This window comes from Pinus tabuliformis, chromosome X (assembly GCF_031772625.1).
Source record: "Pinus tabuliformis cultivar Carrire ecotype Pingquan chromosome X, CPIR1, whole genome shotgun sequence".
Lineage (NCBI taxonomy): Eukaryota > Viridiplantae > Streptophyta > Pinopsida > Pinales > Pinaceae > Pinus > Pinus tabuliformis.
The window spans coordinates 1,313,607,816-1,313,751,994 of record NC_142308.1 but is presented as its reverse complement, the minus strand read 5'-3'; the positions used below and the strand labels follow the sequence as shown (position 1 = coordinate 1,313,751,994).

At 37.5% G+C, this 144,179-nt stretch overlaps 1 protein-coding gene across 5 annotated transcripts; it reads right to left on the bottom strand.

Moving 5' to 3' along the window:
- Positions 1–66,238: 66,238 nt before the first annotated feature.
- Positions 66,239–115,931, bottom strand: LOC149144922 (uncharacterized). Of its 5 annotated transcripts, none has more exons than XM_089449638.1 (4): positions 115,684–115,931; positions 111,848–111,945; positions 110,811–110,919; positions 66,239–66,753 (listed from the first exon to the last, which is right to left on the bottom strand). In XM_089449638.1, exons 2-4 carry the CDS (start codon positions 111,917–111,919, stop codon positions 66,530–66,532), a joined length of 405 nt encoding a protein of 134 aa, XP_089305764.1. In that variant the 5' UTR covers positions 111,920–111,945; positions 115,684–115,931; the 3' UTR covers positions 66,239–66,529. The 5 variants fall into 5 exon arrangements, with proteins under 5 accessions (XP_089305764.1, XP_089305766.1, XP_089305763.1 ...); XM_089449640.1 differs by having other exon boundaries at positions 111,848–111,938; XM_089449637.1 differs by having other exon boundaries at positions 115,696–115,931.
- Between the last annotated feature and the right edge of the window lie 28,248 nt (positions 115,932–144,179).

The following is a 144,179-nucleotide window of genomic DNA, read 5'->3' as shown; positions in this document are numbered from 1 at the left end:
GGGTGATGTGGAGGTGACGTGGTTGTGACATCAACTGAGGGCCCGCGGGAGGGCGGTAAGCAATTTTGGCCCGCACCACTTATGGGTCCAAGCGGTTTTGGGCGAAGAGGCAGCGAGCATGGCAGGAGGTTGACGCGTGTCCCCGATACAATGGAAATACCGCCGGCTCCTCGGGCGGTAAAATTCGGCGACAAAGGGCCTCATGATATGATCTAGAGCCGTCCGATGGGAGGGCGCCGATCGGACGGTTGGCGCTCGTTGGAGGTGGTGGAGGGTTACGCGCGGGGCCTATGTAATTTAAACAATGATTTAACAATTCTCGGGGCGCTTATATTAGGTTATTAATTAACCAAATGTTAATTAATCCCGAGGTCGCACAGATAGGGTTATTTACAAGGTTTCGGACAAACCTTGAATCCCCTGTGAAATAATGACATATGGCTATAGTTTAGCCGGGGTGGGAGTAATAAAATTTTGGGGTTTTTAGTATATTAATAGTATATGGGAAAGGGGCATTTATACAAGGGATTTATATAATAAGGTTATTGGTTAATATGAATATGATTGGAAGCAAGCGCTAAGTCTAATGTTAAGAAACTTAGGCTAAGGGAATGAAAAGGGTCTTACACAAGAAATGTGGCTTCTTTGCCTGAAGTAAGAATGTGGTTTTATTTAGGCCTTTTATGAAATGAGATGGAGTAATTTGGGGACATTGAGCAGATCTCAAAATCTCTGGGGGAATTAGCAAATGATTTGGAGAAAGGATGGAGGAGAATTAGTCATGCTTCTGCCATAGTACCTATGATAGAAGTAAGATTTAATCAATTCTGAGAGACAAAACTTATCATAAGTTTCTTTCTGCAACATAAAAACTTCCTACCCAGCCTATTATACCTAACATTTTTCTTCTTTTTTCATGGGTGCATTTAGACTAGCAAACCCTCATTCTCTTCTTTTCTTTTCACTGCAATCCTATCTAGATCTACCCTTATCACATCCAAGGGCTCAGGTTTAACAGTTGAGCTCCTTTGCTTCTCTACCTATCTATTTATCTGCCAAGATTGAACAGTTTGGACAGATTTTATTCTCTATCTCTAAAACAGGAAATTCAAACATGAACTAGCCAAGATTAAGTTGTTTGGCCATTCATCAACTGCAACATGAAGTTCAACAAACTGCACATGAAACTTTATTTACAGAACATGAAATAGTAGTGGAATTTGGACTTGCACACTTTCCTGATCTTTTTTCTTTAGGGTTCATTTTTTTCACTTTTTCCTTTTGACCATTTATCTTTTCACCCTTTGATTTTTCTTTTAGGGTATACCCTCTTTTCATTTTTTTGATTTTTTTGACTTTTTCACAATATGGAAAACCTTTGCAACAAGGAAAGGATGAACATATTAGGGATTTTAACCAATCAATCATGAAATATGACACCTATTGGCATAGGAGCATAACACACTGTAAACCCATGTCTACACCTATGATCACTAACTAGAAGAAGCTTCACGCTTTTGATTCCGAGTTGGTGGATCCTACTCTATACAGAAAGTTGATTGGTTGTTTGATGTATTTTGTCAACACTCGACCAATTATATGTTTTGCAGTTAACACTATGAGTCAGTTCATGTGTGAGCCTAGGAGAGTTCATTGGGTGACCGCAAAACACATTATTCGTTGCTTGCAGGGGATTGTGGATTTTGGTCTAGATTATACACAGGGTGATGGAGTGAGACTGGCAGGGTACATGGATTCAGATTGGGCAGGTTGTGCTTCAGATAGGAAGAGTACTTCTGGGTGTTGTTTTCGGTTGGGTTCGGCAGTTGTGTCGTGGATCAGCCAAAAAAACAGTTAGTTGCATTGATTTTAGCTGAGACGGAGTATATGGTTGTTAGTTTGGCTAGTTGTGAGGCCATATGGCTTCGCAAGATGTTGTTTGGTCTATTTAGTCAAGCATTTAGACCTTCAGTAATTTACTGTGATAATCAGAGTTGCATAAAACTCACAGAGAATCCTGTTTTATGACAGGTCAAAGAATATTGAGATCAAGTATCACTTCATTAGAGACTATGTCCAAAAGGGAGCTATCAAGCTTGAGTACATTTCCACAAATGAGCAGGTAGCAGACATTTTCACCAAAGCCTTACCACGGGGCAAGCATGTCTATTTTAGATACAAGATGGGAGTGGTGAGGAACACTTTCCTTGGTAAGAGGGAGTGTTAAAATTTGGGTACCGGAGGACAAGTGGTTCCCTAAGGCTTTGATCTTTGGCCTAGGGAAAGTGTCCAAATTTATTTGTACTTTTCTCCTAAAGTAACTTTATAAGTGCTAAAGTCAATTTAATTTAAAAGTGACTTTATAAGTGGTAAAGTTACATTCTAATTTAAAAGTGACTTTATAAGTGATAATGTTACATTCTAATTTAAAGGTGACTTTATTAAACTCAATGAAGAATTAGAAAGTGAAAAAATGACTATCGAAATAAAAGGCTAAGTGAGTCTTTATTTAAGTGGGTGAGTTAAAAAATTGAAAGTGAGAATTAAATGCACATTTATTCTCATCCCTAGATCTAAATGAATCTCAGCCATTAGATCTTAGGGTAACCCAAAAGGTCATTTAGAGAATAAAAAGGAGAAGAGAAGAGGAAAGGATCATTCATTCTTTCATGAGCATTTGAGACAAAGAGAAGAGAGAGCAAGGAGGAAATTTTTGAGCAGTGAGGAAGTGAAGGAGAGCAGCAAGAAGACATTTCAGTGAATATGGGCAGCAGCATTTATTGGCATGCATCCCAAGGAAAAAATGTACAGCAGGAGAAAGGCATAGAAATCGAGGAAGAGGGACAGCAAGTTCTGGGCACATTTTTCCGAGGTTGGCCGTACAACATTTAATGTTGTTTTATTGTTGTAAAAATTTCTGCTTTGGTTGTTTACTGATTGGCATGATTTTCGAGGTGGAGTTCAAGCACGGAAATCGAGATAAGTTGTAATTTGTGGTTACTGGAATTTTTACTATGTATTTCAGTTTCTCTGTAAAAACAATTTGAAGAGCTCTCAAACTAGTTTTCTCCAAGAGTTGTAGGGGGTTTTTCCAGGGGCACATTGACCAAAAATAAGTATGTTATTTTCTGTGTGTGGCTGTCATAATTTTACTGTGTTTTATTTTTGCAACTTCAGTAGTTGTGAAATCTCTAAATTTGTGTTTTCAGAAAATTATTGTCATTTCCAGATTTTAGAATTTTTATCATGCTTGGATTTAAAACTAAATGCATGGAGTGATAAGGAAAACTGATAACCGGAGTGGGGGTTGAAATTTCTTCATTATGATCCTGTTGTTAATTTTGTTCTAATGTTGAAGATATTCTATGTAATTTTTTAATGAATGTGAATACAAGAAGATTTAAAGTAAAAAAATATTAGAATTCATTATCAGCTAGAAGACCTATAAAAAATCAACATTCCTCGACACTCTAGTTACATGCACCTCGTAAATTTCATGGCTCAACTTTCTTTGGTTTGTCTCCTTTCCATGTTGTTCCTTTAATTCTACACATTATCTTCAATATTATATTTTAATGGTCAAGTGCACCAATTGTTACTACTTAGGCCTGAATAATAAGTAGTACCCCATCTATGGCAAAAAACTTGACTTTCCTACTTCTAGGATTCAATTTCTTTGCCTATGTTTCCTTATATGTTTGAGATTTTCTTTTACTATTCTTATAGATACATTTCATGTGTTTTATTTATAGTTGATTTTAACTCTTTTTATTTCATATTGTGTTTTCATAGGATCCTTGCTTAATTTTAAAATGGTTGACCAAGCTTGTTGGAGCATGGTTTGGAGAAAGGATTTTGGGATCAACGCAAAGGAGCGTCATGCAAAAGGATTCCGCGCAGAAGGGTTAGTTAAGGGCTAATGCACAAAAAGTGGAAAATACTTTAGGCTAGTTTTTGGGTCTTTTCTCATAGTAGTAGGAATTACCCATGGGAAAAGTAGGTTTTTTTTTGCCATGTGCCCCCATGTAAAACTATAAGTATATAAAATTGTGATGCAATAAGGCAAATGTTTTTATGCATAGATGAAGATATACTTAGTGATAGCATGTATGTTCCACGTTGTAGCTTGATGGATTAAGATGGTGAGTTGCAGTAATTGTAATGTAATGAAGGATTTTTTGAAGTAATATAAATCGTTGGTTGAGTCTATTGGTTATTGTTGTGCATTATGTAGTGATGGATCAGATCTATCTATTGTTTATATGTTGTTCTCTTTTAATGGTTAACTCACTCAATGAATTAGAGGTATAATTAAAATTTATTTTTATATTGATAATGATAGTAATAGCATAGGCTCCATATCTCCTTCACCGACAATAGCATAGGTTTTCCTTGACACTATTTGATGGGCATGTGTTATGGAGTCTAGATGATCATCATCATCCCATGGGATGACTAGTGAGGGATTGTACAACCCCATGGAGCTCCAACATTGGAGAGATATTGCACCACAGTGTCTTGATGGCACCCATGGAAATGGTGCAGGGCACCCAAAGCTAGATTTTGGACAAATGGCAATGTTTTGAGGCTCGATTTGATAATTCTTCCTCAATTAATGGTTGATCATGATAGCTGGAGATTAATCTAGCACATATTTTACACTTTTGGAACACTATTAGCCCTAAAAGGACATGACGTCATGCTTGGAAGGGGATTTCAACTCACACGTGTGGGAAATTAGTGGCCTATTTTGTTTTATTAAGATATTGGGTCGACTTTTAGCCCATTTACTTCATGTTTACTCAAAACCAAACTTATTATCGGTCTTTTGAATGGATTAATAGGTGTGATAGACCTCATATAAATGGAGGATCACTTCATTTTTATTGTTCATCATCACTTGTGGATTTCAGCCTCCTTTAGAGAGCTCGACTTAGCCTTTTTGTTACTCACTACTTGTGGAGATGTGATCTTTTTGGAGCTATTACTATTGGAGACTAATTTATGTATTGGAGATGTCTTTTTGGAATTGAAAGAAAATAATTTCTTGGAAAACTTGTGAGTATATTGCAAAGTTTTAATGGTTTCACGTGTAATGAATGTGTGTTACAGTTTTTCTATTGTACCTTATATATATATGCATATTTTTATTGGAAAGAATTGGTTAATTATTGCATGTTAAATCTATTTTCCTTGAATTCCTAGAGAATTTTCTTCTAGTTAATTTCTCCCCTCATAAAAATACAGCTAGGATTTTCCCCCTTAATGCATAGATTTGATATATTTTAAATTTAGACCTAAATACTCTGTCACACAAGTAGGGAAAGGCACTGGGGATCCTTATGGTGGAAATAATCCATCAAAAACTCTTTTTTTCCTTTACTTTCCTAATCCCTTTAATGCAAGCCGCTAGGGCTAGGGCTCGAGCCAAATTCAACAAGGGACTTCGAGAGGAAGACGTTGAGGATTATTTGGCTCGATCCCACTTTGATTGACCTTATAAACTCAAAATACAGCTCTTTTCATGGTGGAAATTGGAATAATAGGTCTAACATCATCTACCCTGGGCAATTTATGCTCTACAAAACCCTAATCTTAAACAAGGCTTCAACTTGGGGATTATTTGAAGGTTTTCCATCACCTTTTATTGATTTCATCATTAAGAAGACATTTTCTTTATGCTTGCATACCTAGATACGTCTTTGTTGAAATACACCTTGAAACCCTAGGTAACAAGTATATTTTAAGGCTTTGTTGCAATAAATTGTTCCTTTACATAAAGAATAGTGCCTTTGTCCAAATAAGAAGTACCTTGCTTAGCCTTTCACACATATTACCTTAATCGAATTAACTTAGAATATCCTTTAGGTTAACACTAGAAATCCTACTGTCTGGTGAAAAACACTAAAGCACAGGAGGAGGATTTCTTAAGTGATAGTGGAAATCCACCTCATTGTTGCATCTTGGTCTATATGTTGCCTTATGACACCTCTCACAAGGCCTGCTAGATTTTGAGGCAATAGGAACCTTTATCTTCATCTATGATTCCAATCCTAGAAATTTTCCCTAAGAGGTTGATGTAGTTGAAAGAAATATAAAGGCATACAATACCACAAATAAAGAAGAGAAAAAGTCAAAAGATGGTTGGGACATAGCAAGTGCGTGGAAAAAAAACCTAGCATGAGCTATACCACCCTCATTATCCATCACCCAGTTCCTCAAGATCTCGTTTTCTATCTAAAAGGAACTCTAGATTGTCCCATCCCCAATAAGTGAGAAATCACTACATATTTAAGGTTTATTGGAAAATAATAAAGCTACGTCTCCTAAGGTATGCAAGAAAAAAATATGAATCATTTAAGTAAAAGGCGCACCAGAGGGGTGGATAAAGAAAAATCGAGAAAGAGGTAACTCATGCCTCAACGATTTCTCCCACGTTTCATTATAGTACTTAGAGATGTTGGACCTACTTTAACTAGTACCATGGATATGGTCATCTTCTTGAAGTTTTGCAAACTCCATCACCAAAATTATCACATGCACCCATGGATTGATGGGTCTACTTATGAAATGTTTTTCCCCTTTGGGGTTGGAAGCACCTAATAGGGTTGAAGGTACAAGCATCCATGACTCAAGTGTGGTAACTTGCCTACAAATCTTGAGCTAGAAAGGAAATGGAAGGTTTGTGTGAACTATTTTAGTGCCCCTAAAATTGAATATGGTCCACTATGATAATTTAATGGTTTATGCCCTTAATGGTGTTGATCTCACTTGATCTTAAGGGCATGTTTCAGGTGGTTCATTACTCATGCAATAGATACCCTTTGAAGGATGACTTGACACCTCTCCAACATCATTTAGGGGATGTTATTTCTAGTCATGAGAGTAGAGATGGCCTTGAAACCTCAGTGTAGCTTTGAGGAGCCTCCACATGGTTGTACCCACATTACTACATCTCTAGATGTTGAAACATTGAACCAGGAAGTCAAGGCATTGGCTTGCTTGATGATGTGCCCACATGGACCCAAGGCACCCCCAGGCTAACCTTGACCCTAATTGACAGATGTTGCCATGTTTTATAGGCCAGATGATGATGGATATCATTGAGATGATTTGGGAGGGTTAACATATCATTCCTAGATGCCAACACTTACCCCAGATTTTTCCACGTTGTCTATACTTTCCCAAAAGGGTGACATGAGCCTCTTTGATAATGACATCATGGTGGAAGAGATGTTACTTGGAGTTTTACCCATGCACTTTGGTAATTAACTTAGTGTGAGGATCACACATGGACTTACTTTATCAATTGCTTGATGGAGATTGTCCATTCTAGGAGGATGGCATCATGTTCGAGAGAATTTATTCCTACATGTGTGGGATTTTTTGGTGTGTTTATTATGTTTTAAAGCTATCTTAAGGTTGGTGTGTGACCTTTAGGCCTAGCTAAATGCTCCGAGAAAACTTGTAGGAATTTTTCTTGTAAAATTATGAAAAATGACTTGGTTGTCGTTGTATAGATATAGGGAAGTCACTTTCATTTTGTATCATCACATTCATTCACTTCTCTTTCTCTTAAGAAGTACACACTAGCTCTCTTGTAATTTTCTATGGGACACAATGAATATTTAGTGGAGTAAATTATCTTAGGTGGGAGAGACTTGTCTAGGATTGATGAAGTGATTCTTGTAGAAATTGTGTAAGTTTAGTGCTATTATCTTCCATTTTGAATGTTATATTTTGAAAATTAGGGTTTTTGTTTGTGCAATATCAAAAAAGGAAATATCCTTCATGAAATATTTATTCTTTATGGTATATGAACTTTTTTTTGCAAGAATCCATCAAAGAAAATTAGTTTATGCATCCTCTAACCTTAAACATCCCACATAGAGAAGTTGTTAGGGTTTCTAGGAGAAGAAAATTACTCTTCCACCCTCTTCATCCAAGGCCGTATATTTGTAGACCTTGCCCTAATTGACTCCATTTCAAATTGGGAGAAGGCACTAGTATAGTAGTTGTGATCATCCTAAATTTCTATTTGTTTCCTAATTTCTTGGTAGCTAGGTTAAGGTTTCGTTTTAATTTGCATGTTTTGGTAAATTTGAATCTATTTGTCATTATTTTATTGATAAAATTGCATTAAATAAGTTAAAAATGAAAAATTAACATTCATTGCATTTGTATCCCCAATTAGGATTGATGTCTAGGCCTAGTTTGTTGTTTTACGCATCTTAAACCATTAAAAAATCCAAAAGTTTCATTTTCCCTAGCTTACCCCTTTATAAACTTTGATACTTTTTTGAATCTATCTTTTAGAGGTTATTTCTTGGTTTCTATATGCTTTTGTGTGTTATAAAGTTGAATACCAATAAAACACTAGTTTATAGAAGCCCTCTTCTAGTCCATTAAGGTTGGTGGAAAGTGTGCTCGATTGTTTGTATCTCTTATCACAACCATCAAGGCATTTCCAATACCTTCCTCCGTAAGGATTAGACCTTATATCACCCCTTGAGCCCTTGTTTGTTAAAAATCTTGTTTGATGATTTCTTAAGGGAAGCCTCCCTCGTGGGGATAACATCCATTACTAAATAGCTAGAGAGAGGCCACTAAGGTGGCAGTGGTAGCTAATCTCTTTGTTGCCATAATACCTAGGTTGCCTAGTGTGGCTTTGTACTAAGATTGCCAATTTTTGTGTTAAATAGCCAAAAAATTGATAAATCAACGATTTTTCATCTCGTTAATAGTGACATATCGGGTATTTCACAATTGTATGATAGATTCTAGAGTCGCCATGAATGTGATGACACTTGAATTCATGATGAAGTTGGTATTAAGAACTTCAAGACCTTGCAAAAATATGTGCACAATAGATTCTCGAAAAGTTTCAGTGTGGTCTGATCAAACATTTACAAGTTCATTTAGCAGCACACCCAAGCATATGTTATGAGGGTATTGTGGTTATTTATGCACTAACATCCTGCAATATGATTTTATCAATAAAATGACTAGTTGATTTGGGTGGCAGCATTCCAATGGACTTGTCTTATGCCACTATTACCATTAGTGATGGAGTTTGATATTATGCATTGAACATAGTTGAGAAAAAACCATATGGAAGATCTAAAGAATTGTTGTTTTATTGATGGTTATGGTTGATACACTAGGCTAGCTTCAAATGAGTCCCCTCAAAAGGACACTAACCATATATGGAAGATGAAATTTGATGGATGAATCTCCAATAAAGGTAATTGTTGTTGAAAAATCTAGGGCATGTCATTATTAGTGAGATTCTTCTTTACAAGATAACAATTTGTGAAATTCTTTTATAATTTTATCTTATCTTGATCTTCATATTATTATTAGTGTGTTATTGCTTCATCAAATTGCTATCAAAAACAAAAGAGACAAGAACACAAAGTATTTGGCTTTCTGCCAAGGCCAAAACCTATCCCTCTTGGAGAGGAAAACCCGCACGAAATTCTTCTTATAGAGATTCCAATTGACGAATACCAAGACCATGACCCTTGACACTTTCTAAGACTCCAATACCAAGACATCAATCTTCTTCTCTATCACTGCTGATATCATCATGATTGCTGCACAATTTAAGCCATCACTACTGCATCACTGATATCTTCACTACTGCTTCTTCACCATGTCAATGAGGTTTATTGAGATCTTCATTTTGATCCTTATTCTATGCTTTCATTGATGCATCAAGAACTACCTTATGACAATCACCATGATGATTTTTTCATCATACCTCCATTACTGTATTCTAGCTTAGATCATCACCACATTAACTATGAGCATGCCGAGAGTATATTTCTAGATTGTGATTACAACAATGAGATCTTAATCTGAGACAGTGAAACTATATAAATATAGTGAGGGTTCCAAGCTCTTATTCATAATATGTATACATTGTTTGTCATGAACAAGTCTACCGAGATTGTGATACAAAGATCCTTACCTTCCAGTTAGGCCGAGACTACAGTATTTACTGTTTCTTCTAATTATGTCGAGATTGTGATCTTAATTCACTGTCATAATTTTGAGACTGATCATCTTTGTCACTTTTGTTTCTGTGTCTCTTCATCAAGATTGTGATTCTCTTCTTGCATTGATGTCATCATGATACCTTCGAGTATGCTAGGATATACCGAGATCCTTATCGTTTTATTTGTGTTGAGACTACAACCTTCAATGTATGCCAAGAATGTAATTAACATAGAACTACTTGCGTCCTCTTGTCATGTGTTCCTTAGGTCCTTGTGATCATGCGTGTTGTCATGTGATGGAGTGAGACTAACCTAGGTTTCCCTTCTGCTCCTTATACCCATCCGAGGTAGTAGTCAAATCCGAGTTCTATTCCTCCCTTGATGCAGATCTCTGCTCCCATATTCACCCGAAATTTCAGAGAGAAATGCGAGTTCTTATTGTTTATTTTGTGTTGACCCTAGATGGGTATTTATAGTGGTTCATGCTCCTATTTTGAGCCGATGTTACCAAGTGAAACGTCGTGACTATTTCTTCTAGCCAACATGGTGATCCCTTTTTTGTTTTTCTTGTAGACTTCGGTGTGCTTTCTTTTGGAGGATTGATCTTGGTCTTGGAGGGCTGCTACATACGTGTATACATTTCCATAGGATCATGAAGAGATTCTTTACATGACATGACTCTTTGACATATAAACTAAATCCTAAAGACATCAAGAAGAAGTATTTTACCTAGTGAGACTTCTTTCTCATGAAACCCATGTAGCAAGGCATACAAAAATAATTTATTTCCTTTTATTACATCATTTACAGAGATCATGTCATTATGAATACCGAACCTAGTTACACTTTCTTCAACACTCCCTCTTAACTAGGGAGGTATTCATAATGGTACTTGGTCGTTCTCAATCTAAAGAATTTCTCATAAGAAGAATCGGATTTTCAATCCATCTGTTATAGCATCATTTCAACCAACATTGTTTCATATAGCAAGGCCTTGACTAACATCTCTATCTCTTACTTAGATCAAAGCACACAATTTTGGCGAGACCAATGAATGATAGACACGCATCATCATCGTCTCTCTTAGGGTCATACCCACCCGGGTGTTCTTCGAGTATGCCCTACTAGGACTATTCTCATCTTGGATTCCCATCCCTCAAGAATATCGTTCCTCTTGCCCACTCTCGTCTTGGATGCCCTACCACATCCTCAAAGAGTGTTGGATTCCAGATGATTACATAATCCTCCATTCTTTCTTCCAAACTGAAGACAAGAGTGTCATGTCTATCTCTCCCTCTCAACCAGGGATGAGTTCCAAGTTTCTCTTTACTCAGAAACTTGCTCGAGTTCCTTTACTCATAAGAACCTCTCAGAGCTCCCTTTCACCCAGGGACTCTATCATCAGTACTTTATAGGGTCTTCTAGTTGACTAATGATCCAAGAATTCGATGTCATTAATTTTTTCACATGTAGGATTCAACCATCCATCACTTTCCTCTGTCATGTCATTCCGGAAAATATCCTCCTTGGCTTTACATCTGGGGCTTCCTTCATGGTGCCATCTAACTTCACCTTTCCTTCAACGGTGATTGCTCTAAATCACGAGGTACATACTCGTGACATTCTTCACAACCTTTCTTACCATGGCCCTGCACACATACCCAGACTTTCCAAGACGTCAGACACCAAAAACAATTCACATATTACCTTTTGGTGATGGCCCTTTTTCTAGTGACATATTATTGTAGGTATCAACACCCTGCATACATGTTGACACATCTCCCAATGATAGCTGTTGTCAAGGGTCTTCATCTTTTCAGACTTCCATCAAAGTCTTCACGTCTTTCCAGGAGATTTCCTGGTCAAATCTTCCTAATATTTTGGATGCTGACTGCCTTCATAATGGTTACATATTTCACGATCTCTTCCATCCTCACGTCTTTGATTCCCAGGAGCTTTCAATCAGAGTTCTTCAATTTTATTCAACCACCTTATACTTCATATGAGGACATATTATGTTGATTTCATCTAATGTGACTTATGTCTTTCTGCATCCTTTCAGAGGAGGAGATCCTTTCCTTTTTTATCATGCTCGATCCATGTTACCTGCAACCATATAACATGACATTATGATATTAAATACAAATACAAGCATACATACCTTATCTTACTTTTTCTACTTCCAGCAGCTTCCTTGATTGAAAATGTCTTCAATCCCTTGATCTGCTTTTTCATGTCATCAGTCCTTCATCTCATGAATTCCATAAGTTGGAATTCCTGAAAAATTATTTGTTGCTTTCCTAGACTAGGGGATCCTCACTGAGGTTTCTATTAGAGATTCTTCAAGATCTTGTATATCCCCATCTAATAAATGTTCCCTTTGACCTGGATGACTTCTTCCTATCTAATGATATTTCTAAGAGCTATTTCCTTCATGTTCGACTGTCATGGATTTTTTTCCTTCATGATTTCCATGGTGATATCACAAGCGCTTGTTTCCAATGCTTCCATGATGCCATAATGTGTTTTATTATCATGGTCATATCTGCAAGGACTTCTGATAGAATCCTTTTGAGAGGGATACCATCTCATTCATAGTGGAGGTTTGTTACTCCCTCTTTCCTTGGTCCTTTTCTTCAGCTTCCACCCTTCCAGTTATATGAGCTCTTCTTCCATATTACTATTCTATCTTGTCAACCTTCCTTTTCTTTTCTGCACTTATTTGAGTCCTTTCAACTTGTCTTTCTCTATCTGACATAGAGACCACAAATTGTTGATCGAAGTAACCTTCTTGTTCATGGACAATTATTACCTTGCTTATCAATATCAATATCAATGATGATTATTCTTTCATCATATTTCCCAGATCTCGCAATCGAGATCTTATGAAGATATTTCTGCAGTTCAGAGAGTACATCTTCTAGCATTTCATGTATTTCTTATCTATCTCCTATAGAGATGAGACAAATTTTAAGAGTTCCTTCTCATGAATTCAAAGGAGACCTCTGATATCTTCATTGACTTCTCTTCTTCATAAGGATTGTGACAATCCTTCTCATTCCATGCAAGAACCTTTGACGACCCATACAGCCTATAGATCTTCTTGCAATCATGAAGACATTTCAAAAATGATTAATGAAAATACTTACTTGAGATGTGAAGATTAAATCTTCACCTTGATCATGTTGGCAGTAGTTGGAGTAGACATATTGGTGCTTCCTTCGACTAAGATCTTTGATATGCAGATTGCCTCCTTTGCCTTCGAGCTATCTTGATTTATGTAATTGGGCTACATAAGGAACCTTGTAGCATGCAACATTGACTTGAGTATAGTTTATACAAATTATGACTGAAGTGTAGAGAGGTCCATTCTTGAACACTATGTTGTAGATGATCTGCTTCTTTGAGTAGGAATTTGAGTTGTCAAAATTGTTCTCTTTATTGAAGGGATCCAATCACTAGTTTGTTGATATCATGCCATTATTAGATGACTGAGATCACTGTGGATCAAAACTGTGGGAGTCACCAAAGTTGTTTCTATGCATCTCGAGATCTGACTACTTCATCCTCTAATTGTTGTCTTTCAAACCCCTTGTTGTTGTAGATTTGTTGATGTAGGATGCCTCTTATATCTTGGTCTTTTTCTTCGAGTGTAGATCCTAATTCCTTTGGCTAGTTTGATGCCTTGTAGTAAACTTGACTTCTGAATGTTTGTTATGAAACTAGCTCACAAAAAGATGGAAAAGATAGATGAATGCCTTAGAAATAAGCCTCTTTGAGGGGGCAACCTCCTTTACATTACACAAATGAACAATTCTTAGATGATACAAATGACAAGACCTTCTTTCTATATATAGGAGTCTAAGGGGTCATAATATAATCAGAGCTGACATAACAATAATAATCTAAGGGCACAATAATAACAATAGTGGGCTTCTATGGGGCATAATAATAACAATATGGAGACTACATGGGTACAACAATATAATAGGGGGTTGTACTAACAACAACAAAGGGTTACACTAGTAGTATAGGGTCCTAACATGCCCCTCTCCTTCAAAAAGTGTTATCCTCAATGCTTGAGTAGTTCTTGATGCTTCTGTATAAAATTCTTGTCCTCCCATGTGGAATCTTCAGCGGGTATGTTCTTCCACTTGATGAGATACTCTGAAATTGATTGATTTTGTAGTTGTCGGGTTCTTGTTTCTATGACTGCTCCATGTTCCAATATGATTTTTCCTTCCTCTTCAAGTTCTGGCAATATTGTTTGAATTGGCATATTCTGCAACTTTTGAATGAGTGGCCACACTTCTTTGTCCTTCTTCCATTCATCCCTTGCTTCGTTTATCCAATCTGGTTGGATAATAGAAATAGCACAAAATAATGCTTCCACATCCTCATCCTTTCTTGAGAGTGCATTTGCAACAAAAAATTTCTTCCCTTTTCTGTAGATGATGTCAAAGTCATAACCCAACACATTTGTGACCCATTTTTTTTGTTCTTCTAAAGATAATATTTGTTCTAAAAATTATTTAAGACTATCATGATCCATTTTTACCTTGAAGTGTCTTCCCATTTGGTAAGGTTGCCATTTCTTAAGTGCATGTAGTATTGCCAACAATTCCTTCTCATAAATAGCTTGCTTGAGATGTGGCCGTAAAAATACCCAATCACCTACATCAAAACTTTTTTCACTGTGATGTTGATCTACCTATTGTTTCATTCGTTTTTGCACCAAAGTGGCGTTATCCTTTAAAAGTTGGAGAACTTGTTGTTGATGCTCGATGTAATCTTTCACTGCTTGAACCTTTTTCTTCTTGATATGTCCTTCTATCTTAAGAGTTTGAGGAGTGGTAATTTCTTCCAATTCTTTACAAGATATAGTCGGATTCATTTCTTGATGCTCGATGTGATCCTTCACTTCTTGAACATTTTTATTCTTGATATGTCCTTCTATATTGATAGTTTGAGGAGTGGTAATTCCGGCCAATGCATTATAAGATATGGTTGGATTCATTTCTTCTTTCTCGATGTGATGTTTCACTTCTTGAACCTTTTTCTTCTTGATATGTCCTTCTATATTGAGAATTTGAGGAGTGGTAATTCTTGCCAATGCTTTACAAGATATGGTCGGATTCATTTCTTCTTTCTCTGGCGTTGGGTCCTGGCGTATATTCTCTTCTTTTGATGTTGATCATTTTCTTCCTCCTCTTCATACTCTATGTAAAATAATTTCTTCTCAGCACACTTATGACCTTTAGTGCATTTGCTATCACAATTGTAACAAAGCCCTTTTTTCTCTTTTTTCTTCCAATTGTTGTGGTGTAAACCTTATAGGTTGTGGAAGGCTAGGAGAAGAAACACTTCCATAATTATAGTCGTGAGTGATGGGATTCTTTGTTTCCATAGTTTCTCTTTCAATTTTTCTTTCCCACCTGAATGCCTTCTCCAATGAATCAAGTTCCCAAAGACGAACCTCATGTTGAATGTTATCCTTTAAAGTACCTATGAAGACATCAATCCTTTGCTTCTTTGGATTAGTATTTACCTAAGCCCTTTATACCATAAAAATTGATCTGGTTCTAAATATGAATATGTAATACCTACCTTTTGTAACAGTTGCACCTCATGTAGATCAAAATATTTCTCCATTTGTAGTATCCAATTTACCGGATCCTTGCCATCAGACTTCCTCATATCGCCTTTCCTTGATTTTAGGAATTCGATCTTGAAATGACTGTAACTTTGTAATTTTAGCTCTTCCAGTTATGAAATCACGGTTTGCAGTATCCCTCTATGTCCTCTTTCCAATGCCACCAGTCTGATCAAAATTGGATTCTCCAAGAAAGAGTTATGCACAATCTCCCACGATGACTTGATTATATACCTTTTCAGAAGAGCAAACTTGTATGAAGTGCCACGTGTCACTGTTGTCACCTTTGGATCTGAAAAATACACACAGGAAACTACAGTCCGTCCTCTTTTTGTAAATTCTTGCGAAATTTCAATCTGATGCTCAGAGAAACAGTTATGTCTATTTTCCCAAGGTGACTTGTTTTAGTTGAAATTCGGGGGTCTACAAAAACCCTAACTTCCTCAGACTATATCTCTGAAACTATAGCGACACAGGATCTGAAATTTGGAGCCAAGGTTAAGACTGATTTCTTCTCAAATGGGTTTTTATTTTATCTTCTAAAACTTTGTAGCGAAAGAGTTATAGTGAAAATCCCACGATGACCAGTTTTAGATAAAATTATGGAGCTTGTAAAAACCCTAACTTTCTCAGATCATATCTCCTAGAATATAGCAAGACAAGATCTTAAATTTGGACCCGAGGGTCAACATGATTTTTGCTCAAATGGGTTTTTTTGGTAGCCTCTGAAACGTCAAAAAAAAATAGTTATAGTGAAAATTCCACAATGCTCTGTTTGGAGCAGCGAAACCCTAGAATCCAAAGCTCTGACCAAATGTTATGAAACCAACTCACAAAAAGATAGAAAAGATAGACGAACGCCTTAGAAATAAGCCTCTTCGAGGGGGTAACCTCCTTTACATTACGCAAATGAACAATTCTTAGATGATACAAATGACAAGACCTCCTTTCTATATATAGGAGTCTAGGGGGTCATAATATAATCAAAGCCGACATAACAATAATAATCTAAGGGCACAATAATAACAATAGTGGGCTTCTATGGGGCACAATAATAACAATATGGGGACTACATGGGTACAACAATATAATAAGGGGGTTGTACTAATAATAATAAAGGGTTACACTAGTAGTATAGGGTCCTAACAATGTCTGATTTTTTCCCTTTCTTTGACTTCTGAACCCAACGCTTTGATACCATGTTGAAAAATCTAGGGCATGTCATTATTAGTGAGATTCTTCTTTACATGATAAAAATTTGTGAAGTTCTTTTATAATTTTATCTTAGCTTGATCTTCATATTATTATTAGTGTGTGATTACTTCATTAAACTGCTATCAAAAACAAAAGAGACAAGAACACAAAGTATTTGGCTTTCTGCCAAGGCCAAAACCTCTCCCTCTTAGAGAGGAAAACCCGCACGAAATTCTTCTTATAGAGATTCCAATTGATGAATACCAAGACCATGACCCTTGACACTTTCTTCCACTCCAAGACCAAAACATCACTACTGCATCATTGAGATCTTCATTGCGGCTTCTTCACCATGTCAATGAGGTTTATTGGGATCTTCATTGTGATCGTTATTCTATGCTTTCATTCATGCATCAAAAACTACCTTATGACAATAACCATGACGATTGTTTCATCATACCTCCATTATTGTATTCTAGCTGAGATCATCATCACATTAACTATGAGCATGCCAAGAGTATATTTCTAGACTGTGATTACAACAGTGAGATCTTATTCCGAGACAACGAGACTATATAAATACAGTAAGGGTTTCGAGCCCTTCTTCATCATATGTATACATTGATTGTTATGAACAGGCCTATCGAGATTGTGATACTGAGATCCTTACCTTTCATTTAGGCTGAGACTATAGTAGTTATTGTTGCTTCTAATTGTGTTGAGACTGTGATCTTAATTCACTGCCATAATTCTGAGACTAATCATCTTTGTCACTATTGATTCTATGTCTCTTCATCAAGACTGTGAATCTCTTCTTGCATTGATGTCGTCATGATACCTTCGAGTATGCTAGGATATACTGTGATCTGTTAGGCCCCTATACTACTAGTGTAACCCCTTATTGTTATTAGTACAACCCACTTATTATGTTGATGTACCCATGTAGTGCCCATATTGTTACTATTGTGCCACATAGAAGCCCACTATTGTTACTATTGTGCCACATAGAAGCCCACTATTGTTATTATTGTGCCCTTACATTATTATTGTTATGTCGGCTCTGATTATGTTATGACCCCTTAGACTCCTATATATAGAAAGGAGGTCTTTTCATTTGTATCATCCAAGAATTGTTCATTTATGTAATGTAAAGGAGGTTGCCCCCTCGAAGAGGCTGAATTCTAAGGCGTTGATCTATCTTTTCTATCTTTTCTTGAGCTGGTTTCATAACATTTGGTATCAGAGCTTTGGATTCTAGGGTTTCGCTGCTCCAAACAGGTCATCGTGGCATTTTCGCTATAACTTTTTTTCTGTAACATTTTAGAAGTCGCAAAAAAAACCCATTTGAGAAGAAATCACGCTGAACCTGTGGTCCGAATTTCAGATCTTTTTGCGCGATATTTGCGGAGCTATGATCTGAGGAAGTTGGTCTTTTTGCAGAATCTTGAATTACATTCAAAACAAGTGACCTGGGGAAAATCGTCATAACTTTCTCTCTGGGGATCAGATTGAAATTTCATAAGAAGGTAAAGAAAGAGAATGAACTGTAGTTTCTTGTATATCTTTTTCAGATCCAAAGGTTGAAACAGTGACTCGTGGCACGTCATACAAGTTCGCTCTACTGAACTAGTCTATAATCAGGTCATCTTGGGAGATTGTGCATAACTCTTCCTTGGAGAATCCAAATTGGATCAGACTAGTGGCATTGGAAAGAGGACACAGAGGGATACTACAGGTCGCAATTTCAGAACTTAAAGATCTGAAAGTACAGAGTTACAGCTATTTCAAGATCAAGCTCCTAAAATCAAGAAAAAGCAAGATGAGGAAGTTTGATGGCAAGGATCCGGTAAATTGGATACTTCAGATGGAGCAATATTTTGATCTACATGGTGTACAACTATTACAAAAGGTATGTATTGCATCTTCATATTTAGAACCGGATCAATTTTTATGGTATGAAGGGCTTTGTTCTCGTAAACAACTTGTTACGTGGTCAATTTTCACGGAGGAAATGATAGCACATTATGAGGATACAAAGAGCAACACCTTCTTTAGAGCAACACCACAACAATTGGAAAGAGTAAAAGCACTTTGTGACATATTGGAAAGAAAAATTATGGAAACCAAGAAGCATACCCCTCACAACTATAAAGATGAAAGTGTTGTTTCTCCTAGCCTTCCACAACCTACAAGGGTTACACCACAACAATTGGAAGAAAAAAGAGAAAAAGGGCTTTGTTACAATTGTGATAGCAAATGCACTAAAGGTCATAAGTGTGCTGAGAAGAAATTATTTTACATAGAATATGAAGAGGAGGAAGAAAAGGATCATGAAACATCAAAGGAAGAAGATATACGCCAGGACCCCACCCCAGAGAAAGAAGAAATGAATCAGATGATATCGTGTAAAGCATTGGCAGGAATTACCATTACTCAAACTCTCAAGACAGAAGGACATATCAAGAAGAAAAAGGCGCAAGAAGTGAAAGATCACATCGAGAAAGAAGAAATGAATCCAACCATATCTTGTAATTCATTAGTCGAAATTACCACTCCTCAAACTATCAAGATAGAAGGACATATCAAGAAGAAAAATGTTCAAGAAGTGAAAGATCACATCGAGCATCAAGAAATGAATCCGACCATATCTTGTAAAGGATTGAAAGAAATTACCACTCCTCAAACTCTAGAAATAGAAGGACATATCAAGAAGAAAAAGGTTCAAGCAATGAAAGATCACATCGAGCATCAACAACAAGTTCTCCAACTTTTAAAGGATAACATCACTTCGGTGCAAAATCAAACGGAACAACAAGTAGATCAACATTGTAGTGAAAAATGTTTTGATGTAGGTGATTGGGTATTTTTACTGCTACATCTCAAGCAAGCTATTTATGAGAAGGAAATGTTGGCAATACTACATGCACTTAAAAAATGGTGACCTTACCGAATGGGAAGACTCTTCAAGGATGAGGATGTGGAAGCATTGTTTTGTGCTATTTCTATTATCCAACCAGATTGGATAAACGAAGCAAAAGATGAATGGAAGAAGGATGAAGAAGTATGGCCACTTATTCAAAAGTTGCAAAAGATCTCAATTCAAACAATATTGCCAGAAATTGAAGAGGAAGGAAAAATCATATTGGAACCTCGAGCAATCATAGAAACAAGAACCCGACAGCTACGAAATCGATCAATTTCAAAGTATCTCATCAAGTGGAAGAACTTACCCACTGAAGATTCCACATGGGAGGACAAGAATTTTATACAAAAGCATCAAGAACTACTCAAGCGTTGAGGACAAAGCTTTTTGAAGGAGAGGGGCATGTTAGGCCCCTATACTTACTAGTGTAACCCCTTATTGTTATTAGTACAACCCACTTATTATGTTGATGTACCCATGTAGTGTCCATATTGTTACTATTGTGCCACATAGAAGCCCACTATTGTTATTATTGTGCCCTTACATTATTATTGTTATGTCGGCTCTGATTATGTTATGACCCCTTAGACTCCTATATATAGAAAGGAGGTCTTTTCATTTGTATCATCCAAGAATTGTTCATTTATGTAATGTAAAGGAGGTTGCCCCCTTGAAGAGGCTGAATTCTAAGGCGTTGATCTATCTTTTCTATCTTTTCTTGAGCTAGTTTCATAACATGATCCTTATTGTTTTATTTGTGTCGAGATTGCAACCTTCAAGGTATGTCGAGAATGTAACTAACACAAAACTCCTTGCATCCTCTTGTCATGTGTTCCTTAGGTCCTTGTGATCATGTGTGTTGTCATGTGATGGAGTGAGACTAGCCCGGGTTTCTCTTGCTCCTTATACCCATCCGAGGTAGCAATCAAACTTGAGTTTTGTTCCTCCCTTGATGCAGACCTTTGCTCCCATATTCACCCGAAATTTCAAAGAGAAATGAGAGTTCTTCTTGTTTCTTTTGCATTGACCCTAAATAGGTATTTATAGTGGTTCATGCTCCTATTTTGAGCCAACGTTACCAAGTGAAACATTGTGACTATTTCTTCTATCTGACATGACTTCCATTTATCCAATTAATTCTATTTTGGAGCTGACATGGTGATCTCTTTGTTGTTTTCTTGCAGACTTCGGTGTGCTTGCTTTTGGAGGATTGATCTTGGCCTTGGAGGGCTACTACATACTTGTATACATTTCCATAGGCTCATGAAGAGATTCTTTACATGACATGACCCTTTGACATATAAATAAAATCATACAGACATCAAGAAGAAGTCTTTTACCTAGTGACACTTCTTTCTCATGAAACCCATGTAGCAAGGCATACAAAAATAATTTATTTCTTTTTATTACATCATTTACAAAGATCATGTCATTATGAAGACTGAACCTAGTTACACTTTCTTCAACAATTGTGTAGGTATTGCATATACTTCTCTTGAAGGTTTGTATTGTTATTTTGTTCTTCTGGAGTTTGAAGCAACTAACAACATATATGAGTATGAAGCTCATTTACTTAGTTTAAAATTAACTAAACAATCTGGTCTTAAAATGTCTTAAATATTCTTGGTGATTCTAACCTGATTGTTTTCCAAGGGAATGTATGTATGTAAAAATGAAAAGTTAAGAAGGTAGAAGAGAGTAGTGTTGGATGCCAAGGAAGCATTTGAGTCTCTATATCTAGAAGCCCAACCAAGATCTATAAATGAGAAAGTAGATGCATTAGTAGTTTCAACTTCTACCTTGCAGCAAGGTCAATAATTAATGGAAGGATAGAAAGCATAGATCATGTATAGGTGATCCATCACAAATAATAGTATCTATTAGCATGTTTTTTAGGATCATAAAAATATTGTCAAGTTTATGAACCAATTGGAGGAATTTTTGGAAAATGGAGTAGATTTGACAAAAGGATACAGAGTTGTACAACTTAAGGACAAAAGATTCCTACTAGCTTAGTCCCCCTTGAGGATCTTTTCAACAAGGATGACATGTACAAGAGAAGTACAAAGGCCACCAAGCCAAATGAATATGTGGAAATCAACATTGGACCATAAGGGGATCCAAAGATAATAAAAAATGGAAGAGGTACAACAAATTAAGAAAGGAAGGTCATTGAAAGCCTTATCGTAGATTCAAAGATATGTTTGCATTGTCATATAAATATTTAAAAACTTACAAAGAATATGTCTTCCAACATGCCATTCCATTGAAGGAGGATGTCAAACCTTTTCGTGAAAAGATTAGATGGATAAATTTGAAATTGATACCTCTTTTGCAAAAAAAGTTGGAAAAGTTACTCGATGCAGGGAGGAAAAAAATCGGGACAAATCCAACTATGTGTGGACTTCCATAATTTGAATGTCTCATCCATTAAAGACAATTATCCACTCCCCAACATGGAGTTTCTTTACCAAAGAATGCAAGTCCAAATATTTTGTCTTTTTTGGAATCTTTTTCATAGTACAACCAAGTATTGGTGAACAAGGATGAAAGACATAAGACAACATCCACCACACCTTTAGGTATTTACATTTCAAATATCAATGGCCTGTGCTTTCAAGAACATCATCAGAAAAATCATTGAGATCTATTAGGGTGACCTCATGATGCATTCAAATAAGAGAGATTCTCACATTTTTCATCTTAAGTAGATTTTGGAAAGGTGTCGGCAATATAGAATATCACTCAATCCAAATACGGCAATCCTTGGTACCATAGATGGAGAAATTCTAAGGCACATTATTTCCAAAGGTGTGAAGGTGGATCCATAAATAATTAAAGGGATTAAGGAGATCACTCCACCTAGATGTCAAAGGTCACTTCAATCATTCCTTGGTGAAATAAAGTTTAATAACAAGTTTGTCCCACCTAGATGTCAATGGGGACTTCAATCATTCTTTTGCGAAATAAATTGTAACAACAAGTTCATCCCAAATTATGTCAAGATCACAAAGCCTCTAAACAGGTTGCTAAAAAAGGATGTTGATTACAAGTGAGATGAAAGTACGAGAGAAATGCTCGAAGATATCAAGGAACCTATTGTAAATCCTTTGGTATTGGTAAGCCCTAATTATTATAAAGTTTTTTATATTTTTCCTTTTGCTTCTAACGATACTATTGCATATATACTTCTCCAAAAGAACAAACTAGGTGAAGAGCAGCCTAAGAATTCAAGAGAAGAATTCTTAGGGATACAAAATTGAAATACATCATCATGGAAATCAATCTTATGCATTGGTTAAATTACTCAAGCATTTCAAGACTTACATTAGCTATAATAGGGTGATTTCTTATGTTCCACATCTGACACTTATAAAGACATTTTATCTCAATGGGATTGCCTGCAAACTAGAGGAAAGTGGTTAGAAAGGATATAAGAATATTATTTGGAAACCAAGCCCACCAAATTTATCAAAGGTGATGGATTATTTTAGCTAATGGTCTAAGGGAATGAAGTGGCTCTTGATTTGAAAGAAGAATCAAGTGCTATGGTATGTGAAATCAACGAAGAATTGAAAAGGCATGATTAATAAATAGACATCATCTACTGTTAAAAACACTCACAATTTCAAGGGACCTTCCATATCATAAGAAAAAGGATTTAAGGCTAAAGGCGTCTAGCTGGTATTTTATTGATCAAGGGGCCCATATGAAAAAACCCAAATGGAATAATTCTCAAATATGTTAAGCTAGGAAGAAGCAAAGAATTTAACAACAAAATTTCATCAAATATTATGTGGTGAGCATTATTCGACCAAAACCACAACCCATAAGATATTTTAAGAGGAGGATATTATTTCCCTAATATCTTCACAGATGTCCATAAGTTTGTAAGAGAGTGTCAACCATTCCATTCACAGGAAAGTAGTCTTTAGTAGCACAACCTCTCCAACCAGTTATAATAGAAGTGTCCTTCCAATAATGGGGCCTTGATTTCATATAAAAATTCAATGTAAGTTCAAGCAATGGTTATCGATGGATTCTCACTACTACATATTGTTGAAGAATCTAGGGAACTTAGGTATAGTAGGATTCTTCGTTACTTGATAACAATTTGTGGAGTCTTTTTACTATTTCTTGTTAGCTTAATCTTCTTCTTATTATTATTAATGCATGTGAGTGTACTTCATCAAACTGCTACCAAAACATAAGAACAAGAACATAATATGTTGGCTTTCTGCCAGGGCCAAAACCTCTCTTCTCTTGAGAGGAAAACCGTTCGGTAACTTTTCTCTTATTGAAGCTTCTTTCTTGATCAATGCCAAACCCTGGACCCTTGACTAGAAGATCCTCCAAGCACAAGTCAAGTCAACCCTTTTCTCTACACTATGTTCCCTGGCACTTTGTCTACCTCCTTATGGCACTTTGTTCCCCGGCACTTCGTCTTTATTCTAGCACTTCATTCTTCCTTCTACTATAAGTAGATATTCTAGGAGAGATACTTTTACTTAGTGATATCCTTCACCTAAGGATGCTCATTCCTTCTCTAGATCATCTGAGTTCTTTCTTGATGTATGGTGGTAGGTTGAGGGTGATAGCACTGCAACCCTAATCTTCACACATCTGAGAGTTCTTGTTGTAGTTATAGGGCTCCCTCTAACTTTTCTTGAGGTCCTTCTCTCTTCACTTGGATAAGAGGCCTAGTCAGCCTAGTTTGAAGCCAAAACAATGATGGATGAGAAACCTTAATGTTGTTGTTGTAGTGACTGCAGTCAGCCCTTTTATGTCTTGCATGTGTGGCTACATCTTACCCTAAAATAGTCCTTAATACTTCAGTTATTTTTCCTCCTTCTTCACTGCTCTAGAGGCTCCCTTAAACTTGACTTTTCCACCCTTTACTTGGTTTCACTTGCTCGCTTATTTCAGAGATGATCTTCGCTATCTTTGGAGGAGTGGATAGCCTCTATATATAGAGGATTGTCCCTCCTTTAGGCTAACTTTCTGCATTGAGGGCGACTTGAATTTCATTGCTGCAATAGGTGCTTTTAATGGTGCCATTACTTCTTTTGATGGTGTCTTTTCTAGGAGGAGACTTGACTTTTCTTGGAGGTGTCTTCTTTGACTCTTATACATAAATATACATAATGTAACATGCCCTTAAGGTCTTCAACATAATTCTTTTGACTCTTTGACTTTCCTATAGCACTTAGGCATGTGATAGACCTACTTCAATGAGCAAGAAACTCATTGGCATATATTATAAAAATAATATTTCTTTTCTTGAATAAATACAAATATCAAGTCATTTATGAAGACCGAACCTAGTTACATTTCCTTCAACACATATTACTTCACTTGGTGGGTTGAAGCAATTCAAACAAATAAGGCCATTGGAAAAGTCGTCATGACTTTTTAAAAAGAAAATATTATCACAAGGTTCAGGTTGTCAAAGAAAATTATGACTAACAATGCTAAATCCTTTAGTTGAATGGATTTGACAACATTTTGTTTGGATTATAGCATTGTATTATCCCACTCTTCAAACAATCACCCATAGGTAAATGGTTTGATCAAATCCAGCAACAAGAATCGAATGAATATTATCTAAAAAAATTGAAGAGAATAAGAAGAGTTGGGAAAGAAAAATCAAGTATGTGCTTTGGGCTAGCAGAATAACAAAGAAATACTCTCCCGCAAAAATCCCCTTTGAGCCTGTCTATAGGATGGAAGTAATATTTCCAATTCACTTGAAGATCTTCATGTACAAGTTCATGCAATAGTTTTATTCATATTAAGATGCCTTGAAAAACATAACCAATTAGTTAGTGGAATTTGATGAAAGTAGAGCAAAAAAGGTGAAAGATCAAGTAATCATGGTAAGTTTGAAAGTTTGTGGTTATATCCTTATCTGGTTGATGAAGTTTCAAGTAATAATTATTTCCATCATAGACATCTATATGGACAAAGGTTTCCCTTTCTTATGAATGGGAAAACTTTAAAGGCATACTTCAAGGGTACTATATGATGCCTAAAGGGAACCCTTATACTATATCAGGTTTATATTAGCTTGTTTTGTGTGTATTCATTTTATTGTGTGTTGCATTTTCCTTCGTCTTCTAGATTAGAGACCATTCCTTTATGTATGATTTATTAATGATTTCAAAAAAGGATAAGTCACTTGTGTCTCTGCCCCTCCCTAGTATTTGATGTTTGTTTTGTGAGATTGATGCAGGTCACAAGTATGGATATTTTGGGGTTCTCAATAATTCTTGAGAAGACAACATGTCCTACAATTAGAGCCAAAGGTTACCCCTGTTTCAACAAGGGTACCTCGAAATTTTTAACAAAGTACCATGCCATTTGTAAGCCCAAATGTGTGCAATATCATGCCCCTATAGGCCATGTGAGATAAGTGAAAAAGTGTATCCTAGTTCCCCATCAATGGATGATCATGATCAGTGTGCTCAGTTTCATTTTCATGATGCTTGGTTTTATGGCTTTGCTAACTAGCCCCTCATGGGTGGTAACTCCCCGCCTTGATGGACATGCTTATGCCTTTGGTTGGTATTCAGGAAACATCGAGGTGAATCTACTAATAAACATGGCTTAAGGGAACACTTATTATATTAGCGCTATAAGGTTGATTGTATTTTATAAGGGTGCAAATAACCATCTCATCATTGTCTCAATGCACTTATCTTTTATTCCCTACATGGGTTGTTTATCTTATGTATCAACACCTCTTTGGCCATGGTCATCATTCTTCATGATAGCCTTAGAGTTCATGATTGTTTGTGCTCCATGAGGCAGCATTTAATGTTCTCTCGAGGCAAGGAAAAAGGTCCATCACACTCTTTGGGGAAAGCCAAGTCATCTCCAGCACCCAAAGAACCTCTTCAAAGTGTCTTTTCAAGCATTATTTCATCATTAAAGGGGGGGTCAACTTCTCTTGGGGAAGTTGTGACAGTTAAAGCAACAATATGGCACATCTTATGAACAAACCAAGCGTCACATAAAGTGAAGAACACTCCTATGGACCAAGATCAAAAGGACAAGCAAGCAAATTAAGCATTAAACCATTAAAACAATATAACTTTGGACCGATTTAAAAGTCATCCACCTTTTATCTAGTCATTGGGGCTCCAAGAAGGTTCTCTGAGTCAATGTTAAGAAACTTAAGAGAGATGTTAGGCCTTTTTTTTCTTCCTAAAATTATTCTAATTCAGTTGTTTGGTAACTTAATTGACCTTAAATTACTTACATGAATTATCAACTAGGGCTAGTAAACTAATGAAGTGTATGTGCATTGTATGTGCCAGAAGTCTTTTATTACTCGCACAAATTCTAAATTAAATTGAGTTATTGAGATGCACGTCTTCTATGAGTAAATTAGTTATTCGTAGAAAATAATATTCTACAATGATGATCACACTCTCTTGCTTTCAAACAAAACTACTTTTGCTTATAAAATTCCACACTTTGCTTTGAAATAAAAATCTCACACTTCTGCATAGATATAAATCAATCCCACACCTCGCATAAATGAAAATTATATACACACTCATTTGTAGAAATGAAAATTACTCTTAATCTCATACTTAAAGAAAATCACACATCTGCATTGCATGAAAATAAAATGAAACAAACTCGTGCTTTAAACACACTCGCATATGCTTAAATTAAAGATCACACATGTTTCAATTTAACTATTAATTTTGTGAATGAATCTACTGTCTATAAGAAAGATGAAATTCTATATGTTTGACTGAAACGTAAAACTATGTCATTGCTGCTATTCTCTATCCATGTGCATTCGAAATCTGAACAGTAGAAATGATTAGCAAAATGATCTTAACTCAAATCTAAAATAAATTGAAAATGCAAATACTCAATTGAATAAACAGAAACCAATGAAGCTAATTACTAACTGCAAAAATGGAAATCCTTACTGTCTCGAGGGGGCCCTCAACAAGAAGCAGGAGATCACTACGCTATCGATCAAGCACTTAACCATGCATGGATGCTTACTATGAAAATGAAATGATTCTTTAAAAATAGAGTATCAATAACAGAATTTCAATCTTGATGTCGCGTTGTTACCATTGTTTTCATTTCTTCCAAGAGGCATATTTATAGAGCTCATGGAAATTAATTATTCAGAGCTATATGCCTAATCCCTATCCACATAAACTAAATTTAACTTTAAAATATAACATCATTTAATTCACTCATGATTTTATATCATCGAAGCAAATCATGAGGCACAAATATCGTTATCGCTCACTTGTTTCCGACTACAGAGGTTGACTTCACCTTTGATCTCATTACTAGGACGTGTTTCCATCGATCTGGCTCATGAGAGTAGGATTTAATTGTTGAGTGCATCGATTGCCACCTACACGTATATTTGGCTTCCCAGTTGGCACCTTGCAACCTGTCAAACCACGGACTTGGCTGCAGAATCGTGTATTAGCTGCAAAATCATTCTAATTCGGTAGTTGAAGTAAACATTAAACTAAATAATAAAGAACATTATCATTTTATGAAATAAAAGACAATTGTATACCTTCCATGTCATAATTCCTATAACTTGATGCCCAATGTGTTATTATGAAGATCAAAAAGAAATAGATGGGGTCAAAAAGGATGCCAAAAAGAAGCAATTGTGAGGTGCAACATCAGTCTACCTATTTTGGAGAGGTACACTGAACTTAAAGCGCAAATCAAGCCTCTAAACAAGCAATTCAAACCTCTCCCAAGGGGACGTCAACCTATTTAGAGGGTTTTAAGCCATGTGAAGTCAAATTTTAGTAATGACTTAATCTCAAAGTTTTTTGCAGATGACAAGTCAACTATTTTTAGCTTGTTAAAACATTTTCAAAGGTGTCAAGGGGAGGAATTGTTGAGAAGCATCTTCTATATATAGAGAGTTCACTCTCCTCCCAAATTATTGTGAATTGTTGAGATTAATTTTTCCATAATGTAATATTTCAAGAAGCTTTGGTGTCAAATTTGAAGTCTCTTTCTCTCGGATAGTCTACATATTCTTAAAGGAAACTTTATGTTAATTCAACACTGCTACAAGGTTATCAAGATCAATCTTTAGAAATACAACTTCATCACTTGGACAAAGATGTCCAAGGTCAATTCTTTCACTTCTCTTATCGGTGTGTCGTAAGCATTAATTATCTTTGTAGGGCCATATCAAAGAGGTTCCTCAACAAGAGTTTTCATTTTATTTCCTTTTTTTAAAACCATAGTGAAATAGTAACTCGTGGGAGTAATTTGGGCGAGGTGCGAGATCAGACCTTCCAACTACTACTATAACACCAAGAGTATATCCAACATCCCACAAGCTAGATATTCCAATAACTTATGACTTAGCAAGAGCTTAGATGTCTTGAATTCCACTTGTGTGGACCTCCATCCTAGGGGACACCTACTCTTTATCTTATGGTTGAAGACTTTCCCCTTGGAGGGATCCCTTCTAGTAAGGCTTAGTTTCATAAGTTGTATTGATTAAAACAAAGGTAATTTAACATCTAGGGTTTTACCTTCTTGCCTTAATCCACAAGCACTGAATAATCAACTTAAGAGGGGCATTCATCTTGACATTAAGTGCCCTAGTGGATATAAGGTACTTAATCCCTAATCCAACAATCAACCATCTTTTTAAAAAACTTAATTTATTGTCATGTTATTTCCTTATATTATTTTGAAACATCCATTAAAAATAAAATATAAAATATAAAATATAAAAAAATAATAATAATAAAAATAAAATAAAAAAATACCAAAAACAGTGTCATTCCAAGGTGGGCATCTTGGGTTTTGTGCCTCTCTAAGCTACATCTAACAACCTACGACATATCGTTCCTCTTATTTGTGGATTATTTTTTCTCTAACATCACATTTTTTAATGGTTTTTCATTGTCTTCACAAATCTAAAATAAAATTACAACCATCTTTTACAAGAATTTGTGAAGCCCTAACCTAGGATTTCAAGGAAGCAAAGTGAAATACGACCATATAAACCCTAGTTTTACTTCTAATTGGTATTAATTGAATTTTATCTTATTTATAAGTATTTTCAACTGGCCAATCCGATAGAAAATGTTGTACCTTGATTGGGAGAAAATCCAAGCTTGACCTTAAGGGGATTAGACCTATAATTCATACAATTACTATTTAATATTGGTGTACCTTTGTATTCTATTGCATAAATATGTTTCTAGGTTGATATTTCACTCATTTCATAGCCCTGGCATTAGCACCCATGGATATTTGATCCTAGTGTGTTTCTGCACTTCTGGATGGCATGAAAGGCACTCCAACCTTGTGTTTTTTCTGCGGAATTTTATCATTTACAAGTGTTGAAAGTGAAAAAAAGTGGCAAGCTTGTCCTCTTTTCGGTCATCAAATCAAGAGGAATTCAAGGAGGAACCACCTCACTTGGTGTATGAACCCTCACCTCAATTTCTGACATTTTTTTTTGGTCAAGTAAGAATGGAGCCTTCTATTAACCGAACTAGTACATTACATATGTTACAAGGTGAACCAAAAACCCTTTCAGTTACCAAAAAACGATCCAGAGGCCTGTGGGTTATAGCCCACAAAACCTATCGGAAGCAATAATGGCTTTAAACCTTTAAAACTCAAAACCAATCACTCTATCGGAGTAAATGGATTACACAGAAAATACCCAGAAACCCGACCCGCAACACTTAAGGTCAGACTTCAAACAATTTACACCCGCAACCATAAAAAATGTCGGGTCCGCACTTCTGGTTCATTGCTTACCCACTGCACTCTCTGAGCACCGATCTGCGAGCGGCCAGATCTCTGTCATTCATCGCTTTCCTCGATCCAACAGCTATGGGCTAGTCACATTAAACGCAAATCGGTGAATTACCGATCAAACAACTTGCATGACGGAACCACCACAGTTGATCTATGCTATGTGGATCCAACGGTCCATGTTGATTTTGAGTGGACAAGTAGCATGAGGAATAACCGCTCAAAAAGTGGTTTCCTCTCTCCTCCTCACTGCTACGTGTCGCTTGAAGAGTGGAATAGGAGGCCTCCCTCGAAAAACCGGTTACCACTTAAACCCCGCCCGAGATACCACTTATGGTTTGAGAAACCACTTCCCTCGTGAATTAACTTTCGCGCTATTCTGCCATGCAAAGACCGTCGATCTATCCCATCGGACGGTTCTTGTTCCTTGCTGCCTACACCGTAGATCTTCTGCCTGTTGATTGATTTACGCATAAACCGCAATTCCTCTGCCATACTCTATTTAACCCACAAACACTCATATATCAAGCCTGCAGCAACTGTCCAGAATCAGTCCTCACGCCACTGCATCCTTGGTTACCTTCACAGATCTGAACCAACTGCTCCTATCCCAAGGAAAACTAATGCCAAAACAAACTACGAACTACTGCCTAACAACAGGAAAACAATTTAGTCTTCCCTATCCTCCCACCTGTCTCCTAAGCCTCTTCGATCCATCCTGTCAATCCATCGATCCCTATCTTTGGCAGCCTGACAGAGACAATCCCATAACAGTTTTCCTGGGGATAACAACTCCCAAACGTGTCGAATGTCCCTTTCCTTATTAATCACTCCTTCGTTTGCCAAACGATGAGCTAACATGTTAGCTTTTCTTTTCACATGGACAAAGCTTACAGTTTTTAGGGTTTGCAGGTGGGTGTAGATACAATGAAAGATCTGCGATAGCCTCTAGTGTTTCGACACTTTAACCGGTGAGGTACCATTGCATATTTTTTTGGCCACTCTAATAATCAATTTCGAGTCTGCTTCAATGATGACATTGTGTGAATTTGAATCCACCAAGATTTCCAAGCATTGTTCTAAGGCCATGAGTTCTGCCATGTTATTTGTGGCCTTCCCCAAGTTACCATGAAAGATCTCCTTTATTTGACCCTACTCATCTCTTATAACACCCCCAAAACCAACTAACCCTAGGTTGCTCTTAGATGCTCTGTCTATATTTACCTTTAAGAAGCCGTGTGGAGGAGGCTTCCAAATATTTATATATGCATTTGTTTGGTGCATACCTTTGATTATGCCCTGTGGGCCTATAAACTGGAGACCCAAATGCAGTAGAATACAGGCATCTTGGGGCAAAGGAGGGTCCTTAGAAAGTTTCCTCAACAAGCTGTTGACTGTGTCTTTGAGCTGCCTTAGAATTTGGTCAATTATATGTTGGGGCTTGCTTGTTTTGTTCTTAAAGATCTGATTATTGCGTTCTTTCTAAACATCCCAAATGACAAAGCCTAGAACCAGAGTCCAGGCTTTATTAATGATTTCATTCCCTGAGAAGTTTTTCCTCCAATTCTTCAAAGTATTGGAGATGTTGAGTCTATCCCTATCAGTGTGCCTAAATATTGAGGCCACCCAATCCCATACAGTAGAGGTGAAAGGGCAGAGGTTAAGAAGGTGATCCATCATCTCCTCTTGTGAGCCACAAAGGTAACATTTGGATGGTCTAGTGAAGTCTTTTTCAAGAGGTTCTCCCAAGTTAAAATTTTCCTTTGATGAACTAGCCAAATAAATAACTTTATCTTCATCTAGTGGGGGCTCTGCAAAGCTTCTTCCAAACTTGATCAGGGTTTAGGTAGTTAAATCCTGTTACTACCTGTTTAGCTTCTTTAAGGTTAAAGTTTCCTTCCGCATTCTTTCCCCATCTTAGTTGATCAGGCAAGGAGGATACCATAATCCTCCTATGCTCTAGATCATGAGCAAGAGAGTCTGCTTGGGCCTTTAGAGGGCTCTCTTCACTGTGGCCTAGATCTTTCCAAATTCTCCATTTTCCATTGTTCCTTACCTGGTCCCAAAAGTCATTTACCATCAGTAGACCTTTGTTGTTTGTGTCATCTTTGAGAGTTGCTAATTCCTCCTTGTACAAGTTGGGTTCCTGTTGCCAGTTATCCTCCCAAAATCGTGCTAGGTTCCTAGATCGAATCTCCCAGAAACTATGTTGCTGAACAATGCCTTTATGTTCCCAGGAAAGTTTCCCAATGTGGGAGCCCTTAATGTGCCCTGACATTCTAATATGATCCTTCTCCTTCCAATTGCTAGCATATTTTTGTTTCCAAAGCTTAGCCCAGGGAGTAGCCGATTCCTTGATCCACCTCCACCAAAGTTTAGCTCCTGAAACTTTGCTAAGGGTTTCAAGATCATGAAGCCCCAAGCCACCATGGATTTTGGGTTTACAGATCTTGTCCCAGGATACTAAAGCCCATTTATGTTTCTCTTCTCCTTTGCCCCATAGAAAATCCCTGTGTATGCTCTTGATATGTTGCTTAATTCCTTTAGGAGCAGGGAGAGCTAAGAACATGAACATGGGAATTGCCTGCAGGACAACCTATGTGAGCACAAGGCACCCTGCCAAATTTAAAGACCTGCATGTCCATTTTCTGATCTTGTCCTGAAGTTTATTTATTATTGGCTCCCACACTTCCTTGCTTAGAGGTTTATCTGTGAGGGTATGCCCAGATACTTGGAAGGTAGTTGGCTCCTTTGAAACCCAAGAATTCTGGTGTTGTTTCTCTGAATAGCAATGTCAGTGTTAAAGAAAAAAACTTTTGATTTGTAGAGCCTTACCTCTGTGTCAGCTGCGATAACAAAGTCATTCAAAATATGTTTGATCGTTCTAGCTTCCCGGACTATGGGTATGCCCTACAGCATTATGTCATCCACAAATTGTTGATGAGTGTTTGTCACTCCATCCAAGGTGAGTTTGATGCCCTGGATTCTTCCTTTAGCATTTTAAATTTTAATCACTTTTCCTAGCCCTTCCATCATGAGAACAAAAAGGAAGGGTGAGAGCGGATCCCCTTGTCTGAGACCTTTGGAGGGTGTGAAGAGTCTTGAAGGAGCGCCATTAAGCAGGATAGAAAAATTGGTTGTGGTGACTAGTGCCATAACCCATCTTATCCAGTTTTGGTCGAAGCCATAGGCTCTTAGAACTACCCTGATATAAGACCAACTTAGCTTGTCGTAAGCTTTCGCTAGGTCTAGCTGAATGATCATACCAGCTTGTTTGTTGCTTTTGAGAGAGTGTACCACCTCATGTGCTTGGATGATGTTATTGAGGATTTATCTTCCTTCCACATAGCCTATTTTCTCCTCTGAGATGAGAGCTGGTAAAAGGGGCTTGAGTCTATTAGCAATTACCTTGGAAATGATTTTATACACCACATTGCATAAAGCTATGGATCTGAAACCATCCGGAGTCATGGCTTTTTCTTGTTTTGGAATCAAATATATGAAGGACGCATCAAAGGCCTTTAGAACCTTTTTGGATCTTCTTGAGTCTTCCACAACCTCAAGGATATCCTGTTTCACTATTTTCCAACAGGCATTGAAGAAGTCTACATTGAACCCATCCGGGCCTGGAGCTTTTCCATTTTTCATTTCATTGATCACTTCAGTGACCTCTTCTTCTGACACTGGCCTGTTCAAATTGTGGTTGTCCTCTCTAGTGACCAGCTAAGGGATATACTAAGTGAAATGGTTGATGAACCTAGATCTATCCTCCAGAGGCTCCTCTGCTATACTGAGGAAGTGTTGTACAAGGACAGATTCCATGTCTTTGTGAGAGATTAGTTCTCTCTCTTGAGAATCTTTGAGCTTAGTAATTATGTTGTGTGCTTTGTGATCCATGGTGGATTTATGAAAGAACTTTGTGTTTCTTTCTCCCTTTCTAATCCAAGGATTTCTGTCTCCAGAAAATCTCCTCTTGCAAGCACCTATATTCCCATTCTTCCTGCAAAGAATCAGCTAGCTTTTTCTGCTCCTCGATAAAGCCCTCTGTGATGCTGATCTAATTGATCTCCTAGATTTTCTACTCAGCTTCTCTTTTGGCTTTGAAGATATTGCCAAATTCCTTTTTGTTCCAATCTTTAAGCCTGAATTTGATATGTTTAAGTCTCTATTGAAGTAGGAACATTCTGGTGCCTTGAATGTCCAGATCCTCTCTCCACCATTTGTCAATATTACTGGTGAATTCAGGGGGCGAGAGCCAGGCATTTCAAACCTGAAAGGTCTGTTTCTCGGTGTACCCATAAAAGTGGCTTCCATCTATACAGGCCAATGTTCTGAACCTCCAAAGGGGAGAATAGAAGATGTCATGGTAGGGCCTGAGAGAAAGAGGTCCTCTGAAATCATAAATCTATCTAGTTTAGAGGCGACTTGTGAAGCCCCTCCCCTCTTATTGTTCCAGGTGAAGGTCCCATTTATTGTTTCAGTGTCCACTAACCCCATGTTCATTATGAAGTTTTGGAAGGCCATGGAGTCTCTGCCTAGCTCTCTGATACCACCTTTTTTCTATATAAGAGATCTTATCATATTGAAATGTCCTGCAACGATCCAGGGCATATTCGGGTGTCTTGCTCTTAGTTCCTCAAGGGAGGTGAGAAGTTGGAGTTTGTCTTCTTGATTTTGAGGTCCATAGACATTTTTTATCATGTATATCTCCTTATCACCTAAAGGTTTCCTAGATGCCTCAGCATCCAGGGTTCCAAATTTCTGGGGATCCCATAGCGTGAGAATCCCCCCCTTTGAATTTTTTGCTTTAACCTCTAAATATTCATACTTGATTAGTCATTTATTGTGAATTTCTCTAATCTTATCCATTGAACATTTTGTCTCCTGAATAAAAACCATATCTGGTTTTTCTTCTTTTATTCTATTACTCAGATTTCTTTGTTTCCTTCTATTTTTTATGCCTCTAATATTCCAGGTTGTGAGCTTCATTAAGAAATATTTGTAAAGGAATAACTGGTGAGATCTTTCATCTTACCTGAGTTAATAAATAGTTTTCCACATTCGCTCAGTAATTCATTCTGTCTTTTTCTTCCTCTTTTCCTACCTGGGTACTTTGGAGATTGTGTCTATGTCTCCTCCATCATCTTGACCCCTCTATGCTCCTGGCTTTCATGATTTCTTTTGACTCCAGATCCCTTCAATTGTGATCTCCATAGGAAGAGCTGTTGAACCCTATCATATTCCTCTTTTGGCAGGGAGTCCACTCCTTTGGTCGTCCCTTGTTCCAGAAATTTCTCTAGATCTAGATTTTCCCTATCTAGAATCTCCTGCAGTTCATGGTCCTCCATTCCTGCCTCACTTGGAGTCATCTCATGGTCCCTATTTATCTCCATACTGCTTGGAAAATCCTCCTTTTTCTGGCTGTTATCTATGATATCTTCCATGCTATCATCCCTTTCCTTCTCAATAATAATGTTCTCCATGTCCTGGTTTCTTCCTTTGTTTCCTTCTTCTTCTTCTAGGATCTTAAAGCTATTGTGGCTCCGTTGTCTTTCCCCATTAGTATTCTTTTACGGTCGCTTTCCGCCTTTCCCTTTTCCCCCAACCTTGGTAAAACCCTCGGGATTTTTATCCATAATGGTTTTCCCATTTTTCTCCATGTTGTTGGTTGGGCAGTCTCTGTATAGATGCCCATGCTCATAGCATTTGCGGCATCTAAATGGGATGTGCTCATAGTCCACTGCCTGCACCCATTCTTCATCATATACTTCTAAAATTATCACTTCCGGAAGTGCTCCAGATAAGTCCATTTCCACACATATCCAGGCAAAGGATGTATATTTTCCTTTCAGAGTTGCCTCTGAGATCTCTAGAAAATGCCCCAGTTTGTTGCCTATGTTTTCAGAGATTCCGGTAGCCAATAATCCAAAGGGAGGGAGTAAAGTCTGATCCATATCGGTACCAATGTGAATCTCTCGCATTCCAAGACAAAGTTCATCATCCATGGCCACATGAAGAGGCCTGCCGCAGCATAGAAATATGGTCCTCCTTCAAACACTTTGTCTTTATCCTCTAGGCTTGTGAATACTACTGTGAAGAAGCTCTTAGAACCCAAATGAAGGTGTATTTCCCCCTTTGGCTTCCAATGGCTCCTTATCCATTCGTGCAGCGCCCTCTCCGTCAGCCATATCCCCATGAATTTGCATATGACCGCATATTCCGTCATATGATCCCTATGCGCTTGTAGTGCTAGGTCGCTTAAGATGACCTGAGGAACGATGTGCGACTTGGATTTGTAGACCCCAGTTGTCCTTGTGAAATTAGGGTTTTGATTGTTGCCCCCTGTTACCTGCTCCTTACTAGCTTCCTTTTGTTCCCCTTCTTGTTCATGAGGTTTGCTTCTTCCCATTACTTCCATGTTTCTTTCCTCTATTGCCTTCTCCAGAGGTTTCTTGAACGATGCTTTCCCACATCCTTGCCTCTACCCGTAACTGCTTGACTGTAGGAGGGAGCAGTAGCACCCCCCCTACGCATCCCGCCATGGTGCCCAACGCCAAAACCCTACCGCCAACCCTAGATTTAGTTGCAGAGCTCAAGTCCCTCCAACTTGAGTTCACTCCATTAACTTTTATCACCTCAATTTATGACATTAAAGATAGTATCTATTTGAGATATTTCATTCTTTCTCAAGCGTTGGTTTGTATTTTCTATGTCATTTACTTACATATCAAATTTAGCATGTGTTCAAGTATCTCCTAGCCTTCATCATATCTAGGATTTATAAACATTGTTCTACTAACTTGTTGGTGAAGTAATCAAGGTATTGGGATAACCCGTGTAGAATTATAGGAATTGGCCTAATGTGAGAAGAGATTATGCTAAAGGTGATAGTGGAGGTACATCCCATGTATGCTCATTGCTTACTACTTAGCTCCTTGACTAGAAGTTGTCAAGGCTACTAATCGAGGAAATAACAAGGCCCATACCTTTCAATATGAAATTTTTGAAGTCAAAACGAGACCTTAATTATCTAAATTCAATCCCTTGAAAGCAAGTCAGCAAGATTTAAAGACACAACTCTCAATATGACAATCATTGCATATAAAGTTCATATGTACCGACTATGCCTATTTAAGTAGGTATGTTGAATAAAGCAAAGAGACTTTCTAAGGTCATTAGGTTCAACATCAAAGGTGGTTTTGTTAAGTTTTCTGGGAATCCCATGTATAGACCAAGGGAAATATACCAATGCTTCCAAGAAACCTTTTGTATATTAATTTTGTATTTAGAGGAGCCCAAGCCTTGGCTTAAAACAAATCCTCAAGAAACACCACTACTAAATGAACAAAAGGATAGCTTTGATTTTTGAAAAGAGGGGAAAAAACCCTAAGAAACCTAGGAGATGTTTAAAAACCCTTAAGTGGCATCTCTTAGGTCTTGTTAGCCAAAAAGATTCAAATCACTTATAGATAAAATAAAACTAGCAACCTTAGTTCTGCGGTGATAGAAAAGTGATGTCATCAACCAAAAATCTCCAAACTGTTTGTGAGAACTAGAAACGACCCTTAGGTCTCATAGTGACAAAAACATGATGTCACTAGTGAAATTTCTCCAATAGTGGTTGAAAACAAAAATCTGGGAATCGTAGTTCCAATTACAAAAAAGTGATGCCACTAACCATAAGTTTCCAAAATGTTACTGAAAAGAAAATTAGAAATCATTACATTGGGTGCACCATTTTATGGACAGGATCTATGTAATTAGTGCAAAAAACATGGTCCAATAACCCTAAAAATCCTTTTTTCTAACTCATAACACACAAAGCTAAAAATAGCCCTAACATTCCTTCAATTTGCTTCTCTTTTGGACACCAACAACACTAATCACAACTTGTGAAATTTTTCTTGTCAAAAAATCTCTCTGCAACTTTCTTGATTCAAATTTTTTAAAATTCATGAAACTCTAAGCTCTCTACACGCACGTCGGTGGCCCTCTTATTGACCTTCAATGGTGATAGGATCGAGGGGGGAATTCACCCCTCCCTACAATGAAGAAGAGACCTTCCATGCCTTGATTTCGAATTTCAAGTCCAATCCCAAGCTAAAAGAGGCACATCAAAAATTTGTTAAAAAGGCGACAAATATTCCTTTTGTTGTTCCTTCCATGCCTTCATTTCTAATTTCAAGTCCAATCCCACGCTAAAGGAGGCACATCAAAAAATTGTTAAAAAGGTGGAATATTTCTTTTGTTGTTCTTCCTCGCAACTTTTGGAGGACTTCACTAAATTTTTCTGGTAGAGCACTGGTTTGGAATTTCATGGGCATGTGGCCCTCTCCCAAATTAGTGGCGCAATGGGCTGACAATTCATGGAAGAAAATGATGAAAGGAAACCAGGTTGTTTACACAGTGGGTAATGAAATTTTTGCCCTCCTTTTTTATTTCAAGGAAGACCAAGATGTGGTATTATGCAATGGCCCGTATTTCTTCGTACCCAGAGGCATTTACTTGAATGTCTGGTCTCTCGAATTCAACCTTGATGAAGATGTTCCTGAGCTCGTTCCAGTATGGATTAGATTACCACATTTACCTCTTGCCTACTAGAGCAATGAATGTTTGAAAGCCATCGGGAATGGCATCAGTCGGTACCTCGAAAAGATTAAACTGAAGGGTAAAAGAAAAGAGCAACAAGGAACAAAGAAGGAAATCAACCAGATCCTCACATGAAGTGCAAAGAAAAAATTGAAATGGTCAAGTGATTCCTATAGTATGGAAATAGAAAATATCCAAGCAAAAGGAAGGCCCGCCAACATGGAAGTGAGAAAGGCGAGAACAGAACAAAATATAAAGTTGGGAAATTAGTCCCAAATCACCGAGATACTAAATAATGTGAGCAATAGAGAGCAGGGAAACACCAGAGTTGGAGGAGGTAAGTCATCTGCTTCAAAATCTAAATGAAATTTATTTCATGGAACATAAGGGGTCTTGGAAACCCTATCAAATCCCAAGCAGTCAAAGATTTAATTAGAGTGGAAAAGCCACAAGTTCTATTTCTTCAAGAAACCAAGTTGGCTGAAGAAGAGACTTTAACCCAGTCAAGATCCTTTTGGGACAACAGTGAAGGGGTCACCCAAAGCTCATATATCACCTATGCGGACCTATGCATACTATGGTCCATCCCAAGCTCAATCATAGTACCAAGATGAAGTTTTGGATAGTAGTCATTTTAGAGGACACCCATTCAAAATAATTCTTCTCTTTTACCAATGTTTATGCCCCTGTTAGCTACAATGAAAAAGGAGAGATATGAGAATCCTTAACAAGATTAAAAGAGGAACAATGGCATAAAGATTGTATTGTCGAAGGAGACTTCAAACTACACTCCTCTCTTCGGAAAAGCAAGGAGATTTCATTGTTCAGGATCCTTTCCATGAAAAATGGATGACTTCATAAGTGATTGGGAGTCAATGGACATTGTCCTAAAAAAAGGAAAATTCACATGGTTGAACAAGAGAACTAGACCAGGGTATATAGTGGCAAAACTTGATCGTTTTCTTATACATAGCAGTTGGATAGTCAAATAGAGGAGACTCAGATCACAAGCCAATTGATATAATCATCGATCCCCAAGAACACTTGGGCCCAATCCCTTTCCGCTTTAATCTTGGATGGCTTCAGAGTGAGGGATTTATAAACTTAATCAAGAAATCTTGGGCCCACCCAATCAAGGGTTCTTTGGCTTTTGTTTGGAAGACGAAACTGAAATCAGTTAAGCAAGCTATCTAATCTTGGGCCAAGCACAACTATAAACCCCCTGGACATGAAAAAGAAGAGTTATTAAAACATTGCTAGAGATTTCCTAAAGATAATTGTGTAATGGTTTTGGTTTGTCCAACTTTTAGGATGGTTACTCCATCCATCATCACATTATGGATGGAGTAACCATCTGAAACGTTGGGCAAATCAAAACCATTACATAGTTCTCTTCCAGAAATCTCCAACAATATGAATAATTATGGAAGCCTCCAATCAGTTATTAAAAGAGTTGGAGACTCATCAAGCTCAAATTGAGTCAAGCCTTATCAAGGATGAGAACTTCAAAAAGGAGAGGAAAATAAGCAGTCGCTTACTCTTAGTAGGACGAGGAAGAGTAATGGTACTTGAAGTCACAAATCCTTTGGTTAAGGGCAGGAGATTGTAATACATTTTTCTTCCATAAACAGGCCAAGGCTTAGGGAAATCATTCAAGAAGGTAAGCCAAAAATCTCCTCATTTCCTAAAATTAAACAATTAGAAATTTATATTATGAAGACAAGGAGAACGATCCTCTAGAATTTGATTCATTCATCTTTTCTTTGCCATTCCATTGCATCTAACTCTGATAACCTTTAGTTAATGAAGTTGATAGAAGAGGATAAAGTTATTGGGGCCATATGATCTCTTGACTCGAATAAATCCCCTGGCCTGAATGGTTTCCATATTTCCCTTTTTCATTCCTATGGGACCCTTATTAAAAAATACCTAATGAGCGTTGAAGAATGTAACTAGTGTCGGTCTTCATAATTGTATTTGAGTCATGATGTAGCTGTCAAAAAAAAAAAGGAAAAATGATTATTTTTGGCATGGGCTTCATGCTTATTGTAGGTCAAGCCTCCATTGTAGGCTTCTAGGATTATGTCTTGAGTCATTGTCATTATTATTACATTCTAGACCCTTCTTGGGATCTTTGTGTCAGGAAAGAAAAATCATTTTTATGTGTATTCTCCTTCTCCACCAAGTTAGTGTCATAATCCTTCAAGTCGGCCTCATAATGGAGATCTGAACTACAATATATACAAGTGCATCTGGCCTATTGAAGGAGCCAGACAAGACATTCTATTTGTAATTAAGAAGTGGATATGAAGTCTGAAGTACTAGAATAAGAGCCTATCTTATGGCAAGAAGAAAAGGAACCAAGCAAAAGTTTGTTCTGCAATCTATAATATCTAGAAGAAGGTGCAAAGTTCATTAATATGAGAGACAAGACAAGCGAAGGAATGGAAGATAAATCAAGGATCGAAATATGTGCCTACTCTGTCACATATAACACAAAATTGTAGGGTCGAAAATATATTGCGAGCTTTAGAAGTTACAAAGAAGACTGAGATATTTATTGAAGAAAAGAATTGTGTTGACTTGTGAAAGTATGGGCTAGAGTTTGACTTGGAAGTTCACTTGGTGGAGTGGATGGAAGGAGTCTATGTTCTTGGTCCTAGTTCCTGGTTTTCTCAATTTGATCTGAATCTACTATTGGAAGAGTTTGATTGGGTTTTCCCATTCATAGGGGTTTTTCCTTGGCTAAGTGCCTACATCTTATGTTCTCCTATTGTCTGTGAATTTTTGTCAAGTGTCTTGATGATGATAATATAATAACAAAGAAAAGGAATAACTAATCATACTAAATTTTCAAGGAAAAGAGAAATAAAATGAATAACAAACTGCAATGTTTCCCTAATGGATTTTTCAACATGGTATCATAGCTAATATCAGTGAAAATAAGGCAGCCAGAAGATCATTGTTGGTTGGAAAACCAAGAGTTTCAAATATACCTTTAAAGGCCAAACCATTTAGAAGGAGTAAAAAAACTTTTGGAAATATTTATAACTCTGCGATTAGACCGTAGACCTGAGCATGAAGGATAAGGAAAATAAGGGAACCAAGTAGCAAGAACTCTAGCCTAGATAAGACTGAGTTCCTTGTAATATGAAGTGAAGTTTTGTGCAATAATATGAGTGACAAAATCTTTAGAATTGAAGTAACTCCTATAGAATTAGCCTCAGATTCGATCCTCTGTAACAAGGTTTCTAACTTTCAAGAAGTTGGTCTGGAATGTGAATCAGAAGAAAAATCCCATCTCTATGGCAGAGTGAAGACCTTGGAAAATTATAAGTCCTGAGCATAAATCAAAGTTCTGCGATAGAAAAAAAACCCAATAGTTTTGTACTGAAGACGACTGAAACATATAGTAATAAAGGAACCGAGATCCTTGTGAAAAAAGGACAAGAATTTGTGCATAAGGTATCTAGCTCTATTAAGAAGAGTGTAAGTAGATTTGTGCACTCATTTACATGGAAAAGCGAGGTCCTTACAATGGCATAGAAACTGAACTTCATAAAGTGACCCAAATTTATAAGAAGTATTTATGTTATAAGTCAACCTTGAGAAAAGAGTCATATCAGTCTTTGAATGGGCCCATAGCAAACTCTCAAGTATTTTATTGATATCACCTTGAAGAAAATCAAGTCCTCATATTTTGAATAATACTAGACCAGAAAAAGAAAATTGAAGTATGACACATTAAAGCAACAATGAAATGAATATTGAAGAAAGCATTTTAAACTAGCTTGTGAAAGATGCCTTGGAGATCTTATCCAAATCAGGTATTGTTTTTTTTTTATGTTTCAATAATCTAACAATATTTCTTCAGCGTACAAGGAGAGAAATAAGCTCAGTGGAACGTCAAACTTTCAATACAAAGGTATGTTATTTTGAGGTATGTATAATATGTTTGTTTTTGTTAAAGATCTTAAGGTTTAGTTGTGATGCAGGAGCATCTGACCCCCCCTTAATCAAAAGAGGACTCCAAAGCAGAGAAGGAAGAGGACGTGGACCATTGGATCAAAACAGGGGAAATTCTATTAAAATTGAGCTAATTTGATGGAATGGATAAAGTCTCTAGAAGACTTATTAAATGTAATCTGCGATCTGTAGAGAGAATTAGGGACAGTTGAGTGAATCGTGGAGAGGATGTGATCGTATCCTTCACAGTGATCCAATCCAATGTATATATATATATATGGGATGAACCTACGTGTTCAATAGAGGGAGAGATAGAGTAATATAGAGTGGGAGACAGAGTGAGCAAAATTTAATAGAGAGAGAACTCGTTCTAAGGCTGAAATGCCTTAGATCTTGTAATCATGTTGTGTATAATATAAGAGTGTGCTTTGTGTTAAATATGTGCGCTGTGTATATTTCATAAATAATCAGAATGTTAAGTGATCCAGGTTTGATCGACCATCGATCACTGTAGGATCGATGGCGATCCATCGATTAAACGAATAATAGGGTTATATTTAATTGTTATGGAGTGATGTCGTATATAGACAAAGTGGTGGCAGAACTGTGTTTTAAATGTAGAGTCCATCAAAATAAGCGAAATCAAGTCCAAGAGGAGGTTGGAGAAATGATACACAGGATCCGTTGGATCTGGAAGATCAACGGCGCAGGCGACAAGAATGAGAACCGTCAGATTGTTAGATCGACAGTTATCATGTGGATAAACTGCGGAGGCATTAATACGCGAGAAAAAGGTTTCGCAACAGTGGAAATGGCTTTGGGGCGAGGTTGCAAGTGGTAAGTGGTATTTCCCGATTGACTATGATTCCATTCAACGGAGGACACGTAGCAGCACCAAGGAGAGAGGAAACCGCTTTTCAGGCGGTTAATCCTCGTGCAGGTTTCTCACCCGAAATCCTAGTGAATCGTTGGATCTTGTGCGAGTAGATCAACGGTTGAGGTTTATCGTGCAAGTTGGATTGAGTGGGAAAAGACGATAGCCGTTGGATCGAAGGATGTAATGGACGATCACGATCAAATTGTTGATTGCAAATCGGAGATAACGGAGGACAGCGCTGATAGCGATGGAATATGGACCCGCCGATATTTATATATGCGGGTCTATAATATTTTAAGTCCAGTTTAAGCGCTCGGTCGGGTTTTTATTTCATTCCTGTGTATCCCGATATGATGTGTGGTCCATGGTTGAAGGCTTAAAGCTTCAGTTTACACTTCCGATAGGTTTGTGGGGCCATAACCCACAGGCCTCAGGATCGAATTTATAAATGAAAGGGGTTTTGGCCTTACCCCAAAATCTCCTTTCATCATTGGTATCAGAGCAGGGAAAGAGGATTTCCTGTGAGAAGGAAGAAAGAGTGCAAGCAGAAGGAAAAGAGGTACAGTTCTGTTAGAGGCTAGAGAGTTTTTGGTCTTAGTGTCGTGCAGAGAATGACAACCGAAGTTGAGAAGACTTGCAGCAACCTAGAGCATGGAGTGCTCAAGTGGTTTCGAAGAAGAGAGAACCAGAAGGATGCCAAAAGACTAAGCTTAGAGGAGAAAGCTTAGTGAGGTATCGTGTAGTAGAGGAAGACTGTTACTGCAGAGTTTGGTTGCAACTCAGAGAATATCATGAAGGCAGCTCCACTGAGAAGTGAGTAGAATTGCTAAGGACAAGGAGAAGCATATGACCAAGGGGTCATAAATTTTTGTGCCTCGGGAGTTTGATGCAGGAGCATCTAACCCCCCCTTAATCAAAAGAGGAATCCAAAGTGGAGAAGGAAGAGGACGTGGACCATCGGAGAAAAATAGGGGAAATTTTGTTAAAATTGAGCTAATTTGATGGAATGGATAAAGTCTCTAGAAGACTTACTAATGTAATCTGCGATCTGTAGAGAGAATTAGGGACAGTTGAGTGAATCGTGGAGAGGATGCGATTAGATCCTTCACAGTGATCCGATCCAATGTTCCTTATAGATATGTGTGTGTGTATGTGTGTGTGTGTGAGAGATGAACCTGCGTGTTCAATAGAGGGAGAGATAGAGTAATATAGAGTGGCAGACAGAGCGAGAAAAATGTAATAGAGAGAGAACTCGCTCTAACGTTGAAATGCCTTAGATCTTCTAATCATGCTATGTACAATATAAGAGTGTGCTTTTGTTAAATATGTGCATTGTGTATATTTCATAAATAATCAGAATGTTAAGTGATGCAGGTTTGATCGACCATCGATCACTGTAGGATTGATGGCGATCCATCGATTAAATGAATAATAGGGTTATCTTTAACTGTTATGGAGTGATGTCATATATAGACAGAGTGGTGGCAGAACTATGTTTTAAACGTAGAGTCCATCAAAATAAGCAAAATAAAGTCCAAGAGGAGGTTGGAGAAACAATACACAGGATCCGATGGATCTGGAAGATCAACGGTGTAGGCGACAAGAATGAGAACCGTCAGATCGTTAGATCGACGGTTATCGTGTGGATAAACTACGGAGGCATTAATGTGCGAGAAAAGGGTTTCGCAATAGTGGAAATGGTTTCCGGGCGAGGTCGCAAGTGGTAAGTGGTATTTCCTGATTGACTCTGATTCCATTCAGCGGAGGACACGTAGCAGCGCCGAGGAGAGAGGAAACCACTTTTCGGGCGGTTAATCCTCGTGCGCGTTGCTCACCGAAAATCCTTGTGAACCATTGGATCTTGCGTGAGTAGATCAACAGTTGAGGTTTATCGTGCAAGTTGGATCGAGCGGGAAAAGACGATAACCGTTGGATCGAAGGATGTAATGGACGGTCGTGATCAAATCGCTAATCGCAAATCGGAGATAACGGAGAACAACGTCGATAGCGATGGAATACGGACCCGCTGATATTTATATGCGGGTCTATAATATTTGAAGTCTGGTTTAAGTGCTCGGTCGGGTTTTTCCTTCATTCCTGTGTATCCCGATATGATGTGTGGTCCATGGTTTGAAGGCTTAAAGCTTCAGTTTACACTTCCGATAGGTTTGTGGGCCCATAACCCGCAAGCCTCAAGATCAAATTTATAAATGAAAGGGGTTTTGGCCTTACCCCAAAATCTCCTTTCACCCAGTTGCTTAGGGTTTGTAAGTTCTCATCATATCTAGGAATTCTAAAACCCTAGATAGTTCATATGAAAACCCTCACTTTACTTAGAAACACATCCTACAATGTCTAGGGTCTATAAGTAGTTCGAAATATATGTTAATCTATAGCAAGAATGAAATTGAACAATGTCTAAGTTTTGTACTTAATATCTTAGGACCCTAGGAATTCAAAAATACTCTAGATCATAGTACTTGATGATACTTGTCAAGAAAAATGTTACAAGTACATAAAATGTTAACACTTCAAGAGGAATCCCATCAAGAAGAATCCCGGCAAGGTTTGTAAAAGAAGTAACTTAAAGCATGTATAAGGACTTAAAGTAAGTCTTCATAAGAAGGTTCGATTATTTTATCTTTAATACTCTATATTACTAATTCCCTCATGCCTAGGGTTTTGAATTATCAAGATTCTTATTTAGGGTGATTAATCTATGTAAATAAACCCACATCTTATTATCGTTTGTTCACTTTGGTAAAACCCTAACCTTCTGATGCTTAGGGTATGTTAATAATGAAACCCTAGTCTTCTTAGGGTTTAGAACTCATGATGAAATCCTACTCTTGATGTTTAGGGTTTTGGTAATGTTATGAAGAAACCCTAGCCTTTTAAGGTTTGTCATTGATATCTAGGTTATATGATGAAACCCTAGATTTTTAGGGTTTGATGAATTAGGGTTTATGACAAAAACACTTGCTATAGTCAATATAAAATCCTAGAAACCCTAGGTGTATGAGCTTCCGCATAATTGAAACACTAGTCTAGTCAAAATTGTTGTATATCTAATTTTGGATTTTGATGTATGTATCTAGGGTTTATGATAAAAACCCTAGTAAGATATTGATATAAGGAAATAATAATGAAACCCTAGATATAAAATCCTAGAATGCTAACTTGATTGTTGATCTCCATGATTTAGTTTTATTGATGAAATCTAGGGTTTGTGACAAAACTCTAATAGAATTTAATATAAAATTCTAGGGCATGATAATAAAACCCTAGATATGAAAATGCTTTCATCATGATTGAAATGCTAACTCAATATAGTTGTTGACATCTAAGGATTTAGTCTTAACGATGGAATCTAGGGTTTGTGACAAAAACCCTAGCATAGATGGATGTAAAAGTCTAAGATATGAAAGGTGTAACCCCTAATGATTATGGACCTAACTAAGTTTAGGTTTTGATATCTAAAGCTTTATTGTTTTGATACTTCCATTACAATGACATGCTAAACCTATTTTGATAAAGTCAACTTCATGCTCGTGTATATTTGTACTTGGTCGTACTTGTTGAAGATTTGCAGGCACATAGTCTTCAAGATGTTGAAGATGCTTATCAACTTGATAATGATGTTGAGCATGACGGAAAGAGGGAGCTGATGACATTAAAGTATATATTGTTGGTGACCTTGTTGCCATAAGAAAGAATGATTGAAGTTTATTTTATGATATAATAATACAAATAAAAGGTCTTGTAAGGCTGGAAGAAAGAGATTTTTGTTATAAAGAAGCTTGGATGAAGAAAGGGTATATCTCCCCAGTTAAGAGGGAGGACATATTGTGACAACTATAGTGAAAGACCTTGAAGAAAGAATGAAAATCAAAGATTAGCTAAAGCATTCCAGATGGTTGATTAATGGAGTTGTAAACAAGATTTAGATATCTTGGAAGAAGTGTTGGGGTTGAGCTTGGTGCTGGAAAAATTGAAGAAGGAAACTTCTGACGAGATTTGTTTTATGATGACCTAAGCAGCATTAGTATACTTGAGAACCTCAGAGATTTGTGCTAACTTGTATATATTTTAAAGTTTGTTACTAATTAGGGTTGTGATTGCATGGGTATATCTCTCCATAAGAAAGTTGAACATCTTGAAAGCATGCTTGGATTGGTGGATATATTTGATTTAGTTGATAGCGAGAGATGAAGCATCTTGGGTCAACAAGATGCTTGGGAGTACATATGGCCGGCATGTGATGATCTCTAGATCCCCAAGTAGGGAGGGTATCATTGGTCTTGTGGAGCACCAACCTTGTATATGATTACCTAGATCTCTGAGTTGGTGCTAGAGTTGAAGCCTGATGGTACCTATAGTGGCTAAAGCTTGGAATACACCTTAGTCCCAACCGATTAGATACCTTGGTCAAATATCTAATATCTAATCTGTAGCACTGTGTGTATTGTGACTCTTCATAGAACATATCATTTTGAGTTCATCCTTGTGTGTGTGTGTGTGTGTGTGTGTGTGTGTGTGTGTGTGTAAGGGAGTATTGAAGAATGTATCTAATGTCAATATTCATAATTATATTTGAATCATAATGTAATTGTCAAAAAGAAAGAAAAAGGAACATTTATTATTTTTGGCATGGGTTTCATGCTTCATTAGAGGAATTTTGAGGTATAAAATGGACCTCCTAAGAAAAATGTGCAACCAAAATAAACTTTACAAGAACCAATATGATTAAAGATGATGATGTCAAACCATGGGGGATGATTCACCATTTTTGGAGTAAAAAAGTAAAAAGATTAAAAAATAATAAAATAATAAAACTATTTTTTCAATTCGTATTTTCAACTTATCTCCCTAGTGTTGTACTCAATTTTCAAGCAGGAGTACTTGTTGTATGCAAAATTTAATTCATTATCCAAAGTGTACCCATGTTGCATACTTTCGATGGACCCTGCTACATGAAAAATGAGAAATACATGAAAAAATGTGATTGCAATCACGTTTTTCATGTATTTCTCATTTTTCATGTAGCAGGGTCCATCGAAAGTATGCAACATGGGTACTCCTTAGAAGAGAAATCAAATTTTGCATCCAACAAGTGTTCCTGCTTGAAATTTGAGTAAATCCATAAGAAGATAAATTGAAAATACTAGTTTAAAAAAATAGTTTTTTCTTTTTTCCCTCTAAAATTTGATGATGTATCCAATCTTATTTTATTATTTCCACTACTATTTTATAATTTCCTTAGGAGGCCTATTTTAGACCTCAAAATTCCCCTAATTATTGTAGGTCAAGACTCCATTATAGGCTTCTAAGATAATATCTTGAGTCATTGTCATTATTATTACATTCTAGACCCTTCTTGGGATATTTGTGTCAATAAAGAAAAATCAATTTTATTTATACTCTCCTCCTCCAAGTCCACTTCCTAATCCTTCAAGTCGGCCTCATAATGGAGATTGTGATTACTATATATACAAGTTCATTCGGCCTATTGAAGGAGACAGGAAAGACATTTGATCTACAATTAAGAAGTGGATGTGAAGTCCAAAGTACTAGATGAAGAGCCTTTCTTATGGAAAGAAGAAAAGGAACCAAGCAAAAGTCCATTCTGGAATCTATAGTATCTAGAAGAAGGTGTGAAATTCATTAACATAAGAGACAAGACAATAGAAGGAATGGAAGATAAATCAAGGATCGAAATTTGTGCCTACTCTGTCATATATACCACGAAATTATTGGGTCGAAGATATATTGTGAGCTTCAGAGGTTACAAAGCAGACTGAGATATTTATTGGGAAGAACATAATTGTGTTGACTTGTGAAAGTATGGACTGGAGTTTGACCTAGAAGTTGACTTGGTGGAGTGGATGGAAGGAGTCTATGTTCTTGGTCCTAGGTCTTGGTTGTCTCAATTTGATTTGAATCTACTAGTGGAAGAGATTGACTAGGTTTTCCCCTTCATAGGGGTTTTTCCCTGGCCAAGTGCCTACATCTTGTGTTCTCTTGTTGTTTGTGAAGTTTTGGCAATTGTCTTGATGATGATAATATAATAACAAAGAAAAGGAAAAAACTAATCACAAGAAATTTTCAAGGAAAAGATAAATCAAATGAATAAGAAACCCTAGTGTTGCCCTAATGGATTTTTCAACAATGAGAATTTTGAATTCCTCAAGATGCAAAGGGAAGATGGGAGGGAGCACAAACTCCTCCTTCCTCGCCCTTATCCCAAAAGAAAACAATCCTTCCTCTTTCTCAAGATTTAGACCCATATCCCTATGTAACTCATCCTACAAGATCTTCGTCAAAATTATAGCTAGCAAAGTTCTCCTTCCAAAAATCAAGGAGGCTTCCTAAAGAACCAACAAATCCTGGATAACAACATTTTGGTCCAAGAGGCCATCCAGTCAAGAAAACTAAATGGCGAACCCGGCATGGTTATAAAGTGCATATGGAAACCTTGTTTGATTATGTCCGCCATTCCTTCCTCTTTTCGATTTTGGAAAAGCTTGGATTTTGGGGAGACTTCATTAAGTGGATCAGGGCTTTCATCGACAAACCTTGGATCGCCCCTCTTGTTAATGGTCAACCTTTTCATTTCTTCCCTGCCTCCAAAGGCCTCCATCAAGGATGCCCTCTTTCCCCTCTTCTCTATATTCTAGTGGCCAAAATTTTGAGCAGGAACTTGGAAATGCCCAGGATTGAAGGAAAGTTGAAAGGATTATGCATTGTTGACAATATCAACGATGTAAACCATTCACAATTTGCGGACGAAACTCTCCTCATGGGAGGTGCCTTCAAGAAAATTGTGCTTCGGTTCAAACGAATCCTGGATAACTATCTTGCTCCCTCTAGAGGCCTTATCGACAAGAAGAAAAGCCAATTGTATGGATGGAACTGCACCCTCCAAAATCTTCAAAAGATCACTAGGGTGCTTGAATTCTCCTTAATTATCGAGTGGCACTATTTCAAATACCTTGGAATCCCAATTTCACTGGGGTCTTAGAACATGGATAGTTGGGTTGAAATTCTTCACAAATTCAAAAAGAAAATCCAAGGTTGGGGAATGTAATGGCTTACAACAACTAGGTGTTGATACTTGTCAAATTTGTCCTCTCCTCTCTCCCAATCTATCTCTACTCAGGTTTGTTATCCCCGAAATGAAGGTTTGGCTATGAGAGACCCTTTATATATGAATCTGTCACTTAGCACAAAAATTGCATGGAAAATAATTGTTGATTCAAAAGAATGGTGGAAGATAGATTTTGTACGAAATATTTCAATAAGAACCGTTTGTTAAGGGTGGAATCTGCCTCATGGTCTGGTTCAAGCTCTAAGATATGGGTACTCTACAAGGAAGTTGTCTCCCTAATTGTTGACCACTTAAGCTGGTGCGCTAAGAATGGAGCTCGAATTAACATTTGGAATGATAATATCTTCCCTACAAGATCGCTTGGAAGTTTGGAAGAACTCTGGAACTTAAGGCAATGGATGCAAGGAAAGGGGTATAAAAAGTTAGAAGACATCTCTAATTGGGATAACGAAGGTCATTGGAAGGGTTGGTCAAGGCCCGACCTCCCTCCTCATTTTACAACTCAATGGTAAAAACTAATTCATCATCTAAAGGGCATGGCCCCTATCTCGAAGGACTTGAAGGACCATTGTGTATGGACAAAAAGCCCTTCCCAAAAATACTCAGTCTTGATGGGCTACTCCCTTCTCATAAATTGTTTACCACACCCTCGTTGAGTCGATTATGGTCCCAGATATGGAGTAAAGACAATATACCAAAAGTTAACACCTTTTGTTGGTCCCTAGTTCATGGGAAAATCCTTACCGCTGAGAATCTCAGGAAGAGAAATATCATTGGATTGTCCAGGTGTGTTGTATGTTGCAGGAATGAGGAAAACATCTTTTTGCTCTGCCCCTTTTCCTTGGAGGCTTGGAGAATTGCCTTCGGCCCGGTCTATCCCATTACCTCAATCCCAAGCTCATGGGAGGAAATGTTTGAAAGTTGGAAAAGGTAGTATCCCTAGAAAAGAAAGTCCTCTTCCTTGCTGATTTGATGTTGGGAAAACCTCCCAAAATTCTTATGTTGGACAATTTGGATCTCCCAGAACAAAGTAATTTTTAAAAATGAAAATTCCTCCCCTCTGAAAGTTGCATCCAAAGACTTGTCTATGCTTCTTGAGAACATATCTATTGGTGGCTTCAACCCCAACAATGTCGATAATTTAAATCAACAGGAACAAGATTGGATCAAATCAGGTCTCCTCTCTAATACCCCCTTTAAAATTCATCTTCAACCTAAAGTTAACAGGATCCCGTGCATAAGGTTGAACCAGCAAGATTTCATAAGGTGGCGACATGATTAGTCACACTTTTCTTTGTTCTTTGACAGGGCGTCTCGTGGAAATCCAGGGGAGGCTGGAGCGGGAGGGGCCATATTTGGTCCCGATGAAAAAATGGTTTCTCAATTTGCTTGGGGAATTTGGATAGCAATAATAACCAAGCTGAGTTTCCAACCCTGTAGAAGGGATTGGAGATTGTCAAGGACTGTAAAATATCCAAAATAAATGTCTATGGGGACTCAATGCTTGTCATACGAAATTTCACCAAAGCCAAGAAAGTCATTGGCAGTGAGTTTTCTACCCTAATTCAAAGGATCCTTGCCTCAATCTCTCATTTTGAACAGGTGAATTTATACCTTGTGTTTAGACACTTAAACTCGGTTGTCGACAAGCTCGCTAAAAAGAGTGTTAGAATGAATTAAGGAGAAATAGAATTAAACCAAAGATGGTATTTATCTCCAATCCCTTGACATGTCGAGTACTCAAAGTTTAAACTTGACATTGTGGGAGAGAGCTCTATGCCACTCTCTACACCCTCTGAAAATATTGTGCACGTTGAGGAGCAATCAAGATTATTGTCTAGTGGAATACAGGCACCAGCAACATTATTTTTCCTGGTCGGCCCTCCCTCACCTCTAGTCCCAAATTATCAAGGTTCGTCCAAGGTGTCCAACGACCGGTACAAGTGGCCTCCCTCTTTGGCATCATTCTTTATTGGAGGTCTTGTCTATTTATTTTGCATCAGGTATGGGTCATCACAATTTCACCTGGATGAGGTGCTCAGTGCAATTTTCCTGAGAATGAAGTTCCTTCATCCTGCAACATCCCTTCGACGTCACTCCTCTACACAGGTGAATTTTCTATGGAGATTTGGGTCTTATTGTTGCAGAGAATGGCTCATGCCAAAGCTTGGGCTTTTTATATATTAATCCTTCCAAGCCTCTAGCTTTCATCATGATATATTGTAGTTGTTCTATGCATCTTGGCTCGCCATTCTCCCTTCCAATTGTCTCACTTGACTGAGGTTGTCAGAGCGATTATTCTAGTTCCGAACTGCAGAGTTACGATCCCACAATTTAGAATGGTAGCCAATTCTAACCCTCAGGAGATCAACGAAGTGTCGATTGTGATTGACAGGTTGTTGGACGCATCCCAAGCTCAGCTTATCTCTATCCAAAAGCTTGAAGCACGGTTGAGAGGCAAAGGTGCTCCTTCTAATTCTTCTTAGAGGCCAAATTTCTCTCTCATCATGTTGAGAAATCAATGCAAGTCAATTACGATTTGATTACTCTTTCTTGATAATTACTTGTGAATTATGTTGGCTTCTTTTACTTCTTTATTATCTTATTTTTCATCAAGAAATTACCAAATTATGTGTGTATGAAGATCACAAAAACAGAAGACACAAGATGTAGGCACTATGCCAGGGTAAAACCCTCTCAAGGGGAAAACCCGGTCAAAAATTCTCTTCCTTCAATAGTTTTCTTTGAGACTCTTCAACCTAGACATATACCAAATCTCCCCTTCACACCAAGTCAGCCCTTCCATATCTTCGACCCCTTTGTAGCAGCACTTCGACCCCAGCAACTTCGACTATGCAGCGACTTACGGCATCAGGCAACAACTAGCAGCAGCAATACTTGGAAGACTTCGATCTCCCAATCTAGGGCATGAAAAAGAGAGAGAGAGTAGCACCAAAACTTCGATTTCTTCCTTCTCTTTGACCTTAACCCAACTCGCACTCCTTTTTGGCCTCCTTGATCCACTTCGCACTTTTTCTAGCTTCTAGAGAGATATCAAACTAGCTTCAGATGAGATGCTCCAAATGAATTCGATCTCCTTCCTTTTATAGGCTCCAAGTGAGGTCGAATAGGTGTTCTTTAGGCCGACTTGATCTCCATTAGGCCGACTTGGTGTGGAGATTACATATATCATATTTTACTCAATAATAAACATTTTTACATGATTCAAAAGCCCAAGAAGGGTCTCTTTAAAAGTACAATGACTATTAACTCAGAATAAATCTTATAAGTCTTCAATGAGGACTTTGACCTAAAACATGATGACCCGAGCATGAAACCCATGCTTTAATAAGTCATAATAATAATAATAATTATTATTTTCTTTATTCTTTTGACAAGTACGTTACATAATTTATGAAGACCAAACCTAGTTACATTCTTCAACACTCCCTCTTAACTAGGGAGGTATTCATAATATAAAATGGAAGATCTCACACTATAAATAATGAAGAGTTTAGGCACCACAATGCCATGGACTAGATTCCTAACCAGGGAAATCTATACATTGGTCTCTCAACAGTGTAGGCACCGCAATGCCATGGGCTAGATTCCTAACCGGGGCAATCTATCCAAGTGGGATTAAGGTGGACTCAAGCTTTTAGCCTCTCTAGATACCATCAGGATTATTTGCTAACCACCAACCCATGGACCTAGGTGTGTATCCGAAGTCGGAGCTCTACGACAAATGCCGCCAGCATGCTATCAAAACTTCGAGAGATTTACCTATACAAACAAAACCCCAATCTGTAATACACTTTCAAATATACATAATCAAATACAAACCTCTGAGGTCTTCTAGACAACTTGATGTTGCTTCTCAACTTTCCATAGTAGGACTTAGAGCTTTCCCAATGAATCTTGACAGAAGATTCCTCAACCATGCAACTTCCTTTCCTACTTCTCATGCAGCAACATATTTCATAAATCAATCCTTCTTTTCTTATCTTAGCAGCCTTTCAAAATACATTCTCCAATTTTCTTCTCTCACTCATGGCCTTCACTAAAACTTACAGTTGTTAGTCCTGGTCTAGTGCATGACACATGAAGTAGAGAATCATATATGTCACTCCCTCTTAATCAAAGAGGATCTAATCATTCTTGTACAAGGAATATTCTCAACCATCCTCTTATCCTAAGGAGATTTCTTTCATCTGAACTCCTTCTTAATCTAGGGAGATTTCTTTCATTCAAGCTCCCTCTTAACCTAGGGAGATTTCATCCAGGTTCCCTCTTAACTTAGGGAGTTCTACTTCTTCTTTATGACATCAGAGAACCTTTCATGGCTTCCATCCTTCTCATTAGAGTTATCATTACCATTACCATTCACATCAAGTTTTCTTTACGAACATGTTCACTATCTTGAAGATCACGTCCCTGCACAACTTAGATGGCAAGTACAACCAAATCTATAGAAGCATGAAGTTAACCATATCAAAATCATGGAAACATTCAATTTTATATATATCAGATGCCCAAACTTACAAACAAGAGACACATATTCTTCAACATCTTGCTAGGGACTTTATCACAAACCCTAGACTATTTCATCATAACCATTTGCATTACATATAGGGATTCAATGTTTCTTCCAAAGGTATGACATACCCTACTACAACATATAGCAAACCCTAGAAACGATTCAAACAAATATAGATCTACAAAGTATCTAACAACTTTTAGAATTCATATGTTAGACTTCCCACTAGATTTCATACATAAAATTTAACAAATCAGAACCAATCACAGCTCAATCAACAACATGACTAGCTTCCACTAGGGTTTTTTGCAAACCCTAGATTTTCTCAAACAATCAAACATCAATCATAACTAAAACTCAGATTTCAACAATCTTACACAAATCTCAAATTATCACATTGTCATCATTCATCAGAGATTTTCACTTCTACTAAGGTTTAACTCTAAAACCCTAGAATTCACAAATACTACCATCCTAGAGAAACAAACTTCGACTAGGGCTTAGTTCCAAACCTTAGGACTCATGACCACCGACAAACAGGTCAACTCATACATCTAGGACTTCATCATCATGCATAGGCATTTCATATCATGTGTTAGTCAAACCCAACTTCACAAACATCAATAAGAGTTAGACATATAACAAACTTGATTAGACTAGGGTTTGATCGGACAAACACACACATCCCAAGGAAATCATTTCTAAGACATTATAAGGGTCTTTCTTACATATTCCACCAAACCCTAATGAGCTAGGGTTTCAATATAAGAACATAGCAAACCCTAAATTACCAATACTTCAAAGGTTCGAGATTTTAGACATTATCATTCAACCATGACAAGTTAGGTTTTCCATAATCCCAAACAAGACATCATCAAAGCATCAGCCAGTTATTTATCAAACATTTTCTTTCAATAACCCTAAGCAGATTAGGGTTTCACACATTATCATTAGCATGCCCTTAAGTTAGGTTTTCCTAGAGAACCTTTCTAGGGTTCTATGAGAACAATTAAGGATGTGAGGACGATAGATTTATCTAATGATGAATCACCCAATCAAGAATCTTTAAGATTCAAGGAAGCTAGACAAAATATGTTAGTAATAAAAATTTTAAAATAAGATGAGCGTACTTTTTATATTAAGAAAATTTTATAAGGTGTATGGTTTAAGACATACTTGGTAATGTTCCTAACAAACCTTGTAAGGATTCCTTGAAGTATTATATTTGTATTAAGCCATGATCTTTTATACCTGTAATACATACTTTCAAGCAAAACATGTGATACCAAGAACATGATTCGATTTCCTTGGAGGATGGAATCCTATAATATTAGAACTCAAGTTATTCCTTCAATTAATATTAGGACTTTTACTTGACATCCTAGATTACTTGTGAATCCTAGAAGATAAGGATTAAGGTTCTAATATGAGACTTTTGTATGTTATCTATGGATTACAATCTTTACCCGAGACTAGTTATAAACAAGGATTGTATGAACCATTTAAGATTAGATATATTGAAAATCTAAAAGCTTATGAGCATACATACCTTGTGTTTACATACCTCTGATTTGATAGACAATACTTACTTAATTTCCTTGCACTGGTACCTCGAACTATCAATTCAGATCCTCAAGGCTTGAGTTCCTATAGGACAGACTTCGATCCATTTTCTAGCTTCAACAATGTTGATCCCAGGCCTCTAACAGCATTGCTTTTGTTGTCACCCAATTCCAATGCATGAGAAGAAGGCTCCTTTGATACTGTATGAAGTTGTTTACTTTCTCCTGTCATGTGCCTTGATGGCTCCATTATCAATGATCCATCCATTATCATCACTAAGAGAACCTGTAAGAGCAACCAATAACCCTTGACTTTTGACCTTGTTGAATAAGTAGTGGATGACCTTCTTGATCCAGCTTCCAGCAGTGTTGATACCCATTCTCATATAGTTTATCAAAGAGGGAGAATCCATGTCCATTCCTTTTGAACCAACAAAGTGATCTTCAACCTTTCCTGACCTTAGCTCTGATACCATGTTGATAAATCAATGCAAGTAGATTAGGGTTTGATTCCTCTTTCTTGATAATTACTTGTGAGTTTTGTTGGCTTATTTTAATTCTTTATTATCTTATCTTTCATCATGCAATTACCATATTATGTGTGTATGAAGATCACAAAAACACAAGACAAAAGATGTAGGCACTATGCCAAGGAAAAACCCCTCTCGAGGGGAAAACCCAATGAAAATTTATCTTCCTTCAATAGTTTTCTTTGAGACTCTTCAACCTAGACATATACCAAGCCTTCCCTCCACACTGAGTCAGCGCTTCCAAATCTTCGAACCCTTTGCAGTAGCACTTCCACCTGAGCAACTTCGACTATGCAGCAACTTACGGCATCAGGGAACAACACTTGGAAGACTTCGATCTCCCAAACTAGGGCACGACAAAGAGAGAGAGTAGCACCAAAACTTCGATTTCTTCCTTCTCTTTGACCTTGACCCAACTCGCACTCCTTTTTGGCTTCCTTGATCCACTTCGCACTTTTTCTGGCTACTAGAGAGATATTGAACTAGCTTGAGATGAGATACTCCAAATGAATTCGATCTCTTTCCTCTTATAAGCTCCAGGTGAGGTCGAATAGGTGTCCTTTAGGCCAACTTTATCTCCATTAAGCCAACTTGGTGTGGAGGTTACATAAATCATATTTTACTCAATAATAAACCTTTTTACATGATTCAAAAGCCCAAGAATACTCTCTTTAAAAGTACAATGACTCTATTAACTCAGAATAAATCATAGAAGTCCTCAATGGGGACTTTGACCTAAAAAATGATGAACCAAGCATGAAACCCATGCTTTATTAAGTCCTAATAATAATAATATTAATTATTTTCTTTATTCTTTTGACAAGTACATTACATAATGACTCAAATACATTTATGAAGACCGAACCTAGTTACATTCTTCAACGCATCATGCTGAAATGGAAGACTCTTTGGACAATCTTAAGGAGAAATTCACTTACTTAACTCTCGAGTGGTTGCACTTGAAGTCTCCTCATCCATTGCTGCAAGAGCGATTCATGGAGGTATTGGTTCTAGGGCTCCTGTTGACCGCAAAAGGACTCCTCGTTCTAGAGGGCCTAAAGAGGGTGGTCACAGCACCAGGTGATTTTTGCTTTTGTCCTGGAGTTAATTTTGGTTATGTAGTCAGTCTCAGTTAACATTATATGTATGTTATGTTTTTTTGTAAATCCATCTCCGTGCTTGGGTCTTTTTGCATAATATATAATGGTTATATTTTCTGTATGAATTGGTTGGCCATCCCAAGGGCTAGTAAACTCTCAATTTACTATGATGAAGATTTGTTTCTTGTATCAGACACCAAATGTAAGGGTTATGGGCCCTCTACCAGAGTTTATCAATATAAATATCACTACTCATTTCATTAAAAAAAACAACCCTAATCACAATATTAAGAGCCATGCATAAACCCTAACTGAAGCAACTTAGGTAGCAAAAGGTTCACACCTAATCTGATACCATGTTGAGATCACAAACAAAATGAGGGGATCAAAGGCACCAAAATTCCAACCTAGAAACCTACATTAAAAAGACAAAGCCATCATTAAAGATGTGTGATAGGGCTACACCAAAAGTGTTGAGAAATCTAAGGCATTAGCATTAGGTGATTTCTCTTCTATTAGGGACTGCTTGTGAATGCTTTTCACTTCTTTAGATTAGGATCTTCTTCTTGTTAGATTATTAGTGTTCTTCTTCATCAAAAGTGACCAATGCATAAACATAAATAGACAAGAGACACAGCATGTAGGCTATGAGCCAGGGCCAAAACCTCTCACTCTTTGAGAGGAAAACCCGCACAAATTCTTCTTATATAGATTCCAATTGACGAATACCAAGACCATGACCCTTGACCTATTAGCCACTCCAAGAACAAGACACATGTTCTCTAGTCAATCCTCTTCTTGACTCCTCTTCCTCTGAGATCTTCATCATTACCTTGATACCGAGATCTTCATCACTGCCTTGACAATAAAGTTTCATTCACGAGCCCTTGTCATAGAGATAATACCTTATCACAATAGTATTACCAACAACGAATTGTTATGTCATCAATGATACCTTATTGCACTTGATGTAACACCGAGACAGAGGTACTGCAAGGTAGCATCTATACTGTGATTATATCCACTTCATAGATCTGAACTTCTTAACTGAGATTATTGCCACTGTGATCCGAGCTTTAGAGGGATCTGATTTCCCTTCAACACTTTGCCATCCCAAATTGTCATCTCATATGTTACTGCCCATCCGAAATATAGAGACATCTGAACTGTCTTATCTGTGGAGATCTGAACTGCCTTTCAGTCTTATCCACCGAAAATCTCAGAAGTATATGTGAATTCTGGACTGGAGATCTGAACCTTCTTTCTGTTTTTCCCATCCAAAAACTTCAAAGAGAGATGACCGAAATTTTGTGTTTGGGGAATAGGCCAAGGTGCCTATTTATAGTGGTTTGTCTGTCATATTAAGCCGACCTATACTTATGAATAGGTGTGTCTCCATAGGGTGAGTCGACATGAGTTTGTCACCTTATCTTGAAGCCGACATGAAGAGAGGACTGTGTGCTTGTCGTTGGAGGGCTACATAGACTTATATACAATTTACACATGCTCAAGAAGAGCTCTTCATACATGACATTAATTGTATGACTCTAATGATAAATCCTAAGGCTCTCAATGGGAGCCATCTAAATAAAATAAAATCTCTTGCTCATGAAGCCCATGATGCTTGACAATATTTTATTTTCTTCTTTACATCTCATTACATAAAATCACAATTGCATGTCATTATGAAGACCGAACCTAGTTACACTTTTCAACACTCCCTCTTAACTAGGGAGGTATTCATAATGGTACTTGGTCATTCTCAGTCTGAAGAATTTCTCATAAAAAGAATTGGATTGATAACCCATTTGTTTATAATCGTATCAACCAGCATTGTTACATAGCAATGCCTTGACTAACAACTCTATCTCTCCACAAGATCTAAGCTCAATGCTGGCGAGACCAATGATTTATAGACACGCTCATCATTGTCTCTCTCAGAACATACACTACTCGAGTACTCGGGGTGTGTTCCATGAAGACTATTTTTATCTTCGACTCCCCAACCCTCAAAGAATATCGGTCCTCCACGACTACTCTTCTCTCGGATGCCCTATCTCATCCTCAAAGAGTATCAGATGCCAAATGATTACCCAATCCTCTCATTTTGTCTTCCCAAGTGAAAACCAAAATGATGTGTCTATACCTAAGCTCCCTCTTGGCTTAGGAATTTCCAAGTTTCTTCCAAGTAAGAAACTTTCCAGGCTCCCTCTCAAAATAGGGACCTTCAACAGCTCCTCGGGTGGAGATGATGGGACAACCAGCTGCTTGAAGAACTCCTTTCTTCGATGTCATGAATTTCTTCTTTGTTGTGGAGTCTTCATCTTTTGGGACTTCTTCATAGGGCACAGACCATCCATCACTTTCATCCATCAGTCATGTCATCATTCCTTTCATCGGAAAGTGATCCATCAGTCTTCATCTGGCATTACTTCATGTTATGCTACCTTCATCAGGATTTCTTTTCCAGAAGGTTCTTGTATCCTTCTACATGGTTCTTCATGGAAGACATTCATAGGTCTTCCCTTCGGTAGCCCTGCATAAGCCCATCTAGTTTATAAATAAGAAATGAACACTTAAATCAAATTACCTTTGTGATTGTCTTTCCTATAGGTATTAGCATCCTGCAAACATGTTGACACATCTCCCAAAGATATTCATTGTCAAGGGTCTCCATCTTTTTCAGACTTCCATTAGAGTCTTCTTATCTTTCTGAGAGATTTCTTAGTCAAATCTTCATGGTCTTTTGAATGTTGATTGCCTTTACCATGGTTGCATATTTCACTTCCTTTCTTCACACTTTCATTTCATTCCCAGGAGGTTCCAATCAGAGTTCCTCAATTGTAGGCAACCACCTCGTACTTCATATGAGGACCTATTATGTTGATTTCATCTAGTGTGACTCATGACTTCCGGCATTCTTTCATAGGAGGGGATTCCTTTCCTTTGAACATACTTCTCAAAATAGAGCAATGATCCAAGTTACCTACAACCATACAAAATGACTTTATAAAATTAAATACAATCATATATACCTCATTTACCTTTGGGTCATCTAGGCTTCTTTCAGCAACTTCCTTGATTGAAAAGATCTCAAATCCCTTGATCTACTTCATCTCTTATGTCATCATACCATCATCCCATGAATTCCACAAGTTGGAGTTCCTGATGAAACACTTGCTTCCTCTCTAGATCAGTGAATCCTCCGATGAGGATTCCATTAGAGAATCTTGAGGATCTCGCATATCCTTGTCCAACAGATGTTTCCCTCTTGACTGATGTATGATGAGACTTGTCCTAGATGACTTCTTCCTTTAATCTTTCAATGAGGTCGCCAAGAGCTATATCCTTCAAAGTTGACTATCAGACATCCTTCATGTTTCTTACGAGCTCTTGCTTCTAATGCTTTTCCTCTTCCTTGGACTTCCTTCTTTCATCTTTCTCTGCTTCTTCGATGAAATGGCCTTCTTTATTCTCCTTGTTATTGCCCTTGAACTTAGGACAATCTTTCCTATAGTGCTCATAGCATTGAATCTTAGCTATGTTATTATTTCCTTCCGACAAATGTTTGAATACTTTTGCCCTCAACATGTCTTCTTCTATCTTGCATAAAAGCCACAAGTTGTTGAATGGGATAGCCTTCTTATCCTCATAGACTTTGTTACCTTGTTCATCAGTTAGTGCATTTAGAACAATGAGGATTATCTCTCCCAGATCTTGCAATTGAGATCTTATGAAGATAACCATTTATCCTTTGATACCTTCACTTTGTGTAGATCAAATCTAAGTAATGAGACCACCTTTATTGCATCTTTAGAGAATAGCTCTACCAACTTGTCATACATATATCTTTGATGTCTCCAATACTTCTATATGAGGGGACCTTTCATAAGAATCCCTTTCCATGTATTCAGAGGAGACCTTTTCATTGATATGTTCAATGACTTCACTTTCTTTGAGGACTATGTCTATCCTCCTTTTCCATGCAAGGAATTTCGATGACCCAACCAACTTATAGATCTCCTTGCAAAACAAAGTCATTTTACCAAATTTGATTATAGAATGAAAGATACTTGACAAGTGAAGATGAAATCTTCAACTTGATCATTTTGATGGTGGTTGAAGAAGATGTATTAGTGTTATTTTTGGATGATCTTCTTCCAAAAGAAAATTCCTTCAATAAAGAAGATTTCTCCTTTTATGACATCAACGCCTTTAGATCTAGCTCTCTTTGTTGATGAGGATCTTTTGATGCTTCCTCGGATGATCTTCTTCAAGGATAAGGATGGGTTTCTTGCTACAATGATAGGGAACTTGCCATATTGCTTTTGAAGATGATAATGCCTTCTCGCCTTCAAGATACTTCGACTTCCTTGGTAGTGAATGAATGCAGATCAGAAATACTTCTAGGATCTCCAAGATGATGTACTCTTAGTCCTAGAAATGCTTCTCCATACTTTGGGTTGCCTTGCATTGTAGATTTCTTCAACTTGATCAAGGTTTTTGTGGTCTTGTAATGATGACTAAGAGGATCCAAAACTTTTGCTGGTGTTGACTGCTTCTTCGATCTAGGGTTTGATTCTTCATGTAGATCTTAAAATTTTGCTTTGATACCCTTCGACTTTCTTTGATGCCTTTCTTAAAAATTCGATCCTTGAGTGTCTCTATGATTGCATGCCCTTTTCTTAAAAACCTTAGCTCCGATACCATGTTGAGAAACCTAGGGCATTAGCATTAGGTGATTTCTCTTTTATTAGTGACTTCTTTTGATGACTTTAACTTCTTTAGATTAGGATCTTCTTCTTGTTAGATTATTAGTGTTCTTCTTCATCAAACAGTGACCAATGCATAAACATAAATAGACAAGAGAAACTGTAGGCTGAGTTGGGGCCAAAACCTATCACTCTTTGAGAGGAAAAGCCGCACAAATTCTTCTTATAGAGATTCCAATTGACGAATACCAAGACCATGACCCTTGACCTATTAGCGACTCCAAGACCAAGACACGATCTCTAGCCAATCCTCTTCTTGACTCCTCTTCCTTCGAGATCTTCATCATTGCCTTGATATTGAGATCTTCATCACTACCTTGACAATATTGTTTCCTTCACGAGCCCTTATCACAAAGATAATACCTTATCACAATAGTATTACCAAAAACGAACTATTATGTCATCAATGATACCTTACTGCACTTGATGTAACACCGAGACAGAGGTACTGCAATGTAGCATCTATATTGTGATTATATCCACTTCATAGATCCGAACTTCTTAACTGAGATAATTGCCACTGTGATCTGAGATTTAGTCTTGTTGCCTCTATGATCCGAGCTTTAGAGGGATCTGATTGCCCTTCAACACATTGTCATCCCAAACTGTCATCTCATATGTTACTGCCCATCTGAAATACAGAGAGACATCTGAACTATCTTCTATGTGGAGATCTGAACTTCCTTTCAAACTCGTCCACCGAAAATCTCATAAGTATATGCGAATTCTGAATTGGAGATCCGAACCTTCTTTCTGTTTTTCCCATCTGAAAACTTCAGAGAGAGATGACCGAAATTATGTGTTTGGGGAATAGACCGAGGTGCCTATTTATAGTGGTTTGTCCATCATATTAAGTCGGCCTATACTTATGAATAGCTTTGTCTCCATAGGGTGAGCCGACGTGAGTTTGTCACCTTATCTTGAAGCCGACATGAAGAGAAGACTATGTGCTTGTCGTTGGAGGGCTACATAGACTTATATACAATTTACACATGCTCAAGAAGAGCTCTTCATACATGACATTAATTGTATGACTCTAAAGATAAATCCTAAGGATCTCAATGGGAGCCATCTAGATAAGATAAAATCTCTTGCTCATGAAATCCATGATGCAAGCATTACAATATTTTATTTTTCTTCTTTACATCTCTTTACATAAATCACAATTACATGTCATTATGAAGACCGAACCTAGTTACACTTTTCAACAAAAAGTTCTCTCGAGAGACAAATATGTCCAATCATGAATGCACTACACATGAGATGCACAAATGCACATTAAAGAGAAAATATGACAACCATAACAGAACATCAAAGCCATAGTGTGAGCTTAGAACACTTGTATTGGAGAACCTTAGCTTAATGATCAAAAAAGGATTGACAAATGATGTTTGAGTTGTGTACTTATATATAATTCAAATAGAGCATCTTTCTCATAGGGTTTATGGGCCCACGTAATTAGGAACAATGTTGCAAATATTGGCATTAGGATAAAATCGTGAAGGGTCTGGAAAAACAAAAAATCATAAAAATACAAAAAATATCAATAAAAATCAGCAAACAACGACAAAATTAAGATACCACCAAAATATCTGTAAAAATCAGAAAACATCAGCTGGGCAAAATAAATCACAAATTTTGCAATTTTTTCGCAATAAAATCAAGATCTTTGCAACACTGATTAGGACACACTCGCCAAAAGGATTTATTGAGCCTACATATCAAAGTTCACTAGGTTAGCCTTCACCATCACGTAGTAATACAATAAATAATCACACGAATGACCTAATATGAGTTGGTCATAGCTAAATGTGAGGATTATTACACCATTCTCAACAAAACATGATCATTACAAACACTATACACACTACCACAATATCTAGCTTCAAGGCAAATGACTATAACTTATTCAGCCCAATATAATCACTGATCAGTTTTCTTGCATTGAATTTATTTCCAATACAATACTCTCCATGCCTGTTTGAGCTTTGGATAAAAACAATAAGTAGCACTGATGTAATGAAGTTAAAGGCTCCTTCAACATCATAAAAATGTAGATTCCAGTAACCAATTTACAGATATGACAACAAGACCCGCTCTTACCATTACCCTTGTATATACTGATTCAGCATGCAATAGATAAACTTATCATACCATTACCTGTGTATATACTGGTTCAGCATGCAATAAATACACTTATCAAGGTAAAACCAAATATAGCAACTAGATGTTACCAAAACATGACATGCATATATAATATTCTTCTTGACAAGGAGATGCGAGTTGACAAAGTCAGGCAGATTATGTGTGCATAATATCGTGAAGAGTTTCTAATGCTAAGCCTGTAATTCTACTAATAACAAAATAAACACAACAAATACATGAAAATTTGACTACTCTTCAGACTGGAATTCATGCTGCATGGAAAATGAAATAAATAAAGATATGCAACAAAGTCCGATAATGAGAAATGAAGCCTAACAATTAGCATTCTCGAAATTACTCCATTTTAACTCTCCTATCACTATATAACGTATCCTAAACGAGCTTGTAAACAAGTTCACTTCGAGTGATCTGATAACACTATTTAATGTGCCCGACAAACCCATATGCAGCATGGTACATAAACTTATGTTACAGGAAATACAATAATTGTTTGAATTTAAAAGCATTTATGAATGAATTACTGGTATTTAAAGGCACTTATGAACGAATTGCTGGAATTTAAAGAAATTGAAACACTGTCCATTCAATTCTTTCCATACATTATATACATCCCATTACCCAAATATCATGATTGGAACTGACCCTTGAAAAGGAACACCCAAAAAACAATTAGAAGCCCATTAACTCATTACAATCACAATACACAGTTCCACCATTAGTCTTAGGCAAAAAGCTAGAACCTGTTCACAAAACTTTAATCAGTTTTCTTGCCATCCTCTGGTATTGATTTTCTTTCCAATACAGTTCTCTCTATGCTTGCTTTAGCTTTAGCTAAAAACATTGGGTCAGGATGGTGTGACAAAGATGAAGTCTCCTTCAACGCCATAAAAACATAGAGTCCCATCACCAGAACTACAGATATAACAGCTAGAAATCCACTCAAAAGTGTATGCCAAGAGGATGACAAACTACTAGTACCTGTGAATGGCCAGTTTGAAACACTGATTCAGCATGTAATAAATAATCTATCAAGGCAAACCAAAAATATAAACTACAAGCTTCTAAAGATAACATGTGTATATACTATTCTTCTCACCATGGTAAAAGTGTTAATATGGTTTTCTGATTATATTATATATATTGTGAATAACTCTAATGCTTGAACCTTAACAAGAACAATCTTCCACCAAGACCATAATAAACACAATGGATGAAAAGCTGACTACTCTTCCAACTGCAACTCATGGTGTATGCAATTGAAGGAAAATGAATAGAGATATGCCACAACAGAAGATAACGAGAAATGAAACTGACAACTTTGTCAAAAACAATTCACTACGTTAGCTCCGATACCCACACCACTCTAAAATACGCATAGACATGCTTGTAAACAAGTTCACTAAGTGCCTTAAAACCACTATTTACTGTCTGACAAACCCATACGCTGCAGGCTGCTAAAACTTTTGTCACAGTAAATACAAAAAACTTTGTCGCAATAAATACAAAAAACATTTGAACTAAAACAATCTAGAATTCAAAAGATTGGAAATAATATCCATTCAATGCTACTCCATAAATTATATACATCACATTACCCGGATATCATGATAGAAAGAGACCCTTAAAAGAAAAACACCCAAAGCACAATTAGAAGTCCATTAATTCTTCAACAAAGTCGGTAACAAGTTGAAAGCAAGGATGGTATCTCATATGATCAGCATTAAGTTTTATTAGTGGGAATGTCTATATTCCAGTGCAACTCCATCACTATAGCATAATAGCTGACATTTGACAGGAAACAGAATGCTGTTGGGAATTTCTTCGCTAAATTTATTGCAAGGATAAACTTTGCAGATCATTCATATCAGTCATTTTTTATTTACACAACTTCATATGTTGTTACTTCCTTGTGATAATATATAAACAGGCTTTTGACGAGGCCCAACACATCACTCATCACACTGTCCAGACTCCAAAAACAAGCAATGGTAATATATTATTTTTACACCCAGGAATCTGACACAAGTCTCCAAGTCGAGAATTCAACATGAAAGTCGAGCCCTTAACAAACCCATTGGACCTCACACAGACAATATCTAGTGAGAAGACAAGATGAATGCTTTAGGATCAAAAAGAACGAAGGAAGTTCCCAAGCACAGTTTGACTTAAACAAACACATCTATCAAAGGGCGCTATAATCAGCATTCAACTTCTTATGCCTACAGCATTTGATAGCCAGCCATACTTTTACATATGCTTTCTAGACCATACCTTTTTCACTCCTATTCTAGCAATGTTGACCCCACAATGAGATTAGTTTGCAAAAAACAGTATTTATAGGTATTTAACTAACGGTGTTTGAACCCAGTTACAATGAGGTTTTTAACATAGATATTCTTAAATTACAAAACCCATAACCACATTATTCTTCAGGCCAAGAACAGGGAGGAAAAGGTATGATCTTTAATGCTATTCTTTCAAAATGGAGTGTAATACAAAGAACCGTTACCCTGTCAAATTGTTCTTTTAGATCTACATTTTCATAAATGCAAAGGTTTGGTATGAATTGACTATGAATAAGTGATGGCCCTAATTGGTCAATAGTGTTGAGAAATCAAGAGGGCTACAATTGAAGTGATTTCTCTTAAACTTGATAACTGCTTGTGATGTTCTTTTACTTTTCTTTCTTATTAGCTTTTTTTTCTCTTATTATTATGTTTTTTTTATCATCAAACAGCTACCAAAACATGAACATCAACAGTACACAAAGACACAAGATGTAGGCTGCTAGCCAGGGCCAAAACGTCTCCTAGAGAGTAAAACCCACAAAAATCTCCTCTTCTTATAGATTCTTTATATGAAAAATTCCAAGACCTCTAGAGCAAGACCAAGACCCTTCCAAGACCAAGTCAAACCTTCTAGATGATGTGCTGCTTCTTACCAAGTCAAATCTCTTCCAATTGCAGAAATTCGACCCCCCAGCTTCAGATTTCGGCCCTCACTGCAGGTCTGCAATTTTCAGCCCCCTGCAACAGCTGCAATTTTTGCATGTGTGGGAGAATTAGGGCTTCTAAGGCTTCCTCCTTCCTTCACTTGGGCTGCTTCCTCTTCTAAGGCTTGTAGGTGACCAAATTGACTTCTCTTCTACCAATTTCGACCCTTCTCTTGCAACTTGAAAACTTCAGCCTTGATGCTGCATAAACCCTAGCCTTTCTTCACACGTGTGAGAGAGAGTGTGTGTAAAATCAGAAAAATCAACTTCCTTCTTCCTTCTAGTCCTTCGCTTGACTTCTTCCTTCTTGTTCTTGCTTCCTTGATGAGTGAGTAAGTGATCTTCCAAATGAGGTCGAATGGTCTTCTATATATAGCCTTTCCAGGAGGACGAATAGCCCTAATTAGGCCGACTTCTCCACTACCAGGTTGACTTTGTCTTGGAGGGGTAATTTGACACTTTAGACTCAAAAATAATTCTTTTGACATGTTACAAGATGCCTAATGGGGTCTTTTGCATATGACAATGACTCTGACATCTTGACTCAATGACAAAACCTAGAAGCACTCAATGGGTGCTTTGACCTAAAATAAATTGACCTTGAGCATGAAACCCATGCTATAAAAAATAGCAATAATAATTTTTTTTTTCGTTTTACAATATACAAAAATCAAGAGTACATTACATATTATGAAGACCAAACCTAGTTACATATTTCAACACTCCCTCTTAACTAGGGAGGTATTCATAATGGTACAAGGACATTCTCATACTAAAGAGATCTCATAAGAAGAGTCGGATTGGTAAGCCATCTCATAAGTTATCTTTTCAGCTTATATTAGTGCATCTTATCATATCTACCAACATTGTCATATAGCAAGGCCTTGATTAACAGTTGTATCTCTCCACAAGATTAGAGCACAATGTTGGGGAGACAATGACTTATAGACACCATCATCATTGTCTCTCAAGGCACATACCCCATTTGGATGTTCACAAGGTATGTCCTTTTAGGACCATTCCTATCTTGGATTAACACATCCTCAAGGAATTTCCTCTTCGACTACTCTTACCTATTGGATGCCCTACCTCATCCTCAAAGAGTATCGGAATTCAGATGCTTACCCAATCCTCCATTCTTTCTTCATAATGTGAAGACAATAATGATGTGTCTGTCTCTCCCTCTCAACTAGGGAGAATATATCAACCAGTCCAAGCTTGTTTCTCAGATACACAAGCTTCTTATTAGGAAGAGATTTTGTCAAAATATCAGCTACTTGCTCATCGATGGAGATATACTGTAGCTACACCACCCCATCTTGCACCAATTTTCATATGTAATGATACTTGTTTTTGTGCTTCATCTTTGCATGGAATATGGGGTCTTCAGACAACCTTATGCAACTTGTGTTGTCACAATGTATAACTGTAGGGTCCATCGGTCCTTCAAACAAATCGGATAACAGCTTCCTCAACCAGACAACTTCTCTACTAACTTCACATGTTGCAATGTATTCAGCTTCAACACTACTTAATGCAATCAATTCTTGCTTTCTACTCATCCATGAGATCATAGAGGATCCCAAGCTAAAACATCCTTTGATAGTGCTTCTTCCATCTAATTCACTGCCTCCCCAATCTGAATCAGTATATCCCATTAGTTGGATATTGTTCTTTCCATCATACTTCAGGCAGTAATGTATTGTCCCTTGTAGATATCTCAATATATGCTTGGCTGCTATCCAGTGGTCATGTCTAGGCTCCATCTGAAATTGACTGAGAATATTCACTGCAAAACAAATATTTGGACGTGTGTTTACAAGATACATCAAAGAGCCAACCAATTGTCTATAACTTGTAGGATCCACAGGGCTTGATTCTGAACTTCTCAACCTCTTCAAATTTGTGACCATGGGAGTTGTCATTGGTTTGCTATCCATCATGCCAAACTTTTGTAGCATCTTAATTACATACTTTCCTTGACCTAGATATACTTCACCAGGTTTTTGCCAAACTTCCAACCCCAAGTAATAGTGCATAAGCCCTAGATCCTTCATATCAAATTTTGCTGCCAATTGTTTCTTGCATTCTTGTATACGACTTTCCACACCTGTTATGAGAAGGTCATCCACATATAGAAGAATGATCATTGGTTCACCCTTCACTACTTTGATATAAAGATTTGGATTTGTATAACTCTCTGAAAAACCCATCCCTTGTAGATATGTATTCATCAATTTCATCCTAGCACACCAAGCCCTTTGGGGCTTGCTTGAGGCCATAAAGTGCCTTCTTTAGCCTACAGACATGAGTTTCTCTATTATGTACTTCAAATCCCAAGGGTTGTTCAATATATACTTCTTCATCAATGGTGTCATTCAGAAAGTTGTCTTCACATCCATTTGATGGATGTTCCATCCCATAGTTGCTGCCAAGGAGACCAACGATCTTATAGTTGTGTATCTTGTTGTAGGTGCAAATGTTTCTTCATAATCAATGCCTTCTTGTTGAGAGAAACCCCTAGCCACAAACCTTGCTTTGTACTTGTCAATGCTTCCATCTATTGCATGCTTAATCTTGTAGAGCCATTTGGAAGTTACAACAAATTTGTCATTCGGCCTAGGAACGATTTCCCAAACTCCATTTTTCATTATAGACTGATATTCTTCTTTCATGGCATCTTTCCATTCTTGATGTTTGAAAGCTTCTTTAAAAGAGGATGATTCTGCTTCAATCAATTTTGTTATATAGGTTGCATACCTGAATATCTTTTAGGCTTTTTATTTTCCATGAATGTTCCTTTAGCTATAGCATGTTCTTTTGCTCCTTGAAGAGTTGATGTTAACCAAGTGGGTCTCTTACGAATTTCAGAAATTATGACTTGTTGCACATGTACACTGGGACCTTCTTCTTCATTATTAGATATAGCATTTTCTTCTTCCTTTGGACATGAACTTCTTCATCATTGAAATCAATAGGGAGATATTTAGACTTCTTGTAGGCAATGTTTTCATCGAACATCACATCTCTACTTACTTCAATTTGGTGACCTTCCTTGGTGTAGATCATGTTGAAATAGGTAACTAGGTTTAGTCTTCATAAATATGAAATGTACTCTTGATTCTTGTATATTGTAAAAAGAAAGAAAAATTATTATTATTATTTTGTAGCATGAGTTTTATGCTCAAGTTCAATTTATTTGTAGGTCAAGCACCCATTAAGGCATTCTAGGGTTTGTCATAGAGTCAAGAAGTCAATTGAGTCCTTGTCATGTATGAAAGACCCCATTCGGCATCTTGTATTATGTCAAGAAAATTTATTTGAGTCATAAAATGTGTTAATTCCTCCAAGACCAAGTCGACGTCATGAAAGGGTTGTTCAACCTCAAGTAGCCTATATGTAAGAGATACTCGACCTTATTTGAAGAGACATCCATCAAGTTCATCGAAGCATAAGGAAGACAAGAAGACCTAGCGAGGAAGGAGAGAAGATCTAAAGAAAGAGAAAACCGAATTTTGAAGTCAGTTTTGGGTCTCCATCTACTCACGTGTGAAATTAGGGTATCAATTATGTCGCATTGAGAACCAAATTGCAGTCATCTAAAGAAGCTGAGTTTTGTCTTTAAAAGGATCAAGTCTGCAAGTCGAAATCCTAAGGAGAAGAAAGCACTTTGAGCAAAGGAGAGATCAAAATTGCCCTAAAATCTGTCACACATGTGAAGTTGCAATAATTACAGGAGGCCAAAAAATTACAAGTTAGGGAGGTCGAAATTGCAGGTCTGAAATTTTGGTCGAAGAAGTTGCAGCTGCTATCAGGCAAGTTTGACTTGGGTTGACTTTGTGAGAAACAAGTTCATGAAGGAGAAGTTTGACTTGGTCTTGGAGAGGTCTTTGACAAGGGTCTCGGGTCTTGGAATTTGTCATTTGAAGATTCTATAAGAAGAGAAGAATTTTCGTGGGTTTTCCTCTCAAGAGGAGAGGTTTTGGCCTTGGCTAGCAGCCTACATCTTGTCTCCATGTGTACTATTGATCTTTATGTTTTGGTAGTTGTTTGATGATAAGAACAACATAATAATAAGTAAAGAAGAAGCTAATAAGAAAGAAAAGTAAAAGAAAATCACAAGCAGTTATCAAAGTAACAGAAATCACCCTAATATAGCTACCCTTGATTTCTCAACATGGTATTAGAGCTAAGGTGACAACAACAAGAAAAGGCAGCTTAAAAGGTCACCCAATTGAAGGAGGACACATAAAGGCCAAGCATAAGAAGAGTATCAAGGAAAACAAAAAGGCATCAAGGAGGACTATTCATCTCACCATATCATCTAGAAGGAACAACACTTTGAAGAAGAAGACCTCAAAGACCCTACCTCCATTCAAAGAAGGACTCTACACTTGAAACATTTTTGGGAAGCTTACACATTCTACAATCATCAACCAAAGGAAGCAAGAAAGAGCACTTCATCATCACCAAAGAAATCAAAGTGATCTCCCTCACACTAAAGAAAGAATCACATCTCAAACATCCTTGAAGAAGATCATCAAGCCATCATCATCAAGAAGGCATCTTCAATTGTCAACAACAAAGGAGTACTAGAAGTCAACATCGTCAAGAAAGCATCAAGTTTAAGATATCCTCATCAAAGGAGCATCTTCACTTGACAAGTAAGTATTCTATATTTTATGTCTCAATCTACAATGACTTCTTTATGCAAGAAGAACAACAAACTTGTTAATGTTGAGAAATCTAGGGCATCAATAGATAGGTGATTTGTTAATTTTAGGTATGTTCTATGCTTAGAGCAATTTATTTCAATTTTCACAGTTAGCTCAATATCTTTTCTAGATTAGCAATCACATCAGCATTAAAGTAAACTGCAAATAGAACATAAACATAAATCGCAGAAGACAAGCCAAGACAAGAGGACACAAGATGTGGCACTAGCCAGGGGCAAACCCCAATGTGGGGAAACCCTTAATCAATTCTTCTTATATGTTCTTCAATAGTTCAGCAGAGAGAGAGAGAGATATTACATTTACAACAGAAGTCAACACTTTAACTTATCTAGATAAGTGCATAGATCATCTCTAAGAAGATGATACATGAGATCAGTTGAAGACAAGCTGCTTCAACTGATTCTCCAAGGTGACTCCTTCACCTATCGTTGTGCTGCATTTCGTCATCACGCTGCACCTCACCGCGCTACACCATGCTGCACCCATCATCACTATGTTGCATCTCATCAAGCTTCATTAATCATGACTGTACCATCACTGTATTGCATTATGTGCCATTGCTGCACCATGTTGCCATATTGACCTATGTGTAGGTTGCACCTTGCTTGCTTGTTGTCCCTAGCATGCTTGTTGTCCTTAGCATGCTAGCTGTCCCTTGCATGCTAGCTGTAACATTGCATGATTGGTGTATTTGCTGCTAAGTACCATGCAACTGTCCCAATGTTAGTTAGTTGTCCCTTGCATGCTGCTCTCCTTCGGAGACAGATGCTCCAGTTGTTCCGGCAGTTCCCTGCAGTTCCCGTTGTCGCTGGCAGTTCCGGCAATTCCGGCAGTTTTGACAGTTCCCAGCAGTTCCCAGCAGTTCCGGCAGTTTCGACAGTTCCCAGTAGTTCCCGGCAGTTCCGGCAGCTCCAGTTTTTGCCCTCTGCGTCAACTTTCCCAGCTGTTCCGGCGGTTCTGGCTTCTGCCCTCTGGATTAGGGCAGCATTATCCCTTAGGATCTCTCCTCCTACTAAAACCCAAAGGCAAGTAGAGAGGAAGAGATCCCAAGTGTGTTGAAATGACTTGAAGGCCACCTCTATTTATACTAAAACGTTGAGCACAAGTGGGGTTTATTTGGTTGTTGGTTGACCTTGACGAATTGTCACATAACACAAATAAATTCATATCTCCATGAATACTTATTGGAATCAGATGATCTTTAGATCAATCCTACACCTCTCGGTGAGAGGGATCCAAGAAAAATATCAGCTTCCATTAATAAGATGACCCACATGGAGTTTGGCCCTAGTTGCCAATTTTAACATGATTTCTCTACTTATGATAATTGCTTGTGATAGTCATTTTACTTCTTGATTACAATCTTCTCTTCTTTAGTTATTATTGTATTCTTTTCATCAAGACAATTACCAAACCATGAACAAAGAGACAAGAGACACAGTATATAGGCTTGTCAGCCAGGGCAAAAATCTCTCACTCTATGAGAGGAAAACCCAAACGAAATTCTTCTTATAGATCTTCAATTGACGAATACCAAGACCATGAAAAAAACCCTTGACATTAGAGTCCTCTCAAGACCAAGTCACTAGCCTTCTCTTGAACCCTGCTCTTCCTTTTCTCCTTCTCGGCTTTCTCTAGAATTTTGGCCTCTCCTTGTCGTTCTGCAACCCTAGATCAGATTTGCCACTTGAACAGACTCCTCCTTGAAGTAGATCCTTTCCTCTCTTACTTGGCTTCCTATAGCTAATATTTCCACCCAAACAAGAGCACTTAAATGTGACTGCAATTCTTCGACCTCCTCTTGACACCTTTGAATCTGCTACCTTCGCACGTGGGAGGGTGAACTAGCCCAAAACAGTCCACAACGATCTTCGCTCTCCTTCTTGCTTGGTTGATGTAGAGGCTTCTTCTATTATGTTTCTCACACTTCTTTGTAGACTTGCTTCACCGAATTGCTTGTCTCCAAATGAGGCTGAGTATGTGTATATATAGTCTTTGGTCCATGTCCATTAGGCCGACATGATCCCTAGAGCAGGTCGACTTCATCATCTAGACTTATTACTTTGTTGTAGGCCGACTTGTGTGAAGGCTAGTGACAAGGTCTTGGAGGGTGACTTTACATAGACAAATATGACTCTTTTACAAAGTGTAACATGCCTTCAATACATGACAATGACTCTTTAGACTTTTATGACTAGATGACAAAATTCCTAAGGGCTCTCAATGGGAGCCTCAACTAAAAATAAATCTCTTGCTCATGAAACCCATGATGCAAGCATTATAATAATTTTATTTTTCTTCTTTACATCTCTTACATAAAATCACAATTACATGTCATTATGAAGACCGAACCTAGTTACACTTTTCAACACTCCCTCTTAACTAGGGAGGTATTCATAATGGTACTTGGTCATTCTCAATCTAAAGAATTTCTCATAAGAAGAATCAGATTGGTAACCAATTTGTATAGCATCATATTAACCAGCATTGTTACATAGCAAGGCCTTGACTAATAGCTCTATCTCTCACAAGATCTGAGCTCAGTGCTGGCGAGAGCAATGATTTATAGATACTCTCATCATTGTTTCTCTCGGAATATACCCCACCCGAGTTCTCAGGGTGTGTTCCATCAGGACTATTCTTATCTTGGACTCCCCAGACCTCAAAGAATAGCGGTCTTCTATGACTACTCTTATCTTAGATGCCCTATCTCATCCTTAGGGAGCATCAAATGCCAAATGATTACCCAATCCTCCCTTATGTCTTCCCAGGTGAAGACCAGAATGATGTGTCTATCTCTCCCTCTCAATAAGGGAGGACATATCTATTCCAATAAAGTAATGTACTCATTCCTACAAAAATAATGTACCTAAGCTCCCTCTTGGCTTAGGAATTTCCAAGTTTCTTCCAAGTAAGAAACTAGTTTGCAAGCTCCCTCTTAATTAGGGACCTACAGCAGCTCCTCAGCGGCTTGAAGAACTCCTTCCTTCGATGTCATGAATTCCTTCGTCACAGAGTCTTCATCTTTTGGGACTTCTACATAGGGCATAGACCATCCATCACTTTCATCCATGTGCCAGTCATGTCATCGCTCCTTTCATCAGAAAGTGATCCATTAGTCTACATCTGGCCTTGCTTCATGTTATGTTGCCTTCATGTGCTTTCTTCTTTGGAAGGATCTTACATCCTTCTACATGGTTCTCTTGGAAGACATCCACAGTTCTTCCCTTTGGCAGCCTTGCATAAGCCCATCCAGATACTAGTTCACGAATAAGAAATGAACACTTAAATCATAATTACCTTTGTGATGGTCTTTCATCATGACATCTACCTGTAGGCATCAGCATCATCATTTATGTTGACACATCTCCTAAAGATATGTGTTGTCAAGGGTCTCCATCTTTTCCAGACTTCCATCAAAGTCTTCATATCTTTCTGGGAGATAACATAGTCACATCTTCTTGGACTTTCGGATGTTGCCTGCCTTTTCCATTGTTGCATATTCCATGATCTCTTCCTTTCTTTCTTCACATATTTTATTCCCAAGAACTTTCAATTAGAGTTCCTCAATTGTAGTCAATCACCTCATACTCCATATGAGGACATATTATGTTGATTTCATCTAATAAATATGTGACCCATGCATTCCTACATACTTTGAGGGAGGAGATCCTTTCTTTGATCATGCTTCTCAAGATAGAACATTGATCCATATTGCCTGCAACCATATGACATGACTCCCATAATATCAAATGTAAGCATACATACCTCATCTTTCCTTTGGGTCATCCGGACTTCCTATAGCAGCTTCCCTTGAATGAAGTAATTCCTTTGATCTGCTTCTTTGTTATATCATCATACCATCATCCCATGAATTCCACAATTTTGGAATTCTTGATGACATGCTTGCTTCTCCTCGTGATCGATGAATCTTACAATGAAGATTCCATTAGAGAATCTAGAGGATCTTTCATATCCTATCCTGCAGATGATATCTTATTGACTAATGTATGATGAGCCTTGTCCTAGATGACTTATTCCTTTTTCATGAGTATCACTTGAATTTTCAATGAGGTTTCCAAGAGCTATATCCTACATAGTTCACTGCCATAAGTTTTGTTCCAGACATCCTTCATGTTGTCTATGACAGGAGCTCTTCTAAAGCTTCTACCATGATGCCATAGTCTAATATGATGCATCCTATCTATAATTTACACAACAAAAGAATACCTTTTAGTGAAGGAGATTATCTTAGTCATAGTAGAGATCTCGCACTTCCTCCTTCTTAGGCTTCTTAGGCTTCTTTGTCTCAGGTTCTTCCATCTCTTCAGTAATATGGGCTTCTTCCTTATTTCTCTTGTTATTGTCCCTTTTATGTTTAGGACAATCTCTTCTATAGTGCCCATATTCTTGACATCCATAGCACTGCACCTTAGCCATGTTTTTCGTTTTCTTTTGAGGACTAAATTTACCAAATTTTCCCTTTCCTTTTGTCATAGCAGCATATGCTTGATTTTGCTCATTTGATCCCACATCAGTTTTTGCCTTTAGTCTGGTTTCTTCAATCTTGCATAATGACCATAGATCCTGGAAAGGAGTGGCTTCTTTCTTCCCATAGATGCTTGAAGTGAAGCTGCCCCATTCCTCTGGTACTACATTTAATACTACAGTGGTCATTTCTTTGTCAAACATTATATCACCCAGATCTTGAAGTTGATCTCTTATATATGAAATCCTCATAAAATATGAGGCTATTCCCTCTTCCTTTGAGATCTTTAATTTGTAGAGTTCTTGCCTTAGAGAGATAACTTCTCCTGCAGTACTTATGGAAAACAACTCTACCAATTTGTCATATATTTCTTTTGAAGTGTCTAATTTTGATACATATGGGATGAGAGAGTCTTTGATGGATTCTATGAGAATCCTCTGGGCCCTCACTACCTGTTAAGTTATGATATGTTCTATGCTTATAACAGTTTACTTCTTTTTCTTATTATATTCCACCGATTAGCAATCACATGTACATAAAGTAAAGTGCAGATAGAACATTAAACGATCGACAGAAAACAAGCCAAGACAAGAGACACAAGATGTGGCGGCTAGCCAGGGACAAACCCCACAATGTGTGGGGAAACCCTTTGATCAAATCTTCTTTTATCTTCAATAATTCAGCAGAGAGAAATAGTACAATAAATCTGATTCATATCAGCAGTAACAAACCCTAGATCAGTAGCATCAGCATTAGCAGCTTCATTATCAAACTAGGGCAGACCATATCTCACAAACCGACAGTCGGATTGACTTCATTCCACCACCAAAAGTTTCGGCTTCCAGAGGAGGTTCAGATGAACCTACAGCGCAGTTCAGATGAGGAGATATTCTAGGCCACGCAAGTCAATCTTTACTTCTGCAGTTGCAGCTTCAGTTTCAGCAGTTTCCGGCTTCAAACTAGGGCAGTCGATATCTTGCAAACCGTTCGTCGAATTGACTTCATTCCACCACCAAAAGTTGCGGCTTTCAAAGGAGGTTCAGATGAACCTACAGCGCAGTTCCAAGGAGGAGATCTTCTAGGCCACGCAAGTCAATCTTTACTTCTGCAGTTGCAGCTTCAGTTTCAGCAGTTTCCGGCTTCAAACTAGGGCAGTCGATATCTTGCAAACCGTTCATCGGATTGACTTCATTCCACCACCAAAAGTTGCGGCTTTCAAAGGAGGTTCAGATGAACCTACAGCGCAGTTCCAAGGAGGAGATCTTCTAGGCCATGCAAGTCAATCTTTACTTCTGCAGTTGCAGCTTCAGATTCAACAGCTTCCGGCTTCACATGTGTGAGAGAGAGAGACCCATTTCAGCGCAGTAGAGAAGAGACTCATATCTGCGCAGTAGAGAGAGAGATGTGATGAGATGAGTGAGTCCAAATGAGGAAAAGTCCTCTTATATTTATACACAACGTTGGTGGGTGAATAGATGCGACTGTTGGGCTTCTGAGCCTACATGAGTTGTAGGTCGGCTTGATAATAATTCCATAATCAAAATAAATTCATATCTCCATGAATACTTATCGGAATTGGATGATCTTTATATCAATCCTACACCTCTCGACGAGAGGAATCTAATAAAAATATTATTAGCCATGAATAAGATGACCCACATGAAGTTTTGCCTTGGTTGCCAATTTTAACACTCCCTCTCAACCATGGAGAACTTCATCTGCAATATGTCTATCAGTCGTTACTATTCATCCATCAAATGCACTGCCCTGTACAGCCTGACCCTTGCCCTGCTCTGCTCTATTCTGCCTGTTCTGCTTTGTCTTGTTCTGCCCTGCACTGATCTGTACTGTTTTGCTCTGTTCTGCTATGCTCTTGCATTGTTTTGTTCTGCTCTGCTTTTGTCCGAATTATGAAGAAGAAGAAATGATCGAGGATGTATCATACTGACTCAAAGTCAGTCTCAGAGTATGTACCACTGGTCCCAGACCAGTCTCAACCAACCCAAAGTCAGCGTCATAGTGAGTACAACTCCAATGGTCCCAGACCAATATCATCCTCCACTGACTCAAAGTCAGTCTCAGAGTATGTACCACTGATCCCAGACCAGTCTCAACCGACCCGAAGTCAGCGTCATAGTATGGTACAACTCCTACCACTAGTCCCAGACCAGTATCATTGATCACGATCAATGGAGGTCATCCTAGCGTAGGGAGTACGGTAGTTACAACGATGCGTCCATCGGTACTACTATGGTCCCTAACTTCATTTCCCTGCTCATTGATCAGATGAGAGGTACTTCCCATGAGTCCCAGACTACATGGGTAGGATGCCTCGACAGGAGAACTAATCAATCCTGTCCTCACAGGAGAACACATCAATCCTGCTACAATCGCCATGGAGAACACATCAATCCAGGCCGCCATGGAGAACACATCAATCCAGGCCTCACAGGAGAACACATCAATCCTGCTACAATTGCCATGGAGAACACATCAATCCAAGCCTCACAGGAGAACTAATCATCCTGCTACACAGGAGAGCGAATCATCCTGTTCCACAAGAGAGCGAATCATCTTGTCCCACAAGAGAGCGAATCATCTTGTTCCACAAGAGAGCGAATCATCTTGTTCCACAAGAGAGCGAATCATCTTGTTCCAGTGCGCACCACCAGGGGAGGGTGAGTCACCCTGTGGTCGTATGTTGCTCCAGTAAGAACCACAAGCCCTCAAAGCTCCCAGAGCTCAATGTATGCAACATGCAGGACCCTTGTACAAGGGTTTCTTGATGACTCCAAGTCGTTTGGGGAAATCACAAATTAGATCTTTCCTCAGGGCTTTGACAAGGTGTATCAACCTGTACATCATCTTAATGCGATGGAGCCTCCTTTCTCATCAAATTACCATATCCCAGATGATGTCTATCTGCTGGAGAAATCGACGAATACGGGATTCCTCAATAATCGAATCCCACCTCTGGTTGTTATAGAGAATCACAATGGTATCCAATGTAAATCCAAACAGCTCACTGAAGAGCTTTCGCAACCAGACTGCCTCACACGAGGTCATGCTAGCAACAGTATATCCTGCTTCAGCGGTGCTCAAAGTCACCGACTTCTGCTTCCTGCTCATCCAGGATATCGAAGCAGATCCCAAGGTGAAACAGCACTCGAAAGTGCTCTTACGGTCCACCACACTGCCTGCCCAATCAACATCAGTATATCCAAGTAGTCTCACATCTTCGACAGTGTATCTTAACCCATTGTGCCACGAAGATATCTCAGAAGATTCTTGGCATCAATCCAGTGAGGCTCAACCAAATATGAGCTCACAATGCTAACTGCAAAACATATGTTCGGATGGAGGTTCACCAAGAACATCAATGCGAATGAGTTTATGAAACTCAGAGGCATTTCCCAAATCTAGTCCGACATCACTACCATATAACTTTTAAAGTTAAGATCCTCGAGGTAGTCACAGGCTTGTAGTCCATCATACCAAATCTTTCCAATATCTTTACCACATATTTTCCTTGAGATAGGAAAATTTCCCTTGGCTTCTGCCACACTTGAAGTCCTTGGTCCTTCATTTCAAATTCAGAAGCCATCTCCCTCTTACATTTGTGAATGAGAGGGTTTGCACCTGTAGAAAGAGGTCATCCACATGCAACACCAGTATGATAGGCTTTTCATCTTCAACCTTAAAGTAAAGGTTAGGATCGGCTTCACTCCTAGTGAATCCCAACTTCATCAAGTAGCTATCGATCCTCTCATACCATGCTCGGGGTGCTTGCTTCAGCCCATAGAGAGCCTTCTTCAACCTGCATACATGAGATTTTCAATCATAAATCTCAAATCCTTCGGGTTGCTCCACGTAGACCTCTTCTTTGATCAAACCGTGCAAGAACGCAGTCTTGACATCCATCTGATGTAGGTTCCATCCTTGTGAAGTCACAAGGGCTATGATCAAGCGGATGGTCGTATATCTAGCAACAGGTGCAAATATCATAGTCTATACCTTCCTTCTGGGATAAACCACGAGCAACAAAATGAACCTTATACTTTTCCATACTTCCATTTGCTGCATGCTTTATCTTGTAAAGCCATTTTGAAGTAACAATTGTCTTGTCCAGGGTCTAGGAACTACTTCCCAGACATCATTCTCCATAATAGACTCATATTCTATGGTCATAGCACCCTTCCATAGTTAATGCTTGACGACATCTGAGAATGATGAAGGCTCATTTTGTATGATCGTGCTCATGATGGTCAGGTATCCCTGATACTTGTTAAGTTTCTTAATTTGACGGAAGGTTCCTCAGGGTGCAGCATGTCCTTCAGAATCATCAAGTATCCCCCTAAGCCATGAAGGCCTCTTCCTAGAAGAGGAAGGCTCATGTGGATGAGAATCAATCAGATCCATGGGTTCTTCTACATTAGGCATTGATTCATCATCCTTTTCTTTCAGTTCCCTGGTGTCGGCTTCTTGAGAGCTCCTCAAAGTCAAAAGATTGTTCACCTTGCGGTGAACTTTTCTTCAAGAGTCTTGGAACCCAATGCTTGATGAGGGCATCGATTTTGTACATATACGGCGGTGATTGTAGTTTCAGCCCATAGAAACTTCAGAAGTCTTTGATCATGTAGCATGGCCCGGACAGCTTCCATCATCGTGCAGTTCTTCCTTCCCACCACACCATTCTGCTCAGGAGTATGTGGTGTAGTAGTCTCCCTCTTAATGCCAACCTCAAGTATGCCTGAGTGAACCAACTGTAATATATCGGAGGTCATGCTTTGGCTTGAGGGGAATGGTCCCCTTTTGAGCTTTCCTTCGGCACATCCCGGACATACACCTTCTTTCTCTACTTGGAATTCGGGCATCCCTGTTACCATCTGTCTTACATCGAGTAGAGCTTTGTAATGAAGGTGGGAAAACATCCGATGCCAAAGTTCGGACTAAAAAGTTGTGTCACAAGACATGACACTTAGCGGACTTCCATCGACCTGATATAATGAATCAACACTAAACCCAAGAGTAAAGGAATCTTTATCATTATTTTTCCATATACATACCTTGCCATTGCTGAAGGTTACCTTGTAGCCTCTGTCTTCCATTGCCAAGATGGACACTAGGTTCCTTTTGAGGTCAGGTGCATTTAATACATCCTGGACTTTCTAGCCTTCCTGAATGGTTGTCCTCTTCCTCGATCTCCAGCTCTCCTCTTACCTTTGCTGTTGAATTTGTCATTCCTTTGATTTGCCATCAGAGGGATTTTGATCATCGTCCCGGTGTGAGTCCTTTCTTCTCTTTGCATGAGAAGAAAAGGCAGCAGGAGGACCTTTAGGCATGGGCATTTCTTGCACTTCTACCCTTGTTTGTTCTTGAATGCATCTAGCCATTAATTCCTTGAAACTAGGAATTACATTATTGTTCAGAAGAGTAGTCTTGAACACATACCATTCAGATGGTAATCCTCCGAGAGTTGTGAGTGTTATTTCTCTGTCAGTAATGGTTTCCCCAATAGATAGGAGATCGTTCTTGATCTCGGTGATTCTTAAGAAGTATGCTTGCATACTTTCATCTTTACCCTTCTTGATTTCCCTCAACTTATTTCTAAGAAACAAAACTTGATTTGCATCATTAAATTTAAATAAACTCACCAGTCTGTCGTAGATTTCCTTGGAGGTGTCTAGATCAGAGATGTAGGCCACCAAGCGCTTGTCGATAGAGTCCCAGATGATCTTCTTTGTTTTGACTTCTCCATTTTTCCATTTGTTCCAGGCAGCAGCAGATGCATTTGATGAAGGCTCAACAATATTGCCTCTTACATGGTCCAGCACTCCTTGATCTTCAAGGGTTAGATCGATAGACATCTTCCATCCGTGATAGTCAGCTTTCTCACGGAGCTTGTCTTTGGCAGGAAAGAGTGTTGAGGACCCCATAGTTCTTTTAGGATAGCCTTGCCAATCTTCTCTTCAATGATTGCTCTTGCTCTTGCTCGGGCTTTGTCTTCACCTCAGCTCTAATACCATGTTAAGTTATGGTATGTTCTATGCTTATAACAGTTTACTTCTTTTTCTTATTATATTCCACCGATTAGCAATCACATGTACATAAAGTAAAGTGCAGATAGAACATTAAACGATCGACAGAAAACAAGCCAAGACAAGAGACACAAGATGTGGCGGCTAGCCAGGGACAAACCCCACAATGTGTGGGGAAACCCTTTGATCAAATCTTCTTTTATCTTCAATAATTCAGCAGAGAGAAATAGTACAATAAATCTGATTCATATCAGCAGTAGCAAACCCTAGATCAGTAGCATCAGCATTAGCGGCTTCATTATCAAACTAGGGCAGACCATATCTCACAAACCGACAGTCGGATTAACTTCATTCCACCACCAAAAGTTTCGGCTTCCAGAGGAGGTTCAGATGAACCTACAGCGCAGTTCAGATGAGGAGATCTTCTAGGCCACGCAAGTCAATCTTTACTTCTGCAGTTGCAGCTTCAGTTTCAGCAGTTTCCGGCTTCAAACTAGGGCAATCGATATCTTGCAAACCGTTCGTCGGATTGACTTCATTCCACCACCAAAAGTTGCGGCTTTCAAAGGAGGTTCAGATGAACCTACAGCGGAGTTCCAAGGAGGAGATCTTCTAGGCCACGCAAGTCAATCTTTACTTCTGCAGTTGCAGCTTCAGTTTCAGCAGTTTCCGGCTTCAAACTAGGGCAGTCGATATCTTGCAAACCGTTCGTCGGATTGACTTCATTCCACCACCAAAAGTTCCGGCTTTCAAAGGAGGTTCAGATGAACCTACAGCGCAGTTCCAAGGAGGAGATCTTCTAGGCCACGCAAGTCAATCTTTACTTCTGCAGTTGCAGCTTCAGATTCAACAGCGTCCGGCTTCACATGTGTGAGAGAGAGAGACCCATTTCAGCGCAGTAGAGAAGAGACTCATATCTGCGCAGTAGAGAGAGAGATGTGATGAGATGAGTGAGTCCAAATGAGGAAAAGTTCTCTTATATTTATACACAACGTTGGTGGGTGAATAGATGCGACTGTTGGGCTTCTGAGCCTACATGAGTTGTAGGTCGGCTTGATAATAATTCCATAATCAAAATAAATTCATATCTCCATGAATACTTATCCGAATTGGATGATCTTTATATCAATCCTACACCTCTCGACGAGAGGAATCTAATAAAAATATTATTAGCCATGAATAAGATGACCCACATGAAGTTTTGCCCTGGTTGCCAATTTTAACACTACCCCTTTCATGAATTTAGCAAGTGCTTGAGTATCTTCTTTGGGAGGTTGGGTTATTGACCCCTTGATGTGATCCACGACTTCATTCTCAATGAGGTTTAGGTCTGTTCTTTTCTTCCATGGAAGAAAATTTGAAGCCCCGCCTAATTTGTTGCTCTCCTTGCAAAAAGACATTTTGATAGATTCAGATGAAGTCGTATACTTACTTGAGTAGATGTTGCTTTCTCCACTTGCTTTTTCCTTAATCTTGATAGTGATATAGATAGTAGAATATTACTCCTTGATAGAATCTTTGATAAGAGAGAGCTCACTTTACAAACCCTTTTGAAGATGATTACAATGTTCTAGCCTTCCTTAGTCTTTGAAAAGCTTCCACTCCTTAGATGAGTGATGTACTCAGAAATGTTTCTAGGGTTTTGGTCTTTCTTTTTGTTTCCTCCTTGATGATAATTCCAAGACTCTTGCTAAAGTAGATTTCTTCGATCTAGGGTTTCAGTATGATGAAGATCTTGATCTCTCGCTTGGTATTCTTTTTCTCCTTGATTAGATAACCCTCTTTGACTTTAGCACCTTAGCTCTAATTCCATGTTGAGAAATCAAGGGCATCAATGGATAGGTGATTTCCCTACTTATGATAATTGCTTGTGATAGTCATTTTACTTCTTGATTACGATCTTCTCTTCTTTAGTTATTATTGTATTCTTTTCATCAAGACAATTACCAAATCATGAACAACAAAGAGACAAGAGACACAATATATAGGCTTGACAACCACAGCAAAAACCTCTCACTCTTTGAGAGGAAAACCCAAACAAAATTCTTCTTATAGATCTTCAATTGACGAATACCAAGACCATGACAAAGACCCTTGACACTAGAGTCCTCCCAAGACCAAGTCACTAGCCTCCTCTTGAACCCTACTCTTCCTCTTCTCCTTCTCGGCTTCCTCTAGAATTTCGGCCTCTCCTTGTCATTCTGCAACTCCTTTTCTTGAATAGACTCCTCCTTGAAGGAGATTCTTTCCTCTCTTACTCGGCTTCCTATAGCGAAGATTTCCACCCAAACAAGAGCACTTCAATGTGACTACAATCCTTCGACCTCCTCTTGACACCTTCGAATCTGCTACCTTCACACGTGGGAGGGTGAACTAGCCCAAAACAGTCCACAACAATCTTCACTCTCCTTCCTTCTTGCTTCACTGATGTAGAGGCTTCTTCTATTATGTTTCTCACACTTCTTTGTAAACTTGCTTCACCAAATTGCTTGTCTCCAAATGAGGTCGAGTATGGGTATATATAGTCTATGGGCCATGTCCATTAGGCCGACATGATCCCTAGAGCAAGCTGACTTCATCTTCTAGACTTATTCCTTTGTTGTAGGCCAACTTGTGTGAAGGCTAGTGACAAGGTCTTGGAGGGTGACTTTACATAGACAAATATAACTCTTTTACAAAGTGTAACAAGCCTTTAATACATGGCAATGACTCCTTAGAATTTTATGACTAGATGACAAAATTCTTAAGGGCTCTCAATGGGAGCCAAAACTAAAAATAAGTCTCTTACTCATGAAACCCATGATGCAAGCATTATAGTAATTTTAGTTTTCTTCTTTACATCTCTTACATAAAATCACAATTACATGTCATTATCAAGACCGAACATAGTTACACTTTTCAACAGTTGGGACATTGAATTACCTTGCATGGAAGTAGAGAATAGATTTGATCCTCTTAGAAAATGAAGTTAGTGAATATGTCACGGATTCAATCGCCAAACCTTCTCAAGAGCAATCTCAAACACTAACAAAGTATGTGAAAGGAGAAATAAGGGCTCAAATAATCCTCACAGAGTCAATCAAGGATTCTCTCATCCCTTATGTAGAAAAGTTGAAGACATCTAAAGAGATCTATGACAAATTGGTGGAGTTGTTTTCTGTAAGCACTGCAGGAGAAATTATATCATTAAGAACTGAACTTTATAAGATGAAGGTATCAAAGGAAGAAAGGGTAGCCTCATACCTTATGAGGGTATCTCAAATAAGAGATCAACTACAAGAACTTTGAGAAATAATGTCTGATCCAGAGATGACCACCCTAGTACTCAATGCATTACCAGATGAATGTGGGAAATTTGTATCAAGCATCTACGGGAAGAAGGAAACCACTCCATTCAACGATCTGTGGTCATTATGCAAAATTGAAGAATCCAAACTGAAGGCAAAGAACGACGTTGGATCAAGTGAACAAACTCAAGCATATGCAACTATGGCAAGGACGAAAGGGAAGTCTCGAAAAAGGTTCCAAAGACAATTGACATGTCAAAAATTCAATGCTATGAATGTAATGAATATGGGCATTTCAAAAGGAATTGTCCTAAACTCAAGAAGGACAACAAGAAGAGAAAGGAAAGAAATGAAGCCCATGTCACTGAAGAAATAGAAGAACCTAAAAAGAAAAAGACAAAGAAGGAAGAAGTGATAGACCTCCACTATTAAAAGGTCTCTCACACATTTAATCTACTTTCAAGTACATAGAAGATAGCAGTCATGATGGAAAGCATCTCAAGTATGATAGGATGCATTATAGATGACATCATCATAAAGGCATGGAAGAACAGCCATAGTAGAAGTTTATATGGTTAAAGCAGTCATCTCGCATGGTAGAAAAGAAAGCAACTCATGACATCATCACAAAAGCATGGAAGGATAACCGATGATAGATCATCATACATCATCAACATTAGGCAGAAATATTTGCAGCATGAGGATCATTAAGATCCTCCATTGGAATCTTTGTTAAAAGATTCACCTCTACTTAAGAAGAAGCGTCTTGCAGATAGTCTACATTCTACCAAGTGTGGGATCCATAAGGATGATGGCATGATGACAAAGATGTGCAACATGTCAAGTTAGTTGAAGTATTTTCATCTTCAAGCAAGGAAAGGAAGTTGCTAGAAGAAAGTCTAGATGACCACATGAAGGACGAGGTATGTATATATTTTATGATAGATAGATAAAGTAATGGCATCATATGGTTACAAATAGAATGGTTAGAATGCTTTATCTCATGAGGATGATGAAAGAAGAAGAAACGCTTCCATAATAATAATGCATGAGGGCATGTAGACAAATGTGCCTTGAACTCTTCTACATATTGACATGATATAACCTCATGAATACATGAGGGGGTTGGCAACTATGGTTCCTAAGATGAAGGAACTATGGATGAAAGATCTTGGGGAAGCAATATGTGAAGGTGGTGAAAGAAGAGTTCGTGAAAGATGTATCTATAGTCACGTAAGATAAGATAAGAAATCAACATATGATAACACGAAGGATTAGTTATGACATCTCCATGGAGAAAGTATGAAGAACCTGATGTGTGTGCTAGAAAAGGAGAACCTTTGTAATGAATGTCTTGGAGATGGATTCATACATGTGTGGGATGTTGATGTTGCAAGAAGTTGATGTCATGAAAAAAGGCAACCAAAAAGAGGTAACTTTGATTTAATGTTCATTTTTATTTTTTTGAGAAAGCGTTTTGCTGGGTTGAAACAGGGCTACTGAAAGAGGGTTTTATAAAGTCACCTACAACTAGTACTCATGAGACTAGGATGGAAGATCCTAAAAGAAATATGACTTGGAATAGGTAGTTGTATGAAGGATAGCCAGATGTGGACTTAAAGAACACTTCTCGATGAATAAAAGGATGACATGACTATTGGTTCAACAGTATGTTTCGTTGAAAGGAAGTGATTGAGAAGATGGTCGATGACCTACGAAGAAGTTATGAAGAAGACAGTTCCATGATGAAGAAGTTGAATTTCATCCATGACAGGAAGATGCGGAAAGGAGCCCTACAGGCAGCTAATAGTACCATGACCTCCACCAAAGAGCAAATAATTGTTGTTGGTAACAAGTCCCTAGTTAAGAGGGAGCTTGGGCAAGTCCCTAGTTAAGAGGGAACTTGGGTATATTCCCTTTGTGGGAATGAGTAGATCCTCCCTAGTTGAGAGGGAGAGATAGACACATCATTCTTGTCTTCTTTATGAAGAAAGAATGGAGGATTGAATAAGCATCTAATATTGATATCGATACTCTTTGAGGATGAGGTAGGGCATCCAATAGGTAAGAGTAGTCGAAGATGAAATTCCATGAAGATGTGTAAATCCAAGATGGGAATGGTCCTAGAAGGACATACCTTGTGAACATCCAAATGGGGTATGTGCTTTGAGAGACAATGATGAAGGGGTCTATTAGTCATTGTCTCCCCAGCATTGTGCTCTTATCTAGTGGAGAGATAGAGTTGTTAGTCAAGGCCTTACTCTATATGACAATGTTGGTTGATATGATGAGATGCACTGATATAACCTAATAAGATAGCTTATCATATGGCTTACCAATCCGACTCTTCTTATGAGAATTCTTCAGTATGAGAATGTCCATGTACCTTGTATGTATTATGAATACCTCCCTAGTTAAGAGGGAGTGTTGAAATAGGTAACTAGGTTTGGTCTTCATAAATATGAAATGTACTCTTGATTCTTGTATATTGTAAAAAGAAAGAAAAATTATTATTATTATTTTGTAGCATGGGTTTCATGCTCAAGGTCAATTTATTTGTAGGTCAAACACCCATTCAGTGCTTCTAGGGTTTGTCATAGAGTCAAGAAGTCAATTGAGTCATTGTCATGTATGAAAGACCCCATTGGGAATCTTGTATTATGTCAAGAAAATTTATTTGAGTCATAAAATGTGTCAGTATCTCCAAGACCAAGTCGGCCTACAAAGTGACAAGTCGGCCTCATGAAAGCGTTGTTCAACCTCTACAAGTAGCCTATATATAAGAGATACTCGACCTTATTTGAAGAGACATCCATCAAGTTCATCGCAGCATAAGGAAGACAAGAAGACCTAATGAGGAAAGAGAGAAGATCTAAAGAAAGGGAAAACTAAATTTTGAAGTCAGTTTTGGGCCTCCATCTACTCACATGTGCAAAATTATGGCATCAATTCTACGGCATCAGGAACTGAATTGCAATCACCTAAAGAAGTTGAGTTTTGTCTTTAGAAGGATCAATTTTGCATGTTGAAATCCTAAGGAGAAGAAAGCACTTTGAGCGAAGGAGAGAGAAGATCAAAATTTCCCTAAAACCTGTCACACGTGTGAAGTTGCAGTAATTACAGGGGGTTAGGGAGGCCGAAATTGTAGTCAAATTGCAAGTCCGAAATTTTGGTCAAAGGAGAAGTTGCAACTGTTATGAGGCAAGTTTGACTTGGGTTGACTTTATGAGAAACAAGTTCATCAAGGAGAAATTTGACTTGGCCTTGGAGGGTATGTTGACAAGGGTCTTAGGTCTTGGAATTCGTCATTTGAAGATTCTATCTGAAGAGAAGAATTCTTGTGGTTTTCCTCTCAAGAGGAGAGGTTTTGGCCCTGGCTAGCAACCCACATCTTGTGTCCATGTGTACTATTGATGTTTATGTTTTGGTAGTTGTTCGATGATAAGAACAACATAATAATAAGTAAAGAAGAAGCTAATAAGAAAGAAAAGTAAAAGAACATCATAAGCAATTATCAAAGTAAGAGAAATCCCCCTAATATAGTTGCTCTTGATTTCTCAATAGATCCTATATGCTTTTGACGAGGTACTGTAGCCAACAACTATGTCCTTCATGCTTGTAGAATCCAATTTCTTCCTTTTATCTTTTGGAATGTGAATGTAGACAAGGCAACCAAATATTCGAAGATGATCTACACTAGGTTTTCTTCCAGTAAACACTTCTTCAAGAGTTATGTTGTCAAGTATCTTATGAGGACTTCGATTTTGAATATAGACCATTGTTTTGGATGCTTCACCCCACAGGAATTGAGGTAAGTCTTGATCATGTAGCATTGCCCTAATGCATTCTTCAATTGTACAATTTTTCCTTTCTACTACTCCATTTTGTTCTGGATTATATGGAACTATCAGCTCCCTCTTAATTCCAGCCTCCTTACAGAAAGCTATGAGTTCTTTTGATGTGTATTCCCCTCCATTGTCAGATCTTAGCACTTTTATCTTCCTTTCTGTAAGATTCTCCACTTTTGCTTTGAATTCTTGAAATTTATCAAATACTTCATCCTTGGACTTAAGTAAATAAATCCAAGTCTTTCTTGAGTGGTCATCAATGAAAGTCACATAGTATAGATGACCTCCAAGAGATTTTGTAGCCATAGGACCACAAACATCAGAGTGAATGAGATCCAAGATTTCCTTAGATCTTGAAGCACTGCTTCCAAAGGGTTTCTTTACATTTTTACCTAGTGCACATCCCTTACAAATTCCTTCATGCTCTTCCTTTAGTTCAGGGATGCCATTTACCATAGAGTTTAAGGATGGTAAGATTTTGTAATGAAGGTATCCAAACCTTTTATGCAAAGTTCACATGCATTGATTTCAAGGCGAACCGGGGCTTGAGAGAGAGGTGTAGTAATCTGTAGAGGCTTCCCTCATGAATCCCAATGATTAATGATAGAACCCTTACCCCATACCATAACTTTTCCATCTACAAAAGAAATTCTATCCCCTTTATCTTCTAAACAAGAAATAGAAAGTAATTTTTTCTTCAAACCTGGGACATATAGTATGTTGTTGAGATGTATGTTTCCTCCATCTTCCAACTGCAACGTGGTTGATCCAATTCCTTTGACTGCATAGTTCTTCCTGTCTTCAAACTCGACTGAATGAGAAGATATTCCTTTTGATAGAGTCTTTAATTGTCCATGTTCACCTGTCATATGTCTAGAAGCTCCACTGTTAATTACCCATATGTTGTCATCTTCAAAAGTACCTGTAAGTGCTGAGAATAATCCTTTGTTCTTTGTAGAGGAGGTCTTGGTCATGTAGTTCTTGATAGATAATAAGAGATCCCCAAATGCTTTGATGCCTTGCTTGAGATGTGTTGTCATCATGGAGAACTGCTTCAATGAGAACTTCTTCAAGGATGTAGTGATCTTCATTATGCCCTTTGTCAACCTTAGCTCTGATACCATGTTGAGAAATCAATAGGGCTACAATTGAAGTGATTTCTCTTAAACTTGATAACTTCTTGTGATGTTCTTTTACTTTTCTTTCTTATTAGCTTCTTCTTCTCTTATTATTATGTTGTTCTTATCATCAAACAGCTACCAAAACATGAAGATCAATAGTACACAAGACACAAGATGTACACTGCTAGCTAAGGCCAAAACCTCTCTTAGAGAGGAAAACCCACAAAAATCTCCTCTTCTTATAGATTCTTTATATGACGAATTCCAAGACCTCTAGACCAAGACCAAGACCCTTCCAAGACCAAGTCAAACCTTTCAAAATTCAAAGGATGTGCTACTTCTTACCAAGTCAAACCAAGTCAAATCTATTCCAATTGTAGAACTTCGATCAAAAGGCGGTATCATCTCACTCTCTGTGGGATCAAGGATCATTATTGAAGAAAACTACCTTGATGAAGGAGAAGTTTTTTATCCACTATATCATCATCAACATCAAGGAAGCAGCAAGAAGGAGCATCATATCAAGTAAGTATATTTATGTCCACATCTGAATCTGTCAAAATGTATTTTTGCAAGGAAAACAACAAATTGGTTAGGGCTTCAAACTATCTTGCATGGAAGAAAAGGACAAATCTAAATCTCATTGAAAATGAGGTTATGGAACATGTCAAAGGATCTATCACTAAACCAAGAGAGGAACACGCTCAAGCTCTTGCCAAATATACGAAAGCGGAAGTTAGGGCTCAAAGGATTCTCATAGAATCCATCAAGGATCCCATCACCCCATATGTATCTAAACTCGAAACTTCAAAAGAAATCTATGACAAACTGGTAGAGTTGTATTATGTAAGCAATGTTGGAGAAGTCATCTCATTAAGGCAAGAACTCTACAACCTGAAGATGTCTAGGGAAGATGGAATAGCCTCATACTTTATGAGGATATCTGAGATCCAGGATCAACTATAAGATCTGGGAGAAGTCATGTTTGATAGTGAAATGACTATAGTTGTATTATATTAAATGCACTACCGGAGGAGTGGGGTAACTTTACTTCAAGTATTTATGAAAAGAAATAAGTTACTCCATTCCAAGATGTATGGTCACTATGCAAGATTGAAGAATCTAGACTAAAGGCCAAATCTAATGTGGGAGCAGGTGAGCAAAATCAAGCTTATGCTACAATCACAAAAAGAAAGGGAAATTTTGGAAAGTTTGGTTCTTGGAAAAAGAAAACGGACATGTCTAAAATTCAATGCTATGGGTGTCAGGAATATGGACACTACAAAAGAGATTGTCCTAATGTCAAGGACAACAAAAGAGGAAGAGAAGAAGCCCATATCGCCAAAGAAGTAGAGGAAGCTGAAAAGAAAAAGTCCAAGAAAGAGGAAGTAAGAGATCTCTATTACTGAGATAGTCTTCCTCACCTAAGTTCTTCTCAAATTCCTAAGTCTTATGTTGTAAGATCTGGCTATCATGATTCACTAAATGGGATGCATCAAGGCATCATAGAATCATTGAAAGCAAGAGATCGGGACATCATCATAGAGAAGCATGAAAGATGGTTAGAATCTATAGAAGTCAAGGATATAGCTCTTGGGAATCTCATTGGGAACAAAAGTGGCAAGGTCATCTAGTACAAGGTTTATCATACATCTGTCAAAAGGAAACATCGGTTGATGGGGATACTCCAGATCCTCAAGATTCTCTAATGGAATCTTCATCGAAAGGTTCACCAATCATGAGGAAAAGCAAGTGTTTCATCAAGAATTCCAAACTTGTGGAATTCATGGGATGATGGCATGATGACATAAAAGTGAAGCAGATCAAGGAATTGAAGCCCTTTCAATCAAGAAATTTGTTGTAGGAAGACTAGATGACCCAAAGGAAAATGAGGTATGTATGCTTGCATTTGATATTGTGGAATTCATGTCATATGGTTGCAGGTAACATGGATCAATGCTCTATCTTGAGAGCATAATCAAAAGAAAGGATCTCCTCCCTCAAAGGAATGCAGGAATGCATGGGTCACACATTCACTAGATGAAATCAACATAATATGTCCTCATATAAAGTATGAGGTGGTTGACAACAATTGAGAAACTCTGATTGGAAGCTCCTAGGAATGTTACGTGTGAAGAAAGGAAGGAAGAAATCATGGAATATGCAACCATGGTAAAGGCAATCAACATCTGAAAGACCAAGAAGATTTGACTAGGATATCTCCATGAAAGATATGAAGACTCTGATGGAGTCTGAAAAAGAAAGAGACCCTTGATAATATATATCTTTGGGAGATGTGTCAATATGTATGCAAAACGCTGATGCAAACTAAAAGATGTCATGATGAAAGACCATCACAAAGGTAATGTTGATTTTAATGTTCATTCCTTTATTTTTGAATATCTGGATGGGTTTATGCAGGGTTGCCAAGGGAAGATCTATGGATGTCTTCCACCACCGATGCACATGTAGTAGGATGAAAGATCCTTAAGTAAACATGGCATGAAGAAAGCAGCATGGCATGAAGAAAGCAACATGGCATGAAGGAAGGCCAAATATGGACTGATGGATCACTTTCCGATGATGACATGGCTGACTCATGGATGAAAGTGATGGATGGTCGGTGCCCTATGTAGAAGTCCCAAACATGAAGACTCCTAGATAACGAAATGAAGTTCATGACATCGTGAAGAGGATAACGAAATGAAGTTCATGACATCGTGAAGAGGAGTTCTTCAAGCAATTGGTTGTCCCATTATCTCCACTTGAGGAGCTGTTGTAGGTCCCTAATTAAGAGGGAGCCTGGAAACAAGTTTCTTACTTGGAAGAAACTTGGAAATTCTTAAGCCAAGAGGGAGCTTAGGTACATTCCTTCCATAGGAATGAGTACATTCCTTCTGTAGGAATGAGTACATTCCTTCCGTAGGAATGAGTACATTCCTTTATTGGAATAGATATGACCTCCCTAATTAAGAGGGAAAGATAGACACATCATTCTTGTCTTCACTTGGGAAGACAGAATGGAGGATTGGGTAAACATCTGGCATCCGATGCTCTTTGAGGATGTATTAGGGCATCCAAGATAAGAGTAGTCGTTGAGGACCGATATTCTTTGAGGACTGGGAATCCAAGATAAGAATAGTCCTGGTGGAACACACCTTGAGAACCCGGGTGGGGTATGTTCTGAGAGAGACAATGATGAGGGTGTATATACATCATTGGTCTCGCCAGCATTGTGCTCTGATCTTGTGGAGAGATAGAGTTGTTAGTCAAGGCCTTGCTATGTGACAATACTGGTTGATATGATGTTATACAGATGGGTTACCAATCCAACTCTTCTTATGAGAAATTCTTCAGATTGAAAATGACCAAGTACCATTATGAATACCTCCCTAGTTAAGAGGGAGTGTTGAAAAGTAACTAGGTTCAGTCTTCATAATGACGTGTAATTGTGATTTTATGTAATTGATGAAAAGAAGAAAAATAAAATTATTATTGTAATACTTGTCTCATGGGTTTCATGAGCAAGAAATTTTATTTTTAGTATGACTCCCATTGTGAGTCCTTAGGATTGGTCATAAAGTCAAATTGAGTCAATGTCATGTATGAAGGACCCTTCTTGGGCATGTTACATCTTGTATGAGTCATTTAATAAGTATGTAAGCCCTCCAAGACCAAGCACAAAACCTCTCCTTGAAGTCAGCTACAAAATGGAGTATATAACCTACTTAATGGACATGTCGGCTCACCTGCACTCATGTCGGCTCATTATGCTGGGAAACAACTATTTATTGGCAGCTTAGATTCCATTCTAGACACAGATTTTCGGTCTTGGGTCTAAAGTACAATAGAAAGTGCGAGAAAGAGAATTAGTAGCCTCTCATCCAGCGTGGGAAGAAGGAAGGAAATACGAACTAGTTTGGCACTGTTTTTGGTTATTTGTACTCACATGTGTCACTGATATTAAGGGATCTGCAGTAGGGTTTACACTGTCAGCAAAGAAGTCAAGGTGGTCTTCATACCATCATACATGCTAGCCGAAGTCACAAAATTAAGTCTCTTAGTCAAGCAAAGAAGAGAGTTATCTCCAAAGAGCCCACACGTGTAAATTGCAGGGGTACTAATAGGACAAAAGTTGCAAATCTGTGGAAGAGACCGAAAATTCCAAAAGTACAAACAGTTTGACTTGCGTTGACTATAGAAGGAGGAAAGTGCTACAAGGTTGTTTCAAGAAGGATCTCATCAAGGAAGGTTTGTGGCTTGGTCTTGGAGTGGCAAATAGGTCAAGGGTCTTGGTCTTGGTATTCGTCAATTGGAATCTCTATAAGAAGAATTTGTTTGGGTTTTCCTCTCAAAGAGTGAGAGGTTTTGGCCCTGGCTGATAGCCTATATTCTGTGTCTCTTGTCTCTTTATGGTTTATGCATTGGTAGTTGTTTGATGAAGGAGAACACCGACAACCTAAGTAAAAGAAGATCCTAATCTAAAAGAAGTAAAAAGCACTCACAAGCAGTTATTAATAGGAGAGAAATCACTTAATCTCTATGCGCTAGATTTCTCAACACCTTTTGCATGACTCATCTCCATATCGTGCAAGAATGCTTTTCCATGCATTCATTTTTTTTAATCAGGATGCCCATGAATCGAGCTTGATTACCAAGCTACAATATCTTCCTTGGAGTTGTCATTGTTCACTCCCTTTCCTTCTTCCGGAGACTATACTTGATGTTGATCAATATTGTTACATTTATGCAATGCAATCTTGTGAGAGAATCTTAATCTCCATCCATTCCAAAGCATGTCAAATTTCTACTTTCAAGCATCGTGTAGCCATATGGAGGACTTATCGAACATACTTCTATATCAAACTCTTTCTGCAAGATTCTTGTAAATGTGAACCTTATCCTAGAAAAGAGTTACTTAAAATATGCATACCTTTGATTTCCATACAACCAACTAGCCATATTTTCTTGAACGGGCCTGCTTCTTATATTTGTCGAAGATAGGCTTCTTTTTCCCAAGAGTAGAAAGACTTTCATTATGCCCTTCACACCGTAACTTGACCATCTACATTCCTTCATCCTTCAGTAGTATTGTTTTCATGCTAGATGGAATATATACTAGTCATGTCATAATGCTCTTTGCAAGAACCTTCCAAAAATATGGTTCTTATAGGATCTTATGACCCCTCTTTGCAAAGTGACTACCTCTAATATGATGTTATAAAATGCTTGGATGAACAATAATATTCAATATGGTTCCAACCTTTTCATTCCTTTTAAACTAGATGATCTTTCCCAAAGCAATTAATCAAGTAGATTCTAATTTTTCTACTATCATATATTTCTATCTATGATGCCATGCTTTTATAAAAATCAAGACTTCTTCTTGAGAATGCAACAATGTTTCACTTCTTTCAGCTCCACAAGTGTTGTCTTAACATCTTTCCTTGATGACCTCCTAAAATATTATTTACCATGTTAGGATTAAAGTACCTACAAACGGAGCTCACTCATGGCAAAATAATATCGGTCCCAAAATAACCTATTCTACCATATGCTCATGCAAGATATTGACCATGATGGGATAGTGCACAAGGTTTGAGAGAAAGAGGCTTTCTAGTGTGCAATGCACAGGATCATAAGGCAAGAAGTTATGGAAAGGGAGGAGGCATGCTTGGGTGCAATACATAGTTTTATGAGGCGGGGATGACAGGCTTGCTCACTCGAAATGGGCAATACATAGTGCATGAGGAGGAGGATCCAGGTACTATGTAGTTGAGCACTACAAGGGCTAAAGGATGGCCTCGCTATCCACTGAAAGTGCATAGTGTGCAGTGAAGGCAAGGTTGGTCAAGGCATTGCATAGAGGGCAAGCGCAAGTAACAAGAGTGATAAGCTTAGGAACTATAACTACGCAATGCGCAATGGTTGAGGAGGATCTAGGGATTGCACAAGTTGCCACTGCAATGGCCCAGAGATGACCCTACTATCCACTAAGAATGCACAGTGCACAATACAAGACAAAGTTGATCAAGGGTTGCGCAATGGGTAGGTGTAGGTAGCAAGGTTTGAGGGATTGCCCCCTAACACTGCTCAATGCGTAAGGAGGATGTCCTCAAGATGGCATAGTATGCAGGTCTAGGAGGTAAGGATCTCATCACTAAAGCTTAGGAGTGTGCAATGCGCTCATCACTTGGTGAGAATTCAGTGTGCTTACAACTTGCACAAGATGAGAGGATAGGGAAAAGCTCCAATGATTTAACTAAATGTGAGATCAGTGAGACAAGAGAGTAAGAGTAAGAGCATACAACAAGTCCTGAACATGATCACACACACATACACCATCAAACACATGACAAGAAGATGCATAGTACCCAAAATCAACATGTATTCATTGAAATGCTATGTGAGCTTCACTTCTTTCCTTTCTTTTGATGTTCTGTTTGTTTGGACAATCCCTCTTAAGGTGTCCAACTCCATACTCATTGCATCCATACCATTGAATCTTCGACATATCTGGCTTCTTCTTGGACTTTCCAAACTTCCCTTTCTTCAACATCTTGGTTCTTGCAATAAAAGCTTGAGATCTTTCATTTGATTCGACATCATCCTTTGCCTTAATGCTTGATTCTTCTAAGATACATTGAGCCCACAACTCATCAAAAGGTGTGGTGTCCTTCTTTGAGTAGATACTTGTTGCAAAACTGCTCCAATCAGTTGGCGAAGCATTTCATACACAAATGGTCATTTCAGAGTCGAAAACAATTTCTCCAAGCCCTTGCAATTGATCCCTTATTTGTGAGATCTTCATGAGATAAGTGGCCATGTCTTCATCCTTTGATTTCCTTATTCTATATAGTTGATTCCTCAATAATATCTTTTGGCCTGATGTACTTATAGAGTACAACTTTACCAACTTATCATACATAGCCTTGCATGTCTTTAAATCAGCAACAAAGGGAATATGATGATCTTTTATAGATTCAACAATGATTCTTTATGCCCTCACTTCTCCCTTGTACTTTGCTAACTCTTGAGTCTTCTCCTTGTTTGGTACAACCACTTCACCAAGGACATATTCCATCAATTCATGTGAATGCCAAGTCAATCCTCTTCTTCCATGCAAGGAAGTTTGTTGATCCAACAAGCTTGTTGCTTTCCTTGCATAATGTAGCCATATGATCTGCAGATTGAGACATAGAAAACAATATCAACCAAGAGCTCTCCTTCTTGATGATGTCACCAACTATCTTGATGTTTTCAAGACCTTCAAAGAGACTTCAATGATGCCCTAGAATGATGACTTCTAGGATGCCTTCAACAATGGTGTCTTCAAACAATTTCAGTGAATGGATAATGATCCCAAGATTCCTTGATGCTTCCTCTTCTTCAAGGGCTTATCCTTTCTTCCTTCAATGGGAGCTTGATGATGAAATCCTTGATGTAGTAACTTTCCTTCTAGGTCAATAGGTCTTCTTCTTCTTTCTTTGTGTCCTTTTGTAAATGATTTCCCTTGACAAGCAAACGCTTCAAGATAATCTTCCAATTGCCTTCTCTTGTTCACCTTAGCTCTGATACCATGTTGGAGAATGTAGTAGGGAAACTATTAATTCATATTCTCCTTAACCTTAATAATGGCTTGTGAACTTTTCTTGTGTTTATTTATTAGATCTTATCATCAAACAATTATCAAGAGCAAAAACAATAGAGACAATGGACACAAAAATTAGGGTCCAAGCCAAGGCAAACTCCTCTAAGGGGAAAACCCAAAAAATATTTTCTCTACTTATAAAATTTGTTTCGAATGAGAAAACCAAGACCCAAAACCCTAGACCAAGTCCTCCTCCAAGCACCAAGTCATCCCTCCCAGATTAGAGAGTGCTTCTTTGTAACTAGTAAAATGTTTGGAAGCACCACTATCAACTAACCAGCTATCAAATGAATCTGCAGAAGAAGAACTAGAAAGAGCAGAAACAAAAGAATACTATTGAGCTTCTGCTACATTATTCTATATCTTGGATTTCATGTTTTCTTAGGATGCCCTTTACTTTGATTTTCAGGAGTCTTTTCTATAATTAGATTTGTTTTTGAATCTAGATGTTCTTCTTCTTTCTTTACAGTCACAAGCAAAGCGACCATGTTTTTTACAATTGAAGCCTTTAACTTTTGACATGTCTAGATTCCCTTTATTTGATTTGAAAGCAAATTTCTTTTTATTACCTTTCTTTCTCTTGTCATAGGTTGTAAAAAGCAATAGGTTCTCCTCTTGGATACACTTTCCCAGGAGCTCATCAAATGTGGGAATAGTGTTGATGTTGTTGATGGTGATGATAAAAGTCTCCCAAATAGGAGAAAGGCCTCCAAGTGCAATCAACACCATTTCTTTGTTGGGTACAACTTCACCAACTGTTGACAGCTGATCCCTGATTTTAGTCATTCTCATGAAATATGCTTGAACAATCTCTCATTTATTCATCTTGATGTCCTTCAGCTGATTCTTCAAGGCAATAATCTGGTTCAAATTACTAATTGCAAACATGTCAATTAGTTTTTCATACATTTCTTTAGCTTTCTTCAAACCAGAAACATAAGTAATGAGATGATCACTAAGAGAATCAAGGATAATTTTCCTAGCTTTGATTTCACCCTTTTTATGTTTGGATTTGATAGCAGCACTTGAATTCTCTGGTGGATCAGTGATTGTGCCTTCAACATACTCCAAAACTCTGTGTTCTTCAAGAGTGATATCTAGCCTTACTTTCCATGGACCAAAATTTCAATCATCATTCAGTTTCTCCTCTACCTTGAAGTAGGACAAAGTCATCTTGATAAAAAAAACTTTGGCAGCAAGTGAGGTCTCTTCAGGTGATCTCTGGTCTCCTTGGACTTGTCTTCACCAAGGCTATGATACCATGTTAAAATCTAAAAGTTTTATGCAATTTGCAGAAACTTGAAACTTCTATGCAAAAAACTGAATGTACTTGCAGAAAATTGAATGTACTTTGCAGAAAACTGAATGGAACTGAATGTACTTAGCAGAAAGTTGAATGTACTTTACAAAAAACTAAATGTATTTTGCAAAAAGTTGAATGTTCTATGTTGTTACAATTACTTAGAATGCAAATTTCTTCTTTACAACTTTTCAGATCAACAATTGTAGATAGAACATAAACTTAAGGATCATATGAAGACTGTCAAGCACAAATATGAAACACTAAGAGTTAGGTCTAATGACCAGGGGAAAACCAAATGATTCTTCTATTATATTCCTTCAATTGTTCGGCAGAGTACAGAAAGAGAGAGAGAGAGAGAGAGAATGAGAACGAATAAAGTCATCAATGTCCAATCAACTTGCAATTGAAGTGTTCTGGGTATTTGCTTGAAGATTTCATCTTTCTCTTGATCAGATCTTGTCCTTCACACTTGCTCCAACTCTTCCCTTGCTCTTACTCTTCACTTGCTCTCACACTTCTCTTGCACACACTCAACACTAGCTTTCCTTCTTCACAATGAACATGCTACATCAACTCTCACTTGCTCTTGCTTAAATAGATGAGAAAAGAGAGGAGTTACAAAATGAATTCACGCCTTGAGTCAATAATAAGAGAATCAAATTCCATGAGGGAGGAGTTACTTAAGAAGTGGTGTAACTCATCCCAAGAATAAAGAGAGAGGTAAATATGTCTTGAGGAGTTACAATTCGAATTAAGGAGAGAGAGAGTTACACTTAGACATGAGAGAATATTTGGTGAGAGTTACAAATTAAATTGAATGAGGGAGTTACAAGTGCATTTAATGAGGAGTTACACTTTTGCCATACATTGAATTAGTGAGGAAGAGTTAATGTGGAGTTATTATTTTATTTCAAGAGAGAGATTCAATTTGCCAAGTAAGAGATTCTCAATTTAATTACTTATTTCATGAGAGAATTCGATTTTATTAATCCATTAAAGGTGAATAACTTTAGATTATTTTATAAATAATAGTATCATAATAATAATAATAATAGTAGTAAGGATAAAAAGTATTACTTCTTGACTTGTATAATCATGATTGATTTGATTTTAAAATGGATTCCATATGTTGAGATCATCCTTGATCATTTAGACATGACTTTCAATTTTTGGAAAGTCACTTCCAAATTGAGATGTGACTTACTATTTTTGGAAAGTCATATTAGAATTGTTAAAAATGAAATTTTATTATAGGTGGTTCAAACAAAATTGAAAGATATGATTTCTTCTAGGAGAAATTCATCCCTGAGCTGTCAAATTTTAACACTCGGTTTGTCCATCAAATTCTGGATCATAAGACGAGCTATGAGCTAATTGAGTACCAAGGCAAGAAAATAATTTTGTCCAAAAATTTCCAATGAAAATGGGATCTCTGTCACTTACAATAATCTCTGGGTTTCCATGTAGCTTTTGAATTGTTTCCATAAATGTTCATAAATGCAATAGCAATTGTACTAGCTCTGAAAGGATGAGATAGTGCACAAAAATGTGCATACTTAGTAGGTTTATCAACTACCACCATGATGACACTCTTTCCTTCAAACTTCGGTAAGCCTATGATAAAATCATAGAGACCTCCTCCCAATGCTGACTTGGAATGGCTAAAAGTTGTAACAAACTTGGGGCCTTAATTGTCTCGACTTTATTTTGTTGGCAAATTAAACATTCTGCCACAAACTTCTGAATATCAAATTTAATGCAATCCCAAAAAAAAAATTCTTAACCATGTGGTAAGTTTTTAAAAATCCTGAGTGCCCTCCTAAAGGAGAGGTGTGCAATTCCAAAAGAATATTTTGTTTGAGTTGGGAGTTTTTACATAGATATAAATGATCTTTGTACCATAATGAATCATTTTTCCAGAAAAATGTATCAAATGTACTGGAATCTTGCTGCAACTTTTGAATGAGTATCCACACCTCTTTGTTAGATAAATGAACAATTTTTGGATGACACAAATGACAAGACCTCCTTGGTATATATAGAAAGTCTAAAGGGTCACAATAAAATTAGGGCCTACACAACAATAATAATGTAAGGGCTCAACAATAACAATAGTGGACTTCTATGGGGCACAACAATAACAATATGGAGGCTACACTAGTATTATAGGGACCTAACATTGATCTAGATGGTTAACTTCAATTTCGGTTTACATGTCTGCTCATTCACTAGTTAGATCTCAAATCAATTCACAAACTTTCTTTGCTCTTGAGATAAGAAAGTAACACATTTATGTAAGACAATTTTGGACAATTTTGAATGGTGTACTTCACAGGATTTGATTGATGTTATAAATAAGCACATAACCTGGTAATTTTGTTCATTATGAAGCATTTCTTTGCTAGTTTAACTAATATATATTGAAACTAAGAATAGATCCAAGCATATAATTCAGGACTACACAAGATCTGTGGATAAAATGCTCTCGATTTGGTGAGATCTGTGGATTGAAAAACATTTCTCAATAGTGATGATTATCTATTAATGATTGAGTTTGGTTTTGGCATACATTTACGCATTCATTATGCAACAGTTCGTTGTGTTTGCTTCTAGGTGATAGACTCAAAATTAAACAATGTTGAAATGTTGTCACATAACCATTCATCACCAGATTTCAACAAATTACCACTCTTCGGAATTGCATGAGTTAAAATTGCTTTAATATCACAAATTTACCCAAAATTCCAACAGACTCAATCAAATTTAAATGTTGTTTAGAGGTTTTAATGCTACATGTGGTGCTCAGATATCGAATTTGATTGATGAATGATGGAATCATACTCTCCAATCATATCATTCGTGTAGCAGGGCTCTATTTCAACCCCATGCTCTCTCACACCTGTGCCTATGGTTTTGGCATACATTTACTCATTCATTATGCAACGTTTTGCTCAGGCGTGTAGAAGCAATGTTGCAAATATTGGCATCAGGATAGAATCGGCAAGGGTACAAAAACCAAAAAACTATAAAAATAGAGAAAATATTGATAAAAATCGACGAACATCGACAAAATTAAGATACCACCAAACTATCAAAAAAATTGGCAAACATCAGCTATGCCAAAAAATCATGATTTCACGATTTTTTCGCAATAAAATTGAGATGTTTGCAGCACTGTGTAGAAATCACGAAATGGACCTTTTAACCTTGGTAATTAAAGAAATTTCTTTTATAAGAAAAAAGTGAGTTCTAATCTAATCTAATGCAAAGGTTATTTGCATTAGTAAATTAAATGAATCTCAGCCATCAATCCCAAGCGAGCCGAGAGCTAATTTCAGCCATCAATCACTTTGGAGATTAGGGTTGTGGATTTGATCATAATTCAAGCTTATAAAATAAGGGATGGGCCAAGGGAGAAGACACAACACACAGGGGCACAAGGCATTGAGAGCAGCATCCCAGTGGTTAGGTGGAGAAGGACTTCCACTCAAGTGTGTGTTTGGTCTGAGGAAGGTGATAGGGTGCAACAACGAGATCCAAATCAATGGAGACTAGAGCTTGATCAATTGTATCAGATCCAAATTGTCGTATGTATTTTCCTCAGTTTGGGCCATTTTCCCAATAAGGGATCCCAAGTAGGTTCTGATTAATAAATGAAGAGTTGTTGATTGGACATAAATTTGTGTGTATGCATATGTGAGATTGGTTAATTTAATGTGTTTCCACTTAATATTAATTTTTTGTTTATGTTAAGAACCCAATTGTGCTTTGTCAAAGCTGCCTATCAGCATATTTGTAACAATGAATATCCCATTCCCACTTGGGCGCATTGGAAAATTGCTTGGAAATCAGAGACCCTTCCAAAAATAAAATTCTTCATTTGGGTCCTCCTACAAGGGAAAGTCCTCACTTCAGATAATCTGCAAAAACGTGGTATAATTAGCCCATCCCGCTGCCCAAACTGACAAGCAGTTGAAGAAACCATCCAGCACCTTTTCATCGTTTGCCCCTTTGCTACTGCCTGTTGGAAAGAACTTTTTCTAAACACCCAACTCCCCTGGGGCTCCCACAACTCCATTGTTGAAATTTTGCATCTTTGGAAGAGGAACTATCCGTGGCAACAAAAGAAGAAGAACAATATTGCTAGAAGAGTTTGGAATGCTCTCCCCTGCTCTCTTTTGTGGAATATATGGTTGGCACGAAACCGTATGGTCTTCAAAGACAAAGAAACCAACATCAGGAAATTATGCAGCAAGGCAAGGAGCCTTACATTGGAAGCAATATCTGTCAAAAGTCAAAAGAAAATCGACATCGTCGATCTCTGTGTCGAAGAAAGGAATTTCATAGGGTACTTGTTGGATAAAAGTAACAGGGGCCAAAGCGGGAGTGACATTAGCAGTCAACGCAACAACTCTAATCACAGTTGGAAAATAAGAATGAAAGATGAGGAGTTTTCTATCTGGCTCAGAAACTGTAGCACTCACTATCTTTTCTTTGATGGGGCCTCCAAGTCTAATCCAGGAATGGCAGGGGCTGGCGGAATCATTTGCAATGCCAATGGAGATATCAAATCTGCTTATGAATGGGGATTAGGCCCCCTCTCTAATAACAGGGTTGAAGCTCTCGCACTATACCAAGGGCTCATTCAGCTTCAAAAACTCGACATAAGCACTGCAACGATCATTGGAGACTCGGCCATCATCATTAGTCTGATGGTATATAATTGGAACGCCACCAATGTGCTCCTACAACAAACAATAAGTCGTTGTCAAGCACTTACCCAGAAAATGAAAGAAGTCCTTTTTTTCCATGTACTTCGCTCCCTCAACAAGGAGGCCGACACTCGTGCAAACAGAGCCTGCTCCAAACCCATAGGCAATCTCTGATGTAACGCCATCGAATCTCAATGTTACCTACCATGACCAGATGCGAATCAATCTTCAAATTGCCCGCAGAGGTATCTAGTAATATCGGGTACCTCCCCATTATCGCTTGCAATATCTTTAGGCTGAATTTGATTCTTGCTGCAGCAGAAATCTTCATTGAATCTCATAATGATGATAACACTGCCACAATATCACTGAATTCAATCCGAAAATCTCACTTCAGTCCCTTCCCCCAAGGAACTCTGACTCCTCCATACCTTACCCGTGACTTATCACTCAAATTCCCCGTGACTCCCTCTTCGCTCCACCTTATTCCCCTGTCTGAGCTCTCCTTCTTATTTGCATTCCCCTTCATCCAGAATCACACCTCTCTCTCCCCCTTGCTACGCTCGATCTACCCTCTGTTTGCTTCTGGTCGATCTCATGCTGCCTTGAGCGTTTGATCTACCCCCTGCTCTTTGGAACATCGCTTTAACAGCCACCTGCATTTGCTGCGCACTGGTAATTCAGTTCGGCCAAACTCAATGGCGAGAAGCGAGGAATGTTTGCACTGTGTTGATCTCCAGGCAGAACTGGAGCAAATTCAAGCTCACCAAAAGATCTTGGACACCAAAATCGAAACCCATGCTCAGATCACCAAGGAGAAACATGAGGCCGACCTCAACCTCTTTCTTCATAGAGTTACTTCTCTTCAGGAGTAGTTCAATGACCTCTCAAATGCCCAAGAGTCCATTGACATCCTGAAGTACATCATGGAAAAAAGTAATGCTCCTAGCACCAGCTCAACAAATTTAAGGAATGCAGGCGCTAATGGCACTCCTAAAGAATTTGCGACCCGCCAAATCAATCATATAAACATCGATTAAGCATGACTTGCAAATTTTGCCTTCTTTTGTTTCAGTTTGTTAGAATCTATATTAGTTCGGGCTTTCAAAAAGTTAAGAGTGACGGAAGCAAAGGGGAATTTTCCTGTTATATTTCGTTACTTTGCTTCTCAGGCACACCGCCTTGTAACAGTGGAGCTTAGCCTTTCCAATCTTTTTTTAATACAAACAGCAACCGATTATGTAAAAAAAAAAAAGAACCCAATTGTGCTTTTAATCAATAGATTTGTGATAAACCTTTTAGGAATTATTTCCATATTGTTGGGTTTAGAGATTAACACTGACCATAGGGTTTGCCCCATAGATTAAAAAAACTCCTTTTCCTTTAGTTTGAAGAGTGCGGCAAGGCCACTGAGGTGATAGTGAGTGGCTTGCTTAGTAATTTCCCCTAGGCTCTCCAGCTAGGGTTAGGATTTTTCCTCTTAGGAGAAAGTTTGAGTGGTAACACTAACTACTACAAAATCTTTAGGAGAAATCCCAATGAATAAAAAAATACATAGTGAGTGCCAAAAAAACAAACACTCGAAAGGCAAAAAGAACAAAATGGGTAAGATGGGCCGAAGAGAATCAAGGATGGATCCCTAAACCTATAGTGTTATCACGGTCCACTTTCCTAAAATCCAAGGTCGAGAAGCAATAACTGATGAGATTTTTGTCATCCATTTGTTTTGTCTCAAAGTCCACACTACCTGACCTTGTATTTTGTATTTGTTCATGATGCCTTCTGTGACTAGAGATATCTACAAGTGGGAAATAGGAGTTGATGAACCTAGAATTACCAGTGCTAGAAGATCCTTCTTTTAGGGTTTTCCCTAGAGGTGAAGAACTTCAGAAAGGAGCATGGCGATACATCTTTGATCCTGATATTGTCAGAAATCCTTAATGTGATGTTGCACCTCTGAATTTTCACCAAGCCAATGTTATCAACACAATTACTTATCCTTGGAAAGTTGGCTTAATAGTCAACATTAATTGATGTACTTTTCCTAAGTTAAACTTAGAAAAAATAATATTAAATCACTTACTCCTCTCAAGCAAGCACCTAAAGAGGCAATCTAACATCTTATGTATGCCAGACATCGAGCCTATGCAGAAGCACCTATGCGAACTAATAACATCAACATTTTTGGAGTCCCAAGGCAATCTATCCCACATGCTCTTGAACAACTCTCTTTATGACTTTGGTGTGTAGCCATTAAGATAATAAAATAGGCAGAAAATCAAACATATACATGTGTATTTGGATGCATCCAACACTAAATTGGGCCTTTACACTTGAGCTCTCATTTTATAAAATTGGGATGTTATCAGCCAAATACATAGTAATATTATATGCATAATGACATTGTGGCATGTCCCATAGTATATTTTGTTTACAAGAATAAAACTAGAAAAGATTCACCTGAAAATTATTTGCCACTAGACTACTGATTTGATATAAAAATCACACCTAGGGGTGCCAGGGTGTGGAAGGGGATCATCCTTGATCTCAAAGTGAAACAGGAATTGGATTATAAATGGGGTCTTAGGACAGCCAAAAACAACCAAGAAAAGGCTTATGCTCTCCTTTAAGGACTAACATCTATAGACGCATCCAATATGATGACTTTACTGACTATATATAAAAATCACACCTATGGGTGCTAGGATGTGGAAGGGGATCGTCCTTGATCTCAAAGGCAAACAAGAATTGAATTATGAATGGGGTCTCAAGACATCCACAAACAACCAAGAAAAGGCTTATGCTCTCCTTTAGGGACTAACATCTATAAACACATCCAACTTGATGACTTTAATATCTAGTGGGGACTCATCCATAATTTTCAATCTAATTAAACAATTTGGAAACCCCGTCAAATAGCAAGCTGGCTAGTCTCATAGCTAGAATCAGAAAGGAGGTTCTACAATTTGAGGATATCAAGTTTTTCATGTTCTGAGGCCTAAATTGACAAACGGATAACCTCGCCAACAAGACCTCAAGACTGAACGAATGACTTCTAAGAAATAGAGGGGAAATTTTCTTCAAAGCTATCCCCTAGAATCACGATCTATATCAATATTTGGATGTTTCCATGTTCCAAGCAATTTAGCACACAGATGTCATTCCACCAAAGCAGACATATACCATATAAACAGAGGCAGGATGTAATGTGCATCATCCTCACGAGTCACAACATCCCCACACATGCCACTCTGAATTCAACGCTGGCATTTTGAAACATCAAGAGTCTTAATGCAGGTGAAAGGTGGAATGGAATTATGGATTACAAGAAAGGCATTGAAGCAAAAGGCCATCCAGGAACTTTGGTGGCCATCGTCTCTAGTTCAACAAGATTTTTGGGCAAGCCTTTTCAATAGAGCTCTGTTGGTTTATTCAGCTGATGGTCAAATTATTTCAGGGCAGAACCTAGTGGTTCCAGACTCAGCTTGGTACTTTGTGTTGGATCTAGTCTATAGCTCTGTGTCCCCTAGTTCTGGGATCTTTTTCATGTTTAATAGCACTGATAGCAGGGGGGTTTGAGTATCTCACCCTTTTGATTTTGAATTAGTCTTTTTTTGTGCACTGTTTTGAATTTTCAATTTCAGGCTATGAATGAGTATGTTGGGTAATACTGGCTATCTTCAGTGTGGACCTCGGATTGGTAGTTAGAGAATACTCTGAGTTTCTCTCTTCCTCGAACCTGGAAAGGATTGGTTGGATTCCATATGTTGACAACTCTAGGGTATATTTTGGGGTGCTCTATTATTGCTCCCTCCTGAATTTTGCTGTGTATACTCTATTTGGGCATTTTCAGAAGTCTTGGGTTATAGAACTAAGAATACCCCGAGAGCCAAGGCAACCGTCACAAGGAAATTCAGGAAATGCATAAAATTTTGCACAGGCATGAAGACTTCATCAATAGTATCAAGATGTCCATATTCTCGATAACAACTACAGTCCATGAAAATGAACACCAATGCATTTCTCAAAATGCAGTAGTCATGGACACCCTCCTGCAACAAAAAAAGTAAATTCTGGTCTTGTAAGCAGAATGTTCAATGTTGAGGAATATGGTCTGTAATTTTAATAAGGGCTCTCAATCTACTACTTCTAATTTTAGAATGTCAGTGAAATTTGTCCCTGACAAACCCAAGAAAGAGGAAACAGTCCATCAAATGCTTGAGGACATGGACTTGGACAATCAGGATTCACAGCCTACTAATATTGGTCAAGATGAGGTGTGCAGCAAGCGAGTCTTTTATTAGTATCACGTTTTTTTTATGTTCTTAAAAACAGTTCTGATTTCTAGGTGTTTTTTTTAAGATTTTATACTAGTAACTCTTGAAATCCTCTTCAAAGGATGATATAGGCTTTTCCGTACCAGGCGCATACTGCTTGTTGATTATGCTTGTTTTTGTTTTAAGGGACTATCTTTTTTGAATTAATATGGTGACCAGCTCAGCTGCAGCCTAGTTCTAATACAAAATATTAACCATTTCTGTTAAAAGAAAAAGATTTGAAAATAGCACAAATTTCCATTTTATAATGAAAATAAAAGCCATTACTATTAAAAAAAAATCAATAATAGCATGCACATAAAACTAATAGTCTAGAATCCAACTTATCGATAGGCAATCCTAACAAATACTATACGGATACATTGTCGTAATTGTCATATAAAGTTATAAACACTTCTATAGTCTATTCCTATAATTCAAGTATGTTAAAAAGCTTACTATTTTTGCTTGCAAACATGGGCATAAAAAATTAAGACACAAGGTCAATTCACATCATATATTTTCAATGAAATATGTCTAACCTGGGAAAATTTGATGATTGAACCCATATAAAATTGCAAGAGGTGATAACCACATCAGAAACGATGTAAAAAAGAACTTGCTCAAGACATTGGATGGCGTGGCTTGTACCTGCAAGATTGAAAAAGGATCCTGGAGTTTCAGATATTAATCATACAAGTGAAATATACAAAATTCTGTCCTTGACAACATTGTGAAGAAAATAAGCTGAAAATGTATCATTAAATCCTAGGCAGGCCACAGGTGCCATTAAATAGAAATTTTGAAAAAGGGAAAAGCAGGCTATCCTATACTCTCTGCAATTCAGAATACATCACATCATACATGTATCTATCTGTATGGTTCCGGATTCCAGATGATGCACTACAGGTCCAATGTCCATGCAAAGACAAATCACAGCCATGCATAATGTATCTATTCTTGCTAAAAAAGCTACAAAATCTCTTGTACTTCCACTATTATAAACAAATTGCCATTCCTCCAGCTCATTCATAATGTGTTCAGATTTGCATTATTTTTCCAAAGTTCTGGAAAAGTACTGTTTTCCAAGATTATTTTAATTTTTACAGCAATTACTGTATAAGTTTTCCGACAAGTATCAGAGAACTTTTGTCCAGCATTTATCCGATTCCAGCATTTGGTCCTTTTCCAACCAATGCCAGAAAAGTGAATGTCAGTTGCAAAACAAATCATCCAGGCAAAAAACAGAACCACCACTGCATATGAAAAGCCTGCAATATTATTTTTCACAGAAAATAAAGAAGACCCACTGCGTATAACAACCTGCAATGTTGTCTTTTAGAGAAAAAATAGAAGAACCACTGCATTTATCCTTCAGAGAAAATGTAGAAAACCAGTGGATTTATTTTTTTGAGAAAATACAGAAGAAGCACTTCATACAACAGCCTGCGATATCTTTTCAGAGCAAATATAGAAGAACCACTGCATATAACAGCCTTCGATATTGTTTTTAGGAGCAAATATTGCATTATAGCATATACATGGGCAATAGCATTATTTTTTTTCTTTTTCTTCTCACCTGAGTATTCTCACTTTGATTTGGAACACTATCACTTTGATTTGTTTCATTTTGAACCGTTCTTGAATCCATTATTGCCTATAAATGATACCTGCAGGCTGCAACAAAAATCCCATAAGAAAACAGATTCTTTATGTAAATTAATTAAAAAATGCAACAGCTGGAAGCTCCAGACAATGCATGGCCTTTTGCTTGCTTTTTGTTTTTGCAGATAAGAAGACAAAAAAAAGTCCAAATCAGAAAAAACGTGTTTTTGTTTTATTGCAATTTCTAGAATCCACCTGAAAAATACTATTTCCAAACAATCACCGGATTTAGAATAAAATCAAACGCCACTTGCCAACCATTACTATAAAGAAAAATCTGACAATGGCCAGAAAGCGATTTACCATGTGAACAAAGCATCATAGAGAAAGAAAGAAAACATCTCACACTTAAAAAATGGGCAATTTGTAAATTCTAGCCCATGGCAGTGTGGCCTGGTGGCAAGCATATAGGTAACCGGGCTTGTATAAATGTGAAGATCCAGGTTCAAACCATAATATTGAAAACCATAGTATTAAAAACCGGCCGGTCTGAACCAGAAATCAGTCAAACCGGCTGGTTTATTGGCTAAAGTTTAAACCCACAGGACCGCTCAAAAAACCCAGTCAGACACCCTCCTTCGCCAATTTTTTAGACAAACCGGGCCTAAACCAGCTGGTTTATGACGGAACTGGCCGGTTTATGACAGAACCGGCCGGTTCATTGCCAAGCCAGCCGCAAACCCACCGGACACACTCTTGGAGGCTTGTGAGGTGGTTTTGGAGGGAAACTAAAGCTTTTTTTCCCTTCAAAAACAGCCCCAAAAAGCCAATAAAAGGAGGTCTCCGCTCTCATTTGCCTCACACATCTCATTTGGACTTTTTGTGAGTTTCATTGGGAGCTAGTAGTCATCTTGGAGTTGGACTTGAGCTATTTTGGAGATAGTTTGGAGCTGTTAGTGGAATTGGCATCTTCAAGAGGAGGCTAAAGAAGCTAGTTTGCATTTCCAAGTAAGGATTTTCACTTGAAAAAAATCAATATTTCACTGTTGTCCATGTATTTAATTTTTCTATGTGTTCTCTGCTACATTGCTATCAAATTTCTAGTTCTATGCTATCAAATTTTGTAGGCTAAATATGCCCCATTTTTTTCCCAAATTTATCTTAGGTTTTCCATTCTTCTTAGCTGCAAATTTTTTTAGTTGCCAGATTTATTTGCAAATTTCATATATATTTCTAGCCATCATGCCTCCAAAAGCCAAGGACACTGCGTGGGCTCATTGTGATGTGATTGTTGGAAAAATGATATGCAAATTTTGCAATAAATCTATTGGAGGTGGGGGTATTCTTAGGTTGAAACAACACTTTGTTGGGATAAGAGGTCGAGTAAAGTTATGTGATGCACCAAAGGAAGTGATAGGCCCTACTAGGGCAGAAGAGCTCGCCAAGTTTGAGAAGTTTGAGGAGAATACGGCTAGGGAGAAGGCTATCCAAGAAGAAATTGCAAGGAAGAAGGAAATTCTACAAGCCATGAAAGAGGGTGGGTATGATGATTTTGAGATTCAAGAATCCTATTCTATCTCTCCCACCAATGACCCCTTTCACTATGTTCCTCTTGCTCTTGGGCCTTATCATCAAGGCCAACAATCTAAAGGAACAAAGAGGATGACCATCCAGAGTTATTTCTCAACCTTTGCCACCACTACCTCTGCTAATCCCACTTCCTCTCAACCAAATCTAAGTCAACGTCAACCCACTTTGGATGACCACTGGAAAAAGCAATGCAAAGAATCTTCTTTTCAATACATTGCTAGATGGTGGTATGATGCAGATATCCCATTTAATGTTGCCCGCTCACCTTATTACCAAGCTATGTAGGACTCTATTATAGTTGCAAGAAAGGGCTTCAAAGGCCCTACTGTGCATGAATTGAGGGGAGCTCTTTTGCAAAAATATATTTCTTCTATTGATGAGTATTTGGTTGAGTATATAGAGTCATGGCTCAAACAGGTTGTTCCATCATGTCAAATGGATGGACTGATGGAAAGAACTGCACTATCATTAATTTCCTTGTTTCTTGCCCTCAAGGAACCATGTTTTTGAAATTAGTTGATGCATCTGATAAGGTGAAGGATGCAAACCTTCTATGTAAGTTTTTGGATGACATTATTCAACAAGTGGGGGAGCAGAATGTTGTGCAGGTCATCACAGATAATTCCTCAAACTATGTTCTTGCTGGAAAGATGCTAAGTCAAAATATAAGACCATATTTTGGACTCCATGTGCACATTGCATAGACCTCATGCTTGAGGACATAGGCAAAGTGGAGTGGGTAAAAAACAATGTAGAGCATGCCAAGTGCATTACAAAATACATCTACAACCACTTATGGGTATTGAGCCTAATACATCTACATTCCAAGATGACTACTCCAACAAAAACTCAAAACTCTCCAAGCTCTCAATGAAAGTCACAAAAACTCCAAATGAGATGTGTGAGGCAAATGAGAGGGGAGAACTCCTTTTATTGGCTTGGAGGGGTTGTTTTTGGAGAGAAACAACCCTTAGTTTCCCTCCAAACCACTTCACAAGCCTCCAAGGATGCGTCGGGTGGGTCCGTGGCCGGCGTGGCAATGAACCGGTCGGTTTATGACAGAACCAGCCGGTTTATGGGAAACCAGCCGGTTCCGTCATAAACCGGTCGGTTTAGGCCTGGTTTGTCTAAAAAACAGTGAAGGAGGGCATTTGGCTGGGTTTTTTTAGCAGTCCGGTGGGTTTAGCCAATGAACCGGCCAGCTTGACCGTTTTCTGTTTTAGACCGGCCGGTTTTTAATACTATAGTTCAAACTCCTTGGATGGGTGTAGATGAGGCCAGCTGCAATTCCTAGATGGTTTTGTTGGCATAGAAAATGCCCCTCATAGCATGGCAGCTTACCTTAGAAAGAGTTAGTATTAACTATAAACCGTAGGAAGGAAGCACTGTAAGTTAGTATTTACTATTAACTATAAACAGCAGTTCCTCAAAGTTTAAAAATTATTTAAAAAATAGTAAATTATTTTGTCCATTACTAATGGAAGAGATCATTATACTGAGAACAATATTTCCTCAAAAATTAAAAATTGTTATAGAAAAACAGTAAATTATTTCGTGCAATAAAGATATCAATATGTCTTACAGGTTGTTCCTTTACATCAAAGATCTCAATTCTTCTTTGAGGCGGTACACCTGTATACTTGGTAGATAGGTCAAGATACCAGGCAAAAGGAATTATCTATCATCACAGGATCCAATTCATGGGTTTCAAATTTACCTATTACCATTCAGGGTTTAGTTTTTCAAAACCCACTAAGGTCTTTTAGTGCACGCATAGAAAATAGATTCAACGAATTATAACCTAAATTGAATGGAATGGCCATCTTCCAACGCTAACAGTTGATCAAACAACTTTGAGCATTAAGATAATATAACCAAAGAATTATTAACAAAATAAATACAGAGAGCTTCTTTAAGAAATAGGGCGGAGACTTCCAAGCATGCAGATTATGATGGATGGTACATTTCCTTTTGAAACAGGGTTAACCCCTGGATTATGTTTTTATCATGCTCTGTGATATGGTCTAGTCTGTTCAAACAAGTATGCATATATCGGACCTTCGAATTGAAATAAAGGGCCCATAGATCATTTCAGTTTTGTATGTATATCCCTGTAAAGGGAATATAAATATATTTTTTTATCTATCCAAAAAATGTCCAGACGTGAACGCAGTGGGGTTTTGTTCAACTTGGAAACGCTACCAAAACACTGCCAGAGACCTATTTATGCACCTGGGGATCAGATGATTCTTTTCCGCTTATAAAACCATCCGATTTTGGGCGGCAGGGCATCGAAACTCCAGGTGTGTGTCAAAACTCTTCGATCAAAACTTCTGAGACGCTGAAGGAAAACCGTGTTAAAATTGCTTATAATCAAACCTCAAACCTGAACAGTGGTAGTAAACCTCCGTCGACGTCCACTTCACCACGGCCCAATTAACGAGATGTATCTGCCCAAGGAATCAACTACACATAGATGGAGTCGTATATAATCAAAACAAAACGTGGGAATTTTTTGGCGAAAAAAAAAAAAATCAAAAAATATTGAGGCAAGGTTAAAAATAAATGTTAGGAATTTATAAAAATATAAAAAAATAATAATTATGCGTTAGAAATTTAAATTTAGGTTAAAAATGGTGTAGATTATTAAGTTCGACTATGTGTTTATGTTTCAGAATAGTGGTTTGCTTGTCGATTGTGGTTAAGCTTGTTTTCCAGATTTCAAGAGCAGTGGATGGGTGGTTCTTTCGCACTCTTGATTTTAAGTCGGCAAAAGTTTGGTGCAAGTATGTTTTTTTGTTAGTTCTTATCTTACCCTTTCCGACTTGTTTATCTATCTCTGTTTGAACATTAACATGGTTCTTTCTAAATTGAAGAATTGGGAAAGTTATGAGGATCCCCGGGTCATTTTTGAAGCAAGCTTTGTCAATTGTGAACCTAGCCTCGTGTTTCTTGATAGCCTCTTTGTGCTCTATGGAATTTTTCCCTCCCTGATGGCTCTACATTTTGTCATTATTGTCGAGATTTTATCTAATGTTCTGGGATTATGGGCTTCTAAACAAATCGTCTCCTTAAGGATTCATCAGTTACTCCGAGCGGCTTGTGTTAATTGGGTAAAGAATATCCTTGTTTGGTGGATAACCCTATTTGCAAAGGGTATTTGGGTTCTAAAGGCAAACAATTACGACTCATCTGGCTGCGGTCGGGTTAAAATTGTGATGGATTATGTGTTTCCTGACTCTATTGCTTATTATTATATTGTATCTTGTTTTCTTATATTTTCAAGTTCATACCACCTCCACCCCGGTAATGCTCATGTGCTTCCATGTCTCGCTGCAGGCTAGGTGTTAGCTCAGTCGGGTTTTCAGTTGGTGGTTATCGAAATTTTCTAGTTCTGGATTTAGTGTACCCTTGCGTGGTCTGCAAGTCAGCCTTATGGCCCGACCCGCCATGCATAAAAAGAATACAAGTCGAGGAGGTCAGGTTCGGGGATGTAGCAGAGGTAGAGGGCGTGGCGAAGGGTGGGCTCAGCTCCACTGGCCAGGGGTAGAGGGCATCGTGGCATAGTAGGGAACGCACGAGAAGTCGCTTATGCTTAACACTGTAATATGCATCCTCCTGTCCATCAGATGAAATCGGGTTGGGACTCAGAGCTAAAGCAGCGAGCTGAAAACAATGATCTGGACTTGGAAGAATGGCAGTCCTTAGTTTGGGATCCTAGTCAACCTTGTGGCAAAGACACCCCATTCCAACAGAAAGTTTATTTCTACTAGCTAATGAAGAACATTATGGCCAAAGCAATTGGGTCCAATTCAGTTGGGCCATCTAAACCAAATTCTGATCTCCAGGAAATTCACTGGAAATTTCAATTGATCCAACGTCAAATCCAACTCCAAAATGTTTGCCTCAGTCGAATCGAGAAGCACATCCCTTGCCTCCTACAGACAAAGATGTCAGGTTCCAACGCTAAAGATTTGGCGCCTATTGACTCTTTTGATAAGTAATTGGCAGTTCGGCATTGTCATGTTTTGTGAAAATTTTGAATAGATGGCTTTACAGATATTCAGTTTTTGTCTTAGATATGTAGTTATTATGAGTATTAAGGATATTCAGACATACATTGCATAGTTAGACAATCTTAAAACATTTAAATTTTGGTCGACTTATTATGCAGTTAGATTGCCAACAGATCCGGTTTCCCAGTGGGCGAGTTGAGGACATCTAACACTTGTTGGATGTGTATGTATACCTTGTCTACTTTTGAAATGAAATAGAAAGGATCTGCCAAGCTTGCAAAAAAAAGGGTTAAAAATTAAATTTACTTTGAATGATTATTTGACATAACACTATGTGGATGAGCTTTTACTAAATATGTGAATGAATATTTATATTCTTTTAAACAAAGTCTTTCGATAGAAATCACATGAGAGAATTTTTTGGCCGACACATTTCGAACCAACAAGTGTGGTTCATCATCAGGACCAGATGATGAACCACGCTTGTTGGTTCGGAACGCGTCGGCCAAAAAATTCTCTCATATGATTTCTACCGAAAGACTTTGTTTAATTCATTATGGATCACAGAAGCTTGAATATAGAAATTTATATTCTTACTTATTAAATAGGTATAGTTTGAATGAGTTTAATGATTAAGAATGTATATTTTTGTATTTAGGCTTCTATGATCCATAATGAATTGAGAAAAGTATTTCGGTAGAAATCACATAGGAGAAATTTTTGGCCGACGCGTTTAGAACCAACAAGTGTGGTTCATCATTAGGACCAGAGGAAGAGGCAAACCATGGCAAAGGCTTAAATAGAGAGCAATGTAGAGACACAATTTCAAGATGCTATATTTGAACAATAATATTTAAATTATGATATCAATTTATTAATATATTAAAAACAAATATTATTAAGTAGCGGTTATATTTAACTACTAATTTTTGAAAAATAATATTTAATAAATAAACTAAATATTATTTTTCAAAAATTAGTCGTTAAATATAGCTGTTACTTAATAATATTTGTTTTTAATATATTAATAAATTGATATCATAATTTAAATAGTATTGTTCAAATATAGCAGCTACTTGAAATTGTGTCTCTACATTGCTCTCTATTGCCTTTGCCATGGTCCGCCTCTTCCTCTGGTCCTGATGATGAACCACACTTGTTGGTTCGAAACGCGTTGGCCAAAAATTTCTCCTATGTGTATTTTTTTTAAGAAATTGGGGTTTTAATTGAAAAAAATTAATATATATATAGATATATAGATGTGTGAAATTTATATTAATAGAAATAATATTATTAAAATTTTGCATAAATCTATCTTAATTTCATATCTACTACACACCCAGAAGAAACAAATTTCTCACAGTGTAAACCTTTCTCTAAGTTGTGTACTCATAAAATCTTATGGATTCCTTCTTTTTTAAAATAGTAATATAGTGCAAGCTTTTGTGATTTGTAATATGTAAAACAAAACAAAACAAAAATAAAAATAATAAATTATATTTACCATGAAATCATCAATATAATTTATCCAAAAATATAATAATAAATAAAACAAACTACATCTTAATATAAAAATTTTAATTATATTATTTTTCTAATTTATTTGAAAGGTTTAAAGACACTCATTTTCTTGTTCTAGTTTTTGATGGATGTTTTTTTTCTTCCATTAAGCCATATGGTATTGAGATCACTTATATAAGATTTGTCATAATGATTTTTAAGCATATATCATTGATTTCAAGAAATAGGTTACACTTATATAAGATTTGTCATAATGATTTTTAAGCATATATCATTGATTTCAAGAAATAGGTTGAGATTTTTTTGAAAAAATTATGAAGATTAAGGATTTTAAAAATTTACATTGAATGGGCTCACCCATAAAGTATTTTTAATTTTATAGATCTTTCTACTAAGTAGGTTTGATATTCTTCCACTTACAAGCATGAGAAGATGCTTTAAAAAAGAAACCACCCCATGCAAATACATAAAACAATGCTTATTCATATTCAAATAGATATATCTAGTTGTGATTCTCACACTCAATGACAATTTGATTAAGGGATTATATAAATTCAAAAACATGTTGGGGATATCATTATTTTATTATCATTGGTCGAAGTAATAAACTTCTCTAGTAATAAACAAAAGCATTCCAAACCAACCAAAGTATTTCAACCCCTATATATAATAAAAAAACCATGATTTCTTAAAATATTATTTTAACCCAACTAAGGTATTTCAACTCTTATAAAAAAAAACATGACTTCTTAAAATATTATATCTTATACGTAAATCAAGAGCTACAAGTTACATAAATATACTCTTCACACAAATATACTCTTCTACAAGTTACATAAATATACTCTTCGATAAATTACAAGGGGAAAGGAAAAAAACAAAAAACAAACCAACTTTAACAATATGATAAATCATGATGAATGTTATTAAGAAAGAATCCTAAGAATCCATGAATACCTTATAAATTATAAATAATGTGGATCAACATTATTCTTTTGGAATTAAAAGTTTTAAAAACTTTTATTCAATTATTTGAATAAGATTATTAAGAAAGAGTTCACGGGGTTTTGGATAGACGACAATCAACTGTGTTGTGAATTTACTCTTAGATGTTAAGTCATTGGTTTAATTCTCCACCTTATTCGGGTGTTATTCTTGGGCATGATCACGATGATATAGCCTCACCAATGCTGAACTTACAAAAAAGGTTATTAAGAAAGAGTTTTAATAATTCTTTTAACTTGTAAATATTAATGCAATATTATTTATATATAGTTATAAAGTATTGAACATGTGACTTGATATTAACAAGTGTAATATGCAGCGTTGCTACTTAGTACTTGTCTCTTATACAAAAAGTAATTGATAGCAGAAGTTATTATAACTAAGATAAAAAGAATTATGAATTTTTATTTTATTTTTCAATAAAAGATGTGTTGAAATTATAAATTTAAATCATAAAATTTATACAAATAAATATATTTAAATTTAGAAGTAAAAAATCAAACATATAAATTATAATTTAAATCAAATATTTAAAATATAAAATTTTAACTCAAACAAAATTTCATTAAAATCATCCCCGATTGGGGTGCGAGCACGCAAATTTTGGTCATTTCACTGCATGATGGACGCTCTCTGGATCCCAAGGCGATCCCTCACCACCCTCCACATGCTCGTATCACATGGAGCGGTGGCAGAACGTATGGATGCAATCAATGTAATTAACAAAGGTGGCAACAACTCTTTAACGTGACATGCTCCAGGGCTTTTGGTAAGTCCTTTATTTGTGACTGGGTTTGGCATAAGCTTGGAGTCAAGCAGCCCGATAATCTATGGCAGAATTACGTGGAGGTATCTCGCGAGGCTCTGATTCATTCACAGTGGGTTCAGGTCATTTGTCTCGAGTATGTTCTCAGTCTTATCACATATTTCTCTGTCATGGCTCATTCTTCCTGTCTGTGGGTTTCATGGGAGAAGGGATATGCATTGCATAAACTGATCTGGGAGGCGTATTCTCTGGAAATGGCTATTGTTGTCTCTAAATTGCTTGAAGGTTGTCTCATTTTCTATATTCTTGTGTCTGTGCTCTATGGAGTTTTATTGGCTCGTATGGGTATTCTGTTGATCAGGCCTATGGGCCACTTATGGTCTCTCTCGCTCTGTCATTAGCACCCCAACTCTGGTTTTCCTTTGGAATTTTGTGGGTACGGCCTTGAAGTACCAAGGTCTCCACATGGAAATGGTTTGGTTTTTAATTCTTCCCTCAGTTATTCTCATTACTGTTGGACTTATGTTTATGAGAAATGGGAATCCTTCTTTTTAAGATTTTGGGACCGGAAATGGAGCCACTATTCGGTTTTGCATGGGTCATGGTTCTCACAATTGATTACCTTGATAGGTCCTCTTAGGTGTGACCCCTGGAAGCACTCTACTCCTGGGTTTCGGCTCGCTCTGGATTGACATTCTTTCAATTTGTGGGTTTCAGTTTGTTTTGTTTTTTTCACAATCCCAACATCATGGCCCGCGTTGCTTCCAGGAAAGGCCGAACCACTCGTGGTTCTCGTGGGCTTGGAAAGAAGGCCAAAACGACCACAACGTCCAACACCCCCAGTACCTCCATTGGTAAATCTCATAGGCACAAGTCCACCTCCAAGATCATTGATGAAGAGACTACGGCTTATCACGTGGGCTCGACCTCAGTTCGTCAACTCATCGCTAAATGGGAAGCAAAGTTAAATGAGAAAGCAGAACTTTTGGACCTTGACTTAGATGAATGGCAAACCCTAGTCCCTAACCTGAGGCATTCTCGAGGGTGTACTTCTCAGTATAAGCAAATTGTTCACTTGTATTGCATGTTGAAGAGCCTCCTGGTTAAAGCCCTGGAACACATTCCTTCAGGCTTGGGCACGATTACTCAAGCTTTCCCAAACTATAGTCAAGATTTTCAGCAAATTAAATTTCAGTTATAGCAGCAAAACGACCACCTCAGTCGCATCGAAAGGCATATTCCATGCATTCCACAGTCTGAACTCCCCGGGTCAAGTGCAAAGGATCCGACTCTGATTGACTTGGCAAATGATGAGTAGTCTGGCATATCACATCTATTTTACTTATTAGTGTATGCAACAATTTTTATGTTTTCAGTACTTTCAGTATGTTTATAGATATCTAGATGTTAGGCAGTTTAAGGACAATCAGACATTTTTAGCATGGATGGATAGACTTTTTTTCTTTTGGATGGCCTATCATGCCATTAGGTGGCCAATAAACCTGGTTTCCCTCAGGGCAGGTGAGGGCACCTAACCATTCAACACATGGATGTAACCTACCTGTTTTTTGAATGATAATGAAAAGAAAGGTCCTACCAAGCTTACCAAAAAAAATCATTAAGATCGTGATTTTGAAAGGGTTAATGCAATTTGATATTACGATCATTTTTGTTAGCTTCTTCTCTATACTACAAGGTACCTCATTACTCTTGGCGCAATTAAACTCTACAAATTTAAAAGAATATATATATATATATATATGTGTGTGTGTGTGTGTGTGTAAGTTAATTCATTTATAAATATAAAAAACTTATTTATTTATTGAATATTATAATAAATTATAAAATAAAATAAAATTATTCAACAAAAAAAAAAATCATCGTCCATGGTGTCTTGGGTAGACGGTGATTGGGTGCTCTGTTAAGGCACTCATTGATGTGAAGTCACCAGTTCATTTCCTTGCCCGATCAAGATGATATATTAGACATATTGAAGTTGTAGTCTTGCCAAGCTTACAAAAAATAATAATAATAAAATCATCAAGAATATACATATATTATTTATAAATTTAAAAAAAAAAAAAATAATAATTACTTGTAAACATGAATATAAATTCCAACCTCCCCTAGATCAATTTTTAACTCAAAAACCCAAGAAAAATAAAGATCATTTATATGAAGTAGACCTATGTTAAATATATGTGTATTAAAATTATGACCTATATTCAATTTTAAGCTATGTATGTCAAAAAAAACCTTGAGGAAAGTATACACAATTTGAATAGCCAATTGAATCTCATATCCGATTTTTCAATGAAGTTAGAGACTTTACATGACACACACAAGAACTAGGTGTTTTATGAGACTATTAATTTTTTTTTTAATGAATTCAGTGCAACAGATTGTAGAAATCAGATATCATATCCACAGAATTTGCGAATGAAGGTGTATAAATTATGACAACTCAGAGAATCGTAAAGTAGCATCCGTTTAAACAAAATGAATTTGTTCTTAAAATGGATGACATAATTGCCCCTGTTGAGAATAGAAGCCATATCCTCCATTCAACTCCCAAAAAAGTACGACGCTTAAATGATTGTATTGGATTTATTTTTCTTTGGGATACTTGTTATTGTAAAAAAAAAATGGATTTTTTTTTTTTTTAAATATATATATGTTAACTTTCACAATTTGATGTGAAAGCAAATAAAAAATTTAAATTCATGTATATCTATCTATTAAAAATAGAAATTTAAATTTTAAATATTTAAAATTTTTTTTTTTTTAATTTTCAAAATATTAAATTAAAATTTTAAATTTTATATTAGTAAACTTTGTAAATTATTTTCAACATTTACAATTAACGAAAATTCAAACATTAGTTTGACAGGCTAATTGCAATATAACCTACTTTCTACATGTATAATAATATAAATATATTTGTTCATGTTGAAAATAAACATAGTTTTTGTTAAAAAAAAAAAATATATGACATTCAATTGACCAATATTATTTTTTAATATATGATGATTAAGCTACAAAATTTAAATATACGCCATTTAGTAAACCAATATTAATTTTTAATATATGATGTCTAAGTGGCTAAGTGTTTTCACATAAATCATATTGGTGACAGTACAAACTCTACTTTCCTACAACAGGCTTGGACCTCCTCGGCGGCCCTGGATATCCCGGAACAATGGCAGTTAGAATGGAGTAATTTTACAGATGCTCTCACCCAGGCAAACATCAGATTGACTGAAGGACCGGACGAGCTCATATGGGCCATTGCCAAACACGGTCTTTACTCTCCTAAAATGGGATACCTGAAGTTAATGGAACCACATAAGCCTCCTGACATCCTACCGCACTGGAAAAAGATCTGGAAACTCCAGGCCGCCCCTCGTTGTCGTTTATTGATGTGGAACATCATTTTTGATAAAATTCCCACTGGAAAAAATCTCTTGAAACGATCTTTCAACGGACCCTTCAGATGTCATCTTTGTTGTTGCGAAGAGGAGAGTATTGATCATCTTTTCATACACTGCATAGTCACTAGAGATTTCTGGCACAGTATATCATCTTATATTACCTCCCTTAAAGCTTGGCAAGGGACTAATATTTTGGATGCTTGGAACAATTGGACAAGAGAACACTCAGGCAAGCCCATTAACATGCCCCTCCTCGTATGCTGGGCTATCTGGATAGCTCGGAATCAAATCATCTTTAACAACAAGGCTCCCCACTGGCCGACAATTCTGAGTCACACCATTGCTGATTATAATATGCTCCCTGAGATAGACCGCACTGCGCCAACACGTTCTTTTGCTCCTATTACCATAGATAAATCTAAGCCCTGGGCCTATTTTGATGGCTCTGCTCAGGATGAGGGATGCGGCGGGGGAGCAGTATTATATATAAATGAGTCCCATTGCTTTAAGATCCAGATTAAGCTTGAAAATGGCACCAATAACTTTGCAGAATTAAGCACCGCAAAACATATCATACTTTTTGCAATCCAAAAACAATGCAGACACCTTCAACTATTTGGAGATTCACAGATAGTTTGCAATTGGCTAAATTCTGCATCTCATTGTTTTGCTTTCTCTCTGAGACATATTCTTGACGAAGCCAAAAGACTGATTACATCTTTTGAATCTTTTGTCTGTCGCCATATTTACAGGGAACAGAACACTGAAGCTGACCAACTTTCCAAAGAAGCAGCGCACAGCCATCTAGAACAATGGCTAATACAGGAGGAGATTGATGGAACCTTCCATCAATACTATCATAGGCCTTATATGGATCTTAATAGAAATGGGTCTCAGACCCGTACATAATCAGTCACAGCTGATATGTTTCTTTTTGATACACGTTCTCATGATTGTACAGTCTATATACAGTAACTGTCTATAACAGTGCTCTCTGCGTAGAGCAAGTTTTGATATTAAATTTTGGTTTTTATAGCAGATCTACAAGACTCCCTGCGTGGAGATCCAGATCACTCAGGATCATTTTTGATAACTTGACTGGCCTATGGCCACAAACGAATATGCGACCAGCATCTAAAAAATGTAATTTCTTTCTTTTAATAGAAATTACGACTTTTTCCTTATGGGAAAAAAAAAGAAGTGGCTAAGTGTTCCAGTAAGGTATCCCCGAATGTGGGTGACAACTGTCAAGAGTTGTCCAAATCGTATTAAACGCCTCATGCAGACTTACCACAAGTGGTGGTTTGAAGCCTCCAATTCTTCTTACTGGTGTGCACCTCCATTGATCTCGATGAAGCATAATTTAATGAGTTGATCCACAGTATGATCTCCTGGTACCTCGCAAGCATGCCTCATTTATTCCGCTCTCCCCTCCCTTGTTGGTGGCGCTCCTTCTGGCTATCTGACTTCCTCTTGATTGGCTTTTTCATAATGATTCTTTGTCTCTCCCTCATCTATACTCTCCATGCCCACCTGGAGAATACCGGTCACACCCCCTGTAATTCTGCTCTCCCCTTCTACCTTCTCCACCCTACCATCATGGTTCAAGAGCGAGGTCATGTTAGGCGAGGAGGAGGACGTTGTGGCCATGGGAAACCTCCGCGGGCTGTAGATTATGATGAGAATTCTACTCTCTATGACCTTGACATTCCTCTGAGCATTTGCCATAAGGTTGTCTCTCTTGAAGCGGATGAATGGAAGTGTCTCGAATATACGCAATGGGCCCTTTAGAATATTCTTGCTAAGAACCTATGGAAATAGAAGCAAGCTAAAGATGACATTGAGCTAAAGGTTGCAGAAGCCAACATCCAGGTCAACTGCTTCCACAAGACTCTACATCATCTATCCCACCTCTTTGGTATTTATTTCCCTCTCGTCCTGCTCACTACCTCCTCCTCTAACTCCCAAGATGGAAGTGAATCCTTCTCCATCTCGCATGCCTCCCCCTCCCCCTCAGCCCGTATTGAAGATGCTTTGCAACAAGGGTCAACAAGCATAGAAGTTGTGAAGGTGTTGGGTTATCAAGATTCACATTCCTCCTATCGTTGAAGAGTGACCGAATGAAGCAACAGTTCATGAGTCAACCAACAATGTGCAAGATACCTCTGCGACTTCTAGAGGTAAGCAACCAATTTCATTTGTCTTTCACAATGACACATAATCTCAGTTTTCAAGCATATTGTTGCAGAGACTTATGTGTTTTGGTCCATAGTTTTGTTGGCCATTCTCTTTGGCTTTGTTTAAACTTGCTACTTTCTTTTAGAACTTGTTCGTTATGAGTTTTTTTCGGTCTTTTAGTCTCACTCTCAAAGTGTTGGTTTCCCCATTAGGGGTAGTTGGTTCCATGAAGGTTATCACTGACATTACTACAACTTTGTAAATAGTGTACATCATTTTTTATAATATGAATATCGTGACTTTGTTACAAACAAAATAAAGTGTTCTAGTAAGATATATATCGATATCTGTTTGTCTTTGTTATTTGATTAATCATTATTTTATGTATGTATATTTAAAAATATAATAAATATGGTTGTGGATAATCTATTGTAATAATTTTCTAACCCAAACCTTATGATATATTTTCAACCGACTTTAATAATGGTTGACCATTTATAGGCCAACATAGGCAAAATGTTTCCAATTTTAATAATAGCTCACCCTTTAGACACTGAGATAACCAAAATATTTAATGGATTAAAATTTGAATTACCTCATGTCACTTTCAACTTTAGCGACTGACATAAACAAAAATATTTAATGGATTAAATTTTAGATTACCTCATGTCACTTTCAACTTTGTAAGATGTGACTTGAATGAACGTTCTTTATTTCAATTCATATTAAATGTGTTTTGCGATTAGAAACACAGTTATGTGGAAGTATAATGTAGGGAGGGGCACCCCAATCTTGAAATGAGCCACTTCTTTTAAACGAATAATAATAATAAGTATAATATATGTAGTGGTTTTAGTAGATAGTATAATAATGGCTCTAGATTTGTCTGGAGATTTGTAGTACTAGATGATTAGGTTTACTGGACCATAGTTTCTTAAATTTGCATTTTAGACATGAATAGAGTGCGGTCACATGAAGTGAAGCAAATAGTGGTACATACGGTCATTGCAGATGCCATTTCTTTTGTGCGATATGGTGATCTTTTCCCAGAGGAGAAAAATAAATTACTATGATTTTCGGATTTAAAGGATATTGGTGGGCACCCACCTATTCCACCTGGACCCCAACACTGTCTCTTTCAGTTTTTCAGTTTCCTTAATTGTAGCACAGTTTAATATTTTTGGTAGTTTTTCGAGTCCTGAACTTAGAAGTCGTTTTGAGGCCCTAAACGACGTTTTTAAGGAAAACAAAGCGACCGAAAAGGTCCCAAATTGATTTGCTAATTTGTTTATGGACTCCCCTTTGAGATTTTCGAAATGAGGTATTATGATAGCCAAACGAAGATCATATGCCAAAGTTACAACCCCGGGAATTTGATGTACCAATTTACCCAAACGGGGCCCATAGTTTTGGTGCTTCATCTCCTAGGGTTAGGTTTTTCCATTATTTTTCAATAATAAATAGGCCTTTAAGCCTCATTGTAACTCAGTTTAGAGGCATGTAGATGCTACATCTCTTCTCAGAGATAAGCTACCATCGCTCGAGCTAGTTTATTTCCATTTTGTTTGTAAGCATATTTCAGTATTCCGATATCGATGAAATGAAGTGTTATTTTTGCTGCATTTCTGTATTTGTGGTTATATTTGTAATTTATTGCATTTATGTTTCAGTTCAGATCAGTGGTATCAGAGCGGTCTACTATTTCTCTGTTTTTCTTTGCATGTCCCCAACGAGGTCAGGTTATCAGACGTTAGGGCTCGATCTGGGTGAACCTTTGCAAGACCAGCCTCGCAAACCTCGATGGCCTCCCATGGCGAAAGAAAAGAAAGACGAAGGGGTAGGATATCCTTTCAAAATATTGCTCGAGGAAGCCCTCGAGTGACAGAAGAACGCGATGACGGTTAACTTTGCCCAGATCCTTCGACGACTACCCACAAGCGACGCATCTTCATCCAGAAGTCACTCTGGAGGCACCACCCCTTTTAAGGTACAAGTTAACTTCGATATTCCCATATTTGAGGGCTAGCTAGATATAGACGTCGTAGATAAATGGTTGAATATGTTGGAATGATATTTTTCAATTCATGACTTTTCTAATTGAGAAAAGATTACTTTTTCACTTCTCAAAGCCGCCCCACACGTCAAGGACTGTTGGGAAACCTACTGTGAACAAAAGAACAAGAGGGAATACTCACTGTTTTCAGCCACACCCACTTGGGATTCTTTCTAAGACACCATCAAGGAACAATATTACCTTGTCGGGAGCTATGAAGATAAATACATAAAGTGGACCACGCTATGACAGGGAAGGGACCAAGATGTGTCAAATTCACAAATGTTTTCCATACCCTCCGCACGAAGTTGGGTATCAATGATTCTGAATGACATTTGGTACTCAAGTACCACGGTTATATACACAAGTACATCTAGGACGAGATGGAGTTCTTGGACATCTCCTTGCTCGAAATGGCATACCAATACACTGTCAAGATTGAGCAGAAGTTTAAACAGAAGAAGCGAGACTTTGGATCTGTGAATCCAAAGCAAGGAAAAGGCACCCCCAAACCACAGAGCAAAGGCCAAAGCCAAGGCGGGGTGACCCAGGACAACCCGCTGAAGCTGCAAGCAAAAAACAACACCATGAAGACAAAGAAAGACACAGGAAAATGGTGTGAGTTCCATAAGATCTCCACTCACACCACAAGTGAGTGCCGAGTCAAGTAGTCACTGGTGGTCAAGCTGAAGGCTTCCGAATTAGACACATGTTCCGACTCTAAGTCAGAACCCGACAATGGGAATGACAAAGGGAAGTAGATCATTGACCCGAAGCCCAGTGCCACCGTGGCCACCACCAAGATCCAGAAGAATGAGCCCGAAGATCCATAGGAGGGGGAACGCCTCTTCCAATCACAGATGTGGGTGAAAGGTTCTCCACTGCAGTTCATTATCAACGGCGAGAGCCAAAATAACCTCATTTCAGCAGAGGTCGTGAAGCGGTTGGGCCTATCGAAGACAACACATTTGTAACCGTACACCATCGGGTGGCTTCACCAAGGATGATATCTCGCGTCAACCAGCAGTGTCACCTTCCCTACAGCATCAAGCCCTTCACGGATGAGGTACTGTGTGATGTTGCTCCTCTTGAAGTTTGTGATGTATTATTAGGACAACCATACTTGTGGAAGTGACATGTTGTATATGAGTCTAGACCTCACTCTGTGATTATTACTTTGGGCAATAAGTTGTACAAGATACTGGAGGTAGCCCCGCCTACCGCCATCTCTTTGATCACTGCAAAGCAATGCAGTAAGATCATTTCCTAGACCAGGAAATTTGTTTTCCTTATGATTCGCCCTCAGGGAAAGAAGAAGGTTGTGGCCACGACTTCTAGACAGGGCTCCTCCGCACAACAGCAGCAGATGGACAAGGTCATGGAGGAGTACAGGGATATTTTCACCTCACCTACAGGGATACCTTTGCACTGTTAGGTCAAGCACTCCATCGATCTGACCCTGGGCATGCTGCTACCTAATGGACCAATCTATCGATGCTCTGTTTTGGAGAATGATGAGATTAAGAGGAAAATTGAGGAGTTGTTGCAGAAAGGACACATCAGGTCAATCTCATCACCCTATGGGAGTCCGATTATATTGGTACAGAAGAAGGACGTGACCTGGAGACTCTCTATTGACTATCGGGTGCTGAACAAGATCATTGTCCGTAATAGTTACCCAATCATACAGATTGATGACCTTCTGGACCAGCTCAAGGGGGCCAAATATTTCAACAAGATTGTCTTGAAGTCTGGCTATCACCAGGTGCCTATCGAACCCTCCGATGTGTGGAAGACTACCTTCAAATCCTAGAAGGGCCTTTTCGAATGGTTGGTCATGCCTTTCAGGTTGACGAATGCCCCTGCAACCTTCATGAGATTGATGAATGACATCATGCGACCCTTCACCAATGCATTCCTTCTGGTGTATTTAGATGACATCTTGATCTTCATCTAGAGTTGGCAAGAGCACCTCCACCATATTCGACAGGTCCTTCATACCCTGTGACAACACAAGTTGTGTGCCAATTTGCAGAAATGCACTTTTGGCATGACCCAGGTTCAATATCTGGGGTACATCATTGATGAAAAGGGCATGCATGGGGACACAACCAAGATACAAGTCATTTGGGATTGGTTTGGGTCTTGCCAATTTCTACCGTAGGTTCGTGTGCGGGTTCTCTCATATCACTTGGCCTTTAAGCCAAGACACCAAGGGCAGAGCGAAAGTAAAGTTTTTTTGGTCTGAAACCCAACATAAGGTGTTTACCGAGTTGAAGCATCGCCTCTTATCTGCACCAGTGCTCACATTACCAGACCTGCAACAACCATTTGAGATTGAGACAGACACCTCTTACTATGCTATTGGTGCAGTCCTTACTCAACAGGGGCATCTAGTGGCTTACAACAATGAGACACTTTCAAACATAATCCAAAAGTATCCCACTTACGACAAAGAAATGTATTCCATTGTGTAGGCCTGTCATCAATGGAAGCATTACATTATGGGGAAGGAAATAATCATCCACACAGACCACCGAACCCTGCAGTTCATACAGACACAAGGGAAGTTGCAGAATGATCGCCATAAAAAATGGTCCACATACCTGCAACAATTCCATTTGAACATTAAGTACAAGAAGGGAAACACCAATAATGTTACAGACTGCCTCAGTTGACCACCAGTCATGGCGTTGATCACTGTGCTCAACTCCTGTGGGCACGAGACTTCAGGGTGGCCACATCTTTATGAGAGCGATCCAGAATTCAACAACACATATCAGACACTCCTGGAAGGTAAGAAAGTTCCAAATTTTCACCTTTAGGATGCACTGCTATGCCAGCTGGGATACATTTGTATTCCTTAAAGCGAGCGTGCCAAGATGATTTGGGAGGCGCGCTACAGTCGGGTCGCTGGACATTTCGGAGTAGAGAAAATAGTGGCAGTACTGCAGAAGTATTTTTATTGGCCGAACCTTCGTTAAGATGTTGGGAGGTACATTAAATCCTGCACTACATGCACCATTTCCAAACCAACCATCAAGAAGCAAGACCTATATACTCCTTTGCCTACTCCTAGTCGACCTTGGGAATCCATCTCCATGGATTACACGTCGAGCCTTCCTTCTACTAAGCAAGATAACAATTGTGTTTTCGTGGCTATCGACAGATTCTTTGAGATGGCCATTATGGCAGCCTGCAAGAAGATTATCACAGTAGAGGCCACTACTAAGCTCTTATTTGAGTGAGTGTGGGTACACTTTGGGATCCCACAGTCCATTGTCTCTGATCGGGATAATAGATTCCTAAGTGAATTTTGGTCAAGTCTCTAGTCGGTTTTGGATACCAAACTCACTATGTCCACGAATTTCCATCCCCAAACTGATGGCCAAACAGAAGTTGTCAACAAGATGATCGTACACATTCTGCGCATATACAACTCGAAGAATCCACACACATGGGATGAAAGCCTCCCCTATATCTAGCACAGCTATAACAGAGCTCTCCACAGCTCAACGAGCCACAACCCCTTTTAGGTAGGGCTGAGATTTCAACCATTATGTCCCATTGATGTGGTCATACCATTTGCAACTACTCAGGTAGATTTGGCTCATGTCCAGTCCGAAGCCGACATGGCTAGCAACTTCATTGAGCGCATTCAACAAATCCGCTAGTAGGTCCAGGATATATTGGACAGAGCCAATTCTAAGTACAAACAACGCCATGAGCAACATTGGGTGTCACACAAGTTCTAGGTGGGTGACAAAATTTGGCTACATTTTGAGAAGGAGTGCCTCGCTGGACCCCACCGCAAGCTTTGCTCGCTCCAATATGGGCCATACACCATCACCAAAGTTGTAGGGGACAATGCCTTCGAGCTCAGTATTCACCATTCCTTGATCTGCACCCAGTGTTCAATGTAGACCGCCTTCAACCATACTTTCCACCATTGCTAGACACATTCGACATTATAGAACAACTCACACCCACAGATCTATACCCAGACTGCATGGAACATGCCACAATTGAGCATATCATGGACACATAGATCAAGAACACTCGCCAATAGAGGATCTAGCTATATTGAGATGTCAAAGCAAACCAACTCCTTCACCAAGGCAAGTGGTTCACTAGGGACTAGGTTTAGTAGAAGTTTCCCCACCTCATGGAGGCACTCAACGCAATGGGGACCATAGCTTCCTAAGGGGGGAGGACTGATCCAAGTGGATATTGGTGGCCACCCGCCTATTCTACTTGGACCCCCAACACTATCTCTTTCAGTTTCCTTAATTGTAGCACAATTTCCTATTTTGGGTAGTTTTTCGGGTCCTAAACTTCCAGAGCCATTTTGAGGCCCTAAACGATGTTTTTAGGGGAAACGGAGAGACCGAAAAGGTCCCAACTAGATCCCTCATTTGTTTGTGGCCTCTTTTTTGAGATTTTCAAAACGAGGTACCAATTTACCAAACGGGGCCCACAATTTTGGCACTTCATCTCCTAGAGTTAGGTTTTGGATGTTTAGGGTTTTCCATTATTTCTTAATAATAAATAGGCCTTTGAGCCTTATTGTAACATAGTTTAGAGGCATGTAGACACCACATCTCTTCTCAGAGATAAGCTACCATCGACTGAGCTAATTTATTTCCATTTGTTTATAAGCATATTTTAGTATTCTGATATTAATGAAATGACGTGTTATTTCTGTTGCATTTCTGTATTTATGGTTATATTTGTAATTTGTTGCGTTCTTATTTATGTTCAGATCATTACACTTGGAGAATAGATTCTTTTTTTTAGATTTTTTATTTTATTTATTTTTTAATATAATCTTTATATCTAACAATTCAATTTAAAACCACATAAAAATAGTCAATCAATGTACATCAACTAATTAGAGAAAAGTAGTTTACATTTTAAAAATTTAAAAATTATTTTTTAATTTTCAAAATATTCAATGTAATATTTTTTTTTTCAAAACTTTAATAAATTTTATAGGATTTGTTTAAAGATTTCAAAAGTAATTGAAAGTCAAAGTTTTTTTACCATAAAACAAAAACAATATAACCTGCATTCAGTAGGTATGATAATATAGTTTTTCTGAAAAGCTTATGAGGTAGATTGCTTTTTCATGAAATATAAATAATCTTTTTATGAGCAAGGGAAAGGATTGGAAATTTTAAATTGTGTTTTAATTTAATTATAAAGAGAGATGGATCATCTAATTTACAAATCTAACATCCCCACAATGGGTGTGAAATATGGATACTTCCCACAATTGTAATAGTTGATTGTTTCCATAGGAAGTGGTGGATTAATGATCTATACACTTGGCCACAAGCTCAAGACATGGTTTATGCAAAGAAATACATGATATTTCCCACCTCGAAGTTGGTTTGTAGTTACGATTCAACAACCTCCTCCTGAATGAATCACAATTGCACTCATAACAGTTATGGTGGCTCTATAGTCATGGTAATGGATACATACAACATTTAGGATGGTTACAATTTGGAGAAACTGTTGGTAAGCGATCCCATACATGTTTGGCATTTTCACTCATTTTTCATTTTGTAACAACCCCGATTTAAAATATACAAATAATTACATCAATTATACGATTTATAATCAACACACAATTAATCAACTAATTAACATAAAATTTCGGAAATATGAGCACGACAACTTACCTTTGGCAATGATATTCCTTACCTATGATTTCAGAGTTGAACGCTATTTGAATTCTGCTAACCACAACAAAGTTTTGGGGACGACTCTCCACCCAACTGTAGGTTCAGCTGCACATAATCTTTCTATAGTTGGCTACTCTCGAGCCCTCAATCAACGTACTATTGCTAGGGAATCCTTTGTCTCACAACACTTTTCTCCCCAGAGAATGGGGGAAGGAATGATGAATCTCATATTCCTCTTCGTCTATTAAATAGACCAAACATTGGAAATGAGACCGCATGCACACATTCCATGTGTCAACATGCAACTTTTATTTCTTTAATTTAAGTTTTACTTAATTTAATTCTTTCTTATTTTATTTATTTTTACTTTTTGATAACTTTATTTATTTTTATAGTTCTCTTAGTTTAAATTTTTCTTGGTTTATTTTACTTTTTGTTAACTTTACTTATTTTTACTATTTTTATAGTTTACTTTTATTTATATTTATTTAGAATTGTAGTATTGTTATTTACTATTTTATTTATTTATTATTATTATAATTATATTTTCTTCATTATTTATTATTTATTTACTATTATTATCTTTTTTTTTATTGTTTATCATTTATTTGCTTATATTTTAATATTATATTATATTATTTTTATTTTTATTATTATTAGGGGACACTACACATTTGGCATTCATGACTTTTTTGGGTTCTAGTTCAATTAGGTACCAAGAAATTGGTTTTCCTCTTGGTTTAATGTGACTTGGCTCTACTTCTATATTGGTTCATATTCCTCTAGTTTATCCTAAGGACTTAGCTCTTGAGTTGCTTTGTGTCTCAACTCTGGTTCACTTTTGGTTCATGCTCAAAGTCGCTTTGATACATAAAAGGGAATAATTCATTTCCAACCATCTCCTCTCTTTAAGTAGCCTCTTGGTTTCTATTAATTCTCTGGTTTCCCACCTGTTAACCACTACTGTCAACGACCCATAACAATACACCCCCTTTTTCGCAAAAGGGATAGATCATGATCGATGTGTTCATGTCGTACAACTACCATCATCTGGCTGACTTCCAATATGTTATGTAAACTAATTCTGCATGTATATAATGTAAATAATCTCAACAGACTCGTGTCATGTATGTAACGACCTAGGTAAACCTACCTTTCTAGTGACGATCTCCATTCTAGGAGGTTTTTCGTCTCACAGATCCATTCTCGGATGGTCGACAGAGTTTTCCCCTCCAGTCTTACCCCAAAGATGGAATGGATTTTAGACGACTTCTAGTGTTCTAGATCGGGTCTATGTAAAAGTGATTTGAGAATAATCCTAACTATTTGGTTAGATTATTTTATTACAAATTGGTTGGTATGCTGGATTATATGTGTCGCATAAATAAGTAGTTTGTGAGGGTTTATTACAAATGGGTTTTCTCCCTTATTATGTAAAAAATATGAAAATCACGATGTAAAATGTCTAGAGGGTTGGAAAAATAATCTATCCCCTCATAGATTAATTAATTAAATTTTCTGGCAAAAAATTAATTAAAATCCTAAGCCAGAAATTTAATTAATTCTAGGTCCTAGGTAAATTTAAATTCTCCAAATGAAAAATTCGTCAGTCCTAAAAAATTAAATTTTAAAAGGTCCCGGAACTAAGGTAAATTAATTAATTTGCTAAATTTTAAACCTTTGATCCTTGGGCGTTAAGTCAAAGTCAAAATTTTGGGGAAATTAACTTAGTTTCTTTTATTTTTAAGTTAATTAAAATGCATTTAATTAAAAATTTTGAATTTCCACAAATATTTAAAAATTTTGACGGATGAGAGTAAGAGAAATTTTAACCTTCATCAACAGTCGTGATTGATTTAACGAGGATCACTCAAACTAGCCGTTGGAGGATTTATCTTTAAATAGGAAGTCATTTATCAGTTGATCTATCCGATCTTTGAGTCGTGTGCTTAGCAAGAAACTCTTGTGTAATTTTTTTCTGGATAATAAAGAAAGACTTTGGGGTTAAATTCTGTTGGTGTTACTCTTCATGGGAATACTGTAAGATATTTTATTTTCATGCATAATTTTTTTTCTAAAGCCATTGATGATAGCTTCTGAAGAATGATTTGAGTACAGGTATCTTGCTTAGTCGCTGGGGTTTGAATAATAATCTAAATATTGAACGTAATAACAGGTATTTCTATTTGTCTGAGTTTTATTATTATTTTATTGTTCTATTTTTAATGGCTGGATTGAGTTTTGCAGGGAAACCTTGATTCTAGATCCTCAAGTGTTAGGGGAAGTTTTCAATTGGACCATCCAACTCCTGATTTGTGTTTCCTGAAGAGCCCAACTAAATTAATCCCAGGCTTATTACAAGATTTTTTTTGTTTTATTGATGCATGAGGGTTTCAAGTTAACACCTCTTTTAAAATTTAAATTTTTTTCAATTTCTTTGTGGCATAATGGTAGATTTGGCTACTTAGAGCCCTCAATTTTGTAAATTTTGTAACTAACATGGATTTTTCTGGGTTTTAGTTTTTATCATTGTATATATCGTTTGGGTGTTTTCTTGTTGTCATGCAGCTATAGATCTGAGGAAGAAATTTGTGTAGAGTCTAGATCTAGTCCTTGGAGAGTAAGATCCGGATCTCTAGGGTTTATCAACATAATTTTCCAGGGATATTAGTCAATTTTTTTGTAGTTCAAGGGTTTAAAAATTCTTGGATCTGGAAATTTTCATAAGGGTTTCAGGGATAAATCTGAAGCAAAAGGATTCAACATTTTAATCAGAATTTCTGGAAATGTTTTAAAGGGTTTTTTGGCTACCATTTATTTGTTGACTGAGTTTTCTGATCTCCTGATTGGGTTTTTCGATTCGCCTCAAATGTTTTGATTTTTTTAAAAGAAAAACCCTTATCTCTCAATTACTCCAACCTTTTTCCCTTTCTTGCTACCTGCGTTTTTTCCCATTATCTACTGCGTTTTTATTCTCCTCTCTGGAAAATTTCGAGAATTTTGTTGCCTGCATCCCTACATCCTCATCTCCTGACTCTCATTCTTCCTTCTCCTCAAACATGCTCGCTATTCCGCGTGGATCCATTCATGAACTCCATTCTCTACGTTATTTTCCTAACCCACACTGCCAGTATCCTCCCTCGAGTTACATGTTATTCTGTCTTTTATTTTATTTCCTGCAACCTTGCCATCCTCTCGTAGTCCCAGCTCCCTTGTTGCTTGTTTGCATCCCTTCTCATCCTTTCCTGCCTATAACTCCTTCGTCGAGCTCTCAACCTCGTACAGATCCCATCTTCTTCGAGCTCCTTCTGCCATCGAAACCTGCAGTTTCTACTCCCTCATCCCTCGTTATCTCCTTCTCCTCCATCAAGCCCTCACTGCTACATCGACCCTGCTATCCCTCAGATCCCCCTCCTCATTTTGTCTTCCTTCTCCTCTCTTGCAATCGCTTTCGAATCCATTTGAGCTTCCTTCCTGTCATCAACCTACATTCACCCAAACATTTTGATTTTTTTTTATTACTTCATTTGTATGCGTCATACTAGGTTTAGGTTTACTTTTTTATTTTCATTTATGCTAGGTTAGTTTAGTTAGTTCCTTTTGATTTCATTTGTTTTGTTTTTTACTTTGGTTAACTTATTCATTTTTTAATTTTTAATTTGATTTTTATTATTTGTGTTTGTTTAGTTTAGGATTTGCGTTAGATTTATTTTATTTTGTCTTTTAAATTCGCTTTGATTTAAAATTTGATTTTTGGTTTTGATTTTTTGCCTTGTTTTTGATTTCACATTTTTTTTTTTTGCTTTAAAAATCTAAAAAAAATCTCTAAAAATTTTAAATTTTGGTGACTTTAATTGCTAATGAATAAATCAAAAGCAGAGCTTTCATATTTAAATTATTATTATTATTATTATTATTTTTTATTATGTGGCCTACGACCCATATTTAAAAAAAAATTGATTAAGGTCTTTTGATTTGATTTTTTAATCACATTAAAAAAATCATTTACCACATTAAATTAATTGCCTAGGGAATAATTAAACTGCTAATCTAAAGTTCCTTGGTGTCTTTTCATGGTAGTGATTTCTTTATTGTCAGGTGCGATTAATGTTTTAAAATTATTGATTGCAGGAGAAAGATAAATTCTTCTAGATCTGGGGTTTAATTGCTAGAAACTCTAGCATGATAAAGTTTTGAGCATTCACATTTAATCATTCATGATCGTCACTATTCGTCATATTTATAAATTTGTTTCCGGATAACTTATTTTTATTTAGTCTATGGTTAATTGAATATAAAGGCACTTGTCTATAATCATTTCTATCTTGTGGTTGCGTCTTGGTCTTATTAGTGTTTGATCTATTCATCTCAGTTAACAAGGACTCGTTTGCATTCGTCAAGTTGTCCATCTTTAAGTCTCCTAGATTTTGTGTTTCACAGGCTATCCTCATTCATTTACCCTAGGAACTACCCCCCTTGACTTGTCTAGGAGAGAGTCTAAACAGAGTGAGTAAGGATTAGAGTGACAACCCTTACTTTGAGCATTGTCGCGGTGCCTAGACACTTTGTACGAAAACATTTTTTGGCGCTATTGTTGGGCATAAAGTTTTTCTGTCCTTGGACCTCACGAGATTTTTCTAATCATCTCATATTTTCTGCCATTCATTAGTTCGTCAAGCAGCACAACATTTTTTGGCGCCTTGCCAGGGATATTTTATTCCGGTGTTTCAACGACATTTCCTCATCATTCTTCTCATTTCTCATCTCTCGTTCGTGCCGGAAAAGCCAACACTTCTTGGCATTTCCACCAAGCACCAATCTATTGGACCTTAGCTTTACGACATTTCATCTCATTTTTCTAGCATCATTTCGTCTCTTCATTTCTCACCATCCTAACTCTTGTCATCTCTCATCTAACCCTCTCATCTTCAATTTCTGCTCCTGGACATTCCGGTTGGTTTCCTGTTTGGGTGGCAACTCCACTTATTCATTCATTTAATCCCAGACAAGGAGCCCTCCCTGAATATCCATCTGCCTCCATCCACTAACTTTTTGGTTTCACATTTGGAAATTTTGTGAGAGATTCATGCTCAAGTGGTGACTCCACTTATTCCATTTCTTACAAGAATTTCTGCTAGAAGCTCGCTTCTTGTAGATGTTTTGATTTTCTTGAGTAGGGATTTCTCTCTTTGATATCCATTTGGCCTATATTTTTCTCGTTAGGAAGGTTATCATGGATTTTGACTTGTTTGCTTCTTGTGATTTTACTAACATTCAGGGAGCTCCACATAGGTATTCTTATGTTTTAGGTGAAGCCGTCAATGAATTTCTTCCTTTTCAAGGTAACAATGCTTTTACTGCCGAAACTCACCTTTAGAATGTCAGTGTCTATATAAGCAAGTGTCGTCCATATTCTAAATATGAAGATGTGAATATGAGGATTTTAGTTCTCACCTTATTTGGAGATGCTTTAGATTGGTTTGTTAAGTTCCCTGATAACACTTTTGATTCTCTATAATCAATCATTGATGCCTTCGAAGATAGATATGGAGATAAAGAAAAGGTCAAAGAGAAAGCTGAAGTAAAGGAGACTAAAGAAGTTGAAAATAATTTCAAGGAGTTAATTCAAATGGTTAAAGACATATAGTTAAATCAGGCTCAAATAATCAAGAATGTAGAAGTTAATCAGGCTCAACTTATTAAAGATATGGAACTTAATCAAGCAATATTAACAGTTGATCATGCCACGGAAATTAATTCTATGCAAAGCAAGTTATTAGCCCTAGAGCAAAAAATGACGATCATGAAATTCAATCATTCAAATCAAGTGACTGCCATGGAAGCAAGTTATCAAGAAGAAATAAGTTCGATTCAGAATAGTGTTAGGTCCCTATAAGACTAGTGATTTCCCCATTACTATTGTCATTGTATCCCTTATTATTATTGTTGTGCCTCTATTATCCCCATATTGCTACTATTGTGCCCCATAGAATCCCACTATTGTTATTATTGTGCCCTTATATTTTATTGTTATGTCGGCTTTCATTATATTGTGACCCCTTAGACTCCTATATATAGAAAGGAGGGTTTGTCATTTGTATCATCCAAGAATTGTTCATTTGTGTAATGTAAAGGAGGTTGCCCCCTCGAAGAGTCTGATTTCTAAGGCATTAATCTTTCTTTTCTATCTTTTTGTGAGCTGGTTTCATAACATTTGGTTTAAGAGCTTTGGATTCTAGGGTTTCGCTGCTCCAAATAGGTCACCGTGGAATTTTCCCTATAACATTTTTTTTGAAATGTTTTAGAAGCTAAAAAAACAACCCATTTGAGCCGAAATCGTTCTGAACCTCGAGTCCGAATTTCAGATCTTGTATCGCTATATTTTTAGATATATGATCAGAGGAAGTTAGGGTTTTTGCAAACTCCTGAATTACATTCCAAACAAGTGACCTTGGGAAAATCATCATAACTTTCTCTCTGAGCATCAGATTGAAATTTCATAAGAAGTTACATAAAGCGGACAAACTGTAGTTTTTTGTATATCTTTTTCAGATCCGAAGGTCGAAACAATGACACATGGCACGTTGTACAATTTTGCTCTACTGAAAAATTATATAATCAGGTCATATTATGAGATTGGGCATAACCCTTTCTTGGAAAATCCAATTTTGATTAGACTGGTGACATTGGGAAGAGGCCTTAGAGGGTTACCGTAGGAAAAAAATTTAAACCTTCGAGATTTGTAATTACATAAATATAACAAATTCAATATTGAGCTTCTACAAAGTGAAAAAAAGGTGTCTAGTCTTTTTAAAATTTTGCATAAGTTTGGTTGAAAAATTAGTTTGAATTTCAAAGGGCATAGTGAAGCATAATTATCATTAATTGATGCCTCAAAGAAAGAAAATGGAAACACCTAGTAAGCAACCTGAAATCTCTAGCATGACTCATGAAGAAGAGGAAGAAATGCAACATGATATATCAAAATTACGAGACCAAGTGCTACAAATTTCATTCTCACAAAAGATAACAAAAGCTAAGATGGATGGTTTAAAGAACGGTGTGGAAGCTAAAATGAATGGCGTGGAAGCTAAGATGAATGGTTTAGAAGTAAACATTGAAGATTTGAAGAAAGACATGGAAGGTTTGAAAGGAGGTGTGGCAAAGTTGCTACAAGAAATTCTTCCTAATGGCGAAAAGGTAGTAGAGGAAACTCATGATGAGAACAAAAGAAATGTTAGTCATGATTTCATAGACTCTAATGTTGGATTGAAGACCCACCATGTTCCAAAGATCAATATGAGGAAGTTTGATGGCAAGGATCCCGTAACATGGATACTATAGATGGAGCAATATTTTGATCTCCATAATGTGCAAAACACATAAAAGGTACGCATTGCAACTTTATATTTGGAACCAAATGAGTTTGTATGGTATCGATGGCTTTGCTCTCGTAAAAAATTGTCACTTGGGCAATTTTTATGAAAGAAATGACAGCACATTATGAGGATACAAAAAGCAAGACTTTTTTTAGACAATTGATAAACCTCAAACAAAAGGGTTCAATGATAGCAAATACACTAAAGGTCATAAGTGTGCTGAGAAGAAATTATTGTACATAGTTTGTGAAGAGGAGGAAGAAAAGTGTTATGAAACCAGCTCACAAAAGATAGAAAAGATAGATGAACGCCTTAGAAATAAGCCTCTTCGAGGGGGCAACCTCCTTTACATTACACAAATCAACAATTCTTGGATGATACAAATGACAAGACCTCCTTTCTATATATAGGAGTCTAAGGGGTCATAATATAATCAGAGCCAACATAACAATAATAATGTAAGGGCACAATAATAACAATAGTGGGCTTCTATGGGGCACAATAATAATAATATGGGAACTACATGGGCACAACAATATAATAAGGGGGTTGTACTAATAACAATAAGGGGTTACACTAGTAGTATAGGGACCTAACATACCCCTCTTCTTCAAAAAGTGTTGTCCTCAACGCTTGAGTAGTTCTTGATGCTTCTGTATAAATTCTTGTCTTCCCATGTGGAATCTTCAACGGGTAAGTTCTTCCACTTGATGAGATACTCTGAAATTGATCTATTTCATAGCTTTCGATTTCTCGGTTCTGTCACTGCTTCAGGTTCCAATATGATTTTTCCTTCCTTGTCAAGTTCTCGCAATATTGTTTGAAATGTGATCTTCTGCAACTTTTGAATGAATTCCCACTCCTTTGGGCATATGGATATATGAAAGACCTGATGTCTGGAGGAACACTTTGTGGAATCAAATGAATAGCATGATCATGATCATCACGAATAGTTGGGAGGCCTTTGGGAGTCTCAAATACCTTGGAATGATTGTCCAAAACGTTTTGGAGATCTAGAGAAATACATGATTTCGATGTGGGATCCTCTAGTGAACATAATTGTGTAATTACAACCCGTTGTTCTTTATTTAGAAGCTTTTTCATGCTGTTAGAGTTGATTATCTTTCCAGGTTTTCCTTCGATACCCCTAAATTCAACTTCCTTTCCTTCCCAAAAAAATTTCAAGAAAAGTTCTTGAAAATTAAAAGTTATCGTACCCAAAGATTGTAGCCATTGGACTCATAGTAAAACATCAACACCACCCATTGGAATGGAAAGCATTGGGCTATTCAATACATATTCTCCCATGGATAGCTTGATATTATGGCACTTTCCAGAGCAATTTATGGTTCCTCCACTTGCAACCATCACTTGATACTCCGGTGCTGGATATAGGAAACAATTCAATTCCTTGGCTATCTTTTAATCAATAAAATTATGGGTACTGCCCAAATCAATCAACACTCTTACCTTTTTCTTCTTGATATGTCCTTCTATATTGATAGTTTGAGGAGTGGTAATTTCTTCCAATGCATTACAAGATATGGTCGGATTGATTTCTTGAGACTCGATGTGATCTTTCAATTCTTGAACATTTTTCTTCTTGATATGTTCTTCTATATTGATAGTTTGAGGAGTGGTAATTTTGTCCAATGCATTATAAGATATGGTCGGATTCATTTCTTCTTTCTCGATGTAATATTTCACTTCTTTAACCTTTTTCTTCTTGATATGTCCTTCTATCTTGAGAGTTTTAGGAGTGGTAATTCTTTCCAATGCTTTACAAGATATGGTCGGATTCATTTCTTATTTCTCTGGGGTTGGTTCCTGGTGTATATACTCTTCTTTTGACGTTTCTTGATCCTTTTCTTCCTCCTCTCCACAATCAATGTAAAATAATTTCTTCTCAGCACACTTATGACCTTTAATGTATTTGTTATCACAATTGTAACAAAGCCCTTTTTCTCTTTTTTCTTCTAATTGTTGTGGTGTAACCCTTGTAGGTTGTGGAAGGCTAGGAGAAACAACACTTCCATATTTATAGTTGTGAGGGGTAGACTTCCTTGTTGCCATAATTTTGCTTTCCACTTTGTAACAAAGCCCTTTTTCTCTTTTTTCTTCCAATTGTTGTGGTGTTGAAGGTGTTGCTCTTTGTATCCTCATAATGTGCTATCATTTCCTCCGTGAAAATTGACCACGTAACAAGTTGTTTACGAGAAAAAAGCCCTTTATACCATAAAAATTGATCCGGTTCTAAATATGAAGATGCAATACATACCTTTTGTAACAGTGGTACACCATGTAGATCAAAATATTGCTCCATCTGTAGTATCCAATTTACTGGATCCTTTCCATCAAACTTCCTCATATCGCCTTTTCTTGATTTTAGGAGCTCGATCTTGAAATGACTGTAACTCTGTACTTTCAGATCTCAAAGTTCTGAAATTGTCTCTTACAGTATCCCTTTGAGTCCTCTTTCTAACCCCACAAGTCTAATCAGAATTTGATTCTCCAAGAAAGAGTTATGCCCAATCTCCTAAGATGACCTGATTATATAATTTTTCAGTAGAGAGAACTTTTACGACGTGCCACGTGTTAGTGTTTCAACCTTCGGATCTAAAAACTATGCACAAAAAACTACAGTTCGTCCTCTTTCTGTAACTTCTGACAAAATTTC

Bases quoted from the DNA above. Each gene is read 5' to 3' on its own strand.
- LOC149144922 (XM_089449638.1), bottom strand. From the start codon at position 111,919: ATGGATTCAAGAACGGTTCAAAATGAAACAAATCAAAGTGATAGTGTT. The intron at 110,920-111,847 runs GTGAGAAGAAAA...TCAATCTTGCAG, and splicing joins ATCAAAGTGAGAATACTCAG to GTACAAGCCACGCCATCCAA. The intron at 66,754-110,810 runs GTTAGACATATT...GGCCATTCACAG, and splicing joins CAATCATCAAATTTTCCCAG to GTACTAGTAGTTTGTCATCC.